This window comes from Molothrus aeneus, chromosome 4 (assembly GCF_037042795.1).
Source record: "Molothrus aeneus isolate 106 chromosome 4, BPBGC_Maene_1.0, whole genome shotgun sequence".
Lineage (NCBI taxonomy): Eukaryota > Metazoa > Chordata > Aves > Passeriformes > Icteridae > Molothrus > Molothrus aeneus.
In genome coordinates, this window is record NC_089649.1 from 32,106,616 (window position 1) to 32,237,741 (window position 131,126).

General features: G+C 37.8%; 2 protein-coding genes across 3 annotated transcripts; one reads left to right on the forward strand and one right to left on the reverse strand.

Annotated features, from left to right (window-relative positions):
• Window positions 1-72,032: 72,032 nt before the first annotated feature.
• GASK1B (golgi associated kinase 1B) lies at window positions 72,033-83,921 on the reverse strand. The gene is made up of 4 exons (XM_066549065.1): window positions 82,925-83,921; window positions 75,768-75,982; window positions 72,540-72,766; window positions 72,033-72,240 (listed from the first exon to the last, which is right to left on the reverse strand). The coding sequence occupies exons 1-4, from the start codon at window positions 83,919-83,921 to the stop codon at window positions 72,033-72,035; spliced, it is 1,647 nt and encodes a 548-aa protein (XP_066405162.1).
• A 5,434-nt stretch (window positions 83,922-89,355) lies between these two features.
• On the forward strand, window positions 89,356-103,128 carry TMEM144 (transmembrane protein 144). 2 transcript variants are annotated; one of them, XM_066549046.1, is made up of 12 exons: window positions 89,356-89,371; window positions 91,590-91,786; window positions 92,842-92,964; window positions 93,316-93,415; window positions 93,998-94,078; window positions 95,899-95,980; window positions 96,669-96,742; window positions 97,635-97,753; window positions 99,027-99,146; window positions 99,597-99,694; window positions 101,625-101,678; window positions 102,563-103,128. In XM_066549046.1, exons 2-12 carry the CDS (start codon window positions 91,648-91,650, stop codon window positions 102,644-102,646), a joined length of 1,074 nt encoding a protein of 357 aa, XP_066405143.1. In that variant the 5' UTR covers window positions 89,356-89,371; window positions 91,590-91,647; the 3' UTR covers window positions 102,647-103,128. The 2 variants fall into 2 exon arrangements, with proteins under 2 accessions (XP_066405143.1, XP_066405142.1); XM_066549045.1 differs by having other exon boundaries at window positions 89,366-89,462.
• The last annotated feature ends 27,998 nt before the right edge of the window (window positions 103,129-131,126 follow it).

Consider the following 131,126-nt stretch of genomic DNA (forward strand, 5'->3'; position numbering starts at 1 on the left):
CCAGGAAACATCTGGGTACTTAATTTTGCAAACTCTTCTGTGGAAAGAGTAACATTGAATAAAAAGTAAAAATGGGGTGGGTGTGTTTGAGAACTTACATTGTTTTAGATTCATTAGAATATGTCTTCCAGTGCCCTATTTTCTCATTTTCCAGCTATACATGACTAATAACAGACCTTGTTTTAGCCAGTCAAGTCTTTAGCAAAATTTTCACAAAACCTAGCAGAAGAAAAATTATGCCATTACTTCATTTAAGGACAAATTTGTATAAAAATAATACTTTCTTTCATATTTGAGCTACTCTTTACCACCTACATCTTTTAGTTAATTTATCCTTTAATGAATACAATGCAATTTAGTCGTATATTGTAAGAGAATTCCTTTGAAGGGTTATTGACATTAGGGTTTGTGCACAACTACAAAGGAAACACTGAATGACATGTTACTCTACTGCTGCTCCATCTCTGCCACTCTTATTATGGGAAATTGCACGGCAGTCTGAGCTCTGAAGGCTTTGGTTACCTCTGCTTTCATGTTGGTATTGTCAGATTGTGGTTTGACACCTCAATTAATATTTGCAAAAGTAATTATATATTTTCAGTGCGGACTTTTTTCTTATATATTGCAGGCTGAATTTTCTCATGACACCATTTCGAGAAAGTACATTCAAATTGGATATTCACAGGTGTTATTTTTATATCATGTTTTCTTTCTCCAGCATTACAAAGTGTCTGAACCTATTTTGTCCAAAACATGAACAAAAGAGCCATTCTGTACCAGAAATTACACTGTGCTAAAGCTTTTTTCCATATTCACTTTTGATAATTCAACATGGAATTTTTAGGTTGATCTGTCTCCTTCACAACTGTGCTTTACACAGTGTGGTGCTGCCTCAAGGCACATAAATTAATGCAAAATGAGTTAGCACAGACATGAGAACTAATGTATGATAAATTACACTGGGCTTCATTTTGAGGTAACATGGCAATAATTCTTTGGATACTTAAGCCACCAGGGATGCTACCCATGATACAGCATTCTGGTATATGGATACCTGTTTAGTTTCTTCAGATTAGATTCCCAGCCTCAGGGAAGTAAACAAATGTTGTTAAAAGGATTAAAAATACTGCAAATAGTCTTTGTTTTCTCAATGCTGTCTCAATCATGTTTCGAAACGAATGCAAGAAATTTAATAAAGTGGAGTTGATACAAGTTGAAGTAGGATATACCTGGGAGTTCTTAAATGGTCAGTGGTTCCAAGCAATGTAGATTTCTCTTTTAGCAAATATGAAGCTGCACATAATGACTTAGTCAAAACCTGGGCTAAAAGAGCACAAAGGGGATATCTCCAAGTTTTGTCAGATTTGTGTTCTCTTGCAATATTTATAATTGTTCCAATGGGAGTAGAGCAAGGAAAATGCTCTGCTCTTGAGAGTTTCACTTGGACATACCCTAAGTCAGAATGCATGATGGACATTTCATTGTCTTCCACATTTCAGCATTAGGATGTACAAATACAAATGAATTTAAATTGATTCATGTTGCTTTCAGAAAAATGGAAGCACAGCTACAACATATATAGGCTTCTGTCTGTCTGTTACCTAACTGAATGAGATAATTTAAGTATATCAGCCCTCTAAAATTGTCCTGACAGGATTATTTCTTTTGGAAGAAAAAAAATCAGAGTTAGAATGAAAAAAACAGTTCTCTGATAAGCAGAATATTAGCATTAAAAATCAGAAACTCTGGTAACTGGATCAAATATGTAATTTATCCTAGCCATAATATAAATGAAACACATTAGAACAAATATTGTAACTGAAGTTGCTGTGCTATGCTTAGTTCACACACTTTCGTGCCTATAAGTTTGGACTAGTAAAGGGTTTCTGAAAGAATTAAGTGGTAGTGATAATAACTAAAAATTTGTTTTTAACTCCAGATAAGACATTCATTACTTTCTATTAGTCTAAAAATTGACAGACCTTTTTCTGCTGTGTTTTTCAAGCATTCTTGAGAATTTTTCTCAAATATTTTTTTGGGCATTTTTCCACCAAATTTCAAATACACATGTAGACTAATGACATCTGTTTACCATGAGAATAGATTCATTAAATTTGTATATGTAAAAAAAAAAATGGAAGGAGTAAATATCCTAATCTAAGGTGTTCATCTTTCATTAAAACTGGATTTCTTGAAAATTTTCTTCAGGAAGTCAGCTAACACTGAGGTTTTTCTTCTACATCACTAGCAAAGCATTCCAGCAAAGGAGAATTCAGGTGTTCAAATAAAGTTAAATAAGAAAGAGACATGGCTGTCAAAATCTTTGGGGATAGTCTCAAATGTCTCAAATGGTAGCTCACCTACTGCCGTTTTGGTTAGACTTCTTCCAGCCATGGAAAATAGTATTTAAAGTCTTTTTTTTTTCATTTAAAATCTACTTCCAATGGACTGGATTTTATCTTTTCACTAGTCTCTATGAGTACAATGTATTAGTCATGTATTTTTATGTTTTGTTTTTAAAGCTAGGTTTAATTCATTCTCATGTCCTTGAAAAGAAAAATTGTACAGTGTATACTAAGGTTGCTACTTCAAATATCCTGGAGGGTATAAGCATGCCCTTTTCTTCAGAGTGCCTGTATAGTGTTAATCATAGTTAATTCACTTAACAGTAACATGAACAGTCAAGTGAGTTTCTTCTTCAAAAATTCTACCATAGTCCCATTATTAATTAATGCAGTATTGTCTTGTTATAGCTATCACCTCCTTGACTGTACATCATATCCCCTACCCTGGATTAAAATAATAGAGTAATTTGTAATGATAGTCATATCTGACAGAAAGAAAACGTGCTTGGCTTTTTTATTTTTCATATTCAGACTATTTTGAAGAATCCTTTGCCAACATATGATCTTTGAAAGAATTCAGAAATTTTTTTGTTCAGACAGTCAGCAAGTCTTTTGTTCCACAACAAAATTTATCTGCTGGTTCTAATTCCTCTGGATTTTTGTAGTTTTGGCCTCTCTTCTTGTTTGAACCTCAGGCAACTAACATCACTTGCTGCATCCCCTACAATCATGGGCACTTATCACTAGCTGCACTGTCAGAAGTTTAATAACCAAGCTAGAGAAAGTCTTACAATAAAGAGCTTCTAGGTAACTCAGCAGAGAACAATCACAGCTGTGATTACAGCAAGAGAGAGATCACATAAGGGTAAGGAGGCCTCCTGCAGCCATTGACACATGTTAAATTATAAACAGATGCTATGCTATTCCTTCAATTTTTTTTTCATGGTCACACTAATATTCCATCCATCTTGCAAGAAATATTTTCCCCCAGTGGAGAGGGTAATCTCCTAAAGAATTCAGTTTCCTCCAAAGTTAAAGCCCCATTCCACCACTCAAATTCAGACTGGATGGAGCAGTCAAAAATACACAAAGGCAGAATAATTGCTGGCACTATTATAAAAATAGTGTTGAATAAACTAAAGATAAAACAAGATAAAACCCAAACATCCCCACACAATCAGTCTGACTGTGCTTGACCTCTATTTCCCCATCCTAAGCCAACTAGCATCTCTTGTGAGATAAAAGGAACACTGGGAACGGGATAACAGGAACATTGGCAGAAGCCTGGTGTTGATTGCAGACAGCAGCTGAAGGAAGAAACCTGCCTAACATCTTTTTCTCCCTCTCTGAATCCCCAGACAAACCTTCTGGAGCCAGACTGTGGCCTGGGGCTGTGAGGAGCAGGAACAAGCTGTCCTCTTCCTGAGAGTGGAAAAGGTGAACTGCTCAGCTCATTGTGGGGGAAATAGCAAAATCTTGCTCTTGACATTAACTTTGATGAATTCTTTTGTATAACAGCATTTGAATTTTAAAAATAAGTTTTCTAATTTGTACCTAAGCTCTGCACTGTGAATTACATGCAATGCTTGTTAGAGTGTGATGGGGTTCTTGACACTTTATGCAGCTGAGATGTCCCACTGACCCTTTGAAGGGAGCTACATGAACCAACAGATTTGGCAAAGATAAAGGGCAAAGAGGCTCAGCAGATGTCATAAGGACAGAGATGTACATGCTTTCAAAATTCATTTCCACATAAATATGATCTAACAGATGCAAGAGCAGACTCTAAAACACAGCTCTGCTCTCAAAGTAACCATCTCTGCCAGTGTGTTAAAACTAGTCCTGCTGTGCATTGTGAATTATGTCAGTTCATGTTGGTGAAAAGTTTTATACTCTACAGCCTTGGCAAAACCAACACAATTAAGCCTGAATGAGCTGCTGTACCATTCCCTATCCTATATCAGTGGAGGTGTTTAATCTCCTTAAGCATGTCAATGCCAAATACACTAAGGTAATTGCATTGTGTCCCTAACAAAAGGGCATCATTTCACTTGCAGCATTTTTGTGACAAGTGATAATGTGCAACATGGAAAGAAGCCAAGAGGTTCTAATATCTAGGACTGAGCTTGCTGAGCTGCATTTACTGGGGGGGGAATCTGCAGTTGTAAACATTATTATCTTGTGTGACAAAAGAAATGCATACTTTTAAATGTAGTTTGCTTTACTGAGGTTTTCATTGTGTTGACTACAGGAGTAGGAAGTAAAACTAGCAGAAGTGTAAGAGCCTCTCAATGAGCACAATTTAAAAGTCAAGTACAATCTTCAGTTTGCCTCAAACAGGTTTGAACCAAGCCCCTCAGAGGGCCTGAAGACAAGCCATTGTACTGGTCACCAGGATTTATCAGTGACAGAGGAGAGCTCTACCCTGCTACATAACACAAGGCATTGCCTCCTCTGGTCCTGACTGAGGGTGACATGCTAAGAAATGGGATGAGGGGCAACCCAAAGCCTTAACCACCCAGTAGACCCCAGAAATCTGCTGCATTGGCAGATCACTGACTCCCTCAGTAAAGCAGGCAATGTGCCAATCTGAAATTGTGCTGTCTCTGCACCAAGTTCTGCTTCTAACTCCACAAAACTGAAGAATAAATATAGAATTGGCTTTTAGCATGGAAATTCAATAGCCAAGCAGCTGATACCATTATTTATTGGGAGAAAAACCCTCAAGACTTGTCTCCTTAAGTTTCTGCCAGGGAATTTTATGCCACATGCAAAAAAAGTAATGTTTTAGCTTTGCTGATTCTGGCCAGAGCTACTTGCCAATACAGTGAGATAGATCATTCTATCAGTTGTGTGAAATCTGTCAAAGCTCAAAGTGAGATCCAGAATTAATGATCTGACCACTTCAAGGTCCAGCAGAGGCATTTCTGTATTCCAGAGAGCCTTTTAAATTGTCAGATTCAACACAAGGAAAATGAAATTCATTAAAAGTTGGTTGCTCTCCCCAGCGTATCCCAAGTCTCTCACTGCCATATTAAGGTAATATGAATCAGTGTTTCATATTTGTAACATATCAGGAAGGTTTGATTTGACAGGATGCAAGATAACATCTTCTACAATTACGTACTCCATTCAGCAGTAGTCAAATTGTTAGTTAGAATACACAACTACTAAATTGTTTCTTTAGTGTTCTAATGTCTTCTATTAACTTGCAATGGAAAACTTTTCCAAGGGTCCATTGAAAATTAGGTTCTCTGTTAGTTCCTAGAGACTGAACAATTTTTTTAACATCTGGTAATGCAAACTATTTTTTAAGCCTCTGTTGTGACTTCCCTTTTCCATTTCTGGTGGAAATAAAGGATCAGCTACTCCTCAGAGTACCTACCATATCTGTCTTAGGCAGCTATGGAATTCAGATCCCTGAAGGGAAATGTTTTAGCTGACCTAAATCTCTAGGGTTGATCACTCATTGTACACAAACCACTAGCAGACCTTTTCCATACCGCATCTGTTCCCCTTCACTTACAATACCTACTTACTAACTGTGACTATTACATTTTTATTGTATGCCCTTGCTGCTATGGTAATGTTAATGGGTGGATGCCAGAATCCCATTCTGGTTACCTGTATTTTATTTGTCTAGAGCATCTGATGCTTTGGGAGGGTATTATTTATGAAGTATAAATCACTTTATGTAAATGTATTGCTAGTTACACAACACATGGTGTCAGGTAAAGAGTACCATCAAGAGAAAGAAACAAGAATAGTTACTGTTATACAATACCTGTCTGTTCCAGTTGACATCTGGACAATTAAAAGGGAATGATTTTCCCTATAGGCAATAGCACTTTTGCCCTTGATAATGTAATCTCCAGAGGCTAGGGATAAGGTTAACCCAACTCTACATGTAACAACCAGGAGACCAGAAGTAACTCTGAAGAAGGCCCTAAGCTTAAATTTTAGGGGCTTTTTTAACTTTACTGAAAATGAGGTTGTACCCCAAAGGACACAAAATATGCTATAGGACACAATTAAACAGAAAATGTGCTGAGAGTCACACACACACATTTCTAATGTGAAATTCTTGAACACAAAACTCAGCCTTCTGGAAAGAGGAGAATTAAATTTATGACTTCATGCAAGAAATTTTTCTTTAGTTCTTTTCTGAAAAGATCCTTTAATTAGCTAGCCTGTTTATTATGCCTTTGTACTTTTACTACCTTGGTTAATGGAGCTTTAAGCTCACTTTTCTTCTGATCATTTAGCTTTTACTAAATTGTTTCAGTTTTTATATGCTGATTGGGGAAGGAGGACAGGAGAAATGAAAAACACAAGTACAAATGTAAAGACAGAAATTTGCAAGAAGATGCTTACATGATGCAGCACCACCATGGCTTTCTGCAGTCATGTGTGTTACAGAGATAACTGTGTGGATCAGAAATCCTTTGAAGACCTGTATACCCTTCAGATTTTGAAAGCTGATAATAGCAATGTTGCATGATCTTTAGAAACAATAAAATGCTTTGTAGCACTGACAGAAAATCTTTTATTATTTTAGTGTTATTTTATTGTGTTGTATCTGAACTAAACAAAAACCTATCAACAAAAGCCACACACCCACATACAGAATTTTGATTCCAGGATTGCCATTGAGATTAAATTCCATGAGGCAATAGCTGTCTACTCAAAACACAGCTTCTAGTCCTGGAAAATCCTCAAGATGAAAGTGTTTCAAATAAAGTCAATTTACCTGTCTAGCATACTGTACACAAGACTCATGTAAGCAATAGAATTTTTGTGTTCATTGGATGTTTCAAAAAAATTATTGTAGGCAAATAAAATCAAATATTTCTAGATAGGGTGAAAGCTCATCAAGTTTCATTTGATTAAAACATGGTGGGTTTTGACTCTTTCTTTTTGAGTTAAAAAAAAATCAAAGATATATGGAAATAAAATTTCTGTGAAGAAACAGTTTTAGTGTTGATGACTAAGATTGTCTATTTAGCAGCTTAAATACATCTAAAGGGAGATGTACTTAAGATCCATGGAAACCCATCTACTACCACAGAAAAGCACTTATGCAATCAGCCAGAACATGTAAACAAAAAACTGATCTGGCAAACCCAGTTACTTGTTTCTAACATAGTGTGTTTGAACCCCCAAAACTGTTCTTTTCTGTCACTCATAAATTTTATGCAAATATCATAGAATGTTTAAATAAAATATTCAAAAGGACTCTACAGTAGAAACACTCCTCTGAAAACTTATTCCACCATCCACTGTACAGGGCCAGTAAGAAGGAAAGAAAGCTGAAACTGAAAAACTATTCAGTTTTTACCCATTGGAGGAAAGGGGATAAAACAACACCAAGGTGCAAACAATTACAGTTCCCTGATCCTACCCTGATATGTCAGAACTCTGGTCAGGAGCAATATTTGGAACAAATATTAGGCAGCCTCACAAATCCTAGCTGGGATGCTAGGGCAGCTGGAAGAAATCTCTGTCAAGAATGATGTTGACTTTTTTTTAACTTCTTGCAGTATTTTTATTCTACTATGCAAACATATATTGTAAACACCATTTTATTTTAAATCTAATTTAATTCTTCTAGACTTGAAGCCACTGATCTAATTCAACAAAGCCATTTTTATGTTAGAAGTAGACTGAAAAAATATATTATTTGAACAGGATTCCAAAGAGTTACAGAGTTAAGTCTCTGCTGAAACTGCACAAGATGATGTGAGAGCTGATAGTCAGAAGTTCAGGAAAATGTGGGCTCTCAATAGTCAGGAAAATCTCTGGCATCATGACAAGGCAGAACATCCTTATGGATTTCATAGCTAAGATGATTGGGCAGGCCTACAGCTGATGCAAATATTGCTTTAATAAAATGAGCTAAGACACTCTGCCACTGAAGACTCTGTGCCAAATTCTTCAAAATCTTAAATTCATACACTATTTTTCTTGGCATAAGCACAAAAATGGGCAGAGAAAGAAGAAAAATTGCTAAATAGTTTTTAAAAAATCTACCAGTACCCCTCAAATTCAAAATCATAATTGATCTGAGAAAAAGATATGTTACTCCAGACATCCCCAAAGGACTTCAACTTTCTGAGAGATTCAAGATGAGACCCTGGCTCAAAATCTAAACCAGTTGTAAAATTATTTTTGAATGGACATATTCTGTTATGCAGAGTTTCCTTTCTAATAAATACTCTCAGATTGACATCCAGAGTTACCTACACATAGTTAGGGATATGTACTCACCATTATTACAGGAATTTTATGTAACTGTTTTTTTCCCTCTTGTCCATTCAAAGACCACCTACTTGAACAAACAGATATAAATACTCATGAATTGTTCATAGGTCTCATTTTCTGAGATGGGCCCCTAGCTGCCAACAAGGTCACTCAGCTTTCTTGACTATTACTGGTTAATTTGTTATCTTCAGTATGGTCTCTTATTAATCAATCTATTAATCTAACTGTCCTTTTCAGATAATGTAATACCTTCATACCCATTTTCCTTATCAGCTAAATTAATTTTGCTCCATCGAAGCAACCACATAAATCTTACACTGTAATGTGAGACAAGATATAAAAATGCAGCCATGAAAATTTAGGTATGAACTCATTTTTGATAATGTGACACATGATTTTGAGAAATCTGTAAGACATGACTGCATCAGTGTGGTAGGTCTGCAGCACAAAGTAGCTGGTGCTGGCAATCTGACATGAACTCTGCAACTATAACCCTGAACTTAAAGCATGTTGGTGGTCAGAGTGCATGCTTTCACTTTCTATTCAACAGGAATTAATCTTTCTCATATACTCCAAAATCATTCCACAAAGTGGAAAAAAGAAATAGGAGAGATTAGGAGATTCCCTTCTCTCCTCTTTTTGTACACTGGTGTAGATGCATCCTGACTTGCTGGAACATTGCAGAGTTCTCCCAATTGTTTACCTGAAATTACAAAATAGCCATTTCAGTGTTACCAGAAGAACAACAGTTCTGTTTGGCCTCACAGGTGGGAGGGAAATTGCTGCTGGTGTTCTGGAGCAATGGAATAATGGGGTGATTACATCGGTAGTGGAAGCAGAGATTTTGCAGAGGGTGCAAAGACAAGAGACCACACGAGTTCAGTAGATCTCTGTGTACTTGTACTGTCTACAAGTTAGCTGCCAAGAGATGACAAAGAGAGAACTTTATATTCGAAAAACAAAGTATTCAGAAAGTGACATTGACGTTTGTTGGCTGCAGCACTAATGCAGGAGCTACCTGCAAGCTAATCACCACGTGGGATAATAGATCACTGTAAAGCTGAGCTGTTAATACTTTTAAATGACCTCACAGACTAGATTCACTTTCTTGCAGTTACAACACACAGCACAAAGACTATTAGACTAAAGCAGTTTTTCTGTCTCCTTGTGGAATCATGATTATTTGATAGACTGGTTTATTTGACATGAGTGGTTTTCAATTAAAAGAAACAATCACATTGACTGACATTAATTGCACTTATGTTCTCCAGCTAATAATCTTCCCATCCCACAGCAGCATTTCTGATTGTTTTGCTTGACCTTGATATCACACTGAGCATCCTACATCTCCTCAGGTCATCCTTTTGCATTCTTAGCCACCATTGCAGCTTTTTCAACTTCTGCTTAATAGCAATTTTGTCATATTACAAAGGATATCAAATGCTGACTTCAGCAGTTCAGAGGGCTCACCATCAAGCTGGTGTCATATTTTTCACCAGTGACTTTCCCATAGGCAAGCAGTGCCGAATATTCAGAATCAACCACATATATGAAGTCTGGAACATGCAGTGGAAAAGGAAAAAGTGACCAGGTTAGTCTCCAGAAAATTTAGGTTGAGGCAGAGAAGGGAATAATATCTGCTTTCACAGATTTTCACTTCTCTTTCTAAGCATGCTGGAAAACTGAACTCAACAAGGCTTTCAAATACTTTGACAAATACTTTGGCAAATCTGTTTTTGAAAGCTGCAATATTTATCTGCACATTATATAAATATCCATTCTGGTCTGCTATTACTCTCTGAATTAATACAAGAAGGAAAAATCCTAAATCTTCTTCATCTGTCTAAGAGGAAAGATTTTCTAATGGACTATGTGCAATACAAATTTCCCTTCTTAAACTTTTAACATACACTCTTTGGCTACTTTAGTGACATTTTTATACAGAAAAATATTTTAAAGAGCTTAAAAAATTTACTTCTAGGAGAAATAAAAAAATGTCACTACATGTGGCTTTATTTAAGAGAAAGCAAGGGTTTCTTAATGTTTTATGGAGGCATTTCAAAGTTATTTTCCAAATATGCAAAGGAGATACTCATGTGTAAATTGTTAGCAGTGTAAGACACATTGCTACAACAGCGGGGATACTTGATACTATGGAATTCACACATCACAGTTACTCACAAGTGTAGGAAGCAAGTGGAGCTTTGAAATCCTGAGGGCTAAGGCCCTTTATTTATCAATTTTAAAAACCTTGTTTTTGGAAGAGGAACATTCCATAAATGCTGATAAAAACTGAGAAGGCTTCTATAACTGGACAGTATGCACAGTAAAGATAAATCTCAAGCATTCTTTTAAAATGCATGTACCTTTTTGTCGTGTACTTCTCCTCTTACATTGACAGCCACACACAGTGACTCAAGGCTGATTTACCTCCAAGTACAGATTCTGAAAATTTGTGAGGAAAACTCAATGAGAAGCCCCAATCACTGTTTCTCATGATCCATCCACTGCATACTTTCAGATGTTTTTTTCTTTTGCAGAAGAATGAGCACCCTGAAGTTCCTTTTCCAAGCAGCTGACTAGAGCCAAGCACTCAGCCTGGACCAGCAGGTGAGCAGAAGGTGAAGGATGTTAAACACAGAGCTAGTTTGCCTGTCCTTTTGCTACTGCTCTGGGATCTAAAGAGCCATCGCTGTCACAAAAGCATCTGCACAGGACCTTTATGCAAGGATGAATTTTATTTGATCCTAAATAGACTTTAAAGGCAGTGAAATGCATGTCACTGATCTGCACCCTGGGAATCTGGCCAGTAAAAACAGGCTGCCGATTTATTAGGCACTGATTATGTGTCACACACATAGTCACCCAACCTTCAATTATATTAAATAACCTAAAAACAGAGTCTAGTAGGTTACATCTGACTTAGCCTAGGAAGATAAGGATACAAAAGCTTGAATCAAATACAGCCACTCATTTTAGGAGAATGGAGTACATGCTATAAGAATATTTAAGTATCATGCTCAAGGAGCTACTTGTCTGGCAAATACAGCTTCTGAATGAGAAGGACTACTTTTCTCTATATGCTGGTCAGAGTAATGGTTTTATTTGATGTCTTTTATTAATACAGATTTTCACACATTTTTACTAGAAATTTTTAAAGGCTCCAAACAGAAATCTAGGTGACAATAATTCCTCCCTCTTTAAAGAGTCAAAGAGCAAATTCTTTCCCCATTGTCTTCTCACCTTCCTAAGGCAGGCAGGTGTTGTCCAGTGTCACAGGGCAGAGTTCCCAACTCACTTTCATTTGAAAATTTCCTCAATTTTTCCCCCCAAAAAAGTATGTTTCCAGCCCTCACCTAAAGATGAGGTTGATTCAGTTTCATGTCCTGCAACTGTCACTTCATCCAACTACTTTCAGTGCTGCAAAAACCAAATCTGTTTCCAGTGCAGCTTGTGAAAATTCCTACTGGGGTATGGCAATCATACTTTTCAGAAAGGATTAGACATATTTATGGATTATTTTTGTATTTCCAATTAAACCACAGGGTTTTTTATCTCTTACACTGGGATTTCCTTGTGCTATGCTAACTGGTATTAACAGCTAAACTGTGTCCACTTGTCCATATAAAAAGAAATAAAGTCTGAGCACTTGGCTGTTCTGTATCATTTGAACAGCATTTGCTGCCTTGTGATTACAGACAAAAACATTACAAGGACTCTTTCAATGTAGTAACAATAAAACCTTTTCCACTAACAGAATGAGTCAGAAGGCTCTGTTTCCAGCAGACACCAGTTCTTAGAGGTGGCATGAAGTGACAGGATGAGGTCCATGATAGGCATGCATGCACACGTCTTCTGTCAATATTAATTGATGTCATGGGGCAAAATGCCTGAAGAGCATAATTAAAATTTTCCCTTGAGTGTAATTCAAATCATGCTTGAGAAGAGTTGATATTGCAACCACCTGAAACCACTTCAGCTTCAGTACTTTTTCTTTCAAGGTTGTTTTGGGGTGCACAGCACATTTCAGAGATAATTCATGCCATTCCAGTTTGCACTCTTAAAAGTCCATTTCTTTTTCCTTTGATAATTTTTCTTGCACACATAGGAATCCTGTAGGAACTGTGTTAGAATATTACTCCTACAAAATGTCTGGCATAGAAAGGATAACTTGGAATGGATCAGAATTCAGGTCTAGTAAATGTTGCTTTAATTTAATAGTACTTTAAACAACTGCAAACACATTCTAGTGAGGAACTCTCATAAGGCACTGCCCCAAAATGTGATTCAAATACAAAGTTCCAATGTCTCTTGATTTTGGACCTATGCTAGACTAACTGGTGGTAAACATGTGTTGCTGTAAAGCAATTTTTGTTAATTCACTGCTGTTTCTTCAGTAATTTTGCAATCTTGGACTATCATTATTTTATCTTAGGTATGGATTATGTTTGAACAATTGCCAGCTGCTCTTCAACATCTGACCTATTGTTGCTGATACAGAGGTTTCTACTGTTCATGCAGAGGACAGAAAGCACCTCAAAGGCACCTGAGACCTCACCTGTGCAATTCTTGCCAGGTTATTCCTTCATGCCTCACTGTGCCTGAGTGAAAATCACGGTCAATTAGGCCTGTCCCTAAAAGTGGAGCAAAGTAAAACAGCAGTAGAGACTTTGAGGAAGGGTTAAGGTTGCTGAAGGGTTTTTCACAGAAAACAGCAATAGAATACATTGTCTACCTTTGGTTTTTCACCAAACTTGCCATGATTTTTATCAGCTATGCTGTTTTCACAAGGGAAACCACAGGCTAGGGCTGTATTGCTAAAAATCATTATTGGAAATTCATATTTTAACTGGTTTTTTTTTACTTCCCACTCAGGAAAATTGATTAAGACTCTGCAGGCATCTGATGGCAAGAATGAAAAACCTGGAGGTTTGATATACAATATTTAGCCAGACATATTAGTTTCTTACTTAGATTGTGTTAATTTTTTTTTTCTGGGAACATCTATGGTTTTGTGAAATGAGCTGAAGAGAATGGGAAATCCATGGAAATGTTTTAATTCAGAGTCACACTGTCCATACAAGGACTCACACAAATGCATCAGGTTATGTTCCTGATACAGACTGACTTTACTCAAATTGAAGCACATTTCCAAGATTGGCTTATAAAATAACTGTCACACAAGAATTAAAAGGCAGATGGATTTATTAATTTAATACTTTCCATAGCTTCCTGTGTTCACCTGATCTTTGACCTAAGTAAATGTGTTTTCAACCAATTGTTACAAAAGTATGCCAGTTCTTTCACTGGGGTTAGGTAAGCCTAGAATGTGCTAGCAGATACTTTAATGATCTTTAGGAAAACAAAACCATTTAATTCAGAACACCCACTTACCATATTTTACATGATTTTCAGCCAAGATGTCACTGGGACTGTCTTTAAGTCAAACCAAGCTAATGAGAGGAGAGGAAGTAACAGAAGGCATTCAGCAATTATCACCCTTTTAACAGTCACAGGGAATCAAGACCATAAGTTCTGTACACTGCAAAAATATCACACTGTGTTGTGCAGTTCCTTCTTAAAAAATTCCCAAGCTGTATCAGACCTTATTTTTTAAAAGGATAATTATATTTCTTAGAAAACATAGCCATACACTTCTGACATTTTCATCACAGATGGCCAGTGCTTCTCTTGATCAGCAGCTCCAGTGGAAGTGGTGCTGAGGAGGAGTGGGCTCCATGTCAGGAATATTTATGTACAACATTTAAGAATTGCACAGCCCTTCTCCTGCAAGCTTGTCTGGCAGTGTTCCAGCATTAATCAACAGTATTTATACCAGGATGGAAAATGCAAAAGTAAAATGCCCTATTAAATACAAATCATCAAACGCAAAAAAAAAAAAAATAGGAGACAAAAACCACTACAAAGAAAGAAAGATCTTCAGGAAAAAAAATGAGAGTGAAGGTTGTCATTTTCATTCCACTGAAATATACTATAAATGATGGCAAAATTAGATTAGATGGACCTCAGTCCATCATTATGAGAAAAATAGTATTCCGAATTAAACACAACATATTTTAACTGTTCAGCACAGTGTTTTTTAAAAAGAACAACAAATACAGAGCTTATTGATGCTATTGCACATAGATATGTAAAATTATCTTCATATTATGAAAGCAATGCTGGTATTTACTGGTATATAATTACTGGTAGTATATAAAAAATACTATATTTATAATACAGTATATATAGTATATATACTATATATTCTATATATAAGTATATATAAATACTGGTAGTCCAAAACAATGTACCATATTTAACTGCTGAGATGAGCAAAAATTTTTGATACAAACATAAAGAAAAAGCAGCCATTTAGCTTAGAAGCTGGTACTATTAATTAATTCTTGAGAGATCAGCAAAAGGATAGAAGTGCTCTGAGCAGAATAGAGATGATTTTATGACACATTATCTGTACTCCACTGCCCACCTTCATCCTCTGGAATTTGGTCTGGTGCATAAAGAGGATGCAAAACTTCTCTGCATCCCAAGGAAAGCTGCTCCCATCATAGCAGACACTATAGGAACACATAATTTCAGTGTCCTGTATCTTGGCTACAATATGGGGAGGGTTTAGGGTACAGATCTAAGTGGACAGAGGCTCCTCCCTTGCATGTTTGGCTTCTGACACCCAAGCTACAGGAAGTGCATGTGATTGTCATGTTTCTGTCCATTTCTCACTTCAGCCACCAGGCCTGTGGTGGTGACTATGTGCATTGCAAGCTGGAGCTTGTTTAAAGGCAGCTTAACTTAGTTTAGCACGTGGCTTAATTAAGGCATGTTTTATACACTTCTACCTGATAACACAAAAGGGATTGCATTGATCTGCTTGAAATGCAGCTGCTACATGTTGTCATGGAAATAAGTGTTAAAAGCTCTTTAACGCTTTTTTAAACTTTCAAGACCTACAACTAATAGGATCACCCTGAGACAAGCTTCTCAAACACAATAATGTTCTGGAAACTATAGTTGCAACTGCTCCCAAGTAGAAGCTTGCAGAAGTTCCCAGTTGCTAAAAGCTTTAAATAGACTGGGACATCAACTGGTTCCGTGTGCTCTTCCCAGACATATCAGCCTTTATGAAGACTTTTTCCCAACTAGAAAAAATCGTCTTTTGGAAGGGGCTGATAGGTTTTTCAACAAGTTTTGGAAGGGGTTGACTAGATTTTTCAACAACTGCCTGAATTTCAGTTCCAGATTGGCTGAAATCATAAACTATTTGGATTATTTCATTGCTAGTTATTTCAGTGATGATATATTCTGTTCCAGCTGTAGTTGGCTTCAGCTGAATACACTGAGGTTGGAAAATTGATCTAACCATTAAAAGTCATTCACACTTTATTATGACACATATAATACTCTTCTGCTGGTGGGACTTCCAAACAGTTTAATGATTAAAAGTTAACAAAGTGAATTATTAAAAAAAATTATACAGGCAATGATAATATGCTGGTTTGAAAGTAATGGGACATTGCCTCCAGGGATATGTTCACATTATTTTTTCTCTTTTCTCTTTCCAACACTGACCTAGAAAACTGAGGTTCTTGTGCAATTACAGTTTCAGGAGGTGAGGCTTTTGAGAAAACTCAAAATTTCGCAACACATGCTGAGGTAAAGACCTACTTGACTCCAGTTAAGTATCATTACTCCTGAGTACAAAGTGAATATGAAACAGAAACTTTTTCCAACCAAACCCTTAGCTTCCATTATTTAAAATGTTGCCTGCAAAATCATCCAGTGGAGTTTGCAGAAAGCTTGAACATATTTAAGGTGTGACTTATCTCTTGCATTTCTGATACAGAAATGGTAGTAATCTATGGTATCCTGAAGGGAAGAGAGGACTTCACTTGTATAATTTTCTAGTTGTATGAAAATGCCCAGCTTGTGTTAGTCCTGCAGAACCTCACATTAAAATTTCCTTTTTAGCCAGAATAAACAATACCCTTTTACACAGTCTGGTAAGATTCTTTAGTTTGAAAGCTGCTGTGGAAATTTGCCCCATTCAAGGGTCAAAGAGAGTGGAAAAACCCACGTGAGGGTCCCAGCCCCTGGTTTTTAGCTCAGGTGGGTGCAGAGGCTGTTACAAAACTGACCTGACTGTGCACTGTCACTCGAGTGCACTTCCTTTGGCAGAGGCACGCGTTGGAGTCACTGCACTGTATTTGCTCACAAGCACATTTTGGCCTCACAACCAACCCCAAGTTAGCTTGCGATCATCTCCACCCATCTCATGAAACACAATTCTTACTGAGCAGAGCCATCAAGTGAGATGCAAAGAATAAAAACATATTGAAAAATAAAATAAATCCTTTGCATGTTGCCAGCTTAGCCTTTGATAAGGTAACTTCTAAACAGTTGTCTAAAGCTTAGATACCATGTCAATATTTTGGCATAAGTATCAAATAATTTTAAATAGAAAAATTATTTTAAAGCTCTTCTCAGTAAGTGTCAGCCTAGAAGATCTGTATAGTGAATTTTTAATAGAAGCTAGATTTGGGTTAACTGGTTTTAGTTAGTAAGTACGAAGGCTGTCACATGGGGAAACAGCTCCAACAATTATCATGATGCACACAGCAATGTCAGACTGCTTATGCTATTTGCCTCATAGTTTCACAACATCATTTAAGGCCAGGGAAAAAAAATTAATTCATCTTATTCAACATGCACTTCATAGGTCATGGTATTTCATTGAAACCATTTTTGCTAATTTTCTTTAAACTACCTCTTTTCAATCCTCCAAAGATTTTAAATCACAGATGAAATGAAGCAAAACTCAGTGTTTCATGAACATAGCTTGACTCAGAAGAAAACCAGGCCAGCTCAAAGCACAACTTATTGACCACTGACAGCCCACTATTACTTTTGATTAAGCCCTACTTTTTGAGAGAAAGGTAAAGAGCATTTAGGTAATTGCACATCATCCTGCACGACCCAGGCAGGCAACACACTACAGCACAAGACTTCCATGCCATCACAGGCATCAGCAATTTGTGCAAGTGTCTTTTGACAGAGCTTCTAAAGCTTTAGTGAGGTAATGTCAGTTAAAGACAAAAATACAGAAAAGTGAGTTGGGAAAAGGATCCTAGAAGCCGTGTAAATTCCTGATCAAAAATATGACATTAGAGGATAGAAAATAAAATAATAGATATCTCTGGACATAACCTGACATCAAGTCTATTTTTGCACATTTTGCTCAATTGAGAAAGTGTGCAAAAATAGACTTGATGTCAGGAAAAACTCCATATTTTTTCATATTGGTCAAACTTCACAATTGCAGCCAGGTCATGCTGCAGAGAAACAAACCTGATCTTTTTCTGGCAGCTACTGACAATTTCCTTCTGTGCTGTGGACTGGAGAAGTTTAAGTGTTGCTGAGCATCAGATGGTAGCTGCATTCCTTCAGGGATGTTTCTAAGCTAAGAGGACAGCTCTCCCTTGCTTACCATTATGCCACAGATAATGTGGGAGAAGGTTTCTGGTTTTCAGAATTCAAAGTGAAAGGATGGCTGTAGAGAGAGAAGCAAAGATCAGGATCAGCAAGAAGGGCTTCTTGTAGCTGTCACTTTGCTCTGCAGAAATAAACCACATTGTCATTTTCCTGCTGGTTTGTTGCATATTCTAACTTTATTCTATACTGTTTTCATTGTTACACAAAGAATTTTGGTCTGTTTTCAGTGTATTTTTTCTCTATGTTTCTCTGAATATACATAATGTAGTTGAAAATATAGTAGCAGCCTTAAAGTTTTCCTTTTGTCAGAAAAAAACTTATTTATTACCAACTTTTACTTCCTTATAATTTTTTAAAAATTAAAAAAAGACCTGATATGGAGGAGAACGCGACTAATACTAATTGGTTGTAAATGACTAGTCTGTTTTAAAGGTTATGCAATTATTAGAATGCTGCTTCATTCTCTTGAACTAGATTGGGGAAGATATTTTAATAGATAAAATTCTGGCAAATTCAGCCCAGTAAGTTGCTGCTGTATGATTCAATAATTTATGAAACATAAGGAGTGCAAAGAAGTGTTGCCAGGCTGCCCAAATTTTTTCAGTCTGCATTCTGTGTTATGCTGTACAAATTGCAGTCTATCCAATTTCTGATTAGGATAATTTGCTATTATTCCCTATGCCCATGTATAGAGCCTTTTTAGAATGAATAATTAGTAGTTAACTTACATATATCACTTTCTACATCAGAGTGAGCTTCATCAGTTTAAGGACTTTTTCATTTTATTTTTTTCCCTGGAATAGGCTGAGGCAAAAATCCATGGCCTCAGATAAGCAATTTCCCTGTTCACAGTTCTAGAGCAGAGTCATCATTGCAACGACTTTAATGTGGCCATTAAAGGGCATTTCAGTAGCAGGGCACAAAACCTTATTTTTGTACAAGTGTCAACGGTGCTGAAAAATATATCAGTCTTTCCTTTTTAGTAAGCATGAGATGCCACAAACCTTTGCAAGATCTTGCCTGAATCATGGATTTTCGTAAGTCATTCTATCATCAGAGGAGTGGTTAAGCAATCCTGGCAACACAATACTTGTTTACTTGCATAAGAAAACAGATAAATAAAATCTAAAAGAAATGTAATCTCTTCTAAAAATGCAGTTTAGCTGCCTTAATAGCTGTCAAAAATTCTACTTGAAAAACATGAGCCATTTGAATAGTCTTTTGAAGCCTATCCTGCCTGCAGCTCTACTGCTGGTGGTGCATGCACAAGATAGATTGTGTGCCACATTAGCAGCAACTTAACATCTCAGATTCAGACACCAATCAGCTGCCAAATCAGCTGCAGCTTCCTCTTCCTAAGAATGAGCAGTGTATGCTATATCCCAAGCACTTCTTAGTACTGTTTTCATGGCTAAGCAAACATCAAAAAATATAATGTCTCTTGAAAAATTAAACAGATAAAGCTATGTTTATATATCTTCTGAAACAGTTATATTTTTTCTCTCCTAATCTTTAATATATTTTGCTATGCATCAAGTACTGTGGCTAGTCCTAGGCCCCCCACTTCAGGAAGGACATTGAGGTGCTGGAGCATGTCCAGAGAGAGGCAGTGGGGCTGGTGAACCATCTAGACAGTAAATCTTTTGAGAAGCAGCTGAAACCTGGAGAAAAGGAGTCTTAGGGGGGACCTTATCAATCTCCACAACTGCCTGAAATGAGGTCGTAGCCAGGTGTGGCTCAGCCTCTTCTCTCAGGCAACGAGTGATAGGATGAGAGGACAGCCTCAAGGTGCAACACAGGAAGTTTAGGTTGGGCACCAGAGGAAATTTAGATTGGACAATAGGAATAAATTCTTCACTAAAGGATTGGTTAGGTATTGGAATGGGCTCTACAGGCAGATGGTGGAGTCATCATCCCTGGAAGCATTCAGGAAACAATTAGACATGGCACTTAATGCCCTGATTTAGCTGAAATTATGGTGTTGAGTCAAAAGTTGGACTTAATGACCTTGGAGGTCTTTTCCAGCCTTACTGATTCTGCGTTTCTATGAAATAGTTCAATTCATCATTGTGCCTCAAAAGAAAGTATGTCATATTCTAGGGACCCCCACACATTTTGGCAGTCCTCATGTAAAGCTCTTGTAGGAGCATGGTTAAATATGATGTTTCAGCTCACTTCACAGAGCGGAGTCTGTTTTATGCCTAGCACACGAGAGAGTTCATTTTAGCTCTGCTGACAATACACTGGGGAAATACACAAGGTTGCACTACCTTAACCCCTTACCATACCAAACCATACAGGTTGTGGTTAGCCAGAGAAATGTTTAACTTGTTTTGAAAAACATTTCTTGTACGGCAATTTCCATTTGCTGCGTTCCTACAGAGAACAGTTCTGTTTCATGTCCACCAGAGAAAGTTTACAATAACATCTAATGGTACAAAACTTGTCCTTTGGGCAAGGCAGGATATGTGCAGCAGTTCCCAAATTCCCAAAACACAGCTCAGGGCCCAGAAATATCCAAACAGAACACTTTTGCTTGACTTTGAAGCCCTGAGGTAGTACATACCTCTAGTAGATCCATTTTCATTTGGCTGCATCTGAAACCTGACAGGCTTAAATGCTCCTTCCTTCAGCAAAGTACAGGGTTCCTGAGGACAAGATTGCAAAACAGAAAAATAAGACAATCAAATGAAATACTAGACAATACTTACAAGAATTAATTGACTATTTTGATTTTCTATGCTTCCCAGTCATCTGCTACTTCAATGGCTGACAAATCTGCCTCCTCCTTTTTTTCCTTTAAGTTTCTCTCCATGTCCCTTCAATGCTTTATGTAGAAGTTCTCTTTGTCATATTGTGGCATTTACAATATTTTGCAAGTCATACATCAAAAGAAGCACATTTCTAAAGTGTTTATACACTTTAGGAATGTTGCAGCCTATTAGCACACTTTTAGTTCCCATCCAGGAGGCCACATGTGACAGCTGAACTGCACAGATGGAGATATGTCACAGTCCTTTGTTTAAATCACCTCTCCTCCTCTCGACCCGGTTGTGTCTCATGCTTTCCCACTAAAAACTGTGGCTTTTTGACAGCAAAGATGTTGTGAATCACTAGCACAAGGCAGTGGAAAAAAATGGGACAAGCTACAGCCCAGAGCTCTACTCTGTGGTAGCCTAGAGCAACAACATCAGCATACCGAAAATAGGAGGGTTTCTCTCTTACAGAAAAGGTTGATATCTCTAGTGAGACATCAGACTGAGCAGGACAACTGTCTAGGGAGGACAGGCAAGGTACCTAACCTGATGAGGCTGACTGCATCCAGAAACTACGGCCCAAGCATCCTCTGGAGTTAAAAATTCAATTAACTGATTGCTGTCCTCACCCTTGTGTACCTATATAACCATGCTTTTGATCTGTGCACTTGCTCTTATTGAACAGGGGCAGAATGGAATTGACACCATAAAACAGTCTGCTTTTAATAGGAAATTTCTGTTGTTGTAATGCCAAAGTCTATTACAATATTTGTAAGCACATTGCAAAGCTAAGTTCAGAAAAACAGCAGGGAAAAAAAAGCCAAGAAAAGAAAGAATTGAACCTCACAATTGTTTATTTTAAAATCAGGTGAGGTACAAAAGAATCAATGTTGCCTTTTTTGTTTGAAGTTGTGTTTAAATTTAGCCATGTATTTTGTTGTTACATAATACCAATAGCTGTAAAACTTAAAAATAAAAATAAAAAAATTTAGGATCTTTACTTTTGTCCAAGTTTTTGCTAAGAGATTCAGACTTTGTCCTACTTATAAAGCCACTTCAGATAAGGGTAGCCTACTTGCATCTTATTACTTTTCCAAAATAGCACAAAGCAAAAAAAAAAAAAAAAAAAATCTTAAAACAAAATGGACTGAGTGGGAAAAGGAATCTCTTTCCTAGAAAATTATTCCAGGTGCAGCCAGCAAAAAAAATTACACAAACTAAGAATAAAAGCTTTCACTAAAATAACTATGGAATTTTATCTGGATTCTAGGGTCTCTGCAGGTCCTCCATTTCTTCTCTCAGTCCAATTCATCTGTTTATCTGTGCTAGGCCTAGGGAAACAAAACAAAACAAAACAATCTGGTAAAACTTTGTTAAAAACTGAAACATCAGAAATTGTAAGTTCACATGGGAACTACCCAAAAGCTGACAGTCTGAACTTATTTCAAACTGCATTGAACATCTGCTACAAATAGGATTTGTTGTTTTCTCTTGCTTCAAGAAGTCCATAGGAATAGCCAAAGTTGTCTTCTTCCACGTCTTCAACACTTTCAGTTACTGCAAGGACACCTAGGAAATGCATGTTGAGTTTAGTGCACCAAATCTCATTATCTTTTCACAGTGCTCTGCTGATATTTTCAGTCCAAAAATAGGGTGTGTTGTAGGATGACCAGTGGATGCAACAAGAATGTGGATTGTAGAGAACAGAGGGTCTGAGACTTTAAGGGTCTGAGACTATAATGACTAAATATTTCAGGGTGTCAAAAAATTTCCAGCACACATTCACTCACAACTAAAGGAATCTTCCTTCTTTATCCAGGCTAAATGTTTCCCTCCATGTGTATTAGGCCTATTAATTGTTTTGTGTTTGATCAAAACCTGATTAAATTGATTATTTTACTTTTCTTAATCAAGAAAACAGACCCTCTCTTAAAAGTTCAACTACAAACAAAAGAAACTTAAATTTCAATAGCAGGAGAGGAGTGATTATGTTTTTTTGCTATTTTGCAACTTAAGAAAATGATATTCATCTTAAAGCAAGTGAGAAGTTACTTTTTAAAAGAATTAAATAAAAGAATTTATGAGGTAAAATTTCTATATTTTCTGTAATAAGTGGCTTAGGAAGTAATGAATTTCTAATCATGCAATCATGCTGAGATCAACATAAAATTTATAACTCAATTCTTCTAAATAAACTTTAAAATTCTCCTCTTTTGTAATGTTTCTATCATGGCTAAATATTCATTTATATGTTAACATGCAAAAAAAGATTAAAAAATTCTCAAGGACTCACTCATCCTGGAAGCTGAGATTCTTTGGGGACATTCAACTGTACTTAACAGCTGATACATTAATTTCCTTCCCAAATATTTCATCACAGACTATATTTTAATACCATAATAAATGCAATGTATATATATATATATATATATATATATATATATATATATATATATATATATATATATATATATATATAACATATAGTAATAAGTTAAAAGCAGATTCCACATAGTTCCCAAAGATTCCATGTAGGTTTCCCCCTGGGGATTTCCCCCCACTATCAGGCATCAGGCCTACATAAGGGGGAATGGGTGAGGAGAATGTGTATCTATGGAAACATCCCTGTTCATTGCCATGAGGTGCTATTAGTCACTGCAGCAAAAACAACCAGAGGAATCAAGGCCTGTGTTAAGACAGATAAGATGAAAATCATCTCCAAAAATCACTAATCCAAACTCTTCAAGCACCAAAGGTGTTTGAAGGGATTAGTGGAAAAAGAATCTTTAAGAATCTTTAATCTGGGTGAGTCTGGAAGGTCCCAGCACCTTCCAGTGCTCCACTGCTGTGCACAGAAGGGATGAGGCCCCATAGAATAACTCACAGTGTAGAGCAAACTGACCCTCTCTGGAGCCACTTAAGCTGCACTGACAGGGTTTAAGCAGAGCAGGGTGAGGAGCCTGTGGTGGAGGAGCAGTATTGGAAAATTAAGGGAAGAATGATGCATCTGACTCCATGATATCAGAAGGTTAATTAATGACTATATTATTCTATACTATATTACACTGCATCTAAACTGAAACTGCACAAGCACTCAACTCAACAAATTCTCATGACTGTCAACAGTCTGGACACACACTTGGCCCTGATGGGCCAAGGAAACAAAACACCATCACTTTGGGTAAACATTCTCCATATTGCATTCTACTTTGGCACAACACAGGAGCAGCAAATGAGATAAGAACTGTTTTGATCATTCTTTTCTCTGCTTCTCTCACTGCTTCTCTCAGGTTCAGAGAATGTGAATCCCACAGAGCAGCCCTTCACTCCCGCCCCAGCTGGCTCAGGTGATGGTGTCTGTGCATCTCCTTGCAGAAGGTGACCTGAGACAGCAGCTGTGCCCACTGTAGCTGGAGGGCAGCAGACACACCACTGGACCCCTCCCCTGGCAGAGAAGGTGGATGCCAGTGATTACCTGAGCACCATGGGCTGAGAGAAGCTCCATATCTCCAGAGCCAGAAGCCAAGAAGGGTCAGGCTGCTGAGCTCAGAACTGGGTAATGGGCCATGGCCAGCTACAATTCAGAGGCTGCTGGGTGTTTGTGGGAGCCTCTCAAGGATGCACAGCCTCACTGCTCCTTCCTTGTGAGCTGGAAGGCATTAACAGGTTCCCTGCATTAGATATTACCTACATATTTTGCCTCTTTTCCTCTTACCCACTGTGTCTGAATTAGATGAGTAAATCTCTGTCCTCTGTTATAGCAGGATAAAATAAAGGAACTCCCGAGAAGATGAGAAGTTACTCCAGGTGGTATTTGAGGGTTAATGGAGTAAAATTTGCTTCTGTGCCTGCAGCTACTGCCATTCCTCTGCTTGAGTAATAGAGCCTTAAACATTTAAGTGATGGATGTTAGTGCATGCCAGCTGCAAACCGACAGAGCAGGCTGTAAACACATTTTACACGTTTCTCTCTTTGTTTTTTAATGTGCTCCTTTTCTCAGCAGTGCTGCTCTCCCTCTCCAGCACTGATTCACAGTGACATGGGCGAGCCCAGCCAGCCAGGGCAGGGCAGGTACAGCCTCATATGACTCACGGTGTTCAGCAAGTTTTGGTCACCAGGCTTCCAGGAGCACTATGGTTAGCACCCCAGCTGCAGCATTTCACCACTGTAAATTTTCTTCCCTCTTCCTCCAACTGGAAGAAGCCATTCTTGTATATCTGCAGGATTTTTTCATTAAGGTGGCCGATGTGCAAACATATGTACCTTTACATACCTCCCAGCAGCAATTTCAAGAGAATCATGTTTCCACATCCATTAGATCTGAGGGAGAAGTTGTCACATTTGTGTAATATCTTTTGGAGATGCAGATACTTGTTTTTCACAGGACAGGACTTGACCTATTTTGTGAAAAATCGATTTTCTGCCTCATATTTGATGGGGCCATATTCCATAAATGAGACTGCTTTCTATTCCCTGAGCCATGGGGCCTGTGTTCTTGCCTCCAGCTCTGCCTCCAGTCTGGGCTGCTGGCATGTGCTGCTGGGACCTTGTGTCTCTGGTCCATCTTCTGCAGCTCCCAGCTGGAGCCTGGGCAGACCCCACTCCTCTCCCCTGAGGCTGTCAGTGGATTGTGCTGCAAGCCATGGCTCTGCTGCCATATCCAGACCTGTGGGACAGGGCTGTGGGTGAGGGAGCTCACTGGATCCCTGCTCCTACTGAGGCAGAGGCAAAGCTGGTGAAGGACCCTGGGGACATGAGATAAAATGCTGTAAGGTGCTGATAGAGCAGGTTTACTTTGTATTTGTAGCACTGCCATCACTTCTCAAGCCTCCAAAATGAGCTGTGTGAGGCTTGTTGGAGGCAAGGCTTCTTTTTTTGGGTAGCCACATTGCTAAACAAGGGGTGCTCCGGGACAGATCTGTGTCTAGCTGAAACAGTGAAAACCAAGTGCAAATAAGACCAAATTTCATTAGGCTAGATGAACTGGGTGTGTATTAACAGTGAATTTATAGCCTACTCTGTAAGTGCATTTTCCTGTTCTTATATACATTCTTGGTGGCTTACTTTTCAACTGCCGGCTTCCAAAATCAAAAACCTATGTTAAATTTGACAAGCAACTTAACTACTGTGCAGTGCCAGTGATTTCTTTCCCTCCTGCTCTCCCTGCTTGCAGTGTGATGGGTTAGTTAAGTGCTGAGGTGTTTGCTCCTTGCATGTTCCCTCACTGGGCCCCCACAGTAAAACACACATTAAAATGAATTCTAATGCATCATCAGTGCCATTTATTATTTCCTCTTCTTACATCTGCTCTTGAAGCTTTTCAGCTCTCTCTGCCCTGGAAGGTTCTGACTATCTGTAAATAAGGCTGGTAGCCTAGCAACATTGAGTGAATGCACTTCCCTTGCTGAATAACACTGGGCATAATCAAATCGGCTTCTTACGCTATCTGCGGCTTTAACACCATGAGCTGAAAACAATTACAAATATTTCATGGACATTTGTACATTATTTTGGAAACATTTTTCACATCCTTCAAAAGGAGTCTGTATTGACAAAGTGAAAAAGAAATGTTTGGCTTAGTAGCAAATAAACTATCTCCAGAAACAGGTACAATAATCAAACTGAAAAGATTGATCAACCTGAAGGAGACTAAAGAGAAGGCAAACGCTCTGTCTGAGCATTTGTACTCACCTGCACAGACAACCAGACAATTTGGAGCTACCTTAGGTATCTGAGGGAGAGCTGCCTCGTGGTACAGACATGACATTCTCCCAGGCAGGAAATGAGCCCATGTCATAAAAATTGAGCAGCTACCTACAAAAAGCAATCCATAGCACCATCTATAATCCTTAGGTCTATCTTGCACTAAAGGGGAAACTTGCACTGTCAAATTGCATTTACCACAGCCTATTTCAGGGGTGGATGCAAGGCACAGCCTTCTCCCTCTCCTGTCATGCTTACATGCATGTGAGGAGCAGCACCATCCTGAAGGACAGATCTCCTGCTTTTTCCATCCTTTGCAGCATTAGGTTATTCTCCCTACTACAAAGAAGGTGGCATAGGTCCTTTTTAACAGAACAGTTAAACAAGTTTTAGCATGAAAAGCTGCTTAATTTTATATCAAAAGTATGTCAGAATAAATTCTGCAGTTTGTAGTACAATGTACAGACTTGCCATCTTCTAAGAAGCTGTATTTTGTGTGAGCAGAACTTTCTATCTTCCAGCTGCTACATCTCTTCACTTCAGAATAAGGAAATCTTTATTCTGCACTTTTAATTGACCTTTTTAATCTAAACAAGTTTGACTGGGCAATGAGTCAATGAAAGGTTCCAGCATAATGTTATCACAAGGCAGAATTGGTGATGCCAAGCACAAAAACAGCTCTGGCTTTTCCTCCTGTTTCTCTTCTCTCATCCCTGATTAGCACAGACATTAGCAGACAGCAAGAAATCTGTTTTAACCTTGATTTATAAGCTTGGATGCATTTTTTTATTACTATTGGCTGCAAAATTATCTAATTCTATCATAACATTAAACAACTATAAGAAACAGAGATACTAAACTCTGTTAGGATTAGGTTCAAAGAGAGAATTCTGCTGATATTTTTGAAAGCTTTGTTTATACTGATAAATAACTTTACACAGCTTAAAATGCAAATTTTTAATTCACATTGGTATAAATATAACTGAATCAAAATAGCCATTTCACTTTCTTTTCATGTTCATGTGTCCCTAACCAGCTTATATTGCCGAAACTTGGCACAGAAGAGGATTTATAGCCAGAAAAAGAGCTTGGTTTGGTCTTTGTCACCAGCTTAAAGCACACCTAACTCTGCTTTCTTAACTTGGTACATAGCCCAGCATGGACAGGAGTAAAGATCACAGGCTTGTAAGACAACTGCATTTCCTGGTATCTAATTCCAGGCTCTGGAATCCAACACTGTCTGCTCTGAGTAATTGTATTTGCCATGCTTTTATCCTCACAAGGTGGCAATACATTCTTCTCAGTAAAATCATTGCTTGCCACCCTGAGACAGAGAGCCAGGAATCTGTGATGTGCATGCCCTGAGGTTGTTGCAGCCTGGGAATTAAAACCTGATCTTGCTACTTTGGATGAAATTGGAGTTTGGGAGCTATTTCACAGAAACCCTGGGATATCTATCTGCCTGTTTTGCACCACAGCCTAGCTCCCCTCACAATGATTACTTCTCTTGCTGCCAACCTTCCCTTCCTTATGAACTGATGAGAGAGCTCAGCTGAGTTATTAAGGAAGGGACTGCAGCCAGGCATCTCCCAAACCAGCAGGAAGAAGGTTCTGACCTTGAGGAAACCTATGGCAAAGAGGAATGCATGTGTAGGAGAGGGGAGGTGATCAAAGATTAAACCAAACACAGTGGCTTGAGATGTCCCTGAAGGATTAGGAAAGGAAGGTGAGACACAGAAACTGGCAAGCAAAAGGATCAGGAGGTCTTCCAACAAAATGGAGGATAAAAGGACAGAACTGTAATGTGAGATAATTAAGATGCTACCAAGACTTACAGACCCAGTTACAGAATGTCAATATATCAAAATGATGGAATGGAAGATAATTGTCAACTAGAGCTGAGAAGGAGTGTAATGCTGAGAGTGGGAGGAGTAAGGAACTGCATTTTGATACATGCTCTGACTGAATTCATCACACCTGTGCACTGTGCATCTAATTTGAGCTTTTGAGATTCAGGGGAAGAATTTCTCTTTAAAATCTGACATATGCCCTTAAGCAACCCTTTTCCTACTACAGAGAATATTTTTTGTTTTCTGTTTCTTTGTTGGCTTTCTTAAATAGGAAAGAACCATCACCTCCTAAAGAGATTCTCTCCTTCCCCTAAATGCACAGAGGTGGAGCTGCTCATAAAGAGCTAAAAGATTGTCTGGAGAAGTAATAAAAATGTAGTGTGGCACCTGATACTGGATTTTAGGAAAACATTTCCAAGCTAATCAAATAACGACCTAATTGAAGTTTATATTGTGGACAGATTGATTAACACACGGAAAGTGCAAAACTGAGAACCCTGTTCTTGTCCACCTGGCTCTATATTTTGGGTGGGCAGAGTTAACTGTGTATTTTGTTCACTAACGTCTCAAATGTTCTGCAATACATTTTAAAAATCAATTCAAGTACTGAGGGCAAATGGGCATACATAAAAAGGGAACACTGGGCACATAGCTGAGTGTCCAGAGGCTGCCGTTGTAGAGGTTTGCCCAGCCCTTTGCAGGGCTATATAAAGTTGTAACACTTTCAGCTGAAAGGAAACTGAGCGTGCCAGATTGGTAATGAATGATTGGTGCTGTGCTGCCTTCAGATCCCCCCAGCCCCTCCTCATTTCTGCAAACAGTCATTATTTTCCGGAATGTCGTTTTGAAGCACATTTCTTGCTCAGTGCTGCAGTGCCCTCCAGTGCTCAGAGAAAACATTTTGGCTTCCATTATCAGGAACCCAAAATACGGACACCATTTTATATCTAATTGTAAGGCTGGACGCTTCACTGTATTTCAGATGACTCTTTGGTTTGGTTTCCAAATTGTAAAGGCAGTAGCTATACCTAGCTGCCTCTTGCCAGTGCCCTCTGTCACCCTGATCCAGCCAGAACTACTGACAGAAAGCTGCCTCCTGCCTCGAAACCTGCACCAGAGGATGGGTCTGGGGATCCACCTGCACCAACCACAGCTGGGACTGTCTCTGAACCTGGGCTTATGGCTGCTGCAGGGCTGTGACCCCCAGCTTGTCATGGATTTTCTTCTCCAGGGTACCTCTTTTGCTGCTTGAAACACTTTTCACAATAAACAAGATGCTTGAGGTGAATGATTTTCACCTCAGTGAGTCCTATTCTTAAATGGATTAGAATGCTCCTCTCAACAAAAGCACTGGCAGGTGCTTACTGGCTGTTGTTCAAGAATTATTTTTGAAGCAGTAAAGTTTTCCCAAACATTGAGTGTTGCAGGTTATTTTAATGATATAACCTGGTTTAAGGCATAAAATGACTCGAAGCTGGTTTTTTTTTCCTGTGTGAATTACATTTTTACCATTGTATATCTCTAGTGCAGAGGTTTAAGAAACTACACCAAGAGCTTTCCTAAAAATAGATGAGAAAATCTGCATATCCAAAATAGCCCAAAACAAACACCTGGTTAGAGTCAAAAAATTTAGGGTGGTATTTTCATCAGACTAAAGCAATTTGGTTTCAGGCTTCCAACAAATCACAGTAAGAACTGATAACAAAAAAAAAAAAAAAATATATATATATATATATATATATTCTGATAACTTGTGTTTAATGGGGAGAATCATACCAGCATTCTCTCATCTATGCATTTTTCAGGCAAGAAGGCATTTTTTTTGGAGAAGTTGCCAGGGGAACTAAGAGTTGTATAAATAGTACAGAGAGAGAAATGTCCCTCCCACATTTTTTTCACTCTATTCCAGATGGTAAGTACCTGACTGACCACTGCAAAGCTGAAAAACCTCTGGTTAATTCAAACACTTGTGGCTCAAATATGCAGCAATCTGGTAAATGAGATCAATCAAATAAGGAAAAAGGGCTGGGGGTGGGTTGTGTACAGAGCAAGAGGTATACACAAAAACAGAAGAAGGAGGTCAGACATGGAAATAAGAACTTCTTCTCATGGGAAAGATAGAAAGGATAAAGGAGCCCCTCAAAGACCTTGCACTTGCACATTATGATCTTCATTCTCCCTCTACTTTTGGATTGGCAATTTTGTAGTATCATGACCAACTAATGTAAGAGCATAGCATTTCAGAGAAAGATTTGAAAATTACTTTTCTCCCTGCAATGATCTACCACAGAAATTGAAAGCAAAAATACGACGTTGGGTATTGTTAACAAATAGTGGTAGGTTTTGAAATTGGGAGACCTTTTTTCCCAGCCTTTAAGTGTGAATCTTGTCCTAGGAAGAAGTACTTGTGTTTTCACAGGCCTTTTTTCAGATTTTCTAAACACACTAAGAGAGATCCTAACAAAAAGGGCCCTGTTGGTGTTTATAACTGATTGGGAGCAGATGCTTGAGAATCAGATTGTACAGTATTTAGATAGTAGTTACACTAGAAAGACTCTCAAAACTTGTGCTTCATATTTTTCTTGTTTATACATCAAGAAGAGCTGTAGAATCTGACCTCTAACAGGACCATCTGGATCTGCTTACTTTCCCTAAAATATTATCCTCTCTCTAAAGGTGTGTCCTCACCATGATGACTCTGTGTACAGCGATGCCTAATCTTGACAGACTTGACAGAAGCTGCCAGGATCTGCTCTGGCTACGGTTTTGAAGTTCTGTTATCATTCATATGCCTTTATCTGCACATACTCTGTGAAGCAGAAAGGTTCCTGACCAGCTTAAAGCAAAGCCTTCTCTAATCCAAATCTGCAAGGATAAATTTAGACATATATAGCACTCCAGGCCCTCCTTCAAAACTGTTGCCGACGCACAAATAGAAGTTGTACAGATCTAAGTAGGAAAGGCTGACCCAAAAATGTAATATTGTTCCAAATGTTTCAAATGAGCTTGAATAGGAGCACAAATAAAGGGTATACTCATTCTGTCAGTGGCACATTGTGTTAAGACAAAATCCATGGGCTACCAGGGCTGGCTCAGTGCAAGGGTATTCTCTCAAAATTTTGAAGTTAAATTGAGAAGCAAAAACATTTCCCAAAGCTATGGGCAATAAAGCTTCAGAAGCATACAGGAAGTACGTGCAAGCTTCAGAAATGCTTCTTGAAGGGAAATTAGCCTACAACTACATTTGTGAATATTGCTCTCAATAGTTAATGACCTTAACCAAACCATAAAATTTGTGCATAAATTATTATCTGATCAGTTAGCTGATTAGTGGAAGTACACAGGTCTACCAGTTAAAAAACCCTTATCACTGGCAAATGAATGCCAATTAACGTGATTTGTATTTCTGCATGTGTCATTACTCTAGAACAGCTTTGACTTACAAAAATAGAAATCCATAATATGACCAATTAATCTCTAATTGTAAGTCCAGATTAACATGCACTAAGTAATAACAGACACTAATTGCATTAATAATGCAATGTAACAGCGATCATCTGAGTGAGGACAAATGACTCCTATTCAGCAAGATTGCTTTTATTACCCAGTTTACCCCAGCAATATGAGTCTAATACGGTCAACAGAATTGTTTTCATGGCTCTTCTGTATAAAATACTGTGACTGCTCACCTTATTACCCCATCAAAGAAAACTTGTTTCATGACTCATTTCATGACCCCATCACAGAAAAGTGGTTTCATGACTGGTCTCAGTGGAAGACCTATGCTGAAGTAGTAGTACCTATAAACCATAGCCCTCCAGGGTTCATGTACACCCTCCTGTGTCACAAATAGACACCTGGGGATAGTTATTTTCCTCTTGCAAACACTCTTCTTGAATAGCATCCCTTTCAAGTACTTTATGTCCCAGACTGAGCTGTGAAGGCTTGATTTCTTATGTTTATTGTAATTACACACATACTTGGGCACCACGTTAGACACAGATTCTTGTGCTCACTTCATAAACAGCCAATATAAGCAGAGATTATTTCAGCTATTCTTCAGAAAACCTCCCTGCCTTGTATTATCAATCATTCTATTAGATACTAAAAATACTTACGGAAAGATTCCTATGCCAGGCATTTTACAGCTTTGCACTGTTGATAGTGATAACATGTATTGCTAAATTTACAATGTCTGAAGTGTTTTCAGATTAGATTTGAGAGTTGCCATAGCAAGACTTTTAAATAAAAAACTTCAAGACTTTGAAAGTATTTAGGAATTCTAATTTCCTTTAAAAAATTTTGAATTATAAATTATTATAGATTCTGATCTTACAGTGTAACTGGACAGCTGTTACTGGATTTTTTCTGTTGCAGTAACTGTAAAATAATATTCACTGGACTCATATATGCAAAGACAGCCTAATACTCCTAAAAATAAGGCCAGATATACTTCTTTCACCTAACAAAACCAATGGGTTTGTGTCATTTCACTAAATGTCTCAACTGCATCCTCTGAAGTAGGGACCCAAGACAAATATATATCCTGAGTTTGAAAGTGTTCTCTTCCACACGCTTGAGTGTTTTCACTCTCCAGAAATGTGCTACATTTGACACATGTTCAGAAAAGACTTTGTAGCTGCCAAATATTGAACCAGGGGAACACAGGGAAAACTGTTTATGACCAAAATAAGAATAATAGGGAATGACATTGAAACAATATTTTGTGGCAAGACACTCTCATTTCAATTCAGCTGATAGGCAGTGGTTTTAAGTGTTTGTTTATCGGAGTTTTTTTTCCCCCATAACCATATTAAAAATTGAAATTGAACCATAAGTTCTAATATCCCTTTCCAGTGTACATAAAATTATATTTCTTGTTACTGTACTGAAATAAACCAAGACTTATTAACAGGGCCTTGCTGTTACCACTTCAAACGACCTTCCATCCTGATTCTACACCAAGCAAACCCTGAATTATGGAAATCAACACTTAGTTTGTGTTTCTCTGCTGTGGCAGCCAAAGAATAGTGTATCGATACCCACTTTATCCTCTAAAGTTTTATGTAAACGATGACAGCCATTTTTCCAGGGGTTGGAAACAGAAATAAAGGCACTAGATGGCAGCAAACATCTTAAAACCACTTTCTTTCTGAAGTCTGGCTGGAACCGGACAGCTGTAGGTCGCCTTCCAGAAGTGAAATGCCTTTTGGAACTTCTTCCTTGGTTCAGCTGTTAAAAAAGACTGTCCTGCCAAAGAGTCGGCGTTTGTTGCAAGCTTCTGAAATAAAATTTAAAGTCAGAGTTTTGTGGATTTTGCTTTCTGGATGAAAATCAGAAAATGGCCTTTTTCAGCATCCCACCCCTTCTCCCCAATGCTACCTGTACTTAATTATGATTTAATTATTTATAATTATGTATGGCTGAGTTTGGACGTTGTCTATGCAAAGGCTTAGCTGTAAACAGAGGAGGTAACTTGGGCTATAAGTTGTGTTGGAGTTTAGCTGTACTGTACTCAGTATCAGGTCACTTATTTAACTCAGTGTCATCACACTTTTGTAACACCCTATTTTCCCATCTGCAGCAGCTTTAGGCCCACTGAGTAAACATGTCCATTTTTCATGAATGTCTTATCTGCCAATGCAATTTCCCTGAGCAGGATGATGTCTACTGCTTTATTAAAATATTGCTATTCAAGCTAACAAATACCTCTTATGCTGCTGTAGAGGGAGTTAACCATAGACTTCCTACAGATTCTGGGAAGCCAGATGTTTCCTAAAGATTTGTTTTTCCTTTATTATGAAAAAATGGATAATAAAAGTTTTGTATGCCCCTTTGTAAGGTGTTCGTTCACTGAACCGATTCATTAGGCAAACTTTTCAAGGGCTATTTTTACATCATGTGGCTGTAAACCTTACTAAGAACATGTAAGGTATAGATAGGACTGAGCATTTGAAGACCTTGAGATGTTTGAGAATTCTGTGAATTCTGTGAATTTGAGACCTTTCTATTTGCTTCACAAGGATGCATTCTGTGTGGTAGCGTACTAGCAGATGTTGAAGCAACACTGCAGATCATGCAAACTGATTTCCACAGAAATCTTTCAAATCTATACAGAGTGACTTTAGATGTAGAACACACACCCTCTGCAGCCTACAGCAGCACTACACTGCCCAAGATGTACCCAGGAGAGGACTCAGGCCAGATTTGACAATGATGACATGTAAATCTAAGGAAGTACCAGCTTTTTACGGGCTTCTGTGTCTGGCTGATTCTTATTTCATCTCAGTCATTTGTCTCATGTCTTCTCTTCATGCAAAAATGGACACAATTTAGCTGACTTACAAAGTGTGAAGATATTGCATGCCTGCACAGGAGGAAAGAGTGTAGAGCAAGAGTAACACTTGAGGCAGGAGGTGAGGTGTGAGCCCAATGGTTTATTTTCTTGCCTCACAGGAATATCACAGTCCATGTCTCTGACATGGACTGAGACTCTACCTTTAATCAAAGACCAGAACCCTTTCTCCTAAATTTATTTTCCAGCCTTCCAATCACATTTTTTTAATTTGTTTTCAGTTTGCTTCTTAGCACTGCTACCTTGGGTTAATCTCCCTCTGCCTCTGTTTGTTTGATCTGCTGCTTCTCTTAAAACATGAACCATTTTCCATCATTTTTCTTTCCTCTTCATTGGAATTTTATCCATCTCTAAAATCTTCTCTTTGCCATAAAAAGAGGAGTTATGGAAAGGGGAAGGTTGTTTTAAAAGAAGTCTAGCTAAATTCTTTTTTGCTCAAGTAACATTACTGAAAATCCTAACCTACCAACAAACTAGATGATGCTTCAAGTTATGTTCTGGCTTTCTCCTAGGCCTTGGGCATAGCTCCTGCAAGGAGTATAATGTCATGCATTTAACAAATGCTTCAACAGTTACTTGGGATCTAAATTCAGAGGCAGTATCAATCAACGTAGTATAAAATTTTTCAGCTCTTTCCTACAAGGCCATTTCTGGAATTGCTGGAAGCAATACCAGTCAGCTGCAGTGAATTTAATAAATATTTTGTCAGACGATGCAATTAAGCCTGGTGTTTATTATCCTGTAAACATTTATAGAGCAGCACCCAGCAGCAGACTCTATGCTTTCTCTTATCATTGAAACTCTGCCTTACACTGTGCTCATGCAGCTTCAGGAAGCATTTTATTAGGAGGCCTTGAAGTAATTGTTAGCTTTAAATATGTAACTATTTATATAAATTAAGAAATAACTCTTGACATGGCTTGTTTATTAACCATTAGGCATGAACTTTTTCAGATTTGTGAAAGGAAGAATCTCCTTGGTGTTCAGTATTACCAGACACAGAATGACATTTACTTCTCCTTCCCTAATCCTCTGACATCAAAAAAAAAAAAAAAAAAAAAATTAAGACAACCCTGATTTTATCTGAAAATGCAGTGAAAGGTTGGAAACTGTTTGCCAAGCTAGAGCTTTTTCCCTTACAAGGAAATGCAGTTTTGGGAACAAATAGCATTCCAGTCTTTTCCCCAGTGGGCATTATGCCATTGTACTTGCAGACATTGTGTCATGGAAATGTGCAAGAAGGCCTCAAACAGCTAAGAAATGCATTGCCTAGTTATATATTTATTTTCTACTCTTTTAAAGCTACTGTCTACTCTTATTGGATAATAGAGAATGACACGAGCTGAGGCTTATTGACTACAATGTTTTCTGCTCTACAGATTAATGAAAAGCCAAACTTTACATGAATTTGATATAGTTAATAAAATGTATTCCTTTTGAAATATTTTGATATTGGTAGCAGCATTTTTAAGCAAGCATTTCTGTAGGTGATTCCCATGCTGGCCAGAGCCAAACTTTTCAGTGTGAACAAGGAACATATTCAAAATTCAAAACAAAGCCTTTTTCCTTTTTATTTAAATGGAAATATTATTCTTTAGAAAGAATTTTAAAGAGATTTCTCCTTTAGCACTGTCTGTTTTCACAACAGCTTTTAAAATATACATGAGAAAATTTATATCAGATGGCCATCTTTCTGATTTTCAAAGTAATTGTCTTATTAGAGGGGTATTTTATAATTAGAAGGGGGTTTCAGTTATTAATAGTCTTAAATGAATCTTGCTTGGGAAGTTACATTTATTATCAAAAGTGTGATTTCTGCTTGGAGACCTTTTTATTGTTTGATACTATCCAGTAAAAGCATGGTTTAAATCTACATGAGCATTTTGACAATCTATTGTTTTCTTGGGCAGCACAGTTTTTAGTAAAACACAAGTTCCTTTATAGTTCTCCAATTTTCATCATTCAGCATAAAATATCAGTTCAGCTTTAGATGTTAAAAATTCTTTTTTGTGACCTAATTCAGATTAATTCTCAGCAATGCACTTGTGCTTTCTCCAGCCTATTGGTGTTGGCTTAGTGGGAACCACACACAGAACAAATTTCCATGTAAGTGGGATATTCCTATTCTCAGTATCCTTCTGCTCTCTTGCTGACAACAAAGTATATTTGAGATAAGGCCAAAGGATGAATGAAGACCTGAACTGGCTCACAGATAATTTCCATAACGCTCAATTCCTCATGTCTCTTCAGTATTATCCCTTTTTTCCAAGACCTGAGAGCCTACATCAGAAAGAAAATACTCTTTCAAGTGCCCTTTAAATTTCAGGTTCATTCACTGGCATCAATGGGGTACCAATAATTTTTAGCACAGTAATATTTGGAGAATAAAGAGAATAGTTAGGTGAATTGTAGGCTACAATTTGCTCCCAGGGCAGCTGTAAGAACACACCCAGTGAAGGAGCTCCCAACAATATGTTTGAGAACTCTCTGGGGCTGTTTGCAATTTTGCTGCCCCAAGAAAGGATGATCTGAGAAGTTCTTTTGACCATTAAATTCCTGTGGATCACATCACATATTCCTTTAAAGCTTCCTTATCTCTGGATTCTGTACAGGGAATAGATACTGCAATGCATGATGATAGAAATGTGCACGTACAACACTTTAGCAGTGTTTAACCCTTTTCAAACAGGACTTCATACTGGCTATTGGAAAATATTAAAGCACCAGCAGGAAGTCCCTGTACCTTTGCCACTCCAAAACAGCAAAAAACAAGGGTATTTTACTGATTAGATGCACTTTAATTAATTCCAAATTATGCTATCAACATCACTGCACATTTTTCCTATTTACCCACAGATAAATGCAGATATAAGTTAACCTTTCTTTAAAGCTTTGCCAAGAGCAGAACAAGAATAGATGAAAGCTCACAAAATCCCATGGTTGTAGTTTACATTTTCAGTGCCCTGCTTTATGTGGCATTCAGATCCTTTGTGTGCTCAAGGGAAAAAGTGACACTGGCGTCCACTTCCATTGTTGGTACTATTTTGGGCTTGACTCTACTGTGAACTGCAATTATAGCAGAGCTTCCTTAGGAGGGATATGGATGATGAATATGGTTTCCTTATCCTTAAGCTGAGCATTCTCTTCAGTGTCATGGTATTTTTCTATATGTTAAGCACATGATATTTTTAGTTATTAGAGAAGTTCAGCATTTTTCTGCTTTAGCCCACAGACTGAACTCCACGAAAAAAAATGGCTCTCTAAGTGTCACCACAGGTGACAGGAGTAAAGTCTTTGCTTTCTTAATAATTACTATTTCTTGACTAAGTGGATTTGCCCACAGTTTCTGGTTTTATATGACAAGCTGATTTCTATTCCTGCTTACTACCTTGGCAAGTAAAAATTAAAATTGAATCCATGCTGCTCAAATTCCCTACAACAGTTTCAAAATTAAATCCTCGGTGATGATAAATAAAGCACAAGTTATCCAAGTGACTTAGCACAAGTTATCCAAGTAACAACTGCTAAAGATATCCTGCAACACACATATGAAAAAATATTTTTCATCTTTTTCAGCAACATTCATGTCTGTCCTGAAGCCTGGCTTCTAATAGCCAAATTAATCTGATAAATATGGATAACAAAATAATCAAATATCTTAATCCATTTTTCAGAGAAAAAAATATTTGATGATTTCTTAGTCTCAGTCTCTGTTCACAGTAAAAAATCCAAGATAATAGAGTTCATAGAACAGTCCTGCTTACTAAGAGATGGGTCTCTTATTCTGGTAATTTACACTCACCAGAAACCAAAATTCTCTACATGCAAAATTTTTATCCAAAATGGTTTGTGTTTTAAAAAAGAAACAAAACCAAACCACCTGAAGTTCTTGTATGTGCTAGCAAGAAGAAAATTTTTAAAAACTGAAACTGATTGAAAATTCCCTTGCCCTCAGAGGAAATTAATGGAAATTGATGGATTGCCACCAGAAATACAAATTAAACTAATTTACATTGAATGACAACCCTATTACAAATCCAGAACATTTCAGATGGCTGATCAGCGACTATTAACAATTTCTGTACATACACACACAGTATGAACAGTAAAGGACAGAAGCATTTATCAAGCCACTACACCAATCTAGGAATTACCACAATTTGTTTGTAAATTGCCTTCCATATGTGACAGTTTGTGTCTTGCCATTCTGGCCACCACTGAGTACAATGAAAGATTAAATTGCCACCACCACACCAGAACACCCTCTTTAGAAGCTGATTCTGTGTTTCCACAAGTAAATTTTTATTTCCAAATTTGCCTTCCCAGTCATCACTCACAGTCAATGATTGTGTGACAACAACCATGAATCAGCAACTAAACATAGATAGTCTTGGGATCTTGCAAAACTAAATCTTCTCTCCCTTTTGCATGCCCAAAGGGGTTACATCAGCCCACAGAGCTCAGATACGAACTCTGTGCTCTGTACTGAGGCTGTGCCACACCCTGGGAACTGGCTGACAGAAATATAGCAAACTGTTGGCAGCTGTATAAATGTATGTGTCTCTGGGAGGCAGGGTCATGGATTCAGCTCAACAGGGCACATATGCTGGATTTAAAAAAAAAAAAAATAAAGCAATCTTAATCCATTCATTTTTAGTAAAAAACTATTCTTGGTATAGTTTTTCCCAGAGCAGCACTCTATCAAAATAGTTTTTTCCTTTTTGCGAAGTCATTGCTTTTGTGAATTCCTTGGTTATCCATCAAAATGCAAACACTGCAAAATCCAGGATCCTCCAGCCTCATGATTTCCCATCACTTCAAGAAAGCAGAGCAGTCAGGAGGACCACAACAGCTAATTTCTCTGGCCAAATGCTCACTTGGCCCCTGTAAATACCTGGAATTGATCCATAGCAGTGATCACACAGCATTACAGTTTCCCCATTCCTCTCCTCAAGGGTGCATTCGCAGGCGTTGAAGAGGCCTCTAAAGGCATTTGTAATATAATTTGTAAATATCAATACTATTCAACATTTACTAACAACTTGTATGCAGGTTTAACTTATGTAAATGCCTATATGATTTTCCTCATTATTGTTTGTTTGTCAGGCAGTGTTCTGACCTGACAAGGCACTATTATGAAAACTTCCTAAGCACACTGATGGAACAAGGCACTGTTTTCAAATGCAGGTAAGCTTTAAATAGAAAATTCATAAGATGGGGTTATTTTCACTTATTAATTTCATTACTTTTATGTCAAAATTGGTTCATGTTATAGATGCTCAATTCAGTATCTAGTAGTTTCTGTTCTTTTGCTTTTTCTTCTCTGGTCAATCCATCAGTAGTGCTTTCTATTAGTCAAAAGATAAATTACATCAAATGAGAAAAATGGTTGATCAGCAACTCAGACTCCCACTGAGCCTGACAATGGTAAATGGAGGAAATTTCTTGAAGCTCTTATGTGCTAGTTGAAGGGAAAAGAACATTTATATTATTTTGAATACTCCTGTCATGAGTGGCTAAAATAACAATGAGATAAAAATACACCTTTTGTTTGTCTGTGTACTTTTCCTAAAGAAAACTCACCTTTTTAAAAATTCTTCTTCCCAAAACAGGTAAAATCTTAAGCAGTTCTGTTATGTGGATGTTCAATTTCATATTAAATTTCTATATTGTCTTTCACAGGTATCTATTTCTATAGACTGAACTGCTTTCATAGTGTTTTCCCAGTGTCTCTTAAATGACCAGTGATCATGGAACAGTAGTAATGAAATGGAAAAGCCAAATGTGTGTGCATGTGTGGCTCTGATTTTTGTATGGATGTTTGTACTGGACCATGCCTCCTTCCTCTTCCTCACCTTGCCAGCCACACACAGCTAGGAAATGCTGCAGTGGTGCTCATAATTAGGGCAGTAGTTACCAACCATAAGTAGTCCAAATTAATTTACTAACTGTTTGGATATGCCTCAAAAAAAAAAAAAAATCCTTGCAGGTTGTGATTAATTATTGGTTTTGTAACATTAGCTTCCTGCTCACTTTCCAAGCAGACCGACTGGTCTAGAACTGACAGAGTTCTGCTCTGCAGTAACAGCACTTTGATCAAAGTCCTGATTAACATCAGACCTGACACTGACCACGTGCCTGATTTCTGCCAGTTCCCAGACACTGCTGAGGAATGTAACCTCACCAAATTCCTATGAAGAGATATGACAAAGTTCCCTTCTTATCTATTTTGCAAACACTGCAGAACATAAATTTAAGATTAATGGCTCTTTCACTCTAATAATGGAAACCACATGGCTTTAATAGTTAATAGTAATCTCTGTATTCTTAGGTTCAAGATCTAGAAACTCTTTTTTCTATCATGATCAAAATGTCAAAAATCAGTTGGCTCTTTCTAAGTACAGTTTTCACAAGAATGATTTTTGATGTAAAAATCTGTAATGGGGAGAAATCTACAAATACTCAGTATCTGAGTTCAAATTTAATACAATCACAGTGCGAGCATTCTGTGTCTCTTTGAGGTGGAAAATTTAGTTCATAATCCTTAATATCTTATTGTTGTATTACTCAACATGGGAAATTCAAAATTCAGCTCATTATTAGGGACAGGCAGTCATTTTAATTTTCCATTCATTTGTAAAATAATTTGTGTCAATCCACTTGAAAATTCAAACAATGAGTTGTAGTTCTCTTCCTAAATTTTTCAAATGCTGCTACCGTACCTTCACTGCTGTCTTCAGAATAATAGATGTTTCCATTCTCTTTTGTGCACTCAGGAAGCTGAAAAACATTTTGATACATCTTTGATTAGAGGCACCTGTGGCTACAGAGCAAAACACCTTTAGCTGCCAATTTTTGTTTCTTCAACTGAGGTAAACTTGCACATTATTGGCATACATAAATCTCAGTCTGAAACAAGATGTATCAAGTCATTTAAGGAATTTTGGGAAACAAAAACATGTACTTCAAAATTTCCTTTATATTACCTGTAGACAACACTGGTATGCTTTGATTATTTCTTTAGAGGCCACCTTGCAATTTTCTGTATTTTCACGTTTCTGTAAAAAGAGTGCCCAAAAAAGTTTTCTTTTGAAGCTGTTGTGAAGTATTTTCCAATCTTTACATCTTTTGAATGGTGTTCAGTGTTGACAGTTTACTGTCAGCAGCTAGAGAACTTCCACTGTCACCAGGCTCTGAGACTTTCTTTTTCCAAATCTATTGACAGCACTGATGGGACCAATAAGACTTTTAGGTCTTATGAGACTGGAGTCCTGCACAGCATATGAACAGTTGAGCCTGGAGAAATGCATCCAGGTAATATCTCTACCTTGATGTTTCAATGCCTAAAAAAACATGATTGCTAGCAACTTCTGAAGCCTAATCTGTGGGATGTATGCACAGAATTGTTATAATAAAATGTACCAGTATCTCTTAGGCCAGTATTTGGTGTAATGAACTTTTCCAAATGTTTCCCTCTTTGTCAGCTGTTTCTTTAAACGAGCTACATACAAAAAGAAATGATCAATTCATGTTTAGAGACCAGTTTCAGCAAGGAATCCCATCCAGGATTTTTATTTAAGTAATATTTTAGAACATCCATAATATCTCAGGATAAACAGACTCTTACCAGGTAGAGCTATTGTTTTTTAATTCTACAGCATGTCATAATTTAACGAAAAATGTCATGGCTTTATTTTTCTGCCCAATTATGGGACGAGTGAATGAAATGCATTTCTTTTAGAAAGAGATGGATGATTTCTCTAACACTTATTGAATGAATTAATGAAAAAGCAGGAAGACAAAATTCCCATTTTTAGATAAGCTTGTTTTCACTAAATGGACACATGACTTGTGAAGCCCCAGAAGTGCTGTCAGCAGTCTGAATGGATATACTGCCCAATGCCCTGCAGAAAGGCCAGAGCTTTTTCACAGGCCAAGCCACCTTCTGCAGAATAGCTCAAAGCAAAAGCAAGAAGAGGAAATTTTGTGTATCCTCTGTGGCCCTCACCATTTGTCTGACTTGTCCAACTCCTTCTGTTGACAGGCTTTTTGTTGGCAAATTTTTTTTCCACTTCTTAAAAATAAAAGGCATGAGAAAGTGACGGCCAGAAACACTCCCCTATGTCAATTCTGTAGTATTTTGTCTCATTATTATCGCTCCCTCTTGTTCAAATTTTTCTATCAATTTCAAATGTCAAGAGTTACACAGAGATTTGACAGCCATAAACACCACATAACACTGTACCTGTTTGTATGTATCAGTGAAGCAATAAAGACATAGAATTTTGAAAATTTATATAATTAACTGAATGCAAAGAGACTAAATGTATTTTCTGAGAGAACTGAGAATGCTCAGGGGTTTTTTCCCATCTTCAATAATTTATGAAGCCTCTTATTCATAACAGATGTGTCCAGCCACACAGAGAAGAAGTTTAACTTGTGAAACACATTTGTATTTTGAACTTTACTTAATACTCCATACTTTACACACAGAATGTGACCTGTGCATGAAGAATTGTTCATATTTTTATTTTAAATGCAGCTTTGACTGGAGTTGTCAACACCACAAGCCATTATACATTTTGGTAGAACACAAAACACCAAAAGAATTCCTAGATTTGATGCAGATATTTGAAAGGGGAAAATGTCTATCTGGAGAGGGTACTCAGGGGTTACAAGTTACAAGTCACAATTTTTGCATTGTTTTCTGTTCTGCCTTCTTGGCTCTCTGCCCTGCTGACTGGGTTGCTGCCTTCCCCTTTTGACATTTATGAAATGGTTGCTAAACTAGCTAAATATCTCAGAGGCTCCCAATTTGGCATCTTCATATAGAGATACACTTCAGGAACATCACTCAAAGCTGAACTTATTCACCAACTGGAACTTAAATGTGTTAGATCAGGAAACTAATAAAACTTTTCTGTCTTATGTTTGCTCTGATGACAAGCCTTGCATTTGTATGATTGACTCAACCCTGAGTGGAGGAATTAAGTTTGTACCTGTAGGTTTGAACCTGCAAAAGTCTTACAAATAATCCCTGACAGTGTAGAAAATAGAAAGTTCTGTTAATATACACATCAGAAAAGATCAAGAAGGAACTGGCCTAAGGCAGCCCTCTGGCAAGATTATTCAGCATGGCTGTAATGAATTTTCAGTCCCAAAACTGTATCTGCAATAACAGTGTCAGGGTCAGAGATGTGCAGATATTTTATGATATTTTTGACACCTTTCCAGAATTATTCAATATACTGAGTACTTACCCCAGTCTGACCCTGGTATGATTAGCAGCACACATAGCAGCTATTTTCAAATACTGTAGATTTCTATGTTTTTCCTTAAATCAGCAATTTGAAGGTAGAAATATAGAGGGCAAGAAATGGCTACCAAACCTTAATAAAAGTTGAAAAATAAGCTGAAAGCTGAAGTCACAAAAGCCTTAATCTTGTGGTGAGGATGGTGACACACAGCAGTGACTAGACCAGAGTCCTATGCTGCATGAGACCTGAACTCCAGGGAGTTTAATACAGGAGGAATCCTTCCAGCTCTCATAGGCTGTCTGCAGCTGTACAGAGACCATCTCAAAAGTATCTCCCATGCTCAGCAGCTTTCCTGGATGAGAAGAACAGGAGCATTATGGAGCAGGGACAAGTCACTGGTGTGGAAGGTGAATAGCTAAGAAATGACAGAGGCAACAAGAGCAAAAGGGATTCTACTACAAACTTTTCATGGCTGTGACTGAACCACACAGATTTAATAGCAAGATGCACTGTGGCCCATAATGGTACAGTTAAGGTAGTAGATAAGGGATTTTTTTCAGCCCACAATGAAACAGTTTCATACTTCCAATAGTGAATATGAATATTGGCCACCATTTTTTATTTTAAATGGCATTATACCACTCTATATCACTTATTCTTTAGATACAGGGTCCCAGATAATCAAATGGAGGGAGCACAAATAAAGCAGAAACACGTTTCCATTTCTCCATGTAATCATCTTCTGGCAAGAGTTCTGAAGCTTTCTTGTGAGTCCAATAAAAACAGATCAGAGAACTGAGCACCTATTCAAGCAAATATTAAACTAATAAAAAAATCAAAACCAAGGAGACAATCTGATGGGCTCATTCACAAGAAAAGTGGCAATGAAAGGAGAACAGAGCAGAGTAATAATATTTGTCTCTGATCTGTATTTTCAAGGTGAACCTTTGATAGATGTTTTAAAAATTTCATTTTCATGCAACACAGATCTGAAAATGACATTAATATTAATTTGCTCAAATTATTTTTCTGGTGTTTATTTTTCCCTACACAGGAATTGTCTTTTCTACCCTTCTATTTTGGCACATTCTTATGTGACTATCAGGGAAAAAGACCCACTCCTTATATTTACCCCTGTCAAAGAGGTGAGTTTTAAACCTTCATGAGAAGACATATATGCTGACAAATCCTATTCTAAATTTTCCACTTCTACAGAATCTGAGACATTATGTAAATGACATAACTACAACTAATTCAACAAAATTATTTCTAATTTTTATGTCAGAGATAATAATTCAATGCCTTGAATTTTCTGAGTTTTTCCTGACTTGGTCTATCTTTAATTATAGAAATTTAAGCAAGATTTAGGCAAAAAAAAAAAAAAAAAGAAAAAAAAGAAAAAAAAGAAAGCAATCCAACCTTAGTATGTGTTCTGGTTGTTAGGGAAGTCTAAATACTCCTTGGTTAGGTGGAAGTGATCTTCAAAATCATTATGGTAAATTTAGCAATGTTGCACATGTAGCAAACGAAATGCACAAACAAGGGAATAAAAACAAAAAACAAAGTGCTTTATTTAGCCAGTTATCTGCAGCTGAGTACTGTACTTGCATGATGGAGAGAGAGAAGGATGAGAAATGGTCGGCTTGTTCACTTCCAGGCTCACTTGAACAGATGTCAAATTGCCTTACCCAATTCAATTTAGAATTAACTTACTAGGCAAATTGCTACTCCTCTCTCAATCTTCACTTTCTCATAGATAAAATTGATACTATAAGTGTGCTTCGTGAACTGATCATTCCTTTCACATGCTGCAACCAGTGCAATGATAAAGCCTGATAAAGGCCAATGAAGGATGACATTCAGTTGCCCTCTGAGAGCATTATTATACATTTTTATCTCACACACTGAATTCTTTGTTATGGTCAAAACCTAGGAAACAAAAGATTTTTTTTTTTCAATTTGAAATTGGTACTCTTAAGTCATTCCTCAAAAAATGCCATTATTTTGCTGTTCCTCCTGCAGATTACCTGGAGGTTAAATCAGGAAGATAACAGAAAGTCTAAGTGGGTTTTAGAAAGTAAGAAAAATAGGAAACATACTGCAATAAGTGAATCTAGATAAGAAACCACTAAAAAATGTTTATAAAGTCACCGAATCCTCACTTGACCTGCTCTAAAAATATTTACTAACATTATATGCTATTTCCACTTTTGTTAGCTCAGGCTAACAAAAATAACTTGCTATTCATAGGAGCAGAGCAGGGGAAGTAGCTACTTTGTTCAGTTATAAGAAGAACTGGATGGGGGAGAAATGTCATCTCATAACAAAGGCAAGGGGTACTAAATGCCCCAATGTTTTGGAAAACCCAGTTAAACTGAGGAAATGGGGGGAAACAGAGCTTTCTCCACAGGTGGTTATAGATTTTAAGGTTATAGGTGGTTCTCACTTTGTCCTAGTACTTCTCTGCCTAGGGCTGTTCCTACTGTACCCAGAGCAGTCTGGCAGACAGAACCCCATCTCCAGCATCTACCTCCCAGTCCCACAGCAGATCCTTCAATTGATCTCACTTTATAATTTTTTCTTAATCAAATGCAAGTTTTTAATGCAGTTCAATAGAGTTAAATTTCAAAACGTCTTCTGTAGAGCATAACACTTGAAAAGACTACCTTTGTTTACAGCAGCAAAATTAAAAGTAAGTATTTAGAAAGTGGAATTCTTATTTGTAGTTAGCTGAGGAATTCAGCAAGTACTAGCATTTTCCATGGAAGGATCTAGAATTGAAAGGGAAGTTGACATACTGACATAATAGTCTCATTTCTGTGTATGCCAGAAGACTGTAGCGAGCTTTTAGTTTTGAACAGCTTTGAAAAAGACTGCTAAACACAAATGCTTCAATTGTAATACTCCAGCTATTTTAATTACAGCAACTAACAAAGGTTTTATGTTTTCTGTGCAGCCACCCAGTTCATAGTTTGAGCAGAAGACATTTCAATTCTGGAAAAGTTCACTTGACTTCACCATGACTTTTGAAAAAGTTCTAAAGTTATGAAGATTCCTTATGGCTTCTGCACATTTCCAACATTTACTAGGAAATCCTGTGTCTTCATAGTTGTAAAGGATTAAGAGCATATGAACACTTGATATAAAAAAATTATAAATTCCTCTCAATATAGTTTCAAATGCTCTGTAATAATTAGTTTATAATGTTTTCTTCTGGGTGTGGATATGAAGTTGAGCCAGCCTTCCTCTTTTGTTAGCATTTAATGTGCAATTATGACTGAACTCATAACTCTATATTTAGTATTCTAATTTAAGAAGTCATATTTTTGAAGCATTGAAAAATAGAGAAACTTTTAAATTCCAGGGAACAAATAAAAGAGGGTCAGTGGGAGCTGTAGAGTCCTTTGGTAAAAGGAGACAGAAGCCATGGAGCTAGGTGTCTGAAAACCATTTAGGATGCCAATTTAGGCCCCTCTATTTTTTGAAGTTTATTTTAGGCTCCTCCTTTTTTAAAAAAAGTTTGTATCCACAGCTATCAAAAAAAAAAAAAAAACATGCAAAATATTTCCCAAACATCCAGTCTTACACCAAGAATATAATTCATTAAGTAATTTCTATTTTGAAGTTATCTTTTTAATCTTCATTCAATGTTGATACGTGATAATTATTGCTTTCTTGAGCTTGTCATTGTTGCTTTAAGTGAATTTTTTATGATACATTTCCATCAGTCATTTCACTTCTAAGACAGTGGACTAAACTCTGTAAGAACCATTGCAGGAGGTTATGAAAACCTACCTAGTAAAAAAATTGAATTAGACTGAGGTCTTGAGCATGTAGTAAAATAAATCATGAACAAATACATTCCAGCTCTTTTCTTTGTGACAATTTTTCTCATAATGATTGGGAGTTATTTGAGGTATGTGGTATTCAGAACTTAGGGACTTATAAATCCAAGTATCTTAAAAACTGCAGTGACAGAAAAAGCATTGAGATCTTTTCTCTACAGAGAGTAAACAAACCCCACATTTCTAACTCTGCAGCTTCCTGTTATCCCAAGAGACCTTTTCTTCATTAGCACTGACATTCATTTTCCAGCAGCTGTGGAAGGATAGGTAAAATGGACATTTATCTTCAAAACCTCATTGCTGCTGTTCTCCTGAAGCATTCTCTGCCAGCCACTTGTTTGAACATCCAGTAAATGATTGGTCTTGACAAAGAGGTCTTTAATCAAAGCAACTGATAACAGTGACAACACTTGGCTCTTGTATGTCACTTCTGCCTCTTCCACCTCATCCTGCTGTTACTGGTGTTCCTGTAGTTTTCTTTGGCATGTGCAACAGACACTTCATTATTTTCTGTTCTTTAGTCCTCAGCTCTCATTTGCATTGCATGGGTACAAAATACATGATGAACAGGCAGGTATCACCAGCAACCACCTACATCTATGGGTTGAAATTTATACATCTATAATTATACAATTGTCCTTACAGACAAGAAAAGCTTTTTATTCCAGTTTCTCAGAGCACCTTGCAATGAATCACAAAAAAATGCTTTCATTAGATAAATGTGAAGTTGCTACAATGCTACATATCACATTTACCACAAAGCCCATTTATTCAATATAAGGGAGATAATTCATATCAGAGAAAGTGAAAAAATATCTATCAGCCATAAACAACACATGCAAAATGTGAAATAGATTTCTGAGCTGAGATTATATAGAAATATAGTATATGTCTGCCAAACTCAGTTCTATCATAATAATTCTTTACAAACTTCTTTAGAAGATAGTTATGTTTTTCAACCAAGCATCCTAAGCAATTAGAGGTAGTTGCTACCATTTTCAGAATGGTAAAAAAATTTTTATTAAATTTTAATTAAATTTAAATTATTTTAAATATGTTCCCTTTAAAACTTCCTTAAAATATATCCACCTAATGCAATCCTGAAAGTTTACTTGCCTGTACTTTATACTTAGGGGAAAAGATAGAAACCAGTTGTATCTAAAACGATCTTGTATGCCCTTCTGTTTTCCCAACACCAGTGATTTACAGGCTTCTTGAAGCAGAGGCCACATCCACACCACAGGTTTTCTCAAAAAGCCCACCCTATTCAAGTGCACCAAAGCCTTCAGCCACTTGTCTGGACTAGCTGGGCACAGAAAAGGAGGCAGAGGACACTGGAGGGGAAGGGTAGTGCATAAAAGGGTTGTTTCACAGCAAGACACAGCTGAACCTGGCAGGAGCTGCTGGAGCACTTCTCTGATGAGAGGATTGGGAGCTACACAAAGTCTCATTAGCCTTTAGTCCCTGCCAGCTTGACTTCACAGCTGGTGTGTATCTCCTGCACATGTGTGGTGTGTGGCAGCCAGAGGGGAGCTATCAAAGGCTCTGAATCAAGGGTTATGCTGCTATAAACACAAAACCAGCAGGATTTAGGGCTCCCTGCTGAGCTGCATTCAGGCCAGATGGAAGCAGGCAGGAAAAAAATCGTAAAGGAATAGGATGCGGGCTCTAGTTGATCATCAAATCCTCAGATTACATTTTATCAGCAGATTCTGACCCATTACTTGTCATTTTCAGGGCTGTGGCATCTTCTAAGACAGTCTCATTTTCAGCCTCATAAACCTATAAAAATTCAGACCTTTCCAGTGTCACAAGTAAGCCCAGTCAGTGAATAATAGCACTGTTGTATCTGAGTCAACTGATCTAATTATTTCTCATGGCTTAGAAGGGATTTCAGACATTCACAGCTGCTTATACAAAGCATCACCTTTTTAGTATGAGAAAACATGGTACTAAAATTTCACATGATTATTTCAGCTCAGGCTGAAATGTTGCTGGTTTAAGATGGGTCACATATTTGCAATTCACTTAACTTGTATGCTCCTGCCCTCCTCATCCTAACCACTGCTTGTGTAATTTATGCTGGTGCTCTCCCTAAAGCTCAAAACACATCCAGCTCCATGCTCAGTACATCTCTTGCATGTCTCTGATAACAACCAGCTTTTCTTTTACTACCAAACTTGAGGTAACCTTTTAACATTAAATAATGACAAATATTGATGTGTAAAATCCAGAATGTTGATATTATACAAGCACAGTAGTTAGAGGTAAATATATACATAGTTCATCTATCATCTCTGTAACAGATTTAGATCTGTTTTATGAAAATTTAGGGTTTACCTTTTGCTTACATGATCTACAGCTGTTGACAGAAACAGTGTCCACAGCTGCAGGAGCATTTAAGCCCCTTCTGCCTCTGTGCCTAACCGTGCCATTGTGCAGGAAGGAAAATGGTGTCTATTTTCCCCTCCTCTGCTGTGCAATCTAGAGATAGGATCCAATACTGAAATTTGTAATAAACATTCACTCATTGCTGTCACAGCTCCATGTCCTTCTCTACCAAAATTCTTGCTGTAAACACAAGTTTCCTGCTGGAGGACCCTGTGCTAGAAGAAGGCAGGGGGTTGGCATTGGGCATGTGTGCCATGGGAGCTGCCTGCCTCCAGCTAGACATGCACCAAAAGCCATGTCTGATGGAGCCTGGAAATAATGTGAATTAGCTGCCAGCCATAGCTTTGGTACTTGGAAGAGGCCAGTGCTGGCTCCTGCCTCAGCTTGGGTTAGGTGGTGACAGAAAGTGGGACCAGGGACGAGTTTCTGTCACATACCAAGCTAATGTGGTAAGTGTGCCATGACCCAAGAAGCTCTGACTTTCAGTGTCAGGGTTTTTTATTATTTTCTCCACGGCCACCATTGGTGCCATCCTGTTCGTCCCAGTTACATTCTTAGGTGCATATAGGTTCAGTACCTCCCAGACATCACAGGCTGACACCACTTATTTTGTTCTCATTATAACTAAGGAATGCTGCTCTGGGCTTGTTTTACTTATCTTTTCTTTCTCTTACTCCACACCCTTGCTCTCCACTCAGTTTCTCTGCTTTTTTTCTGAAGCCTTTCCAGCTTATCAATGCCTTTCCTATAACGTAGTGCACTGAACTCAGTGTGATTCTTTAAGTTGGGTGGAATTAAATCAACATGAAGAAACACAGGCCCCATCTTGTTTTATCAGCTGTAATTCTGATATAAACACCTCAGAAAAGATTCGCAACTTTAGTTTGTAGCAGCCAGAGTGTTCTTCAAATTCAGCTGAGTTTTAGTGTTCTCCCTCAGATTTAGGGTTTTTTCTGCCACTTATCATTAACCTAATTTTTTCCTTCCTATTTGTACAGACAAAATCCTTACAGAACTCCCTTTTCCTCCAGAGATTTGATTTTTAAAATTCATCACTTTTAGAAATACATCAGCCTAATTCTTTGCCACATGGTATCATTGTTTTCTGTTGATGCTTTTTAGTCTTAGATTCTCTATGCATCTTCATTGCTGTTTTCGTTGCTTCCAATACTCATTTACATTTTAATTAATTAGTTTTATTTTATATCTTAATTTAGATCCCTCATTAAAAATCCATTACATTTGAGAAGTAACATTAAATTAATAGAATGGAATAGGAACATCTGGGAAGAATATAAAGCACATATAAATTATCTTCTAATTTGCCTGACAGTTTTCAAAAAGGAAAAACTGATGGAGAAATTCTCAGAACAAGGACTTTGAAGAACAGGATTACCCTTCACTCTAAATGTATTATCTCTGATTTTTTTCTTGAGATATTTAGGATCTGTTAAAAAAAATTCCTAAAGTTCAAACAACAGAATTATCACTCTTTTCCTATGCCCTCAGTAGCAACCGATGAGCTGTATTTTAGGATAGAAACAACACTTACTCTAAACCCTTGCAGAAAGGGAAGTGAATGTTCCAGATAAGCAACTAGAAGGAGAATGAGATTCAGAAAGAGAGGTTTTTTTATCTTGGGAGAAGCACTGCTCCATATAAGTATGGGCAGAAGGAAATAAGGGGTTGAGTAGAATGAAAATGGTGGAGATTCGTATATGTATATATATATATATATATATGTGTGTGTGTGTGTGAAAATATAGATATATATATATATTCCCTGACTTAAAAATCTCACATTCAGAGATTGGGAACTGATTCTGGGATATCAGAACCCCATCATTTGCATAAGAAAAATTAATTTTTCTGTTGAAGCGGAACACATTGTGAACAACTGTAGGTCACTAAAGGTCACTGTTAGCATTTATAACTGCTAACACACTTATTTTATTTAGAGAACAACTAATAGGCTTCTTATTCAAGCAGAATCTATAGATGTGGAAAAGTTACAATAAAAGTTTTAGTCTTGAACTATGTGGGAAAGTCTTTTCAGTACACGACTTTATGTTAAAAAATAAAGGCAGGAAAACCATGTGGCTTGTGGCTTTAACTGCTGTATTTTGCTTTGGCTTACCCTATGTCAGTCCAAGAGGAGTTTTAGTATGCACAGCTGTGCACCTTGGCTCCAGGGGTAGTTATGCTGGTATAACTGACAGAGCCTCTCTTGCAGGCAAGCCCCTGGTTTTCCAAGGTCTGGTGCATGGGGAACAGCCATGGCTTCAGGAACATCCTGAAACATTCACCCCAACAGATCTTGCCTGAGCAGCAGTTTAAAATATCTGCTGGGACACATTAAACTGCCATTTGAATGATACACTGTGATCATCCCAATCAAACCCAACTAAAGCAATTAAGTGAATAGCATTGGTCTGACAGCCTTCCAATTTTGCATTCTTACCCTTCTTACAGGCACCAAAAAGATTGTGCCTGCTTGGATGAGCAGTGACAGAGAAAATGCTTCTCTCCATTTTCTCTGGCAAAAAAAAATGCCTCTTTGTACTCATCTTTTGCTTGTGATATACATCCTTCAGCTTATCCAGGCTTTCCAATGTATCACACATATTTCACTATAACAGCCCCTGCTCTACTGCTGCTAAAATTCCAGAATAAAGAAAACATTAATAATCAGTCTTAACTTTCCTGTATTTTTTTCTTCCCTGTGAGCAAGTCATTACAGTATGTCTGATTACTAGGAACAAGGAATAAACATTTCCCCTCTGTGAAGAACAGGAAACAATGTTTGGAGAACAATCAAGTCTATTCTCCATGGAAAAAAAAATGTAGCAATGGGGGAGAGAGGCTTGACCTTTTTCCAAATTAAAAAGAAAAAGAATTCCACTTTCATCTGAAGAAAAAGAAATTAGCTTATGTATTCACCCAGTCTGACCTCTTTTCTAAACATGTATTTCATTGTAAAGTACACTTAAATATCAAGTATATCTAGGAAAAGAAACCAAAACACTAGGAGTTTTGGACTTTGTATTTTGCTTTCATCTTGAGAAATTCTTGTTTATATCTGTCTGCCATTGTAAATTACGTTTTCAGCTGAACATGAAAAAAATGCACAAGATTCAAAGAGAGGCCATTCCCCTCCATGAAGCACACATGAACATGCACTGCCACCTGCTCACAGCTGTGGTTTACATGGGAAAATCAGCCTGGGAAATAATACCAGCAAAAGCACAGAAACTGCTCCCTGACCACACAGTCCAGCTGAGGTCGTGTAAACATCAACAGATCTCTGTGGTTTTCATTATGTTCTGCACTTTTTCCAATTTTTATTAAATAGAAAAGAAAAAAAGGGAAAAGAAAAAACTTAAAAGACACAAATGAGTCTGGCAGCACTATGTGCAGTGGTACCTCCATTTCTAAATCAAACTCAGTTCAAAGCCATCTCCTGTGTGTCTCCTGTCACCTGTCCCATCCCATTGCATTTGGTGCTACACATTTCTGTTGTATTTCACAGTCCTTCCCTTTGTACTAATAACTAATTCTTCATTGTGGGGCAATATGTAATTTTGTTGCCAGAGCACCTAAGGAGTCACAATATGCTTCCCAGCTTGGCCCAAAGGGAGGAAGTAACAGATGCCAATTTTTAACTGATGAACAATGCTTTCCTATGTGTCAGCTCAGACATGTGGTTTGTGCATCTGGGAGCTCAACACGAGGTTCAGATGTTCCCACTCTCACCCCACACAGCAGAAATCCGATGGAAATGTTTCTCCTCACCGTGCAGTCCAACAGCTGCTCCCAGTGTTGCAATATCTCCATTAAAGCCCCCGGGCTGGTGCTCCCCCTCTGGCCCCACATCAAGAGCCCACTGCCACCTCTGTACACTGCATTTCAGAAGAAAAAACAAATCTGCCAGTCATATGCAGCCAGTCATACGCAGCAATGATGTTGCCGAAGCTGATGGTTTTAGTATTAATTTTTCCCCTTTGGGTGGTATTTCCCAACCTGCAGCAGCAGAATGTCAGGGAAGGGAGACACCTCTATTTCTCTTTTTAAAGCATATTTCTAGATCTTTCAGTTAGGGGGAAAGAAATGTCTTGGGAAAAAATGAAATATACACAATTGTTGGGGCACAGAAGGCAGGGGGCCACAGCAAAGAAGCTAATAGCTCATTTTCATATTTATTAATTCATCATTTTACCTGTGAACTCACTTTTACAGACGAAATCTTGGGGTTCAGACACCTGAGTTACGGAAACTGTAAAGAGTGCCTGCAGCCCCTCTGCATGCCTAAAGTGTCACGTTTCCATCTCTGAGCTCCCAGCCTTCATTGCTGCTTAGCAGGAACAGTGTAGATGGTCTGATCTTACCTTGACCAAAACCAAGATGACAAGAAAGGGCAGCAAGAAGATCTGAACTGTTTATTCAAAGAGGTGAAAAACATGTTGCAAAGGAAAATACAATGAGTGATGTCTGTCAGGTACAAATTCCTACTTGGAGCATACAGGAGAAATGAAATATTGTTCTTTAAAAGGCTTCATACTTGAAAATTGCCATGAACTGTAACCCTGAAACTCATTGCCATTACACTACAAAGCTTAAAAAACATCAAGAAGATTGATGCATATGGGAAAATTCAAACACTAACATGCATTTGAATTTGAGCTAGTGAGCAGGAAATGTATGACGCAGTACCTGCAGCATGTAAAGCTTACTGGGGTTTTATCCCAGAAAATAATACTCCATTGGTGTTTGCCAAAGCACTCAGCCTCCATCTGACATCAGACTGAGAGCTTGTTGATTCATATGTACAGGATAACCTTTCTGGCACATTTCTTTAAAATTACTGGTTGCACTGTAGCTGTGTTTCAGATTTTACTCCCTCCAGAACCAGACAGTCTGTTAAATGCACTCAGCAAATAATATGTTTACTGAATTTCATGTTGTATTAAAAAGCTATTATTCAAAGGAATGTTCTCAATGGTTCATTCAGCTCTGGGCAAGGCTCTGCCATATGGGCTGCTGTTGACTGAATTTGCAAATCCTCCTACACATGCAGCAAAATACCAAGGCATCCCAAGAACAAGTTAACTTTACAAATCTCAGTCACCTTTTCCCTTTGCTTTAAACAATGCTGCTATTTGATTATTTGTAAAATTCCACTTGGGATATAATGATCTTTAGTCTCAACATATCACTGCACTGCCACATATTAACTTTCACTTAAGCAATTAATCTTGCAAACTCAAAACATTTTCTCTTTTTGTCTAAGAAATCTCATGTCTGGGGGCTACTTTAAAAATATAAGGAGCAAATCTGCCAGTAGTTGTCTCAACACTGAGTACAGAGCAAAAGGCTGATAACCATTTCTTAAAGATTTAGTTGAACATTTATCATAAACCCTGGGAATATTCTAGCAAGTTATACTTAGCATTCATTAATCACAAAAATTGATTAATTTATATTTTGACTTTCCATGCAGGTTTTAATGCATATTATGGACTGGATTCCACCTTCCTTGTGCACATTTTCTATTTTAACTCAGTTTTTAAACTGGCTTATTTGTTTTGACTGGCCTCTGGTTGATACCACCTCATTTGTAGAGTTAGAGTTAAAAAAGAAACCAAACCAGAAGCTGGGAGTTGTACACTCCTTCATATCTTTTTAATTGTCCTAAAGAAATTACAAAGTATCCAAAAAAGTTTACTTTCCATCTGTATTTTTGAACAATACAAAATTAGGGCTCTCTGTGGGCCTGTATAAGAGGCCATCCTCTGGGAAAACAATAGCACAGTGGTAGTGACACCATTTCTACTCTGGCAATGCACAGTCCAGAGCCTGTTGGTTTTGGCACCAGCATATGAAGGGTTTGCCATTGAGACATACCATAAAGTTATTGAAAGGAAAGACAATGTTGGCAGCTGGGGTGTTTGGGAACTGAAAGCTACAAGAAGAAGAGCTCCTGTGGTCTTTGCTAGTTTCATAGAATCATAGAATATCCTGCATTAGAAAGGATCATCGAGTCCAACTCCTGGCCCTGCACAGGACAGCCCCAAGAATCACACTGGGATGTGATGCCTGAAAGCATTGTCCAAACGCTTCCTGAACCCTGTCAGGCTTGGGGCTGTGACCACTTCCCTGAGGAGTCTATTCCAGTGCCCAACCACCCTCTGGGTAAGGAACCTTGTTGCAGCATCTAACCTAAACCCTCCTGACACAGCTTTATGCCATTCCCTCAGGTCCCATGGTTGGTCATGACGGAGAAGATATCAGTGCCTGCTCTTGAGGAAGCTGTAGGCTGCACTGAGGTCTCCCCTCAACCTCTTGCAGGCTGAACAGACCAAGTGACCTCAGCCACTCCCCATAAGGGTTTCCTCTTCCCCCATGTACACAGTTCTCTTTTGGACACTCACTAATAGCTTTATGTCCTTTTTCTATTGTGGTGCCCAGAACTGCCCCCAGCACTCGAGGTGAGCCCACCCCAGTGCAGATCACAGCAGGACAATCCCCTGCCTTGCCTGTGATGCTGGTGACACTGTGCCTGATGCTCCCCAGGACAAGGTTGGCCCTCCTGGCTGCTGGGGCACCATGACTCACATTCAACTTGCCATCAACCAGGACTCCCAAGCCCCATTCCTCATCACTGCTCTCCATCTCCTTGTTCCCCAGTCTGTCCCCACACCCAGGGTTGCCCCATCCTCACAGTGATAATATGAATGGCCCCATGCATGGCTTTAGATCTTTTTTCTATAACGGCATGACTCCAGGTTTGACATGAGAGCTTGTATGGAACTGCCAGCTGTGGGTGCAAGGGAGAAGGCTGTGTCCTGGAGAAACTGCACAGAACTTCAAAGCTGAATCTGACAGTGAAGTTGCAGGTCTGAGTGAGAAGCTGACTGCTGATGTTGTCCCCAGGGACAGGGGACATGTCTGCAAGGATTTGAGGAAAAAGATTCATATCTTCATTAGACTTTAGCAGCTGGCAAGAATCCCGTAAGATGATATCAGGCAGAGGCCAGTCAAAACAAGCTGGAGGTTTGATATTTCAGGTCAGTTTTAAAAATACAGACAATGAAGAACTGTTTGAAACAATGGTGAACTTTCAAGCTGCTTTTCGAGTTTGTCTTGAATTTTTCCCAGAAGAATGCAATCTTATCTTGGTGTGAAAAATGGCATACAAGAAGGAAAAAATTTCCTACATTTCTGCATTTTCAAAGAACAGAAAAGGATACAGAATTAATATATATTTGGTGCAAACTCCTCTCCACTCCTCCTAAGTGATCCTTAGCAGCTGTCCATTTCACTGTCATCTCCCAACAGAAAGTTTTGTATTTTCATGTTCTGCCTTCCACTGGAGAAAATCTGACCTTGTCTGAGTTATACTCTATAAGTACATATTGCACACATACTGTGCCTGGCCACATGGACTTGCCTGGTGGTCACTACACTGTTGGCTTGGTTTCACAGCACCCACTCTGTCCCTCTGGCTAGGGAGAGGTGACAGCACTTGTCCCTGCCAGCCTCATTTGCCAGTCTGCCTCCACTCCCATTGGTCCCTGAGATAAAAGCATGGGGCCATCTTCCACTGTTCTCCTTGCTCCCCCCACTCCTAAAAATGCAATTCTTTCTCTGGGGCTAGCGCTGGGAACCTGCCTTTCAAGGCAAGGCTTTCAGCTGAATAGTGCTGAGATATGCTTACTCTTGCTCTTGTCTTCTCTGCTTGGTTCCATTTTTGAGCTAACTATATGACAAACAGCCCAGCCTAGATAAACAATCCCATACCTCAACCTAAAGAAGACAATTGTTTCCCAATTCCTATGTGGCTAGAAGATGTCAACATCTTTCTGCATGAAGATTTTGGCTCTGGCATTGTCTGTTTCACAACTGAATGCTCCCTTGCCCCACAATGTCTCCTTCATTAACACTAAGTGGTTCAGAGGATTTACCAAGTCTTGCATTCACTTCCCAGAAGAGCAACAGGCTCAGGAGAAACTTCCTTGAGCAGTTCTACCAAAGTGGGCAAAAGTTTTCAAGGAGATGCTTTATGGTGTTCATTTTCCAGCGGCTGACTTGACTTGCCATGCTCCATTAAGACAGCCTTGTGTACTAAGCACCCCTCAGAAATGGAAAATTGTATCTTACGGTAAATTAGACGCCATCCCCCCCAAAAAACAAGATTAATTCCTATAGGATATGTTCTGGCACAGTTTCAAGCAGCTGGGTTTGCACAAAGCAGCCTTTTCTTTCTTTAATAGATTCTGATGAAGTTTTGTCCCTGTCTGTACAAATTGCCTGTATTATCCTGAAAATAGAAGCAATTGAGCTTTCCCTGACCTGATCTGGAGGAAACATGAAAAAAGTTCATTTAGTTATGAAACCTATTTAAATTATGCTCTCAAAGTTTGTCACAAAAACTTTGTTGAGAATTGTTTGGGAAAGCAAGAAGTGCCCCCAACATGCTGTTAATTACCATCCATTTTGTGGCTGTCACCCATTCTGATTCCAGGGCAGTGCTCTAGAAGCTTTTTGTGTGCAACAACTGCACAACAGTATCCAAGCCAGACACAGGATTTCCTAATATACTCCAGTTTCATGCTGGGGAACTACTAAAAACATCTATTTGTGTGGCTTTCTGGGATGCAAGGTCAGGTCCCCAGCATCATCATATTGCTTTTGCAAATGAACACAAGCACAGCTGTGCCCAAAACAGAGATCCTCATCCTGCATGAAGGTTTTATTCCACAACAAGGAATATCTTTCAAACAATCACACCGTGTTGAATAGTCAAAAGACATTTAAGGATTTATTCAATTTTTAATTAATGCTTTCATGCTGGTTTTTGTTTTCAGTCAGGTCAGCTTTAAAATGTTTAAAAGCGAGATTGGAAAGCTCAAACAGTGAGTTCTGTATGCCTTAATTATACACAAATAAACAAAACTATAATTCTAACACCAAAATTATCTAGATGTCCTTTTGGATTTTTCATTTTCCATGGGATTTTCTTGTCTGGGATTCCTTTTTCCTTTTTTAAAGCCTGTTTTCAAAGTATTGCTCTGTTTCGGACCTTATCTCTTGCTTTAAACAATTAATTTCAAATATGTCTATAAAACATACAATTTTTAATGGCATCACTAATTATATTCTCAAAATTACATGTATTTCCATCCCCCACCAGATCTCTCTCTATTTGTTGAAAGTGTGATCAAGCCTGGATTAAGGAATTGAGGCTAAGTAAATGTTCAACTTGAATGTAGAAAGAAGTCTATGTATCCAATGTATGCCTCCCTTTATTGTATTAGGCATCTTCATCTTTGAGCAAAGCAATTTAAAGAAATAGGTGATAGTTTTTGAGGTTTTACTTGATACACTTGGAAAATATAGGCAAATTTTCAGGTGCAGAACCCTAATCAATTGTAATTCAATGATAGCTCTGTTTCAATTTCGAATGTAGTTACTATCACAGGTCAATACACCAGGCAAGAAACACCATTTTCCCAGGTGAACCAAAGTGCAATCCAAATTATATTCAATTAGAGACTTAACACACTCACAAACCTGTGCTCTAGCTCTTTGCAGACAGACATGCAGGGCATCTAAAGTGCAAGAGACCTGACAACTTGTACCTGAACTGGACACCCATTCCCACACAATATAATTAGGTCTTTCTGCCAATGCTTTTTATATGCAATTCGCTTTTTAACTCCTTGCATCTTACTTTCAGGCAGAAAGAAAATGACACAGAACAATAACTCTGTAAAACCTGAAGATAGATCTCAGACAAACTCTGCATGCAAACTGAATCTGAATTTGAATCCTTCCAAGTTAACAAGTTCTTCCAAGACTCAAATAAAAACCATCTGAATGCATGTAATTTTTAGAGTGCTCTGCCTTTTTCAACCCATCATGTTTCCTAAATGCTCTTTTATATGTAACTGAAATGTCTTGGATGTGTGAGAAGTTTCATACATTTGAAGTTCTGAACTATATCCAAGCTCCAGGAAACAGGCCCATTTAACAGGAGGTAGATCTGTGTAGGTGCAGATAAACTACTTGACAGACAAAATGCCTACAGCTCTGATGCTAGGCTCTAACACTGATATTGCTAACTATTGAAACACACTTTTGTCTGCTCTCAGGGCTACAACAAAAAATTATCACTACAAGAAAGCAGCTGCCTGTAGAGATACAGAAGAAACCACAGAAAAGTAGGAGATGAAAAGGAAATATGTGTTAACAAGAGCCAGTGGAAGCACACAGGGCTTCATTAAGAGCCTTCTGGTCCCTTGGGGGCTTTGCTTCACAGCCCAACATCCCCCATCTGAGCCAAGCAGCTGGCAAGTGTCACCCCTTCCAGGACTTGGCTCCAAATCAGAATGGCCTAATTAAAGATTAATGCTCTCTGACAAAAATTAGTAACTCCTTCCCATGCTTCAGAGAATTCATAAAAATATTTTCATAAACTTTCAAGAAAATTAAAGCTACCTAATTAGATTGCAGCTTCGGGAACTGCAGGTATTTACCTGGACATACTCTTGTGATAGTTTCAAAGCTGATTTGAAGCTGTATTGTCACGCAGTGTACATCACTCAATTGACTGGCTTCCAAGGCTGCTATCAGATCCTAAGTCAGCTGTAACTCACAGCATTTTAGGAAATATTTTTCAATAGTAACATCACGTTCATGTGAAATTTTCTAATTAGAGTTTAAAATCACCCATCACATCATCAAAGTGACAGCTGAAAGGGAAGCCAACTGTCTCAGTGTATCATACTTTTACTAGAGTATATCTAAAATTATATGTAATGAATGTCCATTTTAAGAACTGTTTGATTGCATAATTCTGTAACTAATTAATTAATTTTATGTGGCATCTAATATTACATCTTTAATAAAAAAGAAAACAACCAATTATATGAATGAGCCCAGAAAAAGGTATTATGAGCAGGCAGTATCAGAATCAATGCACAGTCCTATCCTTTGATAGCTTTTCCTCCATGGTGTCAGGCAGAAATGACTCCCACTCAGTGATTAAAAGAAGTTGTCCTCTCAGAATGCATTGTGATGTGCACACACTTTGTCAGCAGAGATTCTGTAACAAGCAGGAGGGTAGTTTTTCATATGGCTACACTGGAAAATGTCAAATGTTTAAAGTTTTCCAGCATCTGTGTATTATAAGAGAACTCACCCACACAAAATGGAGCTTTCTCCAAGAAAACTTCCTTGGTTTTAAGCCTGTTTCATTTATTCATCTTTTCCATCATATTTAGACTTATTTTGCTGCTTTATTTTTCTTTTTTGTGTTTTGATTTTGATTGTCTCCTTGGAGCAAAGTGCTTGATGATCTTCTATTTTGGAAATCATAGATCTAACACACCATGCTGGGAAGACAGATTAACCTGACTCTCAACTGACTGTGTACCATCATTATGAGAAGCCTGAGCCAATGGTTATCATATTCCCTGGGACTGCTGCCATTAGGTCTTCAGGGAATGTTCCACCAGATTTTAAATGACGAATGACCTCCAGATAAAATGGCTGCATCCAAACAGTTTAGACATGCTGTTTTAGCTGGAAATCCATGTTGATCTGAAATTACCTTAAGATTTCTTTTCTGATGTAAATATTCTGCTATAATTGATCCATATTAATTTGCAATTTGAAACTGCAGGATTGTGTAAAATGTAGCACCCAAGCTAGTAGCTTTTGAACTGATCATGAAACCTGAACAAGAACAGAACTTTAAATGGACAAAAATTCATGATACTACACATTTGTATTAATTCAAAGGTGAAAGATGTTTTAGAAAGCACTAATGTCCTTCCTTGTGAACCACATTTGCAATATCTAATTTACCGTATCCTTCTATATTGGAGGCTGCAAAATTGGTTTAAATGAAAAACTACTCTGAACTATATTTGCAAAATGTGTAGAAGAACACTTGGATTCACAGACCCATAGAATGACTTGGTTGAAAAATCATCTAGTTCCAGCCCTCCTGCTATTGGCAGGGACACTTTGCTCCAGACCAACTTGATCAAAGCCCCATCCAACCTGGCCTTGAATGCTTCTACGGGTGGGGCATCTACAATTCCTCTGGGCAACCTGTTCCAGTATCTCACCACTCTCACAGTGAAGAATTTCTTCCTATTATCTAATCTAAATCTACTCTTTTTCAGTTTGAAGGCTTTTTCCATTGTTTCATCACTACATGCTTTTTGTAAGAAATCCCTCACTGGTGAAAACTTCCTATGTGGATAAAAATATATTCATTTTTCATGTGTTCTTTCGAGACCCTTGGAGAGCATTCACAGGATATCTCTGTGACACATCCTTCCATTAACTCCAGATACAAGATTTTGTATCTGCAGCTAATGGAAAGATGTGTCACACCACACCTAATCTAGCAGTGCAATGTTATCTACTGTGCTTCTGAAAAGTTGATACTTATTTTAGCAAATATAGAATATATTTGGGGCTCATTTAACATGCTGAAGCACCTTACACTAAATTTACTGTACAGAATTCTCTATTATATAACTGCCAGCATAAATAAGAACCAGAACCCCGTTAGGAACACATTAAGAACTAATGTGGATAATTTGAAGTCTCCATTTTTTGTGAAATCATGCCCAGGGGTGTATTTAAACATTGCTAATGTTTAGGGAGGAGCTGGGTAAATTAAGAGAGAACCTAGATACAACCCACCATTACCTAATCTTCCATTAGCCATCTTCTTTCCAAACTATCTTGCTAGCCCCTTTTTTGCCTGTGACTCACGATGTGAGAGACACACCACAAAACACAACTCCGACTGGGCAATGTCCTAATTTAGCCAGAAGAATATGGTGAAAGCTGGATGTCTACATGGAGGAAATCACCTATTTTCATTGGGAATTAACAGCTGCAAACTTGGCCAAAAGGGTCTTTTTCTGGAGAATTCTAGTGTTTTTTCTCCACTGAAAAATATGAAAATTGCATAATCCATATTGAGTTCACTCCAGAATGCTTGAATGGATCTTGGTGACACCTGTTTGCCAAGTAAGAAACAGGAAACAATTGCAGAAGTTTCCCTAGAACTGGAGGCTCAGATGTGAGCCTTAAAGAATGCAGCCTTTGCTTTCACTAATGCAAGTAGGGACTTAATTACGAGTAAGGACTTGAAACATATGCATGACAAGGAAGGAATCCAGCAAAGCTGACCATACAGTGTGTTGTAACACAAGCCTATTGTGGCTCCAAGAAGTTGTAAGAGTGGCCCCCAGAGATGGGGGCTGGAGGAAAGCAGACAGCTACGTGAGAAATTATGGCCTCCCTTTATCTGGATCCCACAGCGAAAGTCATCCAAAATGCGGGACTTTTCCAGGCTTTACTCAACATATAGTGACAGGGAGGGTGGGAGTTTATAAAAAAAAAAACTGGTCAAGGAGATTCTCATAATTTTCTTAAACATTCATCCAGTCCTTAAAAAGTGGAATAGCCACAATATTGAGCTCCACAAGTGATTTTTGCAAAACTGAATGAGTATCAAACCACATTTTCAGACCTACACTTCTGAAGTATGCTTTTTTCTGATGATCTGCAGTCCCTTCTTATAATGCATATTTACGCAGTTTTTGGCAGGACTTATCCCCAAACCAAGAGAAAAAATTACTTTTTTTTGTTTGCTAATTATACCATTACCTATGCTTAAAATCAGGGAAATCAAATAGGTAGAAAATTCGACCCTAAACTATATGTGGGAGGCAGGTTGCCAAGAAGTACTGAAACACATGTAAGTTTTGTTTTCTTAGCAGGAAAGAGAGCAATTGTGAAAGCCCAGGGATATCTACACTGGGTAGTAAAGCTAACAGCAGAAAATGAAAGAAATCTTAGCACTAAGCCAACAGCGTAACAAAAAATAGGAGTCAGCTCTTCGTGGCCATGCAGATTATCGCTCTGATAAGACTGTGATAGAGGGTAAGAATTCTTTCCCGGTATGGTGTTGACACTGCATAAGCTTTAATCTGTTGCTCTTTGGCTTTCAGGTCTCTTGCTTCGCAACACAAACACTAACAAATTGACAAAAGCTGTGTTTGCACATTAGAGCTACTTGCAAACTAGCATTTCAAGTTCAAGTTTGGACACAAAAGCACACAAGGCAAAATGAAGTGGAAAGCTGTGATTTTAATGGGGATTTAATCTCTTTTGTTCTTTGACCTTTGGCGGCTCTCAGAATACATCAACGCTTCTGTCGCATGAGTTGCCTTACTGGCTTAGCTCATGCTGATACAGCCAAGCAAGCATTCAAGTGTGACTGCAGTGTAGAGTTTGATGGTGTATTGCACTCTTCCTAGCAGCAAGTACAAGAGTCTTATCAGCACTACCCAATGGGGTACAAATCCCATCAATCAGACCAGGTCCAGCTGTGATCCCAAGCGCAGTGACTCCCGCAGCTGGACAGAAAGAGCCACAGAGCTCAGACAGAAAGTAACTTTTGAAGGAATGGCTCAAGCAGCTGGCAGTGCATTGAGTCTGGGAGAAACACCAAGCCAGCTGAGTATCTGTCCTGCAGAAGGTCAGAGAAAGGCAGAACAGCACTGAAACAGGACTGCAACACAGTTCCATCAAGTCTGATTATTAAGAAAACAGAATACTGAATTTAGTGTATGTAATAGGGCAGGTTTATTTCCCCTTCCCTTTTAAGCCACAAAGTCTTCTCATCTAAAAACCCTGTAATGGAACTCTCCCAATCACAAGTGCAGCAGGAACTGAATGACTACAAAAGGAACTCACAGGAGAAAAAGAACCCACAGCAGGAGAAATGAGGGCCACAATAGTGACCAGTCAAGATGGACCCAGCAATTCTTTGTGGATTACCTGTATTATAACAGGTCTAACATTCTTCCACTAAACTATTAAAGAGAAGAAAAAAACCCAATGACTAGGCTTCTGACATTTCTCATAAGAATCCTTCTCTTACCTAAGCCCGCTTTTCAAAAATTCAACTGGGTACAGTCTAATAATGATACGAAAGAAATAAATTGGGAGGTTCTTCCAAGCATTTTTCTATCCAAGCTGCAACTGAAATTCTGGATAGTAGCAGTGATATCTGCAATAACAGGAACATTATATGGAAGAAAAAGATCTGGTAAGGGAAAAAGATGTCACATTTGTAGTTGAAATCTGAGAAATTATTGGTATCAATGCTTAGCATTGTTAGAGATCACCAAGAGAAAAATTCCTGGTTAATGATCAGCTGCAAAAGAGATCTGTATTTTGTAGGGATCAGATGTAACATAAAAAGTGCAGGTGTAGTGTTCAGAGTTTTTCATGTAAGTGATTCAGTTCCAGAGGAAGAAAAAGTTAAGCCTATTACATTGAAAGAACCAACAAAATTTAGGCATATACTCGGTATTCTAACATATTCTAATTCAATTTCTATCTAATTTCAAAAACCTTCATGTTATAAGCCAGTGAATTGTGATGGAAGAATTGTTCATGTGATCAAGAAAAGCAGTAGTAGAATGAGTGAATGGGAGTTTGGGGAGTGAGCTGCTAGAGTCTTTTGGGCCTGATCATAGATCAAAAGCCCCAGATACCCCTCGGGGGATATCCCTCACATAATGAGGGCTTCTAAAGCTAAGTCTTGTCATATATAACAGGAGGAATCCTTTCATCTTCCTTCAGGACGATGTTTTTATCAGGCAGGTCTAGCTTTTGTTTGGGTTTCACCGCTGTACCGCAACTATGCCACAGCTGTATTCAGAGTATGCTTCAGCCAGTTCTCACTTTTACTTTTTGACTGCATATTTCTATTTTGGGAGACCTGAGGTAGGGAAAAAAAAGCCAGATGACCAGAAAGACCCTGTCTTAAGCATGAGATATGTCCACTTACATCTGAAAATTAAGTTGTGTGACCTGCAGCTGTTTCAGAATTCCCAGAGCACAGGAGCACATTGGACTGCTAGCTTGTACCATCCATCAGGCATAATCCTCACACTTCAGAAGGCTGGACTTCACACAGTTAATAAATTCCATCCAAATCTCAAAGTGTTTCACATAGCCAGCTGAAGAATACCTCTGATAAGGCATGCTTGGACAGCTTAACAGACCTCCATGGAATGCCATGCCAGCTTTTCCATGGAAGGAAACAGAGATAATGTTCCTGAACAGTGAATGCTGAAACAAAATGATTAAATAAGAATTAAATGTACTGCAGAAGACTAAAAAGGAAATAACTACTGAAACTGAACTAATTTTTAGAGAAAGCCACTTATTTCAGTCACATAATGGTACTGGTATACCCAGTGCCAAATATAGAAAGGACAATGCATCACAGTAAGGAAAAAAAAAGTTTCTGCATTTTTGTTCATTTTGTTTTTTCCAAAAGAACAAAATCCATGGAAATGCTTTTGGAAAATTATCTTTAGGCATTAGAAGTTTGCCCTCTGTTTTCCTTCTCTTCTTTCATCAAAGACAAAGCAGATTCACAATACCCCAAGCATCCCCATACTTGCACACAAAGATAATTCTATATATTCTTATTTATAAGGGGAAGCCTGAAGAACTTACAATATTGCATCTGGATGAATAGCCTTCAAATATAAAGATATGTGGAATTTCCTGCTTGATGCCACTCAGCCCAACAGTACAGCTCAGACTGTGAGCTGAGAACATGAGCTTGGGGCATTGGCTGTGGCCCCTTTCGCTTATATTCTCCAGCACCCAGAATTGTTGTATCAGAAATGTTAGAGGATAAAACCTTACCTAATTCTTACAAAGTCCATATATAAACTTGTTGTCCTTGAATTTATCTAATCCTCTTTGAATGTCCTGACACACAGAAATACAAGTGGAACAGGCTGAAAGTCTTCAAAGTACACTTGTAGATCCTTCTTGGATACCACAGATATTGTTTAGAGAACTTACATTCTAAGTTCTATATTCATGCTATATTTCAGGAAACTGTCCATATTAATATGTCACTCTCCCAAGGCCTCACTTTGACCTGACGGTTCAGTTCTCCAACCTCTGAGAATAGAGATTAATCTAACTGACTTAAATTGTTTTATCTGGAAATGGGATAATTCAGTGAAATGGAAATTAATTTACACAAATGTATCTGACAGAATTTTACCTGAAGCATGCAGTAATGTGCAAAAATAAATAATACTTTCAATAAAATGAACTATTTTTTGTGGGAAAGAGAATGTTTTAAATGTTTCCGCATCTTTGTGTTTCCCATTAGTCTCTCTTGGATCGTGACAAAAACTAAAAACTTCAGACGCCAAAAGTTTTTAGGCTACTTTAACTCTGTGTGAGTCTCTATACCACATGGAGTCCACTGTCTTTCTGCTATTCCTGTGTTTGCTCATGGCATGTTGGAAAGTTTACAAGTCATTGACCAATGCTTCTGTCCTGGCATTATAAATGAGCATGGCCTTTTCTGCTCAATGTTTGTGTAAGTGGCTATTGTCAGAATGGCTAAAGAAGGTAGCAAATACCCACGATGTAGTAACCAGAAGATTCACAGCTACACTGAACCAGCTTAGTGAGAAAGAGTTGCAAGTCTCATGAGTAAATAGCTAGAAAATATTTCTACAGAAAGATTCCTATGATCTGTTTTGGATTGTTTCTATGAAGAAGCAGTTTCAAGGCCATAGTTCTTTCTAAACAGTAACTAATGATCCACATATTATAATAATATGTATTAGGGTTCTTTTATTGGAACTTAGAGATCTGAACTGAAAATCTGATACAGATATTTCTTTATTTTGGATATGTCTACATATTACATGACAATAGCAGCAGAGATTCAAATGAGTCATTACCTGTGAAAATACTGTTACTGTTACTGATTAAAGTACAAATAGACTTTAAAAATTCACAAATTCCAAAATAAAATGTAAATTCAATATCTAGTATAAAACATTTTTAAAAATCTGAGTTGATATCACTCTGGAAGTTTAGCACAGATACATACTGCTGTTTTACTCTACAACTGTCAGTAAAAAACTTTTAAGATAATATAAATGTGTTAGCAAAGGAAGAGTTAATCCTTTGAGGACAAAAGTTTCATCTATTATTTTGTTTAAACTTCAACTTGTGTATACCAAAAATTGGACTTAGGCTCACAAATACAATTCTTCATGTAAACAGTAAATTATATAAACAGCTCACTCTTTATTAGCCAAATTGACCACTCTATAGAAAAAGCCAAAGTATAAATACATGTACAAGTATTTTTGTGTCTGCATACACATATATGCATGAAAGTGTTCCCAGGTTTGCTGTGGAGCCTTGTCCCTTAATGTACCCTGAATCTGCATTTGTAAGTTTGAAACCACAGAATTAATCTGTTTATTTATTTATTTATTTTAATATGGTGTTATATAGAATACCCACACAAGAAAAGAAAGAAACTGCTCTCACAGTGCTCCCCAGTTTTCATGTCCTCAGCTTCTGGAACATTTAAGACTATTAACTTGCTGGCAGGCTCCCAAGGAATTTTAAGGCATCTGTGCCTGCGCTACTTATTTTAAGCTCTGTCTTCCAGTGTTATGAAATCTCAAACTCTTTTGAGAGCAAACTCTTCTGACTTTCTTAGTAATTCCACTTCATGTGGTTCTGGCTTTCAGGCAGATTCAAGAATGACATAATCGCCTTTTCCCACCCACAGGTTTTCACTGTTGCTGTTGGTTACACCCTTCCACGTAATGTGCAACACGAATCCTTGTCTGATCCCAAACGCCCAGAAATGGAAGACGGCCCAGCAAAGAGGACTGAAGCACAGTTTCTTGGCTTTCTATCAATCATTATAGGTTGAATAAGGCTTCTTCTGGATTTTTCCTCTGAGTTGATATTACTTTAGCTACAGTGCAGTTCCTGTCAGTCCAAAGTCATGGTACTTCCAAAGGATGTGAACCAATTTTCCAATAAACTTTACCCCTGTTACTGAGGCAGGTATCTTAAATGTAGTAGCAGAGAATAAACAAACTTAAAGTGCTTCTTTTGTATTTTTTACTATATCATTTATGCAAATGCACTCAAAAAATACAGAATTCTTCATTTTTATTTTTAAAAATGCTAGAACTTGGCTAGTATGCATTCATAAGAGCTATTGCAATCATATTTTGCATTATTAGCATTACTGAATTACATAGCAAGCTCCACAGAAGCAAGATAAAAAGCACTTTCTGGAGTTTGTTACCAACATGAGAGAACTAGAAGCAACCTGCAATCCTGTCGCACTGTCCAATTTCACAGTCTCCTGGCTTACCTGAAGACTACAAGAGTATTTGTACATGAAATATGGCATGCTAACACAGCATAGGTAGTATTTCTTTGCCCTTGGAAAGTCTCCAGAAATTTTTCTTTTTACAGTTACGCTTTTCATACTTGGTCAGATTTTTAAGTAATGCACAGCATTGTGACTACTCAGTTCTCTTGAGTCCAGGACTACTGAAAGGCATTGGTTCAAGTCAGCTTCAGGGCAATTTCAAAGGCAATTGTATTGCTGCTTTAAGAGCTGGCACTGAACTGCCAGGCAAAGAAAAAAGCATGTATGATGCTCAAGGAAACACTAGTCCACGTCCAGAAGAAATGGAGAAGAATGCATCAAGTTATGAGCATAAAAAATAAATTATCCAGCCTGGAAAGATAATGGACTTCCTTGTCTTCTTCAGCAATGAGCCAATTCTGGAAAAAAATTACAACTGGGCAATGACTCAGCATCAGGATGTGCATTCTAAAGATAGAAGAAAAAGTTCTCATGGGACCTTGTCATAATCAGCTACATTCACAACTCTGCTGGGCCCTCTCCTAAGTTCAGTGCAGCTGAGAGTCATGCCTTTCTCTCACTCCCAGCAGTGAGGGATTATAAATTTGATTGCTAGAACAGGTATCTAGCAGGGAGAAACCTGTGAGACAGGCTAGAAAATGAGACAAACTGATTGTGATGGCTACCACAGAGTGAAATCCACTGCAACAGGAATTCCATGTGAAATGTATCCTGATGATTATTTATTTCTCTAGACTCTGTTCACAGTACAAGCCAAAGCAATATTTTTGTTTCTGTGATGAAAGTTATCTGGCTAATAAGTAACAACACTTTAAAGAAAGGGATGAATTCAAAATCCTGTAAAATTCTACCTTGGTGTTAAAAAGTCCAAGGCACTCTAAAACACATTCTCTTGAGGCAATAGTTAAGTTCTAGGAAGTTTTAATAAATTGAACTGTCCTTTGCTGACAAAATAAAATAAAAGATTATTTGGCTGACTAAGGTCTTAAAATTTTACTAACACTGCCTATAATGAGATCTATTTCTTCTAGTAATGCAATTATTGTTAATTGGTTTTCTGATACTATGAAAGAAAACTGATTTTAGCTTCAATGGAACTGTAGTTATTTAAAACATTAAATTCACCCATCCACATTAACAGCGACATGAGACATTTTAATTTGTCATTAATAACATTACACAAGCACTTTCAATATTCTTTCACACCCTATATATTTTTACAACACATAAAGACAAGAGTAGCTGTGAAAGCATCCAACTTCTACCATTACCTCATGGCAAAAAGATGATATTTCTCTAGAAAGATGGTAAGAGTGTTTCTAGACAGTCAGGTAGAAGATGGATGTGATGATAGGCTGTGTCAATTGATATTTACTTTCTGGAGCTTTTCAAGGGTAAAAATCTCAAGCACTTATCGAACCTTCCCTAACAACCACACTTGTGAGAACACTTGGGGCAAGTTCTCAGTTACAATCATCACCCCATAGTGGTCAATCTTAATGGAAACCCAAGCTTGAATTGCTGGCTGGAGCTGAGCACACGGAATAAACATTTCCTCTGCTGGGTTTAACAACAGTCTAGTTAGGAGTTCTGCTTTTTGATAATATTCTCAAAAACTACTGTCAAGGATTTTTCAAAAATAAAACATGTACTTAGTTAGCAGCATATTCACACAAAGATAAAGCTTTTTTGTTTTAAATACTCAGTTAATCATTAAACAGAAAATATCAGATCATTCACCCCCACATCAGAAGAAATTGCATTGAAAAAAATACATTGCAATGAGTGACTCATGATGAATTGTACTCCATACTGGACAAGTAAAAACTGTATTTGTCAGAACAAGCATTACTGCTAAAGCCATGTTCTCCTCACTCTGTTTTAAAATTCCCTCATGTCCAGTGCAAAAACTCCTGCATCTAAAAGAGTTGAATTTAGTTCTCGTATTCCAAAATATCAAAATGAAATAAAGTAAAAGAAGCCCTTGGAAATGTTGGCATTTTAGAATACTTAATAAAAGAACAAATTCCTGTACTATATATGTTTCAGCTAGTGTCATCAATGTATCAGGTGCTTACACATCTCTTTTCCCATTTAAACTCGCAATAAAATCTACTGACTTCAGTGAGGGAAATAAGAGCAATCCAGCCTAATGTACTGAAAATCCTGCTGCTAATTTCCAAACACTTCAATAGAAAGAGTGTTCATGGTACCTCCATATTACTGCATATTATCATTTGGTTATTTTCATTTCACTGGTGACATAGAAGAGACTACACTGTGTTAAGGTGCAGCTGACACTTAAATGTTGCTTTTAACCATGTAAAATTTCTTATTTAAAAGTAAACTTGAAAGTTTGGGAAAAAATAATGCTATGAATTAAATCAATTTTACTGTCAGTTTCTGAGTTTCTGCCCCATAAAACATTTTTAAAGACTTTCTTTCAGATGGAAACAAGACTGTTTCATTCATTCATTCATGGGCAATACTTTGGCTCCATGTGCATTTATATAAGTAAGAAGAATTTTGGACCTCCTTTCTATTACATCAATAAGCTTTTCAATTCCTTTTCTGCCTCCTTGGCTCTCCCAGTATATTTTGTCAAGGAACAAAGACTGGAGCAACTTCTCACGTAAACGCTGGCTCCTCAGCACTGAAACTGCAGATGCAGGGAATCTGGAAAAGCACAAAGAAATTCATCAGGTTTTGCCATTACTCTGAATTGCAGTATTTATGTTGTGGTTTAGCAATCAATTCTAAGAATATAGGCTGCAACTCAGCAAAGGAAGTCCACGCATGCCTAATCATATGTATGTTAATTGTATCTTTTACAGCTGTGGGATTACTCATACATTTTTAGATACATCCTGTCAATGTCTTGGGCCAATAATATCAATTCCAGTAGCTTAGTTTCTCAAACTCAAACTGGGAAGAAATTATTAATCCTTTTACAAAATTGATAATTTAAAACTTACTCATTGATTCCTTGTAGTATTTTGAAGTCAAGATTGTCCTCATTTCTGTCAAAGAAACCCTTATTGTCTATAAAGACCAAGTGCCTTTGGTCATGCCTTCTCTGAACGATGTGTGTCAGGTCAACGGCATCCTGATCATTGCATTTCAGCTTCAGTCCTTGCTGCATACAGGAATCCTCCTTGAGAGGTTTGAATCCACAACAATTTCTGTCTAGTCGATTATAGATCTAAAACAAAGTAGAGCAGAGTGCCAAGTGAAAACAATACCAAAGTACTTGGGGCAAAGTGTCACTGTAAGACATTGCTCTCTAACCCAGCTGACAGGAAAGCAAGCTCAGGACAAGCAAGTGTAATTAAAAACAGTGAAACAGCATTGAAGACCTGGTCCTCACACCTCAGGTACTGCTAAAAGCAATTTCTCATACTGTGTATTTTATCCATTTTATAGCCATGATCTATTATGTCAGTAGAAATTCTTTGAAAATAATGGAACAATACCACTGTGTAACTGGAATAACAAGATGGTGAATACAATTCTATTTTCTTTGTCAGAAGCTTTCTTTTTTTTTTACATTTTCTGTGCTGGAGAACAATAAAAATAGCAGAGTCTGACACACATAGAGGATGATCTTTATTTTGTGAGATCTATTAGGCTAACAGTATGCAAAATAACTGAAAAGATCAGTGAGGGGCACAAAAAACCATCAAAAGCTATAAAATTGTTCTTACACTGTAAGAACAGTGTATTTATAACCACAGAGCAGCCTCCCTGTGGTATACACTTTTATGACATGATGGTCTAAACTATTTTTTCCCATGCAAAACCTCAATTATTCATCACACAGCACTTAGATGGAAAGAATACACAAATCTGGACTAATTTTGGTGGTGTAAATGTTAGGCATCTCTTTTGACTTGGTCGTTTCTGTTCCCTTTCATGAACAGTGACAAGAACAAGGCACATTCAGAGCAATGAATGCCCATTTTAGGATAACCATCTAATATAGGAAGGATAAATCACTCCTGGAAAGTGCTGCTACCCCTTGAGAGTAGATGAGAGTAAATATTCAACATTGCTACAGCCCTGATCACACAAATTTGCCTGGATTGCCCTTAAAAGCCTTCACCTTGAACTTTGCCCCTGGGCACAGGAGCCCCCTTTAAGCTCAGGCCCCCTTTAACTCCCCCTCTGAGTCCTGTAGAGGAGGGGATGTGGGGGGTGTTTTGTGCTGCTTGTTCCTGGGTTGTTGGTTGAGATTCCTGCCTGTCAGTCCTGGAGCTTTCTTTTCTATGCCTGATGCTCACAGGGCTACAAATGGGGCCTGTGGCTTTCACCATCCTTCCTGCTGGCCTGCCTCTCCTGCTGCTGACCCTGCCTGTCCTGGAGCTGCCTTTGGCTCCAGCTCATCTTCCCAGACAGGAGACCTGCTCCTGCTAACAGGAGTTTGGAGAGTGCACTGGTCTGTGCACAGTGCACTTCTATGCACTGGTCTGGTGCATATAAGACTTGATGAGTGGCTCATCAAAGTTCAATCATTTGTTCTGTCCTTTGTTGTTTACTGTTAATTCTTCAAACTGCTCTAAGCATAAAAGCATTACTGTTCACATAAGCCTTCTAAAATTACAATTTTATTGTTGTAACTTCCCAGCAAAATTAGGACCCCATCCTATGCAGAATTTTGTTGCATGTTGAAATAAAAAGGTCACCTCTTTAATCAAATGAAAGTCTGAGAATTGGGTTTGTTTTGATTTTGTTTGGGGTTTTTTATACGTAGTTCTATTTCTAGTTGTATTGTTGACAGTGTTTCTTTCCAAACATCAAAATCCTGAGGAAAGGAACAGACTTCTCTTCTTCTTTCTCCTTTCATGAGCAGCATTCATTATCTGAAGGCTGTAGAACCCCTCTTGCTTCCAGTGTTCTCTCTCCTGGGATCTCTTATTCAATCCATCCAAAGGTAAAAAAGTAAAGCAGAGTCCTTCTAGAAAGACTGCTTTGATGTATAGACCCCATTCCTTTGCACTTCTCTGCATGCATTAAATAGACAAGGAAATCTTGTTCTTACAGCCAGCCTCTTCACAATATCTTGCACATTTCAGTGCTAAGATATAATGATGGAACACTCTGGAACTGATGCATATAGTTTGGCAGAATCTTCTGTCATATATTTATGCACATAAGAGGTCCAAACCCCCAAAATTAAAGAATCCATTTTGCTTGAGTTCTTGCAGGAGGCAAGTAAAGGTCAACTATAAGCATTTTATATCCTGCTCCTATGTTGTACAACATTTGAAACCAGAGATTAGGAAGATCTATTAGAAGTGCCAAACCTATTCTTCTGAAGGAATTATGCATAACAGAGAATACTCTTCACCATTATTCTTTATTTCTGAATGACTCATGAAGCACAGCTATTATTTTTCTTAATACTAAAACATTTCTTGGCTTTTTTTTTTGTTTTCAAATTTTCATATTCTGCTGCTGATAAACTTTGAGAGCACACAGATAAAACTGTAATCTTTAAGAACTATGAGAGTCACTTTCACTCACTTTCTGGAATGCATGTTCTTGTCTGGTAGGCAACAGGAGATATAAATCCCTCTGATACCAGCTATTAGTACAAGAGTAATTTGTCTCCTGTCATGTGAAGTGCAATCCTGTTGTATCTTATTTTAACCAACCCCTCCTTCTGAATAATAGAACAGCAGATTTATCATTCATCAGTCACTGTTCTACTCCTTCTTTACTAAGTCACTGTCTAGGGTTTTGTTTTTTTTTTTTAAAAGAAAAAATTATCCACTACAACTGTTACCTTGCTCCTGATTGCAGCTCACCAAAACCACTTCAGTCACCTCTTGGGGCTGGGGAGGTGCAGGAAGGACCACAGAGTAAACAGAGATTTACAGTTGTGAACACAGTCAAGATCTCTGTTTGGAGAAACAAGGAGTGAAGGAGAAACAGTATACCTGACTCAATATGAAATAAATCAAGGCAAAAGCCTTTGCTTCCTCTTTAAAAAGAAATGAGTCAGTTAGGTTTCCTGCCTAATTATAGGCTGCATTTTGGATATTTTAATCCTAAGAAATGACCAGAAATAATTTCAAACTATGCAAATACCTCTCTTTCCTATTTAAAAAAAAATTAAACACACTAAAATTACTATTTCTCAAAGTCCTATGTTTGATCACATGACTTATGAGGCGAATAGTTGTGTTCAGTAAATATTTTACCTGCAACAGAAAATCAAAGAGTGCCATCTTGGACCATTCATGATGATGAATTTCAGTACAGCCCCACTCAGCTTTGGGAACTTTACCATTCTGCCAGCATTTCTTCTTCAATAGCTGCTGATATTGTCCCCAGGTTAACCTCACTGAAGAATGGGTACTATTATCTGTTGGACTCAGTGAGGAATCCCAGAGAATAACAGGACAGGCCTGACCACCTGAAAAAAGGGAAACAAAATACCATTATTATAAGTGCAATACTATCAGTTTTATTTGATTCTTCTTTAGACATTGCCTAAGCATTAGTAATTGTACCATTTTACAGATCTGGAAGGAGAACCAGCCAAGGACTAATATCTTGACATTCTTTGGTTAATGTAGTCTTATCCTACATCCATAACCAGCCACTGCAGGACTGGAAACATAGGCATAAATGTCTTCAGTGTATGGAAGACTTTCTTTGTTTGAAGCAAGAGACTAATGTACAAAATCATATACTAAACCAAAGTATTAAAAAGTGTCTAGGTAGGTTAAAAGCCTCCAATGCCACTGTGAATCAACAATGTAATTTCCTTCTGATTGCAGTGAACTGCTGATTTTCAAGAGCTGGAAACTTATGTCAAAGGGGGTTTTCTTTGCATAATGGACATAGAGACACCACAAATCCCATACTCAAAGTGGATTTATTTTGTTATTTTTAGTACTTTAAACCTATAATGTATTACTCCACAGCTCTGAAAGGATATATGAGAATACTAGTGAATGTAAGCATAGCATGAATAAACAACTTCACAAATTTGGGCTTTTTATCTAGATATGAGATCTGTTTTGTATAGCAGATATTTTAGCCAAATTCTTTAGTTCTTCTGTGCAAAGAATATTCTTCTCTTCCCTGAAACAAATACAGAGGACTTCTCTTTGGTGACTTCTAGTGTTCAGCTTCACTGTGAGAATAAACCTCATCAAAGAATTTAAAATTAGCTTCTCCAGTACAAAACTGATAAATTTATTTCACACAGCATCAAGGAACAGATAGATCTATTTTATTACAAAATTCTCCTTTTATTCCTGATGCAATGCTACTGCTGCTGAACTGCTAAGGACCCAGGACTGACCTCAGCTTGTACATATTAAAACAAAGAAATCCTTTATATTTTAGGGTGTATAGACAGAAGATCAAAATATGTCTTAGTACAGAGAGGAAGAACCATTTAACTGCAAAGCTTAACCGCTGTTTACTAAAAAGTGTTGAAACACATATAAAGCTTTAAAATTATTCATATTTATCTTGAAGTTCATTGAACTTAGTCTACACTATTGCACAATTTATTGCATATTTAAGTGCAGCCTAAATTGTCTCTTTGTCTTCCACATGCCCAGGAAGACAGAGACAGATTTGCAAAAAAGCTTTTAGAAACACATGAAGGCAAGAGGTCCAGGCCACCTTCTTCAGAAGCAAACCAGACAGAAAATAGCCCATGGAAAACAGGTGTCAGTGCCAACAGCAGGGTAAAAGCTGCCAATGTCAATGCTCCATTTGTAAGCAGCCAGGACTGTGAAAAACTATCTCCACACAGCTGAATCAAAAAGCAACTTGTTCAGAGGATGCTGACTGTTGTAAAACAACAGATAAGAAATTATCTTTGCCTGTACCTAGCTCTGAAACATGTGCAAAGTTCCATCTCCCATTCACCAAACAAGCATGACAGACCGGCCCCGCATGCAATACAGCCCAATAGAAAATCCAGCTCCTTTCCAAACCAGAATGTACCTGATCTTCTCTCTGCCATGGCTTGCACATACAAGGTTGTCCTTCCAAAGCCAAGCCAACCCAACCACCAGCTCTTTGACTTCCCTTCCAGTTGCCCAGTGTTTCCTTAGAAACACAGAATGTGCCTTTCCATTAGGAACATCAATCACTCTTTATTTATGATCAGTATTACCTTTATCAGCACCATGTTCCACACTCTCCTCCACTGAAAAAATGAGCTGAGCATTCCTGAAAATCAGGCTTCTCCTCTACTGAGGTGTCTGAATAAGTATTTAGGTAACCTGTTCGGGAAATCCTACCCATTTCTCCATCTCTCTCTCTCTCTGGCTCTATCACCTACACTGTAGATGAATTTACCCAGGTTAGATCAGCTATGAGATAGTTTCTTTTCCAAGAAAGTTTGGAGACAGTCTATCTAAGCACTGGGAAGTCTCACAAAAAAAAAAATAAAAGACAGAAGGACAGCTTTCATCAGGACCAAATCTGATCATCCGATCTATTATTTTTGTATCTCCAGTAACAACTTATGTAACTATTCATGAATTCTTCCACAAATCAAATACATAAACAGTTTTCATAAACATCTCCTGTCTACCCAAAAAGGACATGATAAACAATAGTAATATAAATACTTGAAAACTATGAATAATATCATGCCAGTTTCCATTAAGATACAAAAACATTTTTAAAAGACTAAGGTTAAATACAGGAAATGTTTGCATTTAAAAGGAAATGGGAGCAGAAAAGATGATCCAAAAAAAAAATCTTTCAACTCTGTAATATAAATTGGATTACAGGAATATGAAACAGCAGCTTCAGTAAAGAGCAGTGACTCAAATTTTTGACACTTACAGGAAAAACATGAAGATGCTGAATTAAAGCAGATAAGGGGTCTGATTTACAGCTGCATGAATTGACACGACCTCAATCAAATCAGTGGAGTTTTTCTGATTCAAACCTCATTAGAATTGGGCTGAAGTTGCCTTAACAGTGAAGAGACCTACAGCCACAACTGGAAAGGTGAAGCACATTTCAGAAAAAGTCCAGTGTATTCTGTATGTGCTTCTTTCCTAGTCGGCTTTACATATTAACACAGAGGGGTACTGCTTTTCTGTTGCTGCAGCTGCACTGCACTGAATCTCATCCAGAGCTGATTGGGTTAATTTTATTTTTATCTGCCATTTTAGATCTATATACCTACTTAACTGTCCAAAGGCAATCTTCAAAATTGTATGGGAAAGATTTTTCAAAACTCGTGCTGAAACCTCCTAGTTATTCATACACATTTTTAAACATTTCTAAACATTTTGAACATTTCTAAAAATGTCTTGGCTAAGTTGAAAAAGCTAACACAGATGAAACCTCAGGCTGTTGAGATTAGACCACCTCAAGGTACTCCAACTGCTTCATGTGCCGCTCGCTGACGTACCACTGCATAGCTTCTTCAACACAGGCATCACCTTAGATTTCCACACCCCACATCACTTTGAAAATAAACTGCATGCTTCTGAACTTCACGTGGTTAGGAACCACATTTTGCTCTTGCAAACATTTCTCTCCTCATGTGCTCTGACTTATAGCTACAGCACTTTTTCTAACTTCCTCAAAAGAAAATATTTTCAAACATGCCCAGAAGATCAAAGGTAAAACCAGAAAATCTTTCATGAGCTAGTTCAAGCCCTTTCTCAAACTCACCATTGTTCACTCTAAGGCAGTACATCTCACCACTGCCACATTTACAAGAAGAGTTCAGTTTTCCATGTATTAGCAAGAAAGGATAATTTAGTGTGGAAAATGAGAGGGACCAGCATACAGAGAATAATTTTGAGGGTTTAAGTTTTTAGGGAAAATATAGGGAACAGAAGCAGAAAGCAGAGAGAAGTTGGGACATTTATTTTTCTTTCTTCCCTATGCACCTTATTGCAATGTTCTGTCCTGTGCTCATATGGATGTCAGCATTAAGGAATGCATGAAATGTGCATTAGTTGCTCTCTAGACTATGGACTGCATTATTGCTTGTACATTAACTTCTCTACCCAACAGAATACTGGAAATATGCCTCTCATACCCCTTTGAGAGGTACAGCACTATGTGAAAGTATTTTAGAGCACTCTGAATGCATAAAGCAGTGTTAGGTTTTTATTCTTTGCCCTGACATTGATGATTAATATTGCATAATTTAAGATGGGATGGCAAGAGCAGGCTGATAGGAGAGGATATAACACAGAAAAAAAATGGGACATGTTTTAGAGTCATGCAGAGGCCAGTAAAGCAAAACAAGTGCAACCAGTGGAGCTATCATCTCATTCATCTATTTGAATTAAACCAACCATGAAAGTTGTTACTCAAAGGAAGAGTTTCTTGCAAGTTTGAGGGAAAAAGGGGTTCTGGACAAATAGTGGATTGAGTACACCAATGCTTATTATTCTCAGTTTAGTCAGACTCAGAATATCAGAAAACCAGAGGGGAGGAGAAGCAGCCCTCAGCACACAGTAGTTCAGTCCCTCAGCAAGAGATGCAACAAAACTGCATAGCAACAGCTATTGTACCAAAAGCCATCGAAGCCTCACTGCTACTATCCAAGGAGCCAGAGCACTATCCTTACAGCTGTCAGCTCAGACAGAGAAGCCAGCCTGCCCCAGCCCATAAACTCCAGCTGTAGCTCAAGCCTAAAAAATACTGCCACTCTCCCAGCCTGCAAATGCAGTTACTGAGCTGGAGGCCACACATGCATTTGACTTAGCTCCTGTGCAAGGGTCATTAAGGTAGGGCTGCAACACCAAGCAAGGTCACTTATGTCTCATACTCCTCAGGTTAAGGTTATGAAATAATGAAGTACCTTAGTGCTTAGTATTAATGAAGTACCTTAGTGCTTAGTATTAATGTGACCATCCTATAACTCAGACACATAAGGGTCAGCCTTCATTTATTCCACAATAGACAAAATTTTATTATTATTTCCTGGTGTTTTACAGGATTGTCCTTCCTCTTTAATAGGAGATATTTTTAACATCTTGTAGGTAGCAATGGAAGTAATGAATGACTGCTTGTGTATGCACAAAATCATGCTCTTTTAGACTTCTACGCCCAGCTCAGATACCTATACTACTCAGGCTTTTTATATTCAGTCAATTCATTGTAAAAGTATGAGAGAAAGAGTTACCATACCTGATTTTTCCATCCAGGATGGATGATGGAAAAATTAGACAAGCCGCAAAAAAATTCAGTTAACACTTAAAAGGGTTTACAGTTAACAAGGGAAGGTGAGGGCAGCAGACGGGGAACTTAAATACAGTATTTTGCTAGACTTTAAAAAAAGTCAGTGTCAGATCTGTGGGAATAAGGGAAATAGAAACTGTACAGGGATTTACTAAGCAGTTCTTTGAAACTGCTTTTGACAAAATGAATGACAGTTTTGAAAAGCCCATTTTTTAAGATTTTAATGCTACATCAAACATGTCTTGTTGGATCACATCACAACTGAGGCAAGCTAAAGGGATGTGTCAGGGAGAGAGAAATGTGCATAGAAATAATGTATATTCATACACACATGCAGTCTCTAATCCTGCATTGCTTGCTTTCCCATGTGAATAATTGATTCACACAAGCCACTCTGTAAAAAACTTTACAGTGCTCACCTATCTTAACATATCTAGGTCATTTCAGTGAGCTAATTACTAATATTATTTTTAGGAATTATATTTTTGCTCATTTTCCTACCACAAATATTTTCACATTATGCCAGACACAAGCACATAAATAGTAAAGAGCTTAAGTAGTTATAAGGCATCTGAGTTCCAGCATATTTCCAGGCTAAAGAAATCATGAGAGACAAGGTACAGTCACTGTTCCAAATGCTCTGTTCAGCCTTTAGCTGGAAAAAATGAAGTGAGACCAAAATAGTGTTATTTCTCTTCTCATCACCTAGCAACACTCCTCTTGCAATAGGAACTTAGCCAGTTATGAGGAAAAGAAAATTAGAGAGCAGAATGACACACTCTGTCCCAGACAGTCCAAAACATACTGTAAGGTGACAGACACTGAGCAGCACAATGCACAATTAGCCTAATAGCAGTTTTCTGAGGTTTGCAGTCTGTCATCTCTGCAGCCACACTGTGCAGAGTTCCCCCATCCGAACTGCCTTAATGCCTTATGACAGCTCTATAGCAATAGATCTTGTTCCTAAAAATAAAATGGGCATAATGTATCTTCCATGCTCTGCAAGTATGAATAATATTCAGAAGCCTCCAAACTGTTGTTCCTAGAGCTTCATTCCCATTGTTGTACAGGCTGCCAAAGGGAAGGTTTACAAAGAAGGAAGACACTGGAAATCACGAGGTTGTCTTCCTGCTGACAGATTTTAAAAAATCTTTCTAGCATTACTTTTCTTTTTAAGAAATGCAGACTGATCTAAAACTATTTGGTATAAGCTGATTTCAAAGCAAGAAATGAACAGCAAAAACATAGCTAGCTACTTTTGCAATGATTCACTAAAATGCAATATAGTCCTTTTGGATTTGTGATCGTACAAAAATAGGGCTTATGCTGAAGACATATTTAAGAAGGTAGCAATTTTAAAGCAGACTTCTAGCTCACATTACATGTCTGAATTCTACCTTTAATTTCACTAAAGGCTAAAAATCAACTTTTTAATTGGAAACTCTATACTAATCATGCAATAGGCATATTGAGGTATTTACTATGTGTGTTTCTTTAGATAATAGATATCTGTATATATGTAGGTACTGAACCTCAAAAGGTACAGCCAAATTCACTGAAATGTAGTTTGTTTGGGTTTTAACGGAAGAAAGGGAAGCACTTTTTAAAAATTTTCAGTTCCCAAGAGGATTAGTGCCATGAAAGAAGATTCAAGCTTCTGCAAGCAGGTTCCCTACCTCTCTGAGTAGATTATCTGACCCCATTCCTACCACCTGAGAGATGAACTTTTGTGAAAAGTTCCAATAGTATTTTATTAAAGTCTATTCTAAAAGATGAGAAGTATATTTTTAAAAATAAGAAATACCCATTGAATCACAGAGATTCTGGAATCTCACCAGTTTCACTTCAGGCAGTCTGTACAATGTCATGCAATCTACTGATTGCTCCTTCTCTTTTTTCTTGTTCCAGACTCGTGTTAGGAAACTCTTACTGCCCTCAGCAACTCTATCATATTTGAAGCAAACTTTGGGGAATTCATCCTCTGGACAGAATAACTGGACTGCAGAAGTCACACACATACACTGGCTTTATTTCCCTGTAACAATGGGGTTAGTGCTCAGGCTCACAGGAGTTAAAGGGGGTGGCTGCTGCTGCCCCATGGCTAACACCAAGCGGGAAGGAAACCTCTGCACCCCACCTGCAGATGCTGAAAACCACACAAATGTGTTACCTTGGAAGAACTCTGATCTCCTGCTTACAGAAGGTAAGCTCCTGTTTAGCCCCAAGATCCTGTCCAAATGAAAGGCAAACACCTCACTCATGTCCAGAGGTCTTTTGACAATTCCACAGTGTCCCTGATTACAAGCAGTTCCTGTAGTGCTGGGACCTCTTGCAAATACTGCCAGCACTGCTTTTTGTGAAGGAACTTCTTGAATGCTCTCTATGGGAGAGTCTGCCAGCATGCGCATGTTTAGGATGTCATCTTTGCTCATCCATGAGGGAGGGCTCTCACTATAAATCCTGATATTGCTTTCCTCAGGCTGGAGCTGTGCCTTTATAGCTCCAGAAATCCTCCCAGGTCTCTGGTGACCTCTCTCCCTGATAGCCATTCCTTTATGCCCGTGTTCATCCAGTTGGTACTTTCTTGCCTCCAGAGGGATCGCTGCTCCCTTGGTGCCGGTGGCAGGTGTGGCCCGCCCTGGCTGTTGGGCAAAGGCCTCTTCCCAGCCCATAAAAGTGGCTTTTGGAAAGTGCTGCCCATAGGACAAAGGGATTGCATTTTTCTTCCTGCGTTTTGGCTTCACTGTGCCTCTGATGTTGGCGGGCTTGCTGCGCTTGGACCGCAGGGTGATATAAACTACATTGGGTGGCAGCAAGGTCCCATTGCTACCAAGCTGGGGTTCCTGGAAATTGGGTGGTGACAGGGTGCCATCCAGTGGGATGCCCAGAAAAGGAGTTTGAGCTGCATCTTGGAGACTCCTGGAACTGATCTTTTGATGTCCTCCTTTGTGCTGCGGTAAAACATGACCCACTTGGCTGACAAGAAATCCCAGGTAGATCACACAGGCAGTGCCCACGAGCAGATTCCTCCTTGTCCTCGGGCGCCTGCAAGTCCAGAGCCTCAGCAGCCGTGAGTGCCACAGGCAGCAAATAAACAAGTTTTTGATTTTACTTGGCTGATCAAAAGGGGTCATTTCTCTAGTGAATCCACATGATGAAAACAGCATAAAGTCTTCTGTACATCCCAGCCAGGATGATGATGCATTATTTCTCTTCCCCAATTTCTATTTCTCCTTTTCCAAGTAGCTTCCAGCATGGGTGATGGACAGAGGCTACTGATATGCCTGGGAAAGTGGTCAGCACTAAGGATGCTGACACTCCACCTTCTCAAACTGTAAATTCTTATCAGCCACCACAGAGGAAGTGATTGGCTTCAGAGAATGAATGGAGCCAGCTGCGTAAGCAAAGTTTACTGACTTGTAGTCTAAAAGATCTATGTATCTTCTCTGCAAACTGCAAAAAGAAAATAGTAGCATTTCCTTTCATTACTTACACATAGCATCTGTGGCTCTATATTTTTCAGAGAAAAGAAGTTCTAGATGAGACAGTATGCATGTAGGAATTTGTCAGGATAAATCTTTTACTTTCTCATTACAGTATAAATCAAACACCAAAACCATTAAATACAGGCTCAATTTTCAATCTCAGCTAGATGTAGTCCAGCATTAGAAGAAATGCTTGTCAAATCCAGATCATTATCTTTTTCTTACAAGACAAAGTCTTCACTAAACCTCATGTTATGGAAATGCTGTAAATGATTCAAATATGAACCAGTGACTAGTAGTTAAATATGCACATATTCACTAATATAAAAATATATTAGCAGTGCCAAATTTCCCTAGTTGACTATGAATATAGTTTCCATAATTCATAAATACACATTAAAATTGAAAGATGGTTAATTCTCTTCACTCTTGTGAAGCCATAAAAAGAATCTAGCTAAAGTTTTAAAAATAAAATGACAGTGGCTTATATATCCTTTCCAAGAAACAAAGAATAGGTGCACATTACATACAGATTGCTATAAAAGTAAAATTTCTTACCTATTCAGCTTCACACATCCTTTGTTCTGGTAAACTCCTTAGGTTAATAAAAGTAACTGAGTAAAAGCTGGCATCTAGAACATATTTCACTTTTAAGTATGGTTCACATTTAGGTATTTCATTGCAAGCTAGGAACTGTTGAGAAGCTAACTTTACTGAGAAATGGTTGCATATAAACTGCTGTAAACTTACATGAACCTCATGTTATAAAAAAAAAAAAAACCAAACCAAACCAAACAACCCCACACACAAAACCACAGCAACTTCTATTTTAAATTCTGTAATGAAAAGTCCTGTGAAGTATGTGCCTTTCAAAAGTGCATTCCATCTATTTCTAACTCCTGAGAGCCCTCTAGTGCACTGCATGCAAATGTACTAAAGAAACTCCTTTAACTGCGTTTATTTTTTGGGGGTTTTTTTGAGTGTGAAATACCACCCACTCCCTGGATTTTAGAACTTTTGAGGATCATATATTGATGTGGTGAGAAGTGAAAAAACAGCCACTTTTAAAATGCTCTTAATCTGCTACTAAACAGCTCAGGAGTGTCTCCTATTTGCGCTTTCTGGAGCAAGGCATAGCAGAGTCCCTGTACAGCTGGAAAAGTCGGGGCAGACAGAAGTTAAGGGCAAACTTCTGACATCTGACCCCTTTCCTAGTCTAAGTATAAAATAACAAAATGTATATGTTCACTGTAATTCAAAGAATTGAGATATTCTCTTCTCCATAGCTACTACTAAAGAATAGGTAAGAAATTAGTTTATGTTTCATGTTGGTCCAATATTAATTTATAAAAATTTTTGACTGTATTTTTTTTTCACAAGCCATCATTTATCATTTATCCTTACTTTTTGTCTAAATATATACTGTCAAGTTAAAACTGCAGTATCCATGCCCATGAACAGTAAAAGAGCCTCCCTGTGACCTATTTTTTCCAAATCTGAGTTTTTGGAGGAATTGAGATTGTAACAAATCTCTTCATCCACTTCAGTTCTTCTTTCTTGTTTTGGTTCAAATTTGACTGATGGGACATACCCCAAATAAAGAGAATTTATTCCAAAATCTTCAGACAAGTTGCTTGAGTTGGAAATGCATCACACTGCAACAGTTCTTTTCAAATACCCAGTTCCTGCAAGTACACAGCACCTGTCTATTAGAACCAAGCAGCACCAAAGCACTCTACATTCCAGTCACTAACAGCACTCCTCTGCTGTAACAATTCTCTGAAATTCTCTGTAATCTAAGTATTCTTTCTACTGCTAGTCTTTAAATATTATCTGAAGGAAATTATAAAAGGATATGGAGGGTCATTCTTCACTTCTCATTTCATTTGTAGCCTTGAAATCATAATGTGGTGTACATACTGATGTACAATGTTGACTGCTGGGGTTTTTTTGAGGCTTTCTATGTGATAATAGCAATGGTAGTTCCTTTATTTATCATGTTCAGAAGAGAGAACTCAGGTACTGGTATGTTCTTTGGAATGGATGGTGGTAGAAAATCAACTAGATAGAACACAGTACCTTGTTAGTTTAACAGATGTTTGCCTCTAATTTTGGATCCTTAAAAGGCAAAATATCAAGTGATTTTTTTTCAGCCCCTGTGGTGTACAGCTCCAGTGCCCTAACAGATACCATAAAATAAGGAAGGCTGAAATTACTATGGAGTTGTCTGGAAAAAAAACATTCCATCGTGTTTCACAAGAAACAAAGAAAATGGTTTTTGTTCAAGTGGGTACTATTCTTCTCTCTGGAATCATTCTAACCCAAAGCTACAGCAAAGCACTAAAGAGCACTACCAAGCTGAAACAGTACTTCCTCTGTGGTGATAAAATATTTAAGACAAACTTTCAGAACAGCAGTTGCTGTCTGACCAAATTCTGGCCTGCATTATTTCACTTTGCTACCTACAGCTAGCCTGTAGTATCTGTCAGATTTTGTATTTGCTCCTTGCTCTAAACTATAACTGTGATATTGCCATCTGCATCCACTAAATTCAGCTTTTCATGTAATTTCTTCATATACTCATATTTCATGGTCAGTGTTGTATCTTCCTAAGGTAAGGAATAAAAGCATATAAAAACTAATATAGGAAAATAGCAAAGAATGGAAGAGAGGAATTAAAGAAGTATTTTCTAGTCCTGCACAGACCTAGGTATACTTTTTTCATGTGAATGAATAGCTGGATTAACTGTTTGCAATTATTTTCTTCATTTTTTCCCCTCTTTGTTTTGTTTTTTGTTTAACTTTGAAATTCAGCTCCACCTCCACCTGCATTTGAAGAGGTTTTCTGCTGGTGGTGGACAAGCTGCAGAATCTGAAGCAGCTGGTGGCCTGCACTGCTCCAAGCAGGCGGCCTCTGGCCAATTTGCAGAGACAGGTGGAGTGTGCCAATGCCCAGCAGTCACAAGGTCCTTCATGTTGACTTTATCCCTGGGCACCTGAAAGGACATGGCTACAGACTAGGCTCCTTGATGTGTGTGCTCTTGCTTTCCATGTGCAGGCACTTCAATGGAATAGGTTAACATTTTTCCCATCACTTCAGAATAAAATAACACAACACATATACTCGCACTGCCCTTAGAAGTCTTTTTTCTGCATGCTACCGTTGTGGTTATGATATTATTTCTCTTAGATGCACTATAGCCATATTGTTTCCATAGAGATGTTCTGCTATTCATCTCTAAATGACACATGGACAGACATTTATGTTAAAATGATTGATAAATGGTGCATTCCTAGCTTTACTGAATCCATACGACTGACAACTTATTCTCCAGAGAAACAAAGTAAGCCCTTATTATGGATAATGCAGATTTGATTTGCAGAATATGAATCATTACTTTAGAAGGCTCGTGCTGTGTTTGTAAGGAGATCAATTTGGGCTGCCATCTGGAAACTGTACTTCAAGAGTGCAGAGAGAAATGTTTGCTTTGTGACTAAACATGCTGACTAATAGTCTGTGCTTTAACTGGTCCGGATCAAATCCTTACAGGGAAATCTGCAAAGACCTCTTCTTGACATCATGTAAAAGATTTTTTTCCTACTTGATTTTGCTTGCCAAACAACACAGGGGCTTCCAGACCAACAGCTGGTAATTTTCGTGCTTAAGAAAAATAAAAACCTGGATGCCCTGACTAGGCTTGGTGGTTTCCTTGCGTTGCTGCACACCACAGTGTAGGGAGATACAATGTAAGAAAATAAAGGTAGTATAGAAAGTAATCTTACCCCCTAAAGAGTTGCTGCTGGGTTAATTATTAAAGATTAGGAGCAGGCCCGATTTTAACAGGCACAGCTGTAGCCAGTAAGAAGAGGGTTATAAAAGAGTGGATTGGTTGGTTAAGGGGAATTGGAGTTAGTTGGCTGCTGTGAGGATGAGGAAGAGTCAGTGCCTAGAGGAGCTGCCTACAAGAAACATCAAGGAGGTATGAAACTCTAGCAATATGGAACCCTTGCAATGTAATGGCAATAGACCTCTTGCACTATAATGACAACACCGCAGGGCCAGCAGCTGTTGTATGGCCTCAAAATGTCCCTGCCTCTCCCAAGATGCCTGTCCCCTCTGCAGGTGCCTGCAGCCTCCAGCAGCCAGGGAGACCTCGGGAGCGGGAGGAGCTGCGGGGAGGCCGTGCTGTCCCCTCGGGAGCGGGAGGAGCTGCGGGGAGGCCGCGCTGTCCCCTCGGGAGCGGGAGGAGCTGCGGGGAGGCCGTGCTGTCCCCTCTGCGAGCAGTCCCATCCTGGAACCACGTCTGTGTTCCTGGGCAAATGCTGCCAAAACTCAGGTGCCTCAACTCGGGTGCCTCTTCTGGAACACAAGTCCTGTGAGGAGCAGCTGAGGGAACAGGGGGTGTTTAGCCTGGAGAAGAGAAGGCTCAGGAGAGCCCTTACTGCTCTCTACAACCACCTGAATGGATACTATAGCCTGGTGGGGGTTGGCCTCTTCTCCCAGGCAACCAGCAACAGGATGAGTGGGCATAGCCTCAAGCTCAGCTTGGGGAGGTTTAGGCTGGACATTAGGAAGAATTTCTTCACAGAAAACATTGCAATATAGGGATTTGCGCCTAGGGAGGTGGTGGAGTCACCATCCCTGGATGTGTTGAAGACTGGATGTGAACACTGGAATGAACGCAGGGAGGTACTGGAGGTGCTTAAGACAGGATGTGGCACTTAGTGCACTCCAGGGTCTAGCTGGCAGGTTGGACTCGATGATCTCCAGAGGCCTTTCCCAACCTGATTGATTCTGTGACTCTTCAGTTACCGTCACAGCACCACCGGCCTGTGGAGTCCACAAGCTGCACTTCCCACTCGGGAGGGACTGTCTCATCCGCGCGCTTACGGCCGGGAGGACCAAAGGCGCTTTTATCACGACATGAGTGCATTAATTTAAATTTTCTCTTAGCGATTCTTCCCCGCCAGATGGGAAGCCGCCATGGCGGCGAGACAAAGGCAGTCGAAAACCACCCCCGGCTCGCCTCCGCCTCGCTCCCGGACGGGGAAGGAGAGCCCAGTGGGCAGAAGCGGATGGAGGCGGGCGGGGCCGAGGCGCGGGGCGGTACCGGCGCGGGCGGGCGGCCGCGGTGAGCGGCGCTGCGCGAGTCCCGGCGGGCGTGGGCGCGGAGGGGCGGCGGAGCCGAGGCCGCACGGAGGGACGGGACCGGGGATCTGTCGGTATGGGCCCGTCCCGGCCGCCTTCCGCCCCGGAGCGGAGCGCCCTAAAACCCGCCGCGGCGCTGAGCACAGGGCGCTGGGGGAAGGAAGGAAGGCATCCGCTTGGAGCGGGGTCTCGGGTATCCTCTTGGGGTGCGGGGCCGAGGGCTGGGCCGGGCCCCGCCTGCAGCCCGGGCCTGCCTCGCCGCCAACCCGGCGCGGTGGCGTCAGTGAAGCCCCAGCGGCCCGGGTGGAGCTCTCAGCTGAGCGTTTTCCTTGTTCCGTGATAGCACTTAGAGAAAACAGTGCCCGAAGAACGTCTTTTCAAAGAGTTCACCCCAGGGAAGTAAAGATACATTGCTAGAGCAAGGGTTATGGTGTCGCTTTGGCACGTTGATCTGAGCCACCTTGGAACCCATAGGAGTGCCCTAAGTTGAGGGTAAAAGTATCCACCCTTAATGGTAAATGGATAGTAGGAGAAATATGCAAATGAACAGTCAGTACGACACGCAGCATTTAAAAAAACCCACTTAATTAGCAAAGAGGTTCTTTAGAATCTTAGCAACAATTTGGTTTGCCATTGAGGGTGAAGGCTCTCAAAGACAGGGCCTCTTGATTTTGTCCCTCTGCAGAGATCACAGTGATGCATTGCTGTTCCAGTGAGTGAGCGTTGTGGTTTGTTGTGTCATATTTCTGAGGGAATTGTGGAAATGCAGAGCACAGCACTCCAGTGGGGTGAACCAGTGAACTTAGGAAGAGAGCAGTGTGTGCCAACAATATTTCAGCATCCAACAGCAAAATTGTATTTTTTTTCTGCTGCTGGGAATCCTGAAGTGCCTTTCAGGAAGGGCAACTTAGAGGAAAAAAAAGCCTTCAATAACAGTATCAATTGCAGTTATCTTTGCTTGAGTTTCAGATACAATCATTATGCGTTAAGAGCATAGCAGCTTCAGCATTTGGCATTTGTTCTGGTTTTGGCATTTGTTACCTCTTAAGTCTTTGGAGGGACATATGCAAGTCCATCTGGCAATAACATAGGATTGAAGAGAAGAGGCTTCTAGTGAACTCTCAGAAGCTCTCTGATGTGGAAAGCATGTAGAAAAAAAATGCAGTTGGCTTAATGTTGTGTAACAATTTATTAGTTGTTCTTGACATTTGATCATACAATATTAGAATTATTTAGCATGGAAGGGGTCTCTGTAGGTCATTGGTTCAATTCCTTGCTTAAAGCAGTGCTGTTATCAAAGTTAGAGCAGGTTGCTTTAGGCCTTGTTTAAGCTTTCTCTTGAAGGATTTGAAATGGAGTTGAAAGTTGGGTGTGAAATTTAGCCAGATTTGGACAAAGTGTCCCAAGTTTTGGAAAGTTAGGTACACAAAGTTCTCATTCTTATGGTTGTCCTCAGAGACACCTTTTCTGTCAAAGTGATACTCCATATCAAAAGTGCGTGTGTGGGCTCATCTGTGGAGTGTAACCTCAAGATGACTCACTTTAAAAAAAGTCAGAGATATTCTGGGATTAAAACAATCTTTGCCTTTCTTACTAAACTTATGTGGAATGAATGAGGAAATTTTAGAGGCAGCTTTTCCCTTTGCTCCCCACAGAAAAATGAACCTTTATTCATATTTAGTATTAGCTAGAGCAATCCCTGTGGTTCCCTTATGATTCCATACTGATCTCACTGTGGCACCTATAGAATCTCTGCACCTGTTCCTGGCTTCTTGACAATGGGTCTGCTGTAAATGCTTCTGCCAGTTGAGATTTTGTCTAACCCCATTTTTGATGCACCCCATTGTGACCTCCCCCTTTGACTACGTGAATAAGGAATATTCTGATAGCATCTCACTAAAGCATCAGTGCTTCCCATTGCCCTCACAGATTCATAACCTTTGAGTGCACCTCTACATTCTTGTCTTCAGATAAAGCATACAGTATTGGGGGTTTCTTTGTTTAACTGTTCTTGAGTCATTTTATTAATTTTTTTTGTCTGGTTTTTGTGGGGTTCTACATGAACCTTTTCTGCATTAGCCTCTTTGCAGTTCATAGCAGCTTTGAGAGATTGATAAGTAGAGTCCTTTAAGTTTCAGATTTCTAAACCAGGTTGGTATTAATTAATAGTCCACGTACTTAATTCCACTCTTTGATTCCAGATTCTACCTGGACCTGCAGCAAAACGACTCCACCAAAAGAAACACCTTCAGAACAAAGATGAATATCGGGAAAGCTTACAGTGCTGCTAACATCAGCAATGGAACAGATCTAGCTATTGGCTTTACCTCTTCCACAGTAGCTGTCCTTCTGTTTGGGACAAACTTTGTGCCTGTCAAGAAATTTGATACTGGTGATGGTAAACTTACTTATATTATTTTCTTTGGCTATTTTTGCTTAAAAGAATAATATTTTACCAGCAAATTACTAGAGGCCATCATCACAGCCTTAATCCAGAGAGTATGTTCAATTTTGTCTGCTGTTGCTAGGGTATAAAGCAAAAATACTGCTTCAGGATGTGGCACATCTTGAGAAGGGCCTTTTCATAAGTTGTACACTTTGACAGTGATGATGTACATTTCATGACAATTCACAATGGAAGGTGCGATGTTCTTTGTTCTACCCTTGTATCAGATACATCAAGTGTTATTTATACATGAGGTAAAAGTTATTGGACTTTGGAGCATTACCTTTCAATTGTGCACCTTACATAAAAACCTGAGATTTTAGTAATTTTATTTGCTGACTTGTTCAGAGGAAATTTTCATGTTTATATGAAGCATAACCAATTATCAGATCTGTAAATGAGTAAATTTGCCATTTTGTTATTGTAATATGGTACCTGCATTGCAGGCTGGATATAGCCTCTGCTCTTTATGCCAAATATGACCCTAACAAGACAAGCTTGGGCATAAAGTTAACTGGTTTGCCTAATTGAATACTACCCTTCAAGAATATACAGAGGTAGAAGGGATCTGTTGCTGACCATCCTCAGTGTCTGGGATTACCAGAAAATCTTGAGCTTTGAAAAAGTCTCATCCTGTGCAGTCCTCTGTGTTAGCAGCTACTGGAGTGGTGGGAGAAGTTTACAGCAACTGAATATCACCTTTGTCAAAAGTCCATCAAAATTTTCATGTGTTTAAGAATTAGGGCTTGTGTGAACTTTGGCCAGCAAAGTGTCTTTTGCAATTCTGTAGGAAGAATTGTGATAAGGAAAAGGTTAACCAAATTATAACCCACCCTAAAAATACATCCCTTAAATAAATTATGAGGTTCCCAGCATTCACAAAGGCTGTGGCCACCTTTTTGATTTTTTTATCTACTAGTGTATCAAAGATAAACATAAACTGTTAAGATATTCACACATGCAGTATTCTACAAATTCCCTATTGTGTGCATTTGATTTTTCCATAGGCATGTTTTTCCAGTGGATTCTCTGTGCCTCCATATGGATAGTTTCTTTGGTGGTCAATTTGATCCAGAATTGCCCCCGGTTTTGGCCCCTGGCTATGGTTGGAGGTTTTGTGTGGGCTACAGGTGAGGATAAAGAGATTCCAATTCTTGAAACTTTTCCATATATAAGATATTAGTTATTTAATAGTTATTCAGTTCTTTAAAGCCTCACTGTTAATGGAACTGTACCCCTATGGTAAATACTGTTTTACTATGCTTATTTTATAAGAGGCAAATTCACACCAAAAATAACATTTAAAACTATATGGAGGAAAAGTCTATGTTCAGTGTATTTATTTTTGAAAACATTGTTTCATACTGCCTTGTAGCTTCCTAAATTTCTTTGCCTTCCAACCAAGCACAGAACCGAAAGCAAACATATACAAGATCACGTTCTATTTTTTACTGATTTCAGTTTTGGTTTTTGTATTTCAGGCAATGTTACAGTTGTCCCTATTGTTAAAACTATTGGCTTGGCTCTTGGTCTCTTGATATGGGCTTCTTTTAATTTGCTGACAGGCTGGGCAAGTTCAAGGTAAGTATGTTTTAAATCTTAAGTCATTAATTAATTAATAACATCATTAATGTTGGCAAGTGTTCATTTATAAGTGAAAACTTACCTGTAGAATCATAGCCATTCAGGTTGGAAAAGATCTTTAAGATCAACTCCGCCATTAATGTAGCGCTGCTAAGTCTACCACTATCCTATATATTAAAACTTTTTCCTTCTTAGTGGAAAGTACTCAAGTTAACTGTTTTAGCTTTTTGTATTTCCTGTTTTAATAGAAAGAAAAATGCCCAGTGATGTGATTGAGTCAATAAATAATGAATTTCTTAATGTAAAACTAGTATATATTTGCATTTTTTTTCTTCTGCAATCTGGTTTGATAAAATAACTTCAGTTCTTAAATATATATCTTTTAAAAATGCATGTTAAATTAAAGGTTGTTTTTGTAAAGTAGATGTTTTTTGCAAGCCAACTGAAGCACTGATTTAATACTAAAAATACTTACTTAGGCAGATTTATTTACATGAGTCAAGACTTCAAGGACTAGGTTATAATTTAGCTATTTGTATAGAGCCCATGCATCTAAGTGAAACTGGTTAAATGTTTCAGGTTTGGTTGGTTTGGAATTGATCCAGAAGAGGTATCAAGACCAATCTTAAACTATATTGGAGCTGGACTTTCACTTATAAGGTAGAAATTGATTCTTATAATTAATATCTGTTATGTAGAATACATATTTAATAACCAACCACCAGGATGATTTAACAAGAGAACAAATATATTGAATAATCTTTGGCAAATCCATATACTTCCAAATTCGTGAGCTATCCATACCTAGTTGGTCAGTGTTCATGTAGAAACAGACATGTTATCCAGAACAGGGGTGAAATGGTTATCCATAAACACAAAAATATATTTTTTTGCTGGTAGGCATGTTCAAGGCAAAGCAGAGTTGCATGGATTGCCTCTCTTCCTAGCTTATTCTAATGGTTGACTTCCCCAAATCCTGTTGGAGGACGGACTGACTAAAACAATCTTGTTGAGAAAACATCAGATCTCACTTCACTCAGTCAGGGGTACAAATCTTAGTCTCATAACAATAGAATATGCCACAGACTTCCTTCAGGATTTTTGGAAGGACTTTATTCTCTCTTTTTGCTTGTTTGCTCTTTGTATGAATCTGTATGTTTTGGTCCAAACACAGAGGAAAGAGGATCTTTGTTATGTAGCAGTGTTCTTGCTTTCCAGCTGGGTGGCTGGGAAGATGGCCCTAAATCCAAAGGCTTACTGTAAGCATGCTGGCAGAAGATTAACAGAATGCCTTTCAAAAAAGGAGGGTGTTAAGAACATGAAAATAAGCCATTTCTGACTGGTAGGACAGAGCTTCTGCCTTAGATTCATGATTTTGGCTTCCACTTTCCTTCTTATCTAAGAGTCTGCAGCTTTGTATCCATTCCTCTTACATGTGGCACGTGATTTTGGGAGGTACTGAGAAAATAGCAGCAGTACTGCTATTCCTGCCTGATGGATTCATGCAGATCACCACCTGCTTCCTGTTTCTGAGATATCATGGAGGAGTGACCAGCAGGGAGAGGGATTGCGAGCAGACATGTTTCCCTGGCAAAGTGCACAAAGCCTGTGCATGTTGCTCTGTGGAGCCCAGAAACAGGCTTTTCATTTTAGCTTCCTGTGTGAAATCTTTGTTTCCTCTGGAGGAAACTGACATCCTTGTATAACTATGCTTATTCCATCAGTAAGAAATGAATCCTTCTTCAAATGGAAATATTCCGTTTACAGCTAGGAGAAGAAATTCCTAGGGCATTAAAATGTTTTTTCATAAAAGTAAAGAACAGATCCTTGCAGTTCTGATTGCAGGTATTTACCTGGTCTCCTGGAGGCAAGGTTAACAGTAGTAATATTACCATTTTTTCTCCATTTTATTCACTTAATGCACTGAGCAATATCCCTTTTCCTTCTGTATGCTCACAAGGCCCTGTAGCAGCAGTATCCCATTCCTCACATATGATGGAAGACTAAACATTAGTATTTTTTCATGAATATAGAGGCAATTCTATGCGGGTTTAAGCTGTTTGATATAGAATTTTCAAGTGTGTATTCCATTTGTGTGGGGTATGGTACAAAAGGCAGTGTTAGCTAAAGCATCTGTTGTTAATATGGTTGTAACTACATACTGTTAAAAGATGATGTTTCAATAATACATAAGAGGAAAGATCTATGAAGTGAACAAAAACTGATTTATTTACTTTCATTTAGATTATGTTTTAGCTAAGTAAAATTAATAACTTTAAATTATTACATTTACATATTTTATGTATATATAATCATAGTAAGTTATGACTTTAAAGCAATTGCATTTTTAAATATACTGCAGTGACTCTAGGGTAATAATGAAAACAAAGGAATATGCCTCAAAATAAAACTTTTGTCTCTGGACACTAAATGTTCTTATAACTGACATGGTATTTATTGGTGTATTTTTCTCTTCTGAGTGCTGTCATATTTCTTTTTATAAAAACTGAAGTCCAGAGTTCTTCAACTTCATTAGAAAGCACACCTTTACTGAGAGAAAGTGTAAGTACTCTACAGTTATTTTACAGCAGTGAAAATACATATCCATTTTAAAACAAAAAATATGTTTGTTAGTCAAGTTTGCTAGGATATGATAGACTACATAAAACAACACAAATATGTACTGATTGTATCTTAATCTGGGGATCTTGGACATCATTTTTGATATTAGCAAAAGATATTCCCAATTGTTCTTTCTTGTCAGCTTTAGATGGCTTATAAAGTCCTTCTTCATTATGATGGAGATTATATAGAAGAGTGTATTACTTTCTTACATGAAAAGAGGAAGCAATTTCATTTAAACATTAGCTGTAAAGCTGTGAGGGCGCTTAGGTGAAAGGCCAGGTTTTTGCCCTGTTGCAGAGCCAGGAGGCTGCCAAGAGTTGCTGACTGTCATCAGCTGTGGCACAGGCTGGAGGCCAGTGACAGGGTACCAGATTGGCTGTCTGCTCCCTAGGGAGCCCAGAGTATGCAAGGAGAGCTGGAGAACTACAGGCTCCTCCTATTAATGTACCTTCCTGCTGGAGGTCAGTGCTCAGTGGCTGCCTGAACAGAGAGCCCTGAGAGTTTTCTAGCTGTGCTCAGTGCTCACTAGATGTTCCAGTCCACCAGACTGAATCACAGAAGACTTTTAAAAAATTGCATGTTTTAAGAAATCAAAATAAACCAAATTTGCATTGGTTTTTTGCAGTCTATAAATGTTTCTGAAGAGACCACTGAGGACTCATGGGTGAACAAGCTTTCTCCAGCAAAGAGGAGACTCATGTAAGTTGCTCACAGTTCTTTTGCTGATGCATAGAAAGTAGCCAGAGAGTAGTAAAACAGTGTAAGAGCAGAATTTGTGATTTCCTAACAAAGTCGCACAATAAATGACAGGTTTTTACATACAAGTGTAGTGTGCAAATCTATATATGAATAGTTGCACAACTATTTAGATTATTCCATTGGCACTGTTGAGTGTGTCTAACCTTACCAATCAGGTATTAGGTACTACTGTGAAAAATATCATTTGGCAAAGGAAATAACAATATCAACTCAGTAATTACAGAGCTGGGTTTTAGCACCTAGTTGATTAGCACTCTAGCATAGAAGAAGCCTGTGCTAATGACATGCTTCCAGGTGTGGTTTCCAAGTGAACACAGCTGGAGAAGGCATGGCAGCATGGTAAGGACACAGTAAAAGTGCTTCAAAGTGGAAGCAAGCCAACAAGAAGCCTTGTGTGGGGAGTGGAGACTGCCAAGAGTACAGCAATCTGGAGATGGAGAAACAGACTGAAGAGTCAATGACCCTGGGAAATTACAAAGAGTATATAGATGGCAACAACAAAGGTGAGGGTGGGAGCATTTTCAACTGAATTTTTGTTTGTTGTCCCCTAGCTCTGCTTTTAGGAAATCCTAGTTATTTAATTTCCTGTGTCGTTAATCTAGATTGCTGGCTTTTGCAGCAGGCATTGTTTGTGTTGTTTGGCTACAAAGTAGGAAGAAACTATGTGAACCATTTCTCTACCAGAAAAAAAAAAAGTGCTAAAATGTTTTACTTTTATGGCTAGCAATTTTTATATGATGCACAGTTTTTATGTGCACTACTGGGCTTACACATGTTGTCTACTTCCTTAACTCATGCAAGGCTATTTTCTCCTATTTTTGTTCTTTTAAAGAGGATGTAGCCTGGCTGTAGTGGCTGGAATACTCTATGGTTCCAGTTTTGTACCAGTACTTTACATCAAGGACCATGGAAGAAGAAATGAAACTGTATACACAGGAGCAAGTCAGTTTGGTAAAGGCTTATAGATCACTTCTACTTCATTTCATCATTGTGTTCTGCTCCTTTTTTGAAGGCATAGGGTGAAGTTTTTGATATGCCTGAAAATATACTGTGACAATTTATCCGTTCTGCGCTACTTTAGGTGTCATAATCATAGCCCTAGCACTCCCTTTTACTCAGAGGTTAATTACACCATAAAAAACACTGAGAAGCAGCCCAAAGACTACCATACTTAACTCACAGGTATGTTTCTGAAGGCATTAAATACTAGCATTCTCAAAATACAGAGTTTGTATGAGTGGAGAATGAGGACAGGAGCTTGCCAGTTGCCAACAGCAATAAAGGAAGAGAAGATTGATCATAACAGATGAGGAGAGCATACATGTAACAACATAAGTAATTAAAACCATGTTGGTTTTTTAAATTGAAACCATTTAACATAAGCCTAATTGCCATTTTCAAACAACATTCCCCCAGGAACATTTTCCTTAAGGTTAAGGTTATACTCTTATCAGGTAATGCCTGAAGCACCTTAAGAGCAAAGTACTGCTGAGAACACATAATGTCACCATTTTCATATACATTTTCTCTTGAATACTGCAATGTATGTATTCCCCAGCCAGGCAAAACAGATGTTGTCATTACCATAACTGCCTTTCCTGTTGAGAATTTATAGCTCCAAGGAGACAAGGATCACCTTGCCACATGCTTCTGCTTCACCAAGTTGGAAATATGCTCTTAGCATGTACAAAATCCATAAAGGGTTTGTTGTTGTTCATAATTATAGTGATCAAAATTATGATACATCCTTCAAGATTAAGAAAGGACAAAACTGAGCTATATATAGCTTACATAGTCTGTGCAGTTGTCTTGCCTTTAAATGTACAGAACAAAACAAGGATACAGGAACATAATTACAACTTCTCTTGACCATCTGCAATTATGTAGAATACCCTACCCAGTTTTGTAGCCTCACCTGTGGATTTTCTCAAGGTTGTATTAAGTTTATTCAGGAATGTGTAATAGAGTTCTGAAAATAACAGCTCATAGAAATGTTTAGAAGCCTGTAATAAGTCAACTCAGCATTTATTTCATATTTAATAGGTGTCACTGATTGTATGCATCCACAGACTGGCAGCTGTGTTCAGCACAATGAGATTTGAATTTGAATTCTTAGGAGTAGCACCTTTATGCATTTTTGTCTATATAAGTGTTATCAGTGAATATAATTTTGTTAAAATTAATAACTGGTGTTTTTACTAACATTTTGTAATTTCTCTTCCAGATTTAGATTATGTTTTTGCACACTTCAGTGGAATATTTCTTACAAGTACTGTCTACTTTTTGATCTATTGTGCAGTCAGGAAGAATAAACCTTATGTTTATCCCCAAGCCATATTGCCAGGTATGACTGTTTTTTAAATCAGTATTTCACTTCAGCTACTTTTTTGGACCATTTTGCAGTGATTAGTTCAAGTTATGTTCACCTTTCAAGTATCTTCTTGTCTCTTTTGAAAGAACACTATTAGGTTACTTAATTAAGGGTAGGAGACAGCGGTAACTTTTGTTCTAATCTGAGAAGAGAACAACGTGACATTGCAGATTTTCAAAAAGTGATTGCCAGAACGGAGAGCACATTGCCCAGAAAATAATAAATTGATTTGCTACTTCAGTTTGAGTAGCTGATTTTTATTCTTCGAGCTTTGGTTTAGTTTGCCAGAGCCAGCTTGTTAAAGTAGTTAATGTACTAAACTACTTCTATACAATTGCTTTATTATGCTACAGGTATGAAACTTCCACAAACTGCAGCCCATACCTTGCTATGCATGTTTTTGATTGGGATTTATTTTTCTAGGGTTTGTTTCTGGTGTGCTTTGGGCAATAGCCAATTGCTGCTGGTTCCTGGCCAATCACTATCTCAGTGCTGTTGTCAGCTTTCCAATAATTACTGCAGTAAGTATATAAAAAATAAAATCTCTAACTAGAATTAAAAGTGAATGGGTTTTTTTGCCCTTCTGTCTTTGGATTTCAGTTGAAATTATGATGGGTCTAGAGCATTGTTAGTCAAAATTATGCAGTGCCTACTTTGCTTGTCTGCACTAGTCTTTGGATTTTTAGGAACATGAATGACTGTGACAAGCACCACTTTGGTCAATGTCAAGCATAAGAAAAACTAGATGAATTGAGAGTGTGAGTCTTCAGGTTATGTAAAAGCCAAAGCTTTGTAAACAGAATTATATCAATATTAACTAATTGAAGTGATTTTAAGAAGAATTTTTTATGCTTTCATCCCAGGAAGTACATTTTGGTCTGGATGTTTTTGAATTTGTGAATTTTATCCCCTAGTAGTCATTTTGCTTGCTTAAGTAATTTTTTTCTTTTTACAGTTTGTGAACAAACAGAACAGATTATGTACTATTGAAAATAATGTTCTTATGCAAATGTGTGGAAAATAGTTTGGCCTGGTCTGTCTCTGTTTTATTCCTGTTCATGATGTACCTTTAAAGCATAAATTCCAATTACTAGGTAAAAGTAAACTTTGCATTTACTCTTTTGACACTGCCCTAGTTGGTAATACAAAGGTGGCAAATGGGAGTTAATAAATATTAAGGCCAAAGTTTTGCCTAACAGCTGTATTTTGGGAGCAAACTAATGAAACAGCTTTAATAGGGATTAAGCTTTGCCTTAAGATGCAGTAAGTCAAAATACACTCTGTAGTGTGCAAAGAAAAAAAAAACCTTGGGATTATTCTAATTAGAAATTGAAGGATTAATGGGAAGCAGTTTTAGTAATTTAGTTATCAGTATGCCTGAAGGACAAGGATGTAAAATCACAAAATGAAAAATAAAAGGAAGCACTGATGAGAAACTGCCTATCTGGACCACATGTTCAGAACTGCTGCATTACTTCACTCTGGAGAAAATTTTTAAAGAGGTATTCATCACATCCCTTTAACACTTTGTTCCATTTTTTTCGAAGTGCATTCCTCTCACAGCGCTTATTATCTATAAAGTGAAATAACCCCTCAAATAATAGTTGGCAAAGTCACTAGGAAACAGCACCCACACATATATTCAGCATGAGACACTGCTTGCTGCTTCTGTGTCCCATCAGCTGCATTGAGGATGAAGAGAGGAAGGTCACTGGCCAAACATCTGTCAAGTTTCTCAGAACAGCTCTAATGCAAAGCATTAACAGAGCCAGTTTTTGCTTCGTGTTCAGATATCTTCTCATGAGAGATGAAAATTCTGATCCTTTGTCCCTCAGGGGAAAAACTCTATTACCAAGAGTGCCTGGAAGTTGCTGTTGTGTATTAGTGTTTGCTGTTAGCCAGGAAACCTGGCTACAACAACATCACAGAAAACCAGGAGTTTCCCTGACCTGTCTCCCTGGCTGGCTTTGTGCTTTGTCCAGATGCCAGCTATACAGGAAATACATCTGTGTTTGTCTCTTGATAACCTACTGAGTGATAAAATCAAACTTTGTCCAGTAGTTAGTCATGCTAATAAAGGAAATGTTAGGAAACATTGTGGACTCTTAATTTGGACTAAAGTGAGGCATGTTATTTGGAGTCCACTGAAAGAACGTGTAACAGCTGGAACAGACTCTGCAGTGTAATGTAGAAAGAAGTTGTGCCTACTGAAAAAAAAAAACCAAAAAAACCCAGTTTCTTGACTCTTTAGCCCTTCCTGAAGATTTTATTGTATCTTACTTAGTAAATATTTCAGTGATGTTTATGCTTTTGACATGAGTGCTTTATTTATACAGAATGGAAAGACTTAAATGTGTTATGCAGACAAAATTCAACCACCCTGAGAATAGTAATGAGACAGAGTAAATTTTAATGAAGTGCTGCAATGTACATATTAATCTTATTCTTTAGGGTCCTGGCCTTGTTGCTGCAATGTGGGGAGTCCTTGTATTTAAGGAAATCAAGGTAATGTAATTAGGTCTCTCACCTAATAACTCTTGCTTGCCTCTATGTGTAGAGACAGCATGACTTGGTATACAGCTGTATCTCAGATTCCTCTTCCTTACGAGTATTGCATTATTAAACTGAAAGTGATATCATGCCATATTAAGTTTTCCAAGAAACCTGAAGAACTGTGAACAATTTTTAATAGGAATGAGGATTTTAGTTCCATGGCTGTATGAGGGGCAGTGGATGTAAATGAAGACTGTAGCCAGGAGGCAGGATGCTAGGCACTGCCTGAAGACAGTTTGCATTTGAGCCAGTTCTTTCAGTGGAGCAGGGGAGTGAGCAGTTGTCCCAATAATGCATCAGCAAGTAGATATGTTTTTAGGGTCAGGTTCAACAAAGGATGTAAAAATGCAACAGCTATTGTAATTACAGTTAGTATTACATTGTTATTATTGTTATTAGAAATGTTATTGTTGTAATGACCTTGGTAATTACAGTGTAATGTAAAGATTCTAAATTGATACAGCAGTGGTTGTCTACAGCCAGCTAATTTACTGGATTTTAACATATAGAGCAGAACTTAGTTTTCTAGTGGAATCTGAAGCTGAATGATAGCAGTGTAACACCAGATTCTTTTTGCCAATCTATCCAGGATCCATAGGTGCCTAACTTGGATCTAGAACTAAAAGTTCTGTCTCCCACTGCAGATTAGTGTTCTGCCAAAGTAGAAGATCATAATGTTCATTACCCAAGTCTTTTATAACTCTCTAAGCCTTTCATTCTTTTCATATAATTTCCACCTAAATGAAACTTAGTACTTTGTTCTACTTTTTTTTTTTCAAGTGGTATCAATAATGACAAGATGATATTTTCCTTTTTCTCTTCTTTTGCCTGTGCAGGGACTGAAAAACTACATGCTACTGTCAGTATCGTTTTGCATCATTTTGGCTGGATCACTTTCCACAGCTTTTTCTAAAGTTTGAAAAGACCTTCTGGACCAGTAGATGGTGCTAGCATTTAACACAAATAGAAAGATCATGTTGATAGATCACAATACATAACAATTTTCAAAATGTATGTCCAACATTTACAGTAACTTACTTCAGCCAAGTGGAAAATGAAAACATTTGGCATGAAAGAAAATCTGGAAATATTTGTTCCTGTTTTTCTTGGAATAGTAAGAAAATCAAAGGACTTTGATTAATCAAAGCTAAATGATTTTATTGTTAGTAATTTTTTGATTTTTTCATTCAGGTGCTAAACTTCATGTCGTCATAAATTTTGGATAAATTGTTGTGATAGTGGATAGTGATTTTAATGTTAGTTTATAATACTGTATGTGTTTGCAAGCTGATTAGTTTTATTAAAACATTTTTCTTACTGACTTAAATATGAGATACATCTTGAAATATTCCTTATGAAACTGATACACATGAAGATAATAAAGCTTTTCTTTTATTTAGAATCATTATTCTTTACATTCATTAGTTTACATGAAAATATCTTCCAGTCACTTCAGATTGTGAAGGAAATTGAGTAAAAAGGGTGCTGCAAAATAAACTACTTTTGTTTCATGTTTTCCATAACCACCACTAACAGGGACAACTGTTTATTTTCTTACTTGTGGCAGCTAACCTTCATGTATACAGAGCATGTTATTTGAATCTCCCCTTAGCCTTTTCTTCAATACATTGGACAACCCCAGCTCCTTCAGTCTTCTCTTGCTTGTAACTTGCTTGCAATTTCTCTGTATCTTTCCTGATAATAGAATGGTTTGGCTGGAAGGGACTTCAAAATCATCCAGGTCCCAACCCCTCTGCTAAGGACAGGGATGCAGTTCACTAGACCAGGTTGCTGAGAGCCCCATCCAACCAGACCTTGAACACTTCCAGAGATAAGACATGAGCAGCTTCTCTGGGCAGCCTGTTCAAGTCTTTCACCACCATCTGAGTAAAGAATTTCATGCTAACATCTAATATAAACCTAACCTCTTTCAGTGTAAAACCATTGCCTCTTGTCTTATCACTGTCTGCTTGTATAAAAAGTCCCTCTCTCTCCTTTTATACAGCACCTTAAACTTCTGGAAGGCTGCTGTGAGGTTTCCCTGAAGCTTTCTCCATGCTGATCTCTCACTAAATGGACTGGGTCTGTATAGAATACCAAAACATGGCAGTCAGGCTAGAGTCTTGTAGTCAAAAACTAGGAAGAGCAGCAGTAAGACTGTGGGTGTTTTTTTGCCATCATGGCTTGATATTGTTAACATGTTTAGATTGTAATCATAATTTCTCCTTTCTCCCACCATTCTTTGTATGCTCTGCACCAGATTTGATTTTAGAACTGTTACTCAACCTGCTTTTTCCCATCTTCTGTTGTTTATTCCTACCTAGGTCTCAGAACTTGGTGTCTGACAGTTTTTCCCCCTTTAAGGCATTTCTCTAATTTTGGTCTGTATGTTAAACTTGTCCTCCAACAAGGTGGCAGCATTTTTCAGCCAGATGTCATCTGCAAATATAATAAATGTACTCTCTTAATTACTATAAATAATTAATGAAAATGCTGCATGTTACTGGCCTTTACTTATATTTTGGTATCTAATACTTCTTTTTACTCTTCAGGGAACAATTGATTAACCTGTGAGTACAATTTTCCTATGTCTTGCAGTGCTTTTGTTTGGACTGCATTCTCAGAGCTTTTACATAATATCAGGTGGAAAAGTCAAGGTACATGATGTTTTCTACCCTAACACCTGATATTAAACTGAAAACTGGTATTTTTTTTTCTGTCCAGTGCCCAGGTCAGGCACAATTTCTCCTTGACAAGCATTGACTGTTACTTACCTAGCCATTATTCTATTGACTCAGACAAGGAAAAGTAATATATTCACTGTGGTTTTGAGATAACTTGAATTAAACAGGACATTTATTAATTTCCTTGGTTCTGTTTAATTTCTTAAAATTCACAGTCTTAAGGATTCCCTTCTTAAATATTCCAGGAAGTTATTCCATGCCAGAAAGTTGCTGATCGACAAAGAACTGGAAAAACCAAAACACAATTTCCTCAGGCTCCTCAGATTTACAGATAGGCTTTAATATGGCAATGAGGTGCATACACTTCACTGTTTATGTACAGTAAATTACTAATGCCTTAGTCCTGCTCCCTGGGCGGTGCAAAGGCAGCAGCAGGACAACCTGCCTTGAGCAAGCAGGTGATGGTGGAGGGGCAGGTGCCTGCCCTGCACAGACCCTCTCCTGGCCAGGGGGAGCCACGCTCTCAGCAGTGAACTCTGCAGGAAATGTCCTTCCTGCTTCAGGCAGCTGCTCTGGGCTGTTCCAGTGCCCCTGCATGGAGGATGGCCAGAGGGTGCTGGTTTTCCAGCCATGCTTCCAACAAGACTATGCCTGCTCCACCTCAGGAGCAACACAGATGCAGGCATGCTATCAGAGTTTTGGAACTCAAGGGCTTCGTGGTGTCTAGAATTATGATCACTTTAGGTAAAGAAATGTCACTTTTAGATGAAGAAAAGAAACTTGGTTGCAGTATTCCATGCTGAGCTGTACAGGAAATGTTACAAACTGTACGTTCTGTTCATCATCTCTGTAACAGCTATGACTTTAAAGGGATATTACATTTACTACAGGAAAAAATCCCAACCAAACTAGTAACCAGGGGCGTTTTCTTCACAAATAGACATAGACCTATTTCAGCTATGGAGAAGATACATGCGCCTGTGGCTGCCAATATTTCCATGATGATGAGAGACAGAACTTCCACCCTTTCTTCTTTCCCCATCCTGTATACATTCCCTGGGATAGATGATCTTACAGCCTCTGCTGTCTCTCTTGGGGGATGCTGTTAAATTAACTTTGAATACAGGCACAGCATTCATCTACTGGATATGATTACAGGAAACAGTTAAATCTTCCAGGGCAGGAGCACCTTTGCATTTCCTAAATTTTGTACAAGATCATTGATTTTTCTGGGGGGGAGGGAAACAAACACAGAAAAAAAACAACAACAAACAAAAACCACCTGAGCTCCTGTCCATAGCAATTGCCATGTAAATAAATGTTTGTAGTCTGATGCAGTTCTCCAGTCTATGTTGTAAAGCTATCAGATGTGCAGGCTTAATTGCTGACTGCTAGGATGTTAATTAAAAATCTTCCTTATGACAGCTCAAGTATGGCCTTTATTAAAAATTTTTTTAGAAGCTATCCTATTAGATTTGACTTGTTGACTGCAAGATAAAAAATCCCACCTCTTCCAGCACTTTTCTGTGAAAAGTCCCCTGTGGCATTCCAAAATAATTTTTGTGATGTTCACTTGGAATATGTTGTGTAAATATTCCACTCGTTTCTGAGATTTTTCTTGGTCTTGACATTTCCATTTAGAAATAACACTGTTACTTCTTTCATGTGAGGATGCTGGATTAACAGCATGTTTACAGAGTTATTTGTACAAAATGGTCTGGAAGTAACTGAGTTTAGTAAGAGAAAAATCTACAGCTAATATAAATTGTCCTGGTTCTGTTTATATCAACTTGTTTTTGTATAATTGGAAGAATCACATCTCTTGGAGAAAACTAAGCTTTCAAATATTTGTTTATGCCTGTTCAGCAACTTTTAAGAATATATTTGAGCTTGCTTTAAGAATTTTTCTCTGGTAATACTTAGAGGCAAAGTAGCCTTTAAAATATAGGTAAACTGGGAATTTTTGAAGATTTTTGTGCAGTCTTGTGAACTGGGGAACTTGGTGTCATCTTTTTTTAGATTTCTTTTATCTCTTTATTCCTTTGCCTATGTTAATTATCAGTGGATATTTTGAGGCTCACTGCCCTTCCAGAGTTTAATACCTTCATATTCTTAGTAAAAATTATTGTAAGTGGAAAAATAATTTAAATACAATTTCTCCTGTCTTCAAGTGTAAACAATGAAAACTGGTGCTTTTTTAATCCTAGATACATTTTATATTTCCTTTGCATCATAATTTTCAACTGATATTCAAGGTTGATTAAATACTATTTCAACTGTCTGACCTGATCCTTGAGCTTTCTTGCAGCTGGCCTAAAAATAAAATGAAAATTAAGATGATGCATGCTAACAATTACTGTTTTTTTTCTTTTCATTTTGGCATGTTTTCAAATATAAAACTGATGTTTAATGCCCTATTCCATAATTACTGAATTACTAATGGATTATACTTTCCTTTAGCTATATGTAATGCTGATAGATAGTGACATTGGAGTATATTATTTTAATTGCTGAAGTGGTGATTCTTACATTCTTCATGCTTACCATAATATATTTTTAAAAATCTAAAATATATTTAATTTTTAATAAATACCAAACAGTTCTTGTGTCTCTTGCTGCTCTGAAGGGCCTGTTTGAAAGTCTAACCTGAGAGAGGAAATAAAGGAAACAGGACCTGCATTAGTCCTGCTGCTATCAGTGATTCAGGCAGTCCTTGGGCAAGTAATTTGGCATAACCTCAGGTTTTGGTACTCATATAGGGACCAATTCACTGGTACTGACATAAACCATACCTAGAGATAATAAAGTTATTACTCGTGTCTTAGCATTTTTCATGTTGTAGATCTTCTAAAAACATTACCTGCAGAACTGGGAAACAAACCACACATCTTCCAGGACCAAAGCAGGGAAGAGGTACAGAGGATGAGATTTTTCATCTTACTACTTAATAAAATGAGAGAGCTTGTGGCAGCAATTTTTCTGTGCCCCTTGATTGGTTTACTGCAGTGAGGGAATCTGTCACAGCTCTCTGAACTAGTCTCACTGAACCTGTAGGCAAGCCTCAAAGGATATTGTTCATTGACACCATTCAGGGATCAGAATAAAAATGTTGCTGATTGTGGATAGAGGCTGGGGAAGAGGAGCATTTGTTCAGGAGTTGCAGAATGATAACTGTTCCCCACCTATATTTGTACACCTGAGCTTTGATCCCAGCCAAGAAAGAGCCCTGATAATACAAAAGCCACAGGCTCTTTGCAGATCCATCTCAAGAGAAGGGCTGATCTATTCCTTAACTGGATGGCAATATTTCACATCAGGTGGTGCTCTGACTCTGCAGGTTATTTTCCAGTTGATTTTATGTGCAATTGAAAGGTTGGAACTTGTATAAAAGCATCTCATGGCTTGTGTTCCTTGAAGCATTCTGTGCTTGTCAAGTTCAAAGGAAATGGTTTAGACTGTTGGCTTGTCTTACTTCCAGATGTACTTGCAGTGAGCATGCATGACCTCATCATCAATTTCTGCTTCAGATGTTTGTGTCTAGCATTTTCAAGTAGTTGAAATTTAGTGCATAAATCCAAAAATTAGCATTTCTATCTAACCAAAGCTTTATGTGATTAAAAAATAGCCTTGTTTGGATGTTTCTAGAATTTGGCAGCATAACACATTACGTTATGCGAACAACGAGATATTTATTACAAATAGGTTAAGCACTTGCATCTTGTGAGTTGTAACATACATTGTGTTTCCTTGACTTTCAAGAGGCTAGTCACCACATTCTACTTACGTTCTTCTAACTTTGCAGACATTGAAGTGAAATGCAAATGCTTGTCCTTTTTTCTTCCTCGGTTACATTGATTATAGTTCAGAGGCAGATAGATTCTTTTTCTTAACTTAGTGGGCAACAGTCGATTCAATAAAGCAATAGCAAATTTCACAGAAAGGAGGAAAAGCTGAACTATGTAGACATATTTCTGTAAGGGGTTGGTGATATCATGCCATGCTATTCTGTAGCAGATCACACTTTTTCATACTTTTATTTGGTAATTGTCATGTCCCCAGCATTTCCCTTTTTTTTACAGGAAATAGCGATAATCCAGTTAGGCTGATCCAATTAATAAACTTCTGCTATTGAATCTGGATTTCACTCATTGTTCTCTTTATGTGGGTCAAGTTGATTAAAGATTATGCCACTACCCAGCTGTTTGCTACTAACAGACACCTTGCAGGGAAACCAATGGATAGGATTGTGAGGGAGGTTGTGAACTTCTTGGCAAAAAACCAGCTACATTAACTTTCTTCACTATGACGAGGTCACCTGCGGAAATTCTGGGGGTGGGGAACAGCACTTTAACCTAGCACATTAAGAACATGTCCCTGCCACTTTTTATCTGTTTGTTGTGACAGAACTGCTCTTTCCAAAACCCTTTTGCTTTCCTCTTTGTTTTACTTCAGTGAGAAGATTCAACTTAATTTTTTTTACCTGAAGCTAAGAAATTTGCAAACGTCTGTAAATTTACCATGCCCTGCAAGGCTTGCAAATTTATTTGCTGCTTGTCCTATTTGGTATCATTTCCATGCCTTTACAGGTAACATCTTGATTTTACTAGAAATTCAGAATCCTGGCTGTTCCAAGCACAGTTTTTAATATGATCTTTTTAATATTATATGTTATTTATTAGCTATGCCTTGCACATTGCATCTTAAATATTGTCTGCTGTTGATTGCTGGGGCTGTTTAAGGATGAGATATGCAAAGTTTCATAGTCTCTTTCAGTTTTAAGTCTTCATAAAGTGTCATTGTGATAACTGCAACTTAAAACACAAGGAATTATCTTGTTTGCTGGGCCTCCATGAAATATGCCCTGACCAAGATTTGGAGATCTCTTACATTTCTTTCATGAGGAAGATCCAAAAGAGCATGGTTAGACTCCAGCAAATGGATTTCAAAGAGCTGCCATGCCATGAAATGACTTCTGAAAATTTAAAAGAATTAAGCACCCCAGTAACACTGTTCCACTCTGTCTTACATTAGTTGTGTCTATGTATCTGTTGCTAGAAACCTTAGCTTTCACATCAATGGCAACTTGCTGATGGAAAATTAGTCAGAATATCAAATTTTAGGGCTACCATCAAAACATTTCAAGGAATATCACAGATTCAAGTGACCAAGTTCTGTATATCTACAAATACCTAAAAGTGTAAATATCAATATATGTGTGTAGACATGTAGAGATACACTCTAAATTAGGTCCTTTTAGTTCAAAAAAGATCTGGGAGTTTTTGCAACTAGGTACCTGAAAATGTCAATTCCGTGATTAACAGCAGCTGAAAAATGCTAGCATGTTTGAAATTATTAAACAGTAAGGGGGGAAATATCACTATGTCAGTGTATAATTTCAATTCACTGATCACTGAAATACATGTTTAATGGATTTTTAAAAGTCATGCAGAAACAATAGATCTTCCCTTTTACAGAGTAATTCCTCCTTTAAGTAGCACAAGACCCAGCCTGAATGTGATAACATTGTCAAAATGTGATAACAACGTGTCCATACATTAACAACAAGAAACATGTTAATAGGTATTGATTAGTCACTGTGGCTTATGCAAGAAAAACTGAACACACAATAAAGTTATTAGAAATGAGGTCTGGAAGACAAGAGTGACTTTTTCAAAGAAATCATAATCAGTGTTTTGAAACTTATTCTCAGAGGATTTAGTACCCATTAGTATTAAAAACGGGTTCTGAGGCAATTAGTGAAAGATAAGGCCATTTCTGACTATCAGTCACTACAGCTGATCTGAATGGAACCTCTGACTCCAGCCTTTAAGCCACCTGATTTCCAGAAAGAGCTGTTTCATGAGAGAAAACATTTGATTCCAGACATAATCATTCAAAGTCCAATATTTGCAGACTTCAGCTATTCTACTACATATAGAGAACATACAATATAATTTCATTAAGGTGGTGATATAAATTCCATGGCAAGGTTAAGCACATAAGCACCTTTTCAGTGTAATTTTTCAACAACTCTCATTATTGGGATGTTCCCAAACAGTGCAAATGTTTTGGGTAATACTGACATCCAATGCTTAAATTAGAACCTAAATTTTATCATTTAAGTCTGTTTACATTGACCAAGACCATTAGATTAAAATTCAGAACTTCGGTAAAAACTTTGAAATATTCCTTCTAATGCAGAGCTTTGCACAGAGCAGAGGCTGTTTCTGGCAGGTATCATTCACACTAGCAGCTCTGTGAAAGATTACACTGTTAGTTTGGTTTCTATCTGCTGTGGCTTCTGTCCTGTTGCTCACTGCCCAGCAAAGAAATTTCTCCATGGACTCAACGTGTGATCATTGGTACAGGTGGGGACTACTTTTGATTAGGGGTGATTGTATTTTTTCTTCAACTTCTGTCCAAATTTGTCACCGTGGTTTGTGCTAATTGTAATGACAAGCACAAGGAAGTCAAAAGGCAAAACTCCAGAAGATAGTAAAACAGAAAATATTAAAGAGAGATAATTGAGAAAAGCAGAAGGAACAAGCTAGTAGAAATGAATGTGATGAGAAATATAAGCAGAACATTGATGTAGGACTTCCACTAGAAGGACAATGAGCTTTTAATTAAGATGTGGCAGAAATTCAAGAAGTACAGATGACAGATCAAACCAAGATGAAGCTGATTGTCTTTCCACTGCAGTAATAAAATTAAGAAGCAATGAAGTTACAATAACATTTTCTGATTATCTGAATTAAAGGGACTTTCAGCAACTCTCTGACATACTGAACTGATTATGCTTCTAATTTAGGGACTGTGGAATGTTTTAGCATAACTTTGCTCAGATAAAAACTTGGAATCTGTCTCTTCCAGCCTTATGCAGTGAAGTAAAGGAGGCTAAAAAGAGCAGTCTTTGTACAATTTTATCAGGGAATGCTTTCAGTATTTCTCCCCAACCATTGCAATGTGTCAGCAGCATAACTTATTTTCCTAGTTACTTGAGTAATAATCCCATTATTTCTCTGTGTGTGTGTTCTCAAAATAAACATGACTTGGCAAAAGTTTCCATTGTGTCTTCATTTTGAAGCCTGTAGACAGTAAAGCTGGCTAATAATATTTGAGCCTATTAGAGAAAGGACATAATAGAAAAGAAAAAAATATGGTTTAGTCCTCTTGTGGCTTCTTAAATGACTATTAGAAGCAAATTCATTTAGAAAAAGTGTCCTTGTATGTAACTAAAAATATGAATGCATAATTAGGTCTTATTTCTGTCAGTTTCATAAGGGAAATAAATGTTCTAGTACCAGGAAAATAATCTTTCAATTTAAAGTATAGTTCTTAACAAATAGTCTTGAACTGAGCATCATGCTGTCATTTTCTTGATAAGACAGTGTCTCAGTTCTCCTAACCTGATCATTCAAAATAAAATAGCTTCAGGGAGGACAATATTTCTGCTGTTTTTGTGATGTAAACTCAGCTGGTTTTCATATTTTTTAAAAATTTAAGCCTAGGCCCAGACCCACTGCCTGGAAACAGGAAGTATGCATCTGTATACCATATTGATGCCAGTTTGAAGGGATTATTTTATTTTCCATTATCTTGTCTTCCACTTTAAAATGAGATTTGAGACCATGTCCTTCAGCTGGACAAGTTTCACAAGAGGCTCTGGATGAGCTGTGTAACGAGCTCAGCAGTGGGTGGAATTTAGTAAAGGTAGCTAAGATGTGCCAGTCTTGACAGGAATGAGTCAGGTGGACAAAATGTGTGTGCCCAACCTGTTCCTTGTGAAATGAAGTGCAAGGGGAAAAAAATAATTTCTTAAGAAAGGATATTCTCAAACACATCTTCACTGGCAAGAAGCTAGGGCAAGGTAATTTTAAGGAGTAACAATGTGCTTTGGTCATGAAGTGATAAAAAATATCTCTTAGTAGCCAGGATGCTTTGAACATTTCAGTAAAATGTTCTTATTTTGACCACACTGGTGTCTGTAAACATGAGCAGCTGCAGGGCAGAAAGGGTGGGTGATCTGTGTCTCTCTGTAACCACACCCTTATGCAGCAATGACTTGTACAGAAGAAAAAAAATCAGCTACTCCTAGAATCACTGCCTGTTTCTGGGGTAAATAATAAAGAGGTTTTTTTTATCATATTGCAGCAGGTATCAGAATAAACCAGTTTTTTCCCTTCTAAACATAGATAGGAAAAAAACCTATTGATTACATAGCAATATCATCATCATTGCTTTTTTATACTCCTCTTTAATTCTGCTATACTTCTACATTTTGCAAGATCAAGTAAATGTGATTATCTCCTGCAACACTTACTCTATATTTTTAGTATAAAAATTTGCCTATCAATTTCAAATACTGAAGATTCAGAGAGATTGTCAGCACCTGAGGTGAGCTGTCAAATTGTTTAATAAGAATGATTCAAAACATCAGCATGGGTTTTTCTGGTTTGGTATTTTTTGCATTTTTTTACATTTCCCATTTTTATTTATCTATGGAAAATCTTTTTATGGAATAAAATCTAAGAAAAAAATATAGATATTTATGTAGACTTGAAGCATAAATATGTATATATAAAGAAGACAAACTTATTTTGCTACATTAAAATTCACAGCAGTGAAAATATGCATAGCAGCATTACAAATCCAAGACTGTCAGTTCTCTTAAGGAGAGATTTCTAATGCAATTTTCTCAAAAACAAAAGCAAAATCAAAGATGTTTTATGGCAAACAAACATTGCAGATTGACATCCTGGGTGTCCTTATCACACTAAGGAAGAAAAATTATTCTGGCTTTGCTAGTAAGATGGAAAACCAGCCTTGGGAAGTTATGCTTGGTCTGTTCAGTGCTAGGAAGAGGAAAACTTTGAGCACTGTCCAAAGCAATGTATGTAGGAATGCATTTTTAAAATGTTTCTGCAGAAGAGTTTTGTGTACCCCACCAGAAGACCTGTTTAATCTTAACTTTCTCCTCTTCAGCAGTGTGATCAATAAGCAAGCCAAACAAATAGAGAAAGGAGTGTTGTTCATGGATGGTTTTGCTTTTCAGTCAGATTGAATCAAGGCATCCCTGAGCTGTAATGGGTTCGTGACATCTGAAAAATATTGGGAAAGAAATACAAACATGCTATGAAACTTCAATTTGAAAACAGTAATAAGGGTTCGGGTTGGAGGTTTTTTGCATTTGATGTCGTGCGGAGGTGGCGGTGTGTGTATGAATAAAACCTCTTCTAACCCATAAAGGAATCTCCAATTTAAGTAACTTATGTGGTTTTTGGGGGGTTTTTTAGGGTTTTTTGGGGGGGGGGTTTGGTTTGGTTTTGTTTGTTTGTTTGTTTTCTGTTTTGGTTTGGGGTTTTTTTGCATAGCTCCTTACAGCAAAGAATCAAAATGAAGAAAGAAGTAGGGAGGAAACTCATGTGCTACAAAGATTTCGCGAAACACCTAAAATGCCTAAACTTCAGTGCAAATATAGAGAGTTATTTTCATTATATCTCCAAAAGAAAAAACAGTTTATTGAGATAAAAAAAAATTTTGTGTCTAACTTATTCCAAAATACTGCTGCAACTAGGAAAGTGTCATGGTGATAGGGGAAAAAATGTTACTGTAGCACAGAGGATTCAAATATTATTCTTACAGCAAAGCATAACAAAGGCTGTAGATGAGTACAATATTTCCATATTATTGCAGATTTATAAATAATATGTATTTGTTATTTTAGGTATGTAGGACTCCCACCACTGGCTGGTAATTCTGCTTCTTGGAGGTTTTTCCTGAAGGAGAACTGGTTCACAGCAGTGCAAAAGGGTCAAGTGTCAGAACACACAGGAATAGGTCTGACATTATGAAAGCTGAGCAATGTACCATGAGGTACTTCAGGTAAATCTTGACAAGACTTAGTGGGGAAAAAAGAAGAACTCTGAAGAACTGTTAATTGCCATTTACCTTGGAGTCTAGGAGATCCACAGTGTTGGCTTGGTAAGGTGTTTATCCCTTCTGCCTGGGCAGAACTGAGAGTGTATCTTAAGATTTTGATTGATTTTCCTTCTAGGAAACACAAGGGGAAGAAGAAGGAAAGAAAAGGGGAAAACCCACCTTCCTAAATTTTTTAGACAGAATATATTCAAAATCAATAGAAAAAAATATTGTTGTTGCTGCTATTGGCTAACTAAGAAACTGAAACAAATGAAAGCTAACACATATAAGAGAAGGCTGTTTACATTTTTTTTCTTTAGAAAAGAGAGGCACCTGCAAAAGAAAAGGCATTCCCAGGTAAAATATGAGCCAAAATTCAAAATGCCATCAGAAGAAAGATGTCTAACTATTAAGTTTTAATGTGCCCTTTCTCACCCCAAAACATCTCAAGAAATGTATACGTTAAGCTGCTGGCTCTTGCTTCTAAACTTTTTCGAGTCATAGACTCCCAGGTGTGTTCCTCTGCAGGATTTTCCAGTTCAATAGCTTTCAAATTGTTTAGTTCCATATAAAACATGAATTTTAAATATGTGTAAATTAAAAGTGCTCTTACGGTGAAAAACATTGACTTCAGCAGATTCTCATGAGTGGAACATGAGCAATTATCAGAACAACAGCATTCTTGCTGAGAGTCTGCCTTAAACATCCCTATTTCTGATTTTCTCCTGCATTCGTCTTTGCCCAAAATTGACTTATCTCATGAGCTAATCTTTTTGTTTGCTTGGTTTTGTTTCTAGGCATGGAGTTTGAATTAAGATAATTTAAGAAGATGTAGGCATTTAGGAGGACTGGAGAAGTGTGTGGGGTTTATTTGACTTAGGTGCAAATAGGGTTTTTAAAACACAGTGTTGTTTGTTGAGCTTCTAACTAATTGTTTGATAGGAAAGCATTAAAGAACCATCTGTTGAAGAAACAGCATTTTAAAGATGAAAGCTCATAATGCAAGTCTTAACAAAGAGGGAAATGTGTGAAATAAGCCTTCTTATATGATTCAAGAGAAAGGAGACATTTCCTAGGGAAATTTAAAATGTTGCAGGCTCAGAGGCCAAAGCAATTTGGGGTGCAATCTTTGAGAAGAAGTGACTTTCCTCTCCTCTCATGGTTTAAATCAATTAAATGAAGGGATATAAAATGAATGGTCATAGTCTCTTTCAAAGACTTCAAATAAATCATCCTGTTAGGTGGCACTCCTTCAGATTTCATTTTACCTCTGGCCCTACCTCATTTTCTCAATTACACAGTACATCAAGTTCCATTTTTAGACTATCATAGAAGACATATATAAGCACTCAAAATTCAAAAGTTTCTTATTGCCTTATACTTTTCAGATGTCTCTTACATGAAAAGTTCCTTTATTGCAAAATATATAAATACTTGTGTCTTTATGGTAAGAGAATAAAGATCAGTATCCATAATATTATTTACTTAGAATAATTTATCTAATGATTATTACAAAGAAAAGTACATTATATGTCTCACTCTTTTCTTTTTAAAGGAATGATTGAATTTTTGACTGTGGTATAGAATAGCTGTGCTATAACGCTTGAAAAAACTATAGAATTACATATAGATATTAAAAATTCTAAATTTCTGCAAATCAGGGACAAGTCCTCTAATAATGAGACTTCTTATCTAATCCCTCTCTTATTTAATTAATAAAATCAAATCAGTAAATCTAAACAACAACTTCAAAATTCAGCTCTAGGTGTATAACACTATGTATTAGCAAACAATGGTAAAAGTGGTAACATTCAAGTAAAAGAAAAGGGAGGACAACTTAGTGATGTTGAATACACCTTTAAAAGGATCTTCTCTCTGTTGATGGCTGAGCATCATGATAATGAGGCATGATAAACATGATAATGAGGGCACACTGAAGACATTCAGTGATTTTGCTGTCACTAAAACTACCAATACAAAGTAAATAAGACATCATCTGCAATACAAAATGACAACGATTAATTAAAGATATGCTCTTTGTGCACATTTTAGTCTTATTCAAGATCTAATATAATATTTTTAATTTTACCACCCACCACCCCTCTAAACTAAACAGTCACAACTCCTCTGAGATAAATAGAATTCACAATAGAGCTCTAATATTTTTATATTAATGCAAATCTACCTTACCTGTCGGCCATAAAGTGACACAGAAATCCAGGCAGCCAGGTATTTTATTGCTTTTATGCAATTTCATAATTTCAAAGTGTTTATTTTGAAGTGCTGAATAATTGCAAAATCTTTTGTACAGGTTATTTATTAAGGTGAAATGATGGGGGGAGGATTACTTATACCCAAAACAAAGAAGAAATTCCTGGCACATCCCATTCTTTTCTGATGTGACATTTAACAATGTTTGATTGCTGGGCTTAAATGGCCAAAGTTATTTATGTAGCTAGATATTATTATTATTATTATTGCCTTTGGCTTCAAATTAAAAATTAATTCACAGGCATCATTACTGCATAGTCCTTTGAATATACTCTAAGGTCTTCCAGCTGCATAAGCTTTAGCATTCTACCCTAGCACCTGTCACAATGCATCAGTCTCACAACTGCACTTTATTTAGACATTTATTTCAGAAATTGTATCCATGAATTTTTGTTTGTGGCTGTTTGAATTCAGCTCACAAACTGGGATTCTGCTACACCTTGTGCTCAAGGAAATTAACATCTGAACAATATTTGTTTGTTGATCTACAGAGTGATTCATTACAAGCTCTGAATCAGTTACTTCTGGGAAGGCTCCACATTGTTAAAGTGTGCCTTGCAGTGAGTAGAACTGCTGAGATAATTACAATTTGAAACTTGAAACTTTAAGGTTACTTCAGTACAAACAGGGAGCTGAGGTTTGGAGGCATTTATGTGAATCCATGAATAATTAGAAAGGCTCATATGCATATGCAATTGAATTTATTAAGAAAAAAAAATGCTTAATATCATCAGGAAGGTAACTGGGAAATAATTTTGTCTCCATTATGCTAGGTAAGTAATGAACCAATAATCTTGTTCTCCCAGACCATTATATGTGTCTGTCTCCCAACATGTTTGCACCTGTTTTGCAATATTGTTCTGGATGTACCTTGGATCACCAGAAAACTGAAAAAGATAAAAAATAGAGATTTCCTAAGATGGAAGATGGTATAACTATTACTAGATTAGGTTTTTTTACTTCAGTAAAAAACAAAAAATTCTTTTTCCTGCCTCATAACTACAGTAGAATTTTCTTAATTGGTTTTGAGAGTTTTCTAAAACTCCCTTTCTCATAGATGGAATTTCTTAGATTTTAGTCTTTTATAGAAAGATATTCTGATAAAACTGTTAGATGCTAAGTTGAAGTTATATTAAGAAATTCATAAACTGGTGTTACACAAATGTATTTCTATTTATTTTCCCCGGGTCTCTAAAATAATTTCTAATGAAAAAAAATAGGGCAGCTATAATAAAGAAAAAAAATCTTTACAAAACGAATAGTTCAAAAAATAGTTCAAGCCTAAGTTTTTAATTGTAAATTTCAAGTCTGATTCCCATCTGTTTAAATTCCATATTGTGTCACACAAACTGATTTGCAGACAAGGTTATTTGTGATGCTGCATTAGGATGTACAAAGAGCAGTGTGATGGGCTCTGAGCTCTTCCATCTCTGGGGCAGGGTTTGTAAGGAGGCCCTGAGGTTCATCTGGCAGGAGCCAGCAATGGGGGAAACCTTCTCAGTAGTTATTTCACCCTTTCTGGAAAACTTTCTTTCTTCAGCATGTTACTGACTTGCTTATTTCTACTGGCAAAACCTAGGCCTGTAAATGTTATTTCACTGGGTGAATATTCTAGCTACTAAAAGTTGTTCTCTCTAAATAACTACAAATTTTATGTGCAGGAAGTGAAAGTGAGTCTTCTCAAAATAATTCTTCTTTCACCCTCTTCAGTGAATCCATCCACAAAGAACCTCATACTGAAATGATGGGGAATGGAGCCCAAATTGCCATAGTAGGTAATTCCTAAATTGCTGCCTTTGGGGATCTCTTTTTCCACTACGTAGCCACGTGGTGCATTTTTAGGAGACCGAGTAGACCGATCCTACCCTTTCAAACATAAAAAAAGAGGAGATTTTCCACTATTTTTATAAATATGTTGCAGTTAGGAAGCATGTATGATTTAGTTTCAAATGCTGCTGGTAGAATTGGCGGTTTAAATGAAATGTTTGTTTAACTTACTAGACTAAAGGACACAGTATTTCATTTCACTCTGTGAGACAGAAAAATACTTTATTTAATCATTGTACCAAAAAGTGTAGCCTGCTGGAAAGGTAAACTTGCAAGAGATAATAAAGATTTTACTGCAGTTCTGTGAAAATATAATGCTTGAGTCTAAAGATAGAGATTGTAGCTTTTTCAGAGAAAACTTTGTATAAATTCTGTATGTTGATTTTGAGTCTATTCATTACTAATTTATTTCTATAAGTTAATGCACTATGAATAAACAAAACAGGACCAGAAGCTCTGGTTCTATCTAGCAGACATCTTGGGACCATAGAGGAGAAGAGGAACAAAACCAGAGATACTGAACAGAGACCTTTAATGTGGGCATAAAGTGCTAAACAAGCTGAATAAATCTAAATATAAGAGAGGGCTGACAAGAAGATCCTAAACAAACAGGTGAGTTAAATTGAATTTATGCTCCAATGTTCTTCAATTATCAGTTCATTGATCTTGAAAACTAAGGCCTTCTCAGAGAGAAGGAGGATTACCACATATCTTTGTAACAGCAGATTATTTTATTCATGATAATCTCTTCAGTTGTTAGAAATGGGAATTAACAAAAACGTGTTAGCATTAAATTCAGAAATAGTTAATAACATTAGCAGACTACTTCTGCATTTTGGCAGGTGTAGGAAAATCTGCATGTTCATGGATTTTTTTTCTTCTCAAATTAAAATGAAATGTTTTGGCAACTTGACCAACCCTATTTCTAGTTTCTTTCTTGTCATAAATCCTCCATTCTTCTCAAACCATTCTCCTGACTTTCCTCTTGTAAACTAAATTCCTTATGCAATTTCCTTATGTTACCACATATTTTTAACCCTCTAGATCCAACCTAGATTACCCTAAATTCTCCTCAGTGAGCTTTCTGCTGCAGTCACCAGGAAAATGAGAGCTTGGAACTGTCATGAATGCAGAATTTGGATTTGCTCAGTTTGGCCAAAACGTAATAGAACAGTGCACATGTGCAGGAGTGTTTGACAAGGATAAAATGAAGCCATTGACACACTTTGCTTGTAGGGCTGATCTGCTGAAATATCTTAGAGGTTTTCAAAATGAGAGAAATAAGTTCGAGTACATGGGAAACCATTTGCAGAGTTCTGGATGCAGGTGTTGAAATACCAAGGTAAGTCCTGGCCAGCCCTTGTACCACCCGGTGCTACCAGACATTCCTGTGTGAGGGATCTGGGGCCTCCAAAACCTTTTATGTTCACTCTCTGCAGTAATCTATGCAAGGGAATTAAAAAAAAAAAAAAAAAAAAAAAAAAAACAGAAAAATGCAAAAGAAACATATCAGAAGCCTGACTTTGCAGGTCTCACATTATTTAATTAGGATAAGGATATTTCTGTGGAAGGGGACAGAGAGACTGGTCTGGAATGGGCAGCTCTGAACATTTCTCAGAGAATCCCATTGAGAAAGGGTCAAGCCTCAGTGGGCCCTGTGTTTCCTGATGGTTGGTTTCAATGTTTCTCTGTGGTTACCACAGTGACATCGTTTTGTTGTGGTTTACTAGGGAAAGTGACTTGTTCTTGATCCCAATTATTCACGTTGCATTAGTTTCTGTTTCCTCTTTTCTTTATTTGTTTAAAATTAAATTGAAGAAATAAATATTTCATGAACGTTTTAATTTAATTGTGCAAAGGAATACAGAAAGCAAGAACAAAAACAAAATGCAAACTATCCTCTTTTCTTTATTTGTTTAAAATTAAATTGAAGAAATAAATATTTCATGAACGTTTTAATTTAATTGTGCAAAGGAATACAGAAAGCAAGAACCAAAAACAAAATGCATACCAAACAACAATTTTGGATTACTTTTCCAGAATATGAGGGAAATTCAAAACTCAGAATTATAATGGGTCCATTCAAAGATATTTTTTTAATGCAAAATAGAGGAAAAAAGCAAATGTTGGCAGAGGTGCTTGTCCAAGCCACTGCAACCTGCATCAGTTTAATAGTTTCTCCTTTACTGACAGCTAAGTCAATACAGCAGCATTAGACTACTGTGGGGTTCAAAATGTTATGGTGCTTGCTAAATTGAATTATATCAGCAGAAATCCCTAAAATTGAGAAGCTGTACCAGTAAAACTGCATTTTTCTCAGTAGAGCTCACATAACTAATTTACCACATTGGTACAGTGTGATCTTTTTAATACACCCTCATTTATACCAAGAATGTTTTGCTTCTTCCATACCTGACTCTGCTGGCATGGTAAAGCACAACTGAATTGAAAACATTTAAGAATACAAATGACCACTATTTCTCAACCTTAAAAACCTGTGTGCAGAACAATACGTTCCATCATGAGCAATTTAAGAAGAGGCATGTTTCCCCATAGATTTTTTCTATTTCTATTTGCTATCCTCAGCTTAGCTTACAATTTTTTTTTTTTTGTGATAGTTCCCTTCCAACATTATTATCATTGGTTTTGTTGATATTTATATTTTTGAAGACAAATTTGTTTCTCTAAAGGAGATGTCTGTGAAAGAGATTTTATCAACAGAAGGATAAGGACAGAAGGAATGCTTCTTTTTCTTGGTCCTTTGAAAGAAAGTTGGCTTTGAAAATTCTTATCACTGTACTAAAGATAATGTTGCAGACTGTTAAATCACAATTTGATTCCTCAGAGAAAGTTAATTAACCTTCAAATGCATTTAGTCACACATCCTATGCATTTCAGCATAGCTCAAGCATTAAGTACTGAGACATTACTTTTCAAGAAAAGGTGAAATGAACATATAACATTTGAAAAGTAGGAATTTTAATCAAAACTACATTAAAAGGATATAATTTGGGATCCACAATGCTGAACCTCCAGATGACTGGGTTTGTTTCAGATCAGTGTTGCTGAGCATTATTTTTACTTGACAGCTGCTCTGCATCAGCTGCACTGAGCTACTGGTTACAGCTCATACCCAGCTGGCAAGGCCCTGGGTAGTAATTACCACTACCTGGTGGTAGTAATTAGCACTAATTGGTGGTAGTAATTACCACCAAGTTCCACAAGTACCCAGTTTACCTGGGCAGTGGGGCTACAGGCCAAAGATCTAACTACTAGCAGAGGGGTAGGATACAGAGGTAGGATAATGTGTGCTGCTTTTCCTTGGGATGCATTTTCTCTTTCAGAGCTACAAACTCTGAATTTTTTTGAAAATTTGCACAGCAACCTTTTCAAGGAACTTTGAAAATTTCAAGGTAGATATCTCTATTCTATTCCCCTTAGCAAAGTACATTCAATTTGGTGTCCATTACAGATGGACCCATTAACTAAATTAATTGGCTTTAAACAGGGACATTTCTACTAATGCTTGCTCTTTTCTTGCTTCTTATGATCTTTCAACTATTTTAAAGAGATGCTGTCAGTATATTATTTTTAAAAGAAGCAATTTCTGAACTCTGAATTTGGTTAAGACCATGTCACTCTTTTAAAATGTCACTTACAAAGTACTTTTCTTCCCTCTACCATTTTTTTTCCAGTAATGATTTTCTCTGACGCTTTTAACTCAATAACACAAATTTTCAACTTTGAGGTTGGTGACCTCCTCCTTTATAAAAAGTCAGCTTTCAACTGCTCTGCATTTTAGTGAAATAACCTCATAACATTTTCCATAGCAAGAGGGTATGATGTAATTGCTGTTGAATTATGATCACTGCAAGATACTATGAATAAGAAAACCTAACAAGCAAAGTAAAGTAATAGCTAAGCATTTTTTTCATATAAATAGTCTATTGCAAAATTTTTCTGTGTGGAAGTTTTCCTTTAATAGGCATTGTATTACAAATGTATGATGGTAGAAGATATGCTCATTCTGAGGAGACATGGGCTTATTTAAACGGATTATTTCTCAACACAGCTGTTTCTTTAACATATGGAAAGAAAAACTTTGTCTCCATTGTCAGCTGGAAAACAGTCAATTAGATTCTCATCATTGTCATATGTAGTGACAATTAGGGTAAGAGCTATAAATAAGCACCTGACAGATATGAGGCTTCTTCTCCTCACCTGTGCCCTGCCAAGACATTTTTTGTAGACTGGTGCTGTACTTAGATTGTTCTTCACAAATGCCCCTTCAAACAGGTTGTTCAGCTTCAGCTCTTGGAGGTTTCATGAGCCATCCTGATGAGTGGTATTATTTAGAGTATCATATCAATGATTTGGGTTGTAGTGTACTGTTGCTTTTGCTTAATTGGAAGATTGAGGTATTTCAGTTGTAACATGATGCCTAAAATATTGCTAGAAATCTCCTATATTTTACATACATAGTGCCAAGAATTTGAAAACTGTTTCATGTTCACCTACAATAAACAAAAAAAATTTTAATGCCGTTATTGGCTTTCTACTGTTCCTTCAAGAAAAAATCAGATATTTCAGGATACAAGCTGAGAGTGCCTTTAGTATGAAAGCTACTTAAGTTGGGAAATGAAGTGCTATTAGACAGGTATAATGTTTCCTTAAGACCAGAAACAAAACAAATGAAAAACCACCTATATTCTAGTTAAAGAGAATCCAGCTAATAATCATTAAATGTAAAGCTACTCTAAATCTTGATTTTTATGATTCTGCTGAATTTAAATCCTGAGAAAGATGTAATGGGAAAAAAATTCATCTCAAAGAGGACAGCCTTTGAGAAGAATGAATTAAGCAGAAGTCATCAGAGATGCTTTCCATTTCCGTTTGTGCTGCTTGTCATGCAACATCTTTTTTTCCAGATTGCTCTTTCATAGTTTTAAAGAAGTGGGGAATGCTAATCCTGTTTGATTGCTAACAGGGCTAACATCAAGCTGGTGAGTGGTCACCAGTGAGGTTCCTCAGGGCTCCATAGTGAAGGGCCTTGGGGAGAAGCCATATGAGGAGTGGCTGAGGTCACTGGGGCTGTTCAGCCTGGAGGAGACTGAGGGGAGACCTCACTGCAGTTACAACTTCCTTGTGAGGGGCAGGCACTGATCTCTCTCTGTGGTCACCAGTGACAGGACCCAAGGGAATGACCTGAAGCTGTGTCAGGGGAGGTTTAGGTTGGATATCAGGAAAAGGTTCCTCACCCAGGGGTTGGTTGAACATTGGAACAGCTCCCCAGGGAAGCGGTCACAGCACCAGCCTGGCAGAGTTCCAGATGTGTTTAGACAATACTCTCAGTACATTGTCTGGCTTTGGGGCTGTCCTGTTCAGGACCAAGAGTTGGACTTAGTGATCCTTGTGTGAGTCCCTCAAAACTCAGGATATTCTATCATGTCTTCATTATTTGTAACAGTGCTGGACTAGTCCAGCTCACCCCATAGTATGAAATCTAAAATTCATGGGTGGGTTGAGAGTAAGCTTTGGCTCCTGTTGGCCTAGAGTTTTCCAGAATGTGCTTTCTAAGACTTCTTTAAACAACTTTTGATATGTACCATTTAATGAAAGGAAAACACAGTTATTGTCTTAGACTGAGATTCTTAGGACATGTTATGCCTAAATGAGTAAAGGAGGAGAAGGCATCAAAATTAGAGGAAATCCTTCTGCAAAGTTTTTTTATTGCTTTTTAATTTGATCAGAATTGTAAAATAAATTGTGCTGGGCTTTGATTCCCAAATTCTGTTGATGTCAACAAAAAGTCAGGCAGCATTATTGATTTCAAGGGCTTGGTTGCAGAGGACAAATTATTTTTTGCAAACACAACAGTAAAATCCATATCTCCTGAAGGAAGCCTTGCAGTACCTAGAAAATAGCATGATGTTTGGGGTTTTCTATGGGACTACTTAGTTTTATTCTTTGCAAGTGAATTTTCATTTTTGGTAGATAAATAGCCTCCAGTCAGGTTCACACAGGAGAGAAATTACAGATTTTATTTTCATTTCTTTGGTACGAAGGCTGGCTTAAGGCTGCTCTGATCCCATTCCAGTTACTTCATTCAGTGACAAGCTTCAGAAAGGCTGCTCTGAAAGTGAGGACAGCTACAATTCTGTGATACAGTCACATCAGAGGGTCTCCACAAGGCAACACTGAAAGACCAAGGCATACCACCTTCTTTAGTAGTCTTCTAAACCACGGAAAAACTCAGCAAACAGAATAAAAATCTTCTGGTTTCCACCTGCCAGTCTATAAAGAATTAATTTTAGGAGGAAAAAAAAAATATTGTTTTGTGATCTGAAATCACAATATGATGTGGAGAAAAGCTTTCAGTCTACAGACTTCTTCAAAGACAAATTTGAAAGGTAACTGCTTGACAGTAGGCTTAAATTTGCTGTCCTTTACTTAAAACTTCATTAGTTAGCATTCCACAAATCAAGAACTGTTGAATGCTTCCACAGAAAGATTTTGTGATGCAGGGAAGGGGAAATCTATAGAAAATGTTTCGGTCCTCAATTAAAACAGTATTGCTTTGCAGCATGTGGTTTGGGCATAGATCTGCAAACAAATATGCTTTTCAGCAGCTATGGCAAAACAGTTTGAAAAAAAAATAGTCTAAAAGTTTGACAATATTGCAAATATTCATCTCTCAAGAAATAAGGCAAGAAAAAAGGAATAAAGCAATGAGAAATAGATTTTCTTAGGTTATTTTTTATTTATTCTCTTCCTTCTAAGCAGAAGCAAACAATTTATTCTCTAGAGCTCTGAAAGGTTAATCACTTGCAGGAAAATAAGGATGTGAAGAATATCTAAGTAATAAGAGCTAAAAATGTCAGATGCCTGGGGATAAAGCAAATATTTCTGTGTTTTTCAAATCACTAGCTATTGTGATTTTTTTTTTAACACAAGGAAGGATATTATTTTAAATAAAACATTACCTCCTGCTTAAGGGGAATTGTCAGTGGATGCAAAGAAAAAAATCAGTTCGGAAGTGGTGAAGGACTGTGACCAGTATTCAGCTTTTTAGTGAATAAGTGCAGCAGGCAAGGAACTGCTCTGCTGTTGGAAAGCACATTCCCATGCACGCCCAGCAACAGGCAGGCACCAGCTGAATTCTCTTCAGAGCTATGAGCCAAGCTGTGAGCCTGGGTTCTGTAGGAAAAGACACTCAGAAAGTTCATGGTAGAGTGTATTCAAAGGGTGTTATACCATCCCTTTCCTAATCATCTCACCAAGCAAGGAAAAATAACTGGATCATTGCGCACAGAAATTGGTTTTCAAAAAATCTTGGTTTTCTCCATAGCAGGTTTTTCTGGGTTTTTCTCAAGACATTAAAAGATGTGGTTTTCAAAACTTGCTCAGAAATCCCTATTTCTGAGGGGAGTTTGCATCTGAACACTGCAAGTGTATCAGCTAGAAACATTTAAAATAGAATATTTCACCTTTAACTTAGTGGCAAGGGGCAAATGAAGAGTTTTTCAAGGTTATAAAATTCCTGATATATAGTCTCTCATTTCCCTTTCAGTAGATCACTGTAGTTGCTTAAGCTTGTCTTAGTACTGGAGTCAGAGGATCAGTATATAGGTTAGAGTCAAGCCTCCTGATTTGCAATTAGTGCTTTTAGTATTGAAAGTCTGGAAATTATTATTATTTTTTCATCTTGCTTTCTAACTATTTACTTTCTGCTAATTTGTTTTGTGCTGCTCTCTTGTCTTCATGACTCCCATGCCCAAAAATGCATACAAATTTGTAGAAGCTGGTTTGCAGAAGTGTAAATTTGTCCTAACTTATATCACTTTATAATCTACAATTAAGTGATTGGAAGAGATTGCCTTGGTGGTAAATACAATTTCAATGAAACACCTTCTAAATCATGTTCTGATTGTACACTCCAATCTTTTGGAGTTTTGTAAGGCATGTTCCTGCTCCAGGTTGTAGCCTGCTTTCATTCCCTTGCTCCCTACAGACAAGCTGAGGGTGTTCCTGCCATCCAAGGCAGTCCCAAAGCAGAAAGGGAATGGGGCTTTGGCTGCTCACTTCTCTTTGGTTGGCAATGAAGGCATTCAAACAGAACATTTTTCACATAGTGCACTTTGTGATTGAAACACATCTATTGCTTAAATGACCTTTTTCACGGTTGGGCACAATTTGGTTAATTTTGTGAAGGATTATATCTCCCAGGGCATCGTGTTCTGTGGATACATTAAATTATCTGTCCTACATTTTAGATGTATCAGAGCCAGAGTTAATTAAAATACATACATGCTGTGTAATGTAACAACAGCACTGAGGCCATTCCTGGCTCCCAAGGAAATTATCTACGCTAACCAAAAGTTATTTTCTCTCTACACTGTGTAGCTGTTTCTTTTATTTAACATATTAAAACCATTTTAAGCTTTGAAGTTCTGTGGCTTACTTTGGCTGGTGTTTTCATCAGATGTTATTCATCCTCCTAAGGCATATGTTCTGCTTTCAGAGCAGATATGGGCACTTCTCAGTAATTTATTCCTGTTAAAAATTAAAATGCATTTAAAATGTTTCATATTGGCAGAGCTGGAGATGATAGTCTTCTTTACTTATCCACATGGCAGAAAATGCATAAACTGTAATAGTGTCAATTTTTCTTTGTTAACTTAATCTAGGACCTGTGAAATGATGGTTTGTTCATGATATTCTTAAATATGTATATGTGTGTGTGCGTATATATATATATATATATGTGTGTGTTCTTCTTGTACCTTTCTTATGTAGAATAGCATCTTCTCCTCTTGCCATCAGTTTTAAGGACATCTTGCTATGAATATGCTTATACCTATTCTGGCTGTGAAAGTTTATCAGACAACTTTGTTTCTGTACAGATAAGAAACTGGTGGTGGAGATGATGGGCAAGTAAAATGGGCAAGTAAAATCAGTCCTATGGGCAAGTAAAATCAGTTTTAGGGAACTGACTTCAAATAAGTTGGTCAAGAATTTTGAGGCAAGGGTTCTATAATGAGGACCATGAGATTTTTGAAGCAGTACAAATACAGTCTCTAGGATTTTTTCAATGAAAAGTGTCTGTTTAAATCACACTGAAAGAGCCATGTCCTTGAATTTTAAGAAGACCTTATGAAGGTCTTAAATGAAGAACAATCTCCATTTAAGATGCATAGTAATCTTATGAAGACTATCCAAATAGCTTTCATTTTAAACCAGCAAATGCTACTTCTTGCTTTGGAGACATGCATAATATTTCTAAATTTTATTGTGAGGATAATGTTACAAATATCCACATACACATAAATTACTAATTTCTTTAGATCAAAGGGCACAATCTTTTTGGTGCAAAAATTCAAATGTGCTGCTGAGGTTTATGATGGATAAAATAACTTTGATCCAGTTTGTCAGAGATGCAGAGGGTGTCCCCATTTTTAGAGCATACTTTTTGGGTATGGTTTGTGGGATGCACTTCACAACAGACTCCATTTCTCTTTTGAGCACTGTTAGTAATAAAGCAGCTTTGTAGGTTTGGACAGGCATTTTCCACTGCCTTCTTGTCACATGCAATAATGCCATATTAGTACATCCAGAGAAGTAACAAGTACATTTTACATCTTGACCATAATTAGTTTTCTCACCGCTGCCATTTCTAAAAGATAGAGGGTTCCACTCAGGTGGCATTCACATTCTCTGAAAAATCCCTTCGCCCAGGATTTTTCTCCTGGGAAGCTGAGAAGACTCAGAAAAGGAAAGCAATTCTTATCTTATTTGCTTCTCCTCTATTTTGCTCACGTGGAATGTGTTTGGAGATTGTCAAAACAACTCACACCAGAATCCAATGAAACAATCACCTGTTGGTAAACAATCTGGCCAATCAGAGCTAAGCTGTGTCAAGACTCTGGAAAGGGTCACAAGTTTTCATTATTATCTTTTCAGCATTTAGCATTAGTATCATTTAGCATTTACAGTAAGTATCCTTTCTGTATTCTTTAGTTAGTATAGTATTCTTTAATATAATATTATAAAGTAATAAATTAGCCTTCTGAGAACATGGAGTCAGATCTGGCATTCCTGCCTTCATTGGGGCATTCCCTGCAAATGCAATACACTCCTTTTTCCCATCATGGTAGAAAATTTGTTCATTTATTCTCAAGGCAATCCTGTTTTATAGCCCTTTCCCTTCATTAGTGTTTACTCTGGCAGCTATACCTAGAGGAATTAAGTTTAGTCCCTTGGCCTTCATTTTTTCTATGCTGAATTATACCACTTTCTTTTCTGTCCTATCATAAAAACAAACTGTGGCTCCCTCCTGACACGTGTCATAGCAGCAGCCCTTCCCACTTACAACTGGCATTGCTTTAAAAACTATTTCATTGAAAGACAGATGGAGTTTCTGGTTAATATTTTTGTTTTGTGTTCATGATGTAAGTGAATTTTTGGTCGGGTGTGTGAACTGAGAAGTGGATGGCAAAGAAGGAGCAATCCTAAACCAGACTTGCTACTCTGAGCAAGGGGTCGGACCTGAGAGGGGTTGGGGAGGGGACAGAGCAGCTCTCTAGAAGCTGAGTAAGGAAAAAACAGATGTTGTTTCAAGGCACTTTGCTTTTGTAAGGCTGTAACTGAACAAGGGCAATCAAGCTTTCTCCTAAATTGTGATCCTGGAAAAAAACGACATATCTCAGAGGATGCCTGGTGGAAAAGAGAACTTAAACTGAATGTAAATAATTGCTTGGTCATCTCTTTTAAGAAGCCAAAGTTTGTTGCAAATACATTTCTTAAGAATAATTCTGAAAAGAATGCCACAAAGCATTTGTAGTAGAAACAACTAGCTCTCATAATTGTCAGAGCTGCTGCTTGTAAACTGAATCTAGACTGCTTCAAATGAGATCTGGAGTTCTAGCAGAAACAAAATCCAGCTTTGTGTACGTGTGTTTTTATTCAGCCTAATAGGAGACAGAATTCTTATAAGTCTTGATATAAAAAGAAGAAAAACTGGCTGTACTGACCTGAATCCATAATTAACAGCTCTCCATTCATGGAAATGATACTGAACTTTCTTGGCCTTTTAAAAGGCAACTGACATAGTTGGACCTTCATCTTAATTTAGCTCTTCTTAGTGACTCTAGGGAAGTTTTGTTACCTGGAGCAAAAAAGAATTGTAATCTGAAAGGAATTCATGGAGACAAATTTTCAATCCTCACAAGAGATAATAAATGAACAGAAATTGGGTCAAGTATCAGGAAATGAGCTTATCAGTGGCTAAATCTTTTGCCTCTTTCTCTCCCCCAGCCACTTCTCCCACCTCTGAGAGGAGATCTTGAGATTCAGAATTTCCTGGCACCACAATTGAAGGTGCAGCTTGGAGTTCTGCAGAGGCATTCTGTATGGACATGGTGTGACATTAGTTACATGCAGTTTGAGATTTTAAGAGCAAATTACAGCAGTATAATGTCTCTGTAAGCCTGGAAAGAAACAGGATGAAAGTGTAGCTCAGGCCTTGTGATGGCTGAATTCTAGCAGCTGCTGGACCTGCCCCTGAGCCATACAGGCATCTGTGGAATGCTGGCTCCTCCTCTCTGACAGCATTGGATGCAGTGTCTGCCTGACAGTCTCAGCTCCAGTTGCTATAAAAGTAGAAAAAACCAAACCACCAACTAAAAATCTGCTCCAGTCTGTTCATACTGAGTGTTGCTGTGGAGTAGGCATCAGGCATTATTTTCTGATGCTTACCTTTGGGATCGTGCTGGCTGCTGATTCTTCTCTACCCACACTGCTGTTTGGGATCTGAGAACACTAACAGCTCTAATATTTTGACCTTTTCTGCTTTTCATTTCTGAAGAGCTAACAACAAATGCTTCTTCTCTCATCTAAATACTTCTTTTCCAAGAATCTGTCATCTTTTTTCCAAAGAAAATAAGCTGACTTCTTACATTATAAACCTGTCATCATTCTCACTCTTTTTCTTCTGGACTCTCTATTGGCCATTTCCTTTGAGAACATGTTTCAAACACACCCATTCTTTTGGCCCAGTGAGATCCCACCAGTATCAACTGGAATAAAAGAATAACCCCTTCCTCATACGCTTATTAATATGCATCAGTGTCACATCGAGATTTGGGGAACTTTTGCAACAATCTATAATAACAATCTATAATCTGTTTTGAAGTCTTTTGTTCACTATAACACCAGAATTTGTCCTAGATGTCAACACCATGTTGAACATCTTTGAAGCTACTTCACAAACCTTGCCAGCTTGTTCTCGATATGTTCATCTCTTTCATTATATAAAATATTAAATAATGGTACACATGTGAACCAGTCTTGCTCCCATGGAACATCTTAGGGATTTTTGTTTGTTTTCCTTTAGGATGAGACACATCCAGTGACTTTGTGCAAATCTTTCTACTTGTTTATACAATTCTCCATGATGTTGTTATAAACTCTCTCCACACACAGAGTATAGTGATGTTGCACTGATCATTCTGAGTTTGAGGTAGATCCTTTTAAGGAGGAGGTATGAGATTTCATTAACACATAAAAATTACAGAAATAAAAATAAACTCTGTTAACAGTTAACCAGAGGCACAATGCAGGGTGTATCAATATTCAATCAAACTTTGTCTTGGCTTTTTTTTTGTTGTGGCTTTTGGTTGGTTGATTTTTTTAAGAGTTA

What these genes read in the sequence shown, in the direction of transcription:
- TMEM144 (XM_066549046.1), top strand. Translation starts at nt 91,648, where the DNA reads ATGAATATCGGGAAAGCTTACAGTGCTGCTAACATCAGCAATGGAACA. An exon ending in GCTTTCCAATAATTACTGCA is followed by an intron (nt 99,695 to 101,624) that starts GTAAGTATATAA and finishes CTTATTCTTTAG; the next exon opens with GGTCCTGGCCTTGTTGCTGC. An exon ending in TTGTATTTAAGGAAATCAAG is followed by an intron (nt 101,679 to 102,562) that starts GTAATGTAATTA and finishes TTGCCTGTGCAG; the next exon opens with GGACTGAAAAACTACATGCT.
- GASK1B (XM_066549065.1), bottom strand. Translation starts at nt 83,921, where the DNA reads ATGCTGTTTTCATCATGTGGATTCACTAGAGAAATGACCCCTTTTGAT. An exon ending in GAGATCAGAGTTCTTCCAAG is followed by an intron (nt 75,983 to 82,924) that starts GTAACACATTTG and finishes CCCTTTTTTCAG; the next exon opens with GTGGTCAGGCCTGTCCTGTT. An exon ending in ATACTACAAGGAATCAATGA is followed by an intron (nt 72,241 to 72,539) that starts GTAAGTTTTAAA and finishes GTGCTTTTCCAG; the next exon opens with ATTCCCTGCATCTGCAGTTT.